We start from the raw sequence: 144,179 nt of genomic DNA, 5'->3' as shown, positions 1-144,179 counted from the left end.
CCACTAATTTCTCTCTTAACCGTCTTATCACCCTTTTTTCCCTCCTAAACTTTTAAATTTTTCTTTTCTCTTTCTTCCTTGACTTTTCTACTTCAATTTTTTTTAACTTTTACTTTTTATCTCTCATATTCTTCATCTTCTTCACTCTTTTCTCCATAGCCGAAACTCTACAAAGCCGATGCCGAGGCAAGATTGCTTGCTCTCGAGGAAGAAGTGATGCAGATTTAGACTCACCTGCATGCTTTGCATGGTGACATCCGTAACTTCTTTGGATATGTGAAGCATAGAGATGCTGTGGTGGAATCAATGTTTTAAGAAATTATTCCCCACGGTTAACGGAATTTCCCTGGCTTCCCAGATGAAATCTGCCGCCATTCAATGCCGAGGCATCTTCAAAGCCCGAACAAGGTGAAGACGATCCTCCAGTTGATGACCCAACACCTGATCCGCACCGATCTAACACCCCTGAATATCTGCCCACTGTCTCTGTAGAAGAAACACCTAGTCCTGTCCCTGCACCCAATCCTTCGCCTGCACCCCGTAGTGGTCGATGCACCAAGACCACGGCTGGACGTAAGAAGATTGTGCATCACTACTCTTCTTCTTCCGAGTCCAACCCAGCACCCCTTCGAAAGCGCACTAGGCGAGGAGCTGCTAGTACCTCCAAGGCCACACCACCACGCAATCATTGAGGTACCTCTATTGCATTCATTTTCATTTAGTTGCATTTCATTGCATGGCATTTAGTTTATATTTAGTTTAGTTCTCTTTAAGCATTGAGGACAATGTTTCCTTTAAGTTTAGGGGAGGTAGTGTTCTTGCTAGGATATATGCATGATAGAATTAACATAATATTATGCCATGGCATCAGTAAATGGTAGGACAGTTAGATAGAATGTTTTGAGGATACCCGATGATGATGATTTTGTTAGGCTAGAATCTGAATGTAAATGACTGTTGAGAATGATAGAACTCACTCTAGGGCTTGATGCTTTGAGAAAAAGTTTTACATGATTTGTATGTTCTCTATACTTAGAAAATTTGGAAAAATTTTATGAAGGAACTCTAGTTAGTTTTGGCATTGAAATATGGTATTGTGCTTAAAAGAAAAATAAAAAACAACTCCCTTATAAATGAAACTATGAATAAATGCTTAGGCATAGCTGTAGAGGGACACTCCTCTTTGCTGTGGCATTGCCTGGAATTCTTTTTAATAAATGGCAGCCTTGTGCATATGAGTGAATGAAAGAAGTCACGTGATGACTCTACTTAACTAGCTTGGGGGTGGAAGGTATGCTCCCTTTCACCTAGAGTGTGGGAGAGTAGGTGTGATAAGCTGACTCCCTTCGTAACAGCAAGTTAAAAAAATCATAAAAGAAAAAGGGAGTAAAGAAAATGTGCTTAATAAATAAGTAAATGCCTTGACAAAAACTAGGGGACTTGATTAGAAACTGTCTAAGTTTGCTAAGTATAGATTGGATAAAATCATGCACACACACGACCACAAAGGATTTTGACCTAGGGAAAAGTACTTGAATTCTTAATAAGTCTAGCAAGTTGAAGCCTATTTTTGCTGGAAATCTAATTTTGTCCTATTGTCTTATTGTCGAACATTGCCATGACATTCTGCTTGTGTAACTGCTATCCATTGCTTGAGGACAAGCAATAACTTAAGTTTGGGGGTGTGTTAACTTCCTAAAAAGGCTACTTTTAAGGCCTTTTTCACTTAAGTTATTGTTTGTTTAAAAGTTCATTTTAGGCATTTTAAGATCATGTAGTTGCATATAGTTGCATTTGTGGTGGTAGTGCTCTTTTATTTCTTAATGATGCTGCTTGAGGGAAAGGTGCAGTTTGTCTATGATGTGCAAGAATAACAAGCAAAAAGGATTCGTTGGGAAGTAATGCCATGGCATCACACGTTGCTGAAGCAGATTGAAATGCCTTGGCATTTCTGGCGTAGAAAACGATAAAAATATACAGTTATATGAGGACAGCTGGCACTGCACTTGGAATGATTGTTGTAGCCACCTTCTAGAGGACTAAGGCCACCTGGAGAATTAAGTTCATGCTTATAGTGTGATTTTAGGGGTATGAGGGGTATTTCGCACCTAACAATCTAATCATTACCCCTAGATCCTTTTATTATAATGACATCTAAAGGGAGAAAAAAGGGGGGAACACATGAAGAGGCACACGCATAGAGTAGAAAAAAATCAGATTTTTATTTTTCTTTTTCCTTCTTCTTCCTTGGGTTTTCTTCCATTGATTAAGCTTCAAGGAGTGGCGAGCTAGGTGCCGAGAGGAGCTAGCGAGCTAAGGTGGTTCGTGGTGGCCAAGGAGACCTACGGTGGTGCGTCGAAGGCTTTTTCTCACTTCCTTTTTGCTACTATTTTTCGATTTATTTGTGGGTTGTAGGAATGAATATTTTCATGACTTTATGTTTGAATATTTCGAACCCCACCATGAACTAACTTATTTGATGGTGGTTGGTTTAATGGATGTTTAGACTTTATTTTGATGATATATTTGAGTTTATTTTGGTTCTTTATTTGCTTTGCTTATGAATGTTTCACCATCTAGGCTTGTAAGAGGCATGAAAATGTCCATTTCTTAGATGAAGTTTAGGTATTCGGGAGAAACCTAGGCTAGAAATACTTGTAAGTATTCGAGAGAACCGCAAGATAAGATCCTCATAAGCAATGAGTTATAGTATTTCCAATGGGCTTTGAACCGGCCTAGGGATATTACAACCTAATCCCTTAGATCTCGGGAGAGACTAGGATAGGATTTCAAAGACTAAAAAGGGTGTCTTTATCAATAGGGTAGGCTGGCCAACATCGTTGAGTGAGAGCAGATGCCTTGGCATCCTATTCTGTTAGGTTCCTTTGAGAACATTTTAGGAAAGCCCTGTCGAGCAAGTAAAGACTAGATAACTTAGATATACCTGATAAATAAGTTTAACATCCTTTGATCAATCTATGTCCTTCATTCCATTAGAAGCTTGTCATGTGAGGATTATCTTCTTTTCATTTTATTTACTGTTATTTACCATCTTTGCCTCGACATTACATCATTTTCAACACTAAACATCTTATCTTGCCATTACATTTCCATCGGCTACCTCATCAGACCATTCATCTACATCCACCTTCGTACACATTTTCATTTTACCGTGACATTTGTATATATAAAGACTAACTATACATAGATAGATTAGTGCTTAGCTTTGGTTAGACTTTCGTAATTTCACTCAATCCATGTGGAGACGATATTCACTCATCACTGTATTACTTGAGCGATTGTGTATACTTGCACATTATTTGCTTATATTTTATAGTACTCACAACACGCAACAGCGCTAAATCGAATTTATTAAATATCTTTTAATATATTCGATAACGCCGTGTATTAATCGTATATTAACCTATCTTTTATGAGACAATCCCACCATTTATAGGAGCCCCCAATTCGTAATGCAGTACTGATCATTTTGTTACACGTGAAATCATGCTGTGCCTCGAAACCCCGAGATTTTTGCTTTAACAAATTCGCCGACAGATTCCTTTTCATTCTCCGCTCTCATCCATTGATTTTATTCCACGTTGCACGTTGTTTTTTCTCTAATCAAATGATAAATATAATTCAAATTAAAGCTGTATGAATTCACTTTTAAAACATTTTAACGTTGCATTGCAAACCATGATGTCATTTTCTCCGATCCAATATTGAACTTTTATGAATGAGATAAGAGTTTGTTGATGTACAATTACATGATGAAGGTTGGAGGAGAATAATTGTGATTCACCCTATTTTGGTTTCGGTTGAGGTACAATATTGTGATTGGAAGTCAGTGTAACTGCAATTTTGGGTCATAAGATAGTTCCAAATGCAGTAATCACACGTATATGGCACTAAGATCACCTACGACTTGTGTGCATAATTGCCCATTATTTAAGTAACAAAACGACATCGACCCGTGTCATATTTATCAGTCTTAGCTGTTTAATGAAACCCTGCGTCTGCATGCATGTGAACAAAAAGTATAACCTACGAGATTAACTTTATTTATGGCTGAATATCGAGTAGGAATGTGAGAATAAATTTAATGTTGGATTAATTAAAACTAGAATAACTTTATGCAAAATCAAAGTCAGAATGCTACTTTAAACCACTTTTTTATTCAATTATTAAGAGGAAAATGAACTTTTGGGAGGCAAGTGGAGATGAGATGGTCCACGGGAAAAGATAGGTCGCTAGCTGGCAAATTGGAGGGCCATTTTTTAAATGAGAAAATAACCTTAGTGACCAAAAATCCCATATAATATACGATTTTAACCAACTTTTTCTGGATTTGCCAAAATGACCAACAAAATCGCAATGCGATCGCTAATTCGCAACGCGATCTCCATTATCGCAAATTCGCGTTGCATTTCGCGTTGCGATAGTTGAAAATCGCGTTGCGATGGTCTACAGTATCGTTGCGATTTTCCCAATTCGCAATGCGAATAAGTAAATCGCAACGCGAATTGGGAAAATCGCAATGCGATACTGACTATCGCAATGCGATACTTACTATCGCAATGCGATAATACAAAATCGCAACGAGATACTGACTTTCGCAACACGATTCTGACTTTCGCAACGCGATTTACATAGCGCCATTCGTATTAAAGCGTATTTTTTTTTTCAAATTCCAAACATGAATTTTTTCTTAATAAATCGGAAACTGAACCGTCCACAGTAATCGTAACTCATAACCTCAAACCCAAAATCACAACACTCAGTCCCATCTCCATCTCTCACTCTCTACGGCGAAATCCGTCCCCATCTCCGAAGATTTCCGTCCCCATCGCCGGTGAAATCCCTCACAACCATTCACAGTCAAAAATACCTCACAATCATTCAGAAATGGAAAATCAACCTCCGATGGTTAGTTTTGTTTTATTTTTATTTTGAAATTTTTGCATTATTTTAGGTTTTTCATATTGAGATTGATGATAAGTTTACTGGTAATTTCAATAATAGATTAACCATTTCACTTAGATTTCTTATTAAATTCATTCGATTGCTGCCAATACTGCTAAACTGTTTAGCCTGTGAAGTTAGTATTTGTCTTTGTTTTGTCTTTTGATTGAAGTAATGCAGAAGAAGAATAGTTTCGAGAATGAAAATCGCAACGCGGAAATAACTATCGCAACGCGAAACCAAAATCGCATTGCGATTTTCATTTCGCGTTGCGATTCTCTCTTTGCGATTTTCATTTCGCGTTGCGATTCTCTCGTTGCGATAGTTATTTCCGCGTTGCAATTCTCATTATCTCGTTGCGATTTTCATTTCAACCAAAAGACAAAACAGTGTTGCAAATTTTAGTTTCAAGAATAAACTACTATTTATGTTTATTGTTTTTGGTATATCTTGACAGTGTAGTTTTTGGTATATCTAACTTGGTATGTTTATTGTTTTTGTAGAAATTTTTTTCGGCTTCATTGACATTAAGGAATAAAGTTAGCCTAGCCACTATAATTGCTTCGAAGCTTTCACCTGCACAAAGAAAATTGTTTGAGGAAACCTACTTCGGGCCATGGCTGAGAATACAGCATCCGGGTGGAGATGCTAATTTGACCCATTTGTGGCTTCAGACCATGACTAGCGATCTACCCGACAGTATACAACGTGGTGAGGAAGAGATATAGTTTCATTTTCCACCGGCGTATACTTGTTTTGGGCGGAAGGAGTTCTGCTTAATCACTGGTCTACGATTCGGACACGATGATGTAGGTCGGTACACTCGTCATATCACCCACCCATCATGGTTATCCAGGGTTTTTCCTGATGAGTCAATAGAGAAGCCGAACTTACACGTCGACGACATGAAGAAATTGTTTAATAAGAAAGATGATTTTACTCGGATGAATGACGTCGATGTTGTCCGAGTATGCCTTCTACTACTTTTGTATGCCGACTTTTTAGGCAGAGAGGCCAGACAACCTATTCCTCAGGAGCTAATATTATTGGTAGAGGACCTAAATGCATGGAATCTGTTTCCGTGGGGTTCGTATATATGGAAAGCTACCTGGACTAAGTTGTCGTCTGCCTTTGATGACCGCAAAAGTGTGCGGGGCGATGGGTCGAAATACACTTTGTCAGGCTTTGTTTGGGCCTTTAAGGTAAGAATTTCTATATAATGTTTTCAAAATTATAATTAATTATTTAACAATTACTAATGTTTGTTATTATATTGTTTGTAGATTTGGATATTCGAGGCCTTTCCCGCCATGAAGACATATGCAATAAAAACTTCAAATGATATTCCCAGGGCTATTTCCTGGAAGAGGAAACGTCTGTTGGATTGGGAAGACTTAATACCATATGCGACAATAAATAATGTAAGTTAACACAAATACTATCATATATAAACAAGTTATTAATAGTAGACGTTTAACTTTGTTTGAGTTTTTATATTTTTAGGAGGCCAACATTCCATTAATGAGACTGACACCCACGGAGGCTGAGCTTGCCACTGATTAGTGGCAAGCTAGTCAGCGTTTTCTTGATAGCACGAATGATGAGCAGCCTCCACTTCCTCCACTTCGAGAGCCATCACCTCACCCAGAGCCATCACCTGATTGACCCGACTATACACCTCTGCAACGAGAGCCATCACCTATCCCATCACATCATCGAGCCTCTTCTCCACCATCACCTCATGATAGGCGACCGGCAAAGATGCCACGACTTCTATCTCCCTGTTCTCCACCTCCACGGGATGAGTCAAGGGAGTTACGTGATGAGGTCAATGCCTTGCGTGAGGAGATCGGTACTCTACGCGATAACGATGGTGCATGGCGTGTGGAGGTGTCTACTTTACGTGGTGAGGTTGCCGCTCTACGTGAGATGGTAGTATCATTGTAGAATGAGGTTCATACTCTACACAACGAGGTAAGTTTAAGATTTTCCATATTTAACTTGATGATAAATTTACTCGTAATTTCACTTAAATTAACCATTTCACTTAGATTGCTTAGTAAATTTATTCGGTTGCTTTCAATACTGCTAAACTGTTTATTAACACTGTGAAGTTAGTATTTGTCTTTTGGTTGAAGTAAATTTATTCGGTTGCTACTAATTCTGCTAAACTGTGTATTCTTTAACACTGTGAAGTTAGTATTTGTCTTTGTTTTGTCTTTTGGTTGAAAGTTTGAAATATATTTGTCTTTGTTTTCACTGTTTAAATATCATGTATGTTTATTTACTGATATTTGTATTTAATTATTTAGCGGACCGATAAGGTGGATGCTTTACGTCGGGTTTTTCTTGCACGACAGAGTTCACGCATCAGACGGCGTGCACGTGCTATTAAGTCTCCGTATACCCCAATAGTGCGAAGACATCGCAAGAAGAAGCCCGACTCGCCTTTCATCCCTCAAGAGTCCACTCCTATCGTTGAAGAGGCCCCTATCATTCCTCGAGAGTCCCCTCCCACCGTTCAAGAGGCCACTGTCATCGTTGAAGAGGTCCCTCCCACCATTCAAGAGCCCGATTCATATGGCGTCATATGTAGGATTATTGAGAAACCATCTGACGTGCCGGACATGATGGATTCAAGTTGGCTCTCGTATGAGTTACCGGCCAGTACCATACTGGTATCTGAAGTGGAGAGGAAACAACTACCGGACACAATTCTGGATAACACCCTTTGGGCTTAGACCGCAGTTGATTTTTATCTACATGAGCGAAGCCAGGGGTGTTTCACTGACATATGCAAGCTCAACGATGATATCTATTTGTTGCTTGATCGGTCTTGGTGGGGCGTATTATTAGGGGTCGAAGACAATGGCTATTTCAATGGAGGGGTAAGTCTTATATTTTTCTTATATTTTAATTTGATTATTTTTTTGTAAATTTATGTAAGTTACTAATATATGTCTTTTTTTGTAAAACAGCATATCGATGCGTGGGTGTCACGTCTTCTAATAATTAGGAAACTTAAGGAAAATAAAAGAAATACACGATATACAATTATGCCGACGTCTTTTAACGCCTTTCACTTGAAGAATCAACGAGATGAATCATTTGCGTTGGGCAATGGACAAGCTAAACTTTATCCTGCATGGTGGGAGGTCGATAAGGTTAGTGTTTATTTTAGATTGAGTTTAAAGGTATTCATAAATAAGTGCGCAAATGAATGAATTATTACTTATGATTGCAGGTGTTTATCCCTGTTTTGGAACGTAACCATTGGCTTCTCGTCGAGCTTCAGATCCCATCCCTTAAGGCAATAGTATATGACAGCATGATAAATTACATATCATTGGCTGATTTAAGAGATATTATTAAGGGATGGAGCTCTTATTTGGCTAAATTCTTGGATGCGATAAATTATTGGACTCGTTCTGGAAACAAGAAGCCAAAGAAGCTCAATATTACAGTTAGTAGAGACGAGACCGCACCACAACAAACGAAAGGACCCAGAGGGGATTGTGGTCCTCTCGTATGCTTGGCGTTGGACCGTTTGATCACAGGAAGTATAAAGTATCTACCTCCCACCGATATAGATAGAGCTGCAGTAGGCTTGTGGTTTCGACATTATATGGCTAGATCGATATATACGAGACGCTGCCTACCTGCATCCGCGTTATAAAAATGTCCATAAACAATTGGTATGTTTATAGGCTTGTGGTTTGAAAATGTTTGGTTAAGTACCTAGAATTCAATAATTTGTTGTTTGTAGGTTTTAGATGTGTAGAAAGTGTTGTTTGAGCAAATGTTTGGTTTATGCAGATTAATCTCAGAAGTGAGCTGCGTGAAAATGATGTATGGCTGCAAAAGTTGATTCAATAGTAGAAGTGTTATTTTCTCTAAGAATTATTGCTTATTTTTTGATTGTTTAATTGATTTGTAAAAGGTGATTTGTAAAAGTTGATTTGTTTAATTGATGTTAACATAATTCTTATTTGTGCTTGTTTAATTGATTGAAATGTAATGGTTGATTTTGTTGATTTCAATCTGCATTATGTTGAAGGCAAAAAGTACTATCGCAATGCAAAATGAAAATCGCAACGAGAGAATCGCAACGCGAAATTAAATTCGCGTTGCAATTTTCATTTCGCATTGCGATTCCCTCGTTGCGATTTTCATTTCGCATTGCGAAATTAGTGTTGTGATTTTCATTTCGCATTGCGATTCTCTCGTTGCGATTTTCATTTCGCATTGCGATAGTAATTTTTGCATTGCTATAGACATTAAGATGATTTCCTATTAAGTGATAACAACTGAACAGATCATAGCAATTTTCAAACTCAAGTTACTAATACATGCCTAACTGAAAATGTTAAAAGTTCACACATAAAATCTACATAATACAACGTTTGCATTTAAAAATCACCTAAGTTAACAGTCCCAAAAGGTGAAGCCAGTTGTGATTGGGATTTTAAAGATGATTGCGATTTTGATTGCCTTTTTCTTGACACCATATGAGCTTTGGATTTTGATGATGATCCATATTTTGGTAGAGGAAAAGATGATTGTGATGGCACTGGTGATCCACATGTCAACCTTGTATGACCACTTTCCTTGCACCGACTACATGTCGATCTCTTCTTCTCTTCACCCTTAGACGGTATACGATCGTGACTTTTTGGTCGGCCAGGTAGCCTTCTGTCCATGGCTGGTGGAAAAACTGTTTGTAAGTCATCTGGTATGTCCCACTCAGAAGGATGTGGAATAGGGTAGACAATCTCGGCATAAGTCTGTCGATATACTTCTGTAGTGTAGCAATCCATAGCGTATGTGCTTGAATCATCTTGGTTTAGATGAAGAGCAACTTTTATAACATGGCCACACGGATAACCAGATGTTTGCCATTTCATACAACTACACGTCCTTGCATTTAGATCGACAAGCCCATTTAAGTTATTTTCCAGTACTTCAAACAAAGTGTTTGAACATGGTTCAACTCTCCATGACGTTGACTTCACAACACGTTTCGTTATCTTTTTTTCAGTCCATGGTGTAACACGATGTTCCAATGTTCCTGTAAATTTAAATAAATAATACTTAGTAAAATATATGATAAGTTACGAATTCAAAGAAATAATACCTGCATGGTTTCTTTTCTTGTAGTACCACTGTTGAATAGAGGCTCGAAAAATCTCCATTAACATAGTAATGGGTAATTTCCGGGAATGACGACTTAGAGCGTTGATTGATTCTGCACTATTAGACGTCATGAAACCATATCTTGCTCCAAGTTGATGTACTCTTGACCATCTTTCAAACCCGACATCTTCTAGTGTTTGAGCATACTGAGGCAAAACACGTCTTAAACAGTTTATATGCTTATTGAAATCCACTTCCCGATAAGCTTTTACAGCCTTCCAGTATGTCCATTTGTGCTTTTTTATACCAGCAGACCTTGATTTTAGATTTCTATACAAATGAACACCACAAAGTCCATGAAAAGCATATGGGAAACACCTTCTAACAGCGTTGTCAATTGAGTTTGCCCTACCGGATATGATTGTCAGATTACTAATAAGACCTATGCAATCCCTAAGATGCCCCATAAACCATGTCCATGAATCAGAGGTTTCAGATTTGCCAACCCCGTAAGCTATTGGCAATATCCCATTGTTAGCATCCATGGCTACTGCTAATAAGTTTACTCCAAGGTATCGACCTTTTAAATGTGCTCCGTCAACTATAATAACTGGGCGCATGCAAGTAATAAATGAACGAATCTACAAAATAATATACACAAGAAATATAATCATTTAAATGTGAAATGCATGTAACTAACAGAAATGAGTCAACATAATTATATTGATTTACTAACCGCAGCACCAATGGTGATAAACAGCAACTCAAAGCGTCCATCTCTATCTATTTTGATATGAGTTACCGACCCAGGATTTTTCAGCTTTAAATTGTGACAATAAGCCGGCAGTTGGGCAAACGATGCTTCTGGCGACCCCCTCAACAATTCCAAGGCATAACATTTGGCTCTCCAAGCTTGAGAATATGATATACTAATCTTGAACCGAGCATTCATGTCAGTCATAATTTCATGTCCCCGATATACACTGCCATTCAAAAACATTAACTCAGCCAGAAAACCACCCAACACCTTTTTGTTTGCCTGTCTATGGTGAGGAAAAACTTGGGTTCTTGAACATGTATGTTTATCAATAAAAGTCCTAACTTGAAACATTTCACAATCTTTTATCCTCTTTGCAATCATACGCCACGTACAGTTTTTGTCAATCATACACCTTGTTTCGAAACGATCTTTGCTTGATTTGTTAACTTTTAGTTGATAGCCATCTTCCACACATTTCGTATACAAAGCTATCTTCAATTCTTCCTTTGTATCAAAACAATCATCTTTCTTGATACGAATAACTTTTGTGTAACAATCAACTGCTGTCTTTATCAACTCTTCTTCCGGTATCTGAAGTAATTCTGGCATATTCCAGTTATACTCCCGTGGCATTTTCTTTTCTTCGGGGACTTTTTCTTCTTCTTTTTCTTCTTCAGGATTATATGAATTACATAATGGATGTTCAACATGTTCATTCACAGCCTCCACTTCCTCCTCATTATCATCAACAACATCTTCCTCGGCAACGGTTGTTTCATCATCAAAATTTGGGTATTGACCAATATCAAAATCATTACACGCAGGGTCTGTTTCTTCTTCTGAAACATCATCAAAATCCGAGTATTGACCAATATCAAAGTCCGGGTATTGACCAAGATCAAATTTCGAATACTGACTAGTACTCACAATTTTTTCTCTTGGCTCATCATCGTCTAATTGGTCAATACGAAAACCAGAATTTGGTGCTGAAAGTTGATTGGGATTTGGATTAGAGAAAGGTTGTGGGTTTTGAGAAAAACTTAGTTGATTACTACCCGCTACTGACCCAACAATACTACTTCTAGGTTCAACAACATACAATGTAACATCATCACTTGAAACACTAATGTAAGCAATGAATCGTTCAACATCTTCATTGTCGGTTAACAAATAAACTTTACCATTCCTCTGATAAGATAGCCTAAATCCACTTAGGGGCTCTAAATTCAATTTCTTTGAAACACGTAACATTAGAGTTTCACAAGTTAACTTTTTTAATGACAGTTTTAGTTGAAGATTCATGGGTAAAGGTATATATTGTAAAACACCATGAACATTCTCCTATGACCCTCCAAAACACAAATCTATCCAAACATGATCAACATTAGATGATTTCATGGTTGTAAATTAATTTACTAAACAAACGAGCTGCGAAACTAAGACCTATTGCCGGATGGGAAATGATGTAGGAACGGATATAGGAACGGATGTCGCCGGAGAGAGTGATAGATGGAGATGGAATGAGTTGCGATTTAGGGATTTAGGTTATGAGTTGTTGCTTCTGTGTAGATATATACACAAAAAAATTTGTGTTGCGAAACTAAAACCTATTGCGAACTTTGAAAATCGCATTGCGATTCTGTATTATCTCGTTGCGAAAGTAAGTATCGCGTTGCGATTTTCCTAATTCGCAATGCGAATAAGTAAATCGCATTGCGAATTTGGAAAATCGCAATGCGATACTGACTATCGCAACGAGATAATACAAAATCGCAACGAGATTCTGACTTTCGCAACGAGATTCTGAAAATCGCAATCATCTTCAAAATCCCAATCACAACCGGCTTCACCTTTTGGAACTGTTAACTTAGGTGATTTTTAAATGCAAACGTTATATTATGTGTGCACTTTTAACATTTTCAGTTAGGCATGTATTAGTAACTTGAGTTTGAACATTGCTATGATATGTTCAGTTGTTATCACTTATTAGACATTCATTTGACTATCGCAACGGGGAAATCGCAACGCGAAAATGGCTATCGCAACGCGAAACTGGCTATCGCAATTCGAAATGAAAAAATCGCAACGCGAAAATGGCTATCGCAACTAGAAAATCGCAATGCGAAATGAAAATAGCATTGCGATTTTCTCGTTGCGATTTTCATTTCGCATTGCGATTTTCATTTCGTATTGCGATTTTCTCGTTGCGATAGTCAGTTTCGTGTTGCGATAGTCTGTTTTGCCTTCAACATAATGCAGATTGAAAATCAACAAATCAACTATTACATTTCAATCAATTAAACAAGCACAAATAAGAATTATGTACACATCAATTAAACAAATCAACATTTACAAATCATCTTTTACAAATCAATTAAACAATAAAAAAATAATAATAATTCTTATTTCTTCATAAATAATTGAATCAATGAATCAACAACTTTGTGACCCCGTACATCCATTTCACGCAGCTCACTTAAGGATTAACCTGCAGAAACCAAAAATTTGCTCAAACAAGACTTCCTACACATCTAAAACCTACAAACAGCAAATTATTGAATTCTAGGTACTTAACCAAACATTTTCAAACCAAAAGAAGTATATATGTTAACAAAACTTGCATTTGACTTACCAATTAACAATGGACACTTTCATAAGGCGGATGCAGGTAGGCAGCGTCTCGAATATATTGCTCTAGCCATATAATGCCGAAACCACAAGCCTACTGTAGCTCTATCTCTATCGGTGGGAGGTAGAAACTCTGTGCTTCCCGTCGTCAGACGCGTCAAGCACAAGCATACGAGAGGACCAAAATCCCCTCTGGCTCCCAGCGATTGTTGTGGCGCGGTCTCGTCTCTGACAACTGTGACATTGAACTTCTTTGGCTTCTTGTGTCCAGAATGAGTCCAATAATTAATCCCATCCAAGAATTTAGCCAAATGAGAGCTCCATCCCTTGATCATATCTCTCAAATCAGACAGTGATATGTAATTTATCATGCTGTCATACACTATTATCTTCAGGGATGGGAGCTGAAGTTGGACGAGAAGCCAATGACGACGTTCCAAAACAGGGATAAACACCTGCAATCATAAGTAATAATTCATTTATTTGCGCACTTATTTATGAACACCTTTAAAAATTTAAAAAATAAACACTAACCGTATCGACCTCCCACCATGCAGGATAAAGTTTAGCTTGTCTGTTGCCCAACGAAAATGATTCATCTCGTTGATTCTTCAAGTGAACTACGTGAAAAGCCGCCGGCATTATTGTATATCGCGAATTTTTTTTATTTTTCCTAAGCTTCCTTATTATTAGTAGACGTGACACCCACGCATCGATATGTTGTTTTACAAAAAAATACATATATTAGTGAATTACATTAATTTTTTAAAAAATTAATCAAAATCATATATAAGACAAATATAATACTTACCTCCCCATCGAAATAGCCATTGTCTTCAACCCCTAATAGCACACCCCACCAAGACCGATCAAGCAACAAAAACATTTCATTGTTGAGTTTGCTTATGTCAGTGTAACACCCTTGGCTCCGCTCATGTAGATAAAAATCAACTGCGGTCTTAGCCCAAAGGGTATTATCCACAATTGTTTTCGGTAGTTGTCTCCTCTCCACTTCAGATACCGGAAGGGTACTAGCCGGTAACTCATACGAGAGCCAACTCTCATCCATCATGTCCGGAACCGGTGGGGGTTTCTCAATAGTTCGATATATTACCCCATGTGAATCGGGCTCTGGAATGGTGGGAGGGACCTCTTCAACGATGACAGTGGCCTCTTGAACGGTGGGGGGGACTCTTGAGGGAGGATAGGGGGGACTCTTGAGGGATGACAGGTGAGTCAGGCTTCTTCTTGCGGAGTCTTCGCACCATTGGGGTGAACGGAGACGTAATAGCACGTCTACGCCGTCTGATGCGTGAACTCCGTCGTGCAAGGAAAACCCGACGTAAAGCATCCACCTTATCGGGCCGCTAAAAAAAATTAATACATAAATCAGTAAATAAACAGACATGATATTAAACAAAGACAAATATGTTTCAAACTAGCATTGTATTCACCCAATTCATTATTCTATCATAGTTCACAAAATGCTCAGATAACATTCCAGAAGTAAGCACTTATATAAACATTTAAAAGGACAACATATATAAACATTCCAGAAGAAGAATAGTTTACTTTCGCAGCACGAAACTTAAAATCGCAACGCGAAAATGACTATCGCAACGCGGAAATGGCTATCGCAATGCGAAATGAAAATCGCAACGACAAAATCGCAATGCGAAATGAAAATCGCAATGACAAAATCGCAATGCGAAATGAAATCGCAACGACAAAATCGCAACGCGAAACACAAATCGCATTGCGATTTTCATTTCGTGTTGCGATTTTGTCGTTGCGATTTTCATTTCGCATTGCGATTTTGTCGTTTCGATTTTCATTTCGCATTGCGATAGCCATTTCCGCGTTGCGATAGTCATTTTCGTGTTGTGAAAGTAAACTATTCTTCTTCTGCAAATTGAAACTTGAATGGATTGCATTACTTCAACCAAAAGACAAAAACAAAACCAAAAGCAAATACTAACAAAAACAGTTTAGCAGTATTGGCAGCAACCGAATGAATTACGAGTATGAAAAATCTTAAACTTACCTCGTTGCGTAGAGTATGAACCTCATTCTGCAACGATGCTACCATCTCACGTAGAGCGGCTACCTCACTGCGTAATGTAGACACCTCAACACGCCATGCACCATCGTCTTTGCGTAAAGTACCGACCTCCTCACGCAAGGCATTGACCTCATCACGTAACTCCCCTAACTTATCCCGTTGAGGTGGAGGTGGAGAACAGGGAGATAAACGTCGTGGCATCTTTGCCGGTCGCCTATCTTGCGGTGATGGTGGAGAAGAGGCTCGATGATGTGACAGAATAGGTGATGGCTGTCGTTGTGGAGGTGTATAGTCGGGTCGATCAGATGATGGCTCTGGGCGAGGTGATAGCTCTGGGCGAGGTGATGGCTCCCGAAGTGGAGGCTGCTCATCAACCGTTCCATCAAAAAAACGCTTACTAGCTTGCCACAAATTAGTGGCAAGCTCAGTTTCCGTGGGTGTCAGCCTCTGTAGAGGAGTGTTGGCCTCCTAATAATATAAAAGCTCAAACAAAGTTAAATGTGTACTAGTAATAACTTGTTTATAAACATATGGTAGTATTTATGTTAACTTACATTATTTATTGTCGTATACCATAGTAAATCTTCCCATTGCAAGGTCCGTTTCCTCTTCCAGGAAATAGCCCTGGGAATATCATTTGAAGTTTTTATTGCATATGTCTTCATGGCGGGAAAGGCCTCAAATATCCAAATCTACAAACAATATAATAACAAACATTAGTAATTGTTAAATAATTACTTATAATTTTGGAAACATTATAAAAAAATTCTTACCTTAAAGGCCCAAATAAAGCCTGTCAAAGTGTATTTGGAACCATCGCCATGCAAACTTTTTCGATAATCCAAGGCAGACGATAACTTATTCCATGTAGCTTTCCATAAATACGAGCCCCACGGAAACAGGTTCCACGCATTTAGGTCTTCTACCAATTTGATTAGATCATTTGGAATAGGTTGTCTGGCCTCTCTGCCTAAAAAGCCGGTATGCAAAAGAATTAGAAGGCATACTCGGACAACGTCGACGTCATCCATCCGAGTAAAACCATCTTTCTTATTCAACAATCTTGTCAGGTCTTCTACGTGTAGATTCGGCCTCTCCAGCTCAAGAAAAACCCGGGATAGCCATGATGGGCGGGTAATGTGTCTAGTGTACCGACCTACATCATCGTGTCCGAAGCGTAGACCGATGATTAAGCAAAACTCCTCCCGCCCAAAACACGTATACGCCGGTGGGAAATCAAACCATATCTCTTCATCACGACGTTGTATAGTCTCTGGTAGATCGCTAGTCATGGTTTGAAGAAACAGGTGTGTCAACATCGCATCTCCACCGGGATGTTGTACTTTCAGCCATGGCCCGAAGCATCTATCCTCAAACATTTTTCTTTGTGTAGGTGAAAGCTTCGACGCAATTGTTTTGGCCAGGCTGACTTTATTTCTTAAGGTCAATTGAGTCGAATAAAAGTTCTACAAAAACAATAAACATACTAAGTTAGATATACCAAAAACTACACTGTGAAGATATACCAAAAACAATAATAAACATAAAGAGTAGTAGTTTATTCTTCAAACTTAAATTTGCAACACTGTGAATTTCGTATTTGTCTTTGTTTTTTGGTTGAAGTAATGCAATTCATTCAAGTTTCAATTTGCAGAAGAAGAATAGTTTCTGAAAATGAAAATCGCAACACGAAAATGACTATCGCAACACGAATTTGACTATCGCAACGAGAGAATCGCAACGCGAAACTAAAATCGCGTTGCGATTTGCATTTCGCGTTGCGATTCTCGGTTGATTTAATAAGCAATCTAAGTGAAATGGTTAATCTATTATTGAAATTACCAATAAACTTATCATCAATTTCAATATGAAAAACCTAATAATAATGCAAAAATTTCAAAAAGAAAATAATTAAAAAAACTAACCCTCGTTGGTTGATTTGGTTGATTTTCCATTTCTGATTGTGAGGGTGGCTCTGAGAGATGGAGATAGACGGATTTCGCCGGAGATGGGGACGGATTTCGTCGGAGATGGGTGAGAGAGTGAGAGATGGAGATGGGACTGAGTTGTGATTTTAGGTTTTAGGTTATGAGTTGCGATTACGGGATATACTGTGGACGGTTCAGTGTTCCAATATATTAATATTCGTGTTTGGAATTTAAAAATAAAATACTTGGCCAGGATACTAATGGTGCTTTGAAAATCGTATTGCGATTATGTATTATCGCGTTGCGAAAGTTAGTATCTCGTTGCGATTTTGTATTATCGCATTGCGATAGTAAGTATCGCATTGCGATAGTCAGTATCGCATTGCGATTTTCCCAATTCGCGTTGCGATTTACTTATTCGCATTGCGAATTGGGAAAATCGCAACGATAGTGTAGACCATCGCAACGCGATTTTCAACTATCGCAACGCGAAATGCAACGCGAATTTGCGATAATGGAGATCGCGTTGCGAATTAGCGATCGCATTGCGATTTTGTTGGTCATTTTGGCAAATCCGGAAAAAGTTGGTTAAAATCGTATATTATATGGGATTTTTGGTCACTGAGGTTATTTTCTCTTTTTAAATTTGACCTTGGCCTATTTTCAATGGCTGTGAGGCTCTCAACTAGAAGTACACAAAAAATCTGATCACATTTTGCGTAAAAAATATTCAAAATTATATTTGAGAAAAATTGATTTTTTTTAAATCAGATCAGATATTTTAAAACTAGATAGTATAATCGGTTTGAGAAAAAATTGGACGGCCGGTTTTTTACCGGATTAAAAACCGGTTTGAAAAAAAACTGGATAAAAAATTGGTTTTTTATCCGAAAAAATCTGATATGGGGTTTAAAAACTAGCTGCTAATATAACCGGTTTAGGAAAAAATTGGACGACCGGTTTTTTTATCGGATTAAAAATCGGTTTTTTTAAAATCGAAACCGGTTATACCGGTTACACCATCCGACCCTCCAAACCGATTAGGATCTGAACCGATTTTTTTAAAATCTGATTTTTTAACTAGGTGAAAAAATCGGATCGATTTTTATCTAATCCGGATCGAATTTAAATCCGACTTTGTGCATAGCTACTCTCAACTTTCAACTTTTGGGCGTCAACTAGTTCCGTACCACACGTGTCGTAGATAAGATACACTCGGACTTGGTTATCCTTTCGCAACCCCCAAATTTAAGCTTCCACATTACCATACACTAGTCCAACGGAGTTGGGTTATATAGTAGTAGTCGAATTCCAATTTATTTCCTAATTTTTTATTAAAAGGTATATAGGGATATACATCTACTTAAATTCTCAAATAAAATTTTCTCTTAGTTTTTATAATAAATTATTCTGATTTTGATTTTTGGCTCATTGATGCGAATATGATTCAAGTAAGAAGCCAAATACAGTCCAAAGTGTTTTGAGTTGAAAATAAGGAAAGGATAATGCATAGTAAGAAGTCTTATCCTCAAAATGATTGTCAACTTTTGAACCAACGTCTTGGACCCACCATACCCCTTTTTACTTCAACAGGGGCTCCACCCTAGCAACCAACACACTCACATCCAAGGTATAGATATTAATTAATTCGACACTGATTTTATTTCGTTAACTGATTTTATTTCGTTAATCTTTCTCAAAATTATTATAAACATATCATTCTACTTTTAAAAATAAAAGAAAAATATCTGTTATAATAATAATAATTTTAGTCTTTAAGATTTATATATTGTTCAATTTGGTTCAAATTCAAAAGAATTTAATAAAATTAACTTTTTAGATTTTAAAAAACATAATATCATAAATACTTTAATGCTTGACTGAATAGTTATTTTTTCTCTCTTTTTCAAAAACTTTAATCGTTGATCATTTATTTTTAATCAAAATAGCTAATTTTTTAGATAAAAAAACATTAATTGACTAAAGATAAATACTTGATTTTATGGACTCCTTTGATATGATAATATCATAAAAGATATTAAATTGATGAAAATATTTTAATATAAACAATTAAATTTATTGAATTATTTTAATATAGAACAAATAATACTATATCAAGTCACTTTAGACTTTCATTTTATATGTAATTATAAAATGATCCGTTTAGAATTATAGTTCAATGGAATTATCAAATTATATTTTTCTAGAAAGACTCTATATGTAATCAAATTAATAATTAAATGACATGAATAATTTACCCTATATTGTTGTTTTCAATTTTGGGTATATATATATATGTCTCTAACGTGTTCATCCAGTTATCTTTAATATCATAAACTTAATAATATTTGTTAGTTTATGCTTTTGGTTATTACATGATAGTTATGATGTACGTGAACCTAATATAAAGTTAAGAAAAAGTGCTACTATAAATGTTATTTTTTTATCAGAAATGTTAATTTTACTACTTAAAATGAATATTTCTGATATTAACATTTCCGGTAAAAAAAACATTTTAAGTAACACTCTACCAAAAATATTAAAAAAATATTAATATTTCATATAACATCTTTTCTTAACCTTATCTTAAATTGTTTTTCTTTAAACATCCCATACGAAGTCATTATAGTAGAAGCCTTTTTAGACCTTTTTGAGGAGAAAAGTTGTTAGATTGAACATTTTGGTCGGTAAAGGTGGCTTATGAATTAGTCACAACTCATAGGGAAATGCAGCGCCAGCAACCACCAAATTATGCCTAATTAAGTTCAACATTATATTTTAGGACAGACACCTGCAACTACACCCCAAGTTCAATTGTATTTAAATATAATATTTTTAATTTAAAATTTAGGAAATATTATATTAAAAAATAGAGTAAACCACAAATTTTTTTTTTCTAAATTAATATTTAACTTATTGGCTGAGACTTTTGAGTTTGGACGGGTATTTCAAAATTTCCACTTAATACATGAGAACTAGGTTTACAATTATCCTTTAGACTTGACTACATATATGCACTAGTAATATAGGTTTTGGTCTCACGAATCTTTGTTACAGTCACTTGGAAGCCCACGTAATCCAATAGAAAGTTCCATCCTTTAATCAATAAATGGAAACTTATTATGTTCTCTCATACATTCATAAATGTCCAATAGTCACACAAATTTCAACTAAATTTAAAATCAAATTCCTAAATATTAGACAAACTTGGTGTAATCGTTTTTCTATTAACTAAATATGGCCTTTTCAATTAATTTTTTGCATTATCCAATTAATGAGGTTTTGTTTCTTTATTGCTATTCACTAAATGTGTGAAAATGCTATCAAGAATCATTAGTTAAAATTCAAACTTAACACATTAGTTAAAAGATCTAATGACTCGTCCCACTAAATCAGTTGATACTAAATATATCATTTTCAAGATTTTGATAACCTTGCACTCAATTTAATTATAAGAAAACGGTATGCAGGCAAAGTTCTATTACTCTCACGGCTAATATCAAGAAAACTTCAACTCAGCCGAAATCTACATTCGGCCAAACCAGAAGTGCCCAAAAACAGATAGCTTCGAGACAGGAGAATCCACAATTTTAACAGACAAGAAAAACATAATATATAATTGAAGCTTCAGTTTTCATCTCATCATGATCACAGCCCCATTCACCATCGCTTCATTTAAAAGGGAGAAAATTAACAGAACACATTCAGAGCACCATATGCGCAGGTCATTCATAAGCAAACGATCTTCTTCAGGTTGCAGCTAAACACATTGCGACTAATCACTGAAGTGGAAATCAATTTCGTTTATGTCATATTTAATTCTTATAATATGACTATAAATATTTCCTAAACAGTCACATCTTCCTATTGACAACAAACACATAAAGAGGCAACACATATTAATGTTAAAATTGCTAAGAACTCCTTACTAAGTGAAAAAAAAGAGGCAAATATAAAATTAAATAACAACTATATATCTAATAATGCCGGTTAAACTCACGATATAATGCTTTCAAAATAAATAATTCACGAGATAATGCACTCCCCATATTATTTGCTGAAATAGGGTGAAATCCACAGTGTGGCCGTAGGTCGTCATGCCTTCCGGGCGACCTACTACGTCGCCATGGCTTCCCGGCGAGCTGTCCGGGCGACCTACTACGTCGCCATGGCTTCCCGATGAGCTGCACAGAGATAATGGACGTCTGCATGTGCCATGCACGTCCCCAACACCCAACACAGGTCGCCATGCACTCCCCAACACCCCAACACAGGTCGCCATGCACTCCCAGCGACCTACAAGGTCGCCATGCACGACCTTGTAGGTCGCCAAGCAGTCCCGGCGACCAAGCTTGGTTGTTTTCATGCTGATCCTCGTCATATTGCTTGCATGCTTGGTTGTTTTCATCTACGTGGTCACCATGAAAGGCTCGGGCCACCTCGAACCGAGTCGGGCTTACTTAGAATATCGTCTTTAAGATTTTTCGGGTTGGCTTCAACGGAGAGTTCGAAGTTCTTACAAATGGGGTGAATTCAGTAATGGCCATAGGTCGCCATGCAATCCGAGCGACCTTGTAGGTCGCCATGCCTTCCAGGCGACCTTTGTGGGGTTTTACACGAGCCACGAGCAGCTGTAATAGCCAACTGAGATTCCTTCACGTGCTCCTCTCCTACTCCCGCTGCATGCCTACAACTATCATAGCTGCAATTGCAGCGTGAAATCACCTGCTTCATGCAGCAACTATTGATGCATGCATGTGAACCATTTGAGCCATGAATTATTGGTGCAATTATTGAACCATTGCAGCGTGAAATCAGCTACTATCATAGCTGCAATTGCACAATTATTGGTGAAATAATTAAGGCAGTCGGTGACACCTAAATTTTATATGGGGTGTGCATTATCGTGAGAACATAAAAGAAAGAAAGGGAGAAGAGATTGCAACTGAAGAAAGGGAGAAGAGATTGCAGCAGAAGAAAGGGAGAAGAAATTGCAGCCGAGAAAGAAAGAAATGGAGAAAGGAAAGGAAGAAGAAGAAAGGGAGATAAGGCTCTTGTGAGGTAATTTTTTATTTAAATTAGTTTATTATTATAAATGTTTAGTTTGTTAGTTTAGGGTTTATGGTAAAACAAAAATCAGTTAATTAGTTTGTTAGTTTAGGGTTATATGATTGTTAGTTTAAGTTATATTATACATAAATAAAAAATTATTTAATTAGTATGTTTGATAGTTATATAGTTAAAAAATAATTAATTAGTTTGTTTTGTTAATCGTTAGTTATATAAAAAAATTATTTAATTAGTTTGTGGTAGTTAAATAGTTAAGTTATATTTGTTTGTTGAATTTATATTATATAAAAAATTAGTTAGTAAGTTTATTAGTAGTATATTATAATGAAAAAATAGTTTATTAGTTTTAGTTATATAAAAGAATATTTTATTAGTTGTTTAAGGGTTTAGCGTTTACGTTTAACTTATATTTTAAAAAGTTTAGTTTGTTAGTTTATTAGTTTATTATATTATAAGTTATTATATTAAAGTTTAGTGTTGTAAATTAGTTAGTTAGTTTATATTAGATTATATTAAATGGTTTTTTAAATATTGTTGTTTAATTTTTTTTACAGATTCATTCCAATAGCTGACCAAATTCCACTGTTGAGGCTTGAAAATGAACATATTTCAAGTCATTTGGGAATAATGGTGAATAAAATATTTGTTTAATGAATTATAATTAATAAATATTTGAATATTATTTTATGATTGTGATAAATTTTTTGAAATATTTAATTGCAGGAGGACGAGCAGCGAGTCATTCGTCTTCGGCTACATAAAGTGCCCAAGCCACACAGATTGATAGAAGAAAACTTGCAGGAGGCTGGATTTTGGTATGTAACATTTGTGCGAGATTACAAGTTGGTCCCAGGTTTGATCAGTGCCTTGATTGAGCGTTGGAGACCAGAAACGCACACGTTTCATTTGCCGTGTGGCGAATGTACGATAACTCTGGAGGATGTGGTATTGCAACTCGGGGTCCAAACAAATGGGATGTCAGTGGTAATGTCACATGAGTTTAATAATGTGACACAACTTTGTAGCTTGTTTCTTGAGAAAACGCCCGTACCACCAGAGTGTAAAGGGTGGCGTGTGAGGTTGTCATGGTTGAATAATGAATTTCAGCTTCAACCAAATAGTACGGAGCACGAAATTATATATGCAACACGAGCATATATATTACAGTTGATTGGGGGTATTTTAATGCCGGATAAATCCGGTAGTTATGTTCACACTCAATATCTTCTTTTTTTAAGAAATTTTGAGAATAGTAGGCAATATAGCTGGGGATCGGCGATATTGGCGTTCTTGTATCGTGAGATGTGCAAGGCGTCATTAGTCATGAATGATAATAATACAGCAGAAATCGGTGGATTTCTGTTGCTGCTACAGTCATGGGCTTGGCATAGACTTCCGTTTCTGACATCGATTAGTCGGACTCCGGTTGACTTTCCGCTTGTCGGAAGGTAATATGAATTCTCTATTTTAATATAAAATATTAATTATAAAATAAAAATGACCATATTTTTGTTTTGATTGATATACAGATGGAGGCATAAAATTGAAGGCACGAGGTTGGTGCACAACAAAATTAAAGAGTTCAGGCTGAAGATCGACATTAAGGCAAAAAGGAGGTATGCATAATCTGTTATTTTTAATTATTATTTAAATTAACTATATTATTTGATTTAAATAAATTTTATTGTTTTTGTAATTTTACAGTTTAATTGGAGACCATACATGAATGAAGAAATACTTGCATTGATACCGCACGATATTTTAGATGGGTTTCAATATTGGTGTGCTGTTACACCATTGATCAATTTTGTTTTTGTTGAGATCCAATTTGGGGATAGAGTGTTGAGGCAATTCCACTTCCACCAACCTATTCCGCGGAGTCTATGGGATCATGACCTTCTCCAAATCTTAGATAGTCGTCGTCAGGTGAACTGGGTTGAGACACATGACCAGCTGCATAGATTTGATGGTCATCGTAAAGAAAATGTTAATTGGGTTGAGAAGCATGCAATCTACATTAATTCTTGGAACAATAGGGCTTTATTCATGCCAACTCTTGACGACATTCAAGACGATGACTTTAATTTTGAGACTTCGGCTTACCTTGCTTATTTTTTGGATAATGGAAAGCCATTCTTGACAACAATTGTAGAGAGGCGACAATTTTTGAGGTTTAAGGAAAGATTTGGTAAAGCTGAATACTCTCTACCAAGTGGGAGTGGGAGTTTATCTCAACAACCTGAAGCAGAAATGACCGATGTGGATGATAGCGCATCACAACCGTTCGGCGATGCATACATACCAGAGTTTGTGCAGCCTAATGCATCCATCTACTCTCCCATGTTTTCGTCAACGTATGACTTTGAACACATGTCAGTTCAAATGCCCCCAATGAATGAGGAAGATGGGTACCATACTCCTGAGCAACCGCAACGGCCACAACGCATCAGACGTCCGCCCCAACATTATCATTCAACAACACCCCGACATCGGCAACAATTGTAAACTAGTTTGTTATTTGTTACAAATTTAATATTGAAATTAGACTAGTTTTTTCAAACCTTAACAAATTCGACATATTTATAAGGATTTTTAGTATCAAATCATTATTATAATTTTATTACTAGTTATGTAACGAAAATATGGTTAATTGAACCAAACATTATTCATTGTTCAAGTCGTAAATCATTACTATCAAATCATTTCTAAATCATTAATATCAAATCATTAAATATTAATAATAAATTATTATTACTAATCATTAATATCAAATCATTAAATATTAATAATAAATTATTATTACTAATCATTACTATCAAATCATTAAAAATTAATAATAATTTCATTATTACTAATCATTACTAAATCATTAATATCAAATCATTAAATATTAATAATAATTTCATTATTACTAATCATTACTAAATCATTATTATAATTTCATTAATGTAACGAAAATATGGTTAATTGAACCAAACATTGTTCATTGTTCAAGTCGTAAATCATTACTATCAAATCATTACTAAATCATTAATGTCAAATCATTAATGTCAAATCATTAAATATTAATAATAAATTATTATTACTAATCATTACTATCAAATCATTAAAAATTAATAATAATTTCTTTATTACTAATCATTACTAAATTATTAATATCAAATCATTAAATATTAATAATAATTTCATTATTACTAATCATTACTAAATCATTACTATCAAATCATTAAATATTAATAATAATTTCATTATTACTAATCATTACTAAATCATTAATATCAAATCATTAATATCAAATCATTAAATATTAATAATAATTTCATTATTACTAATCATTACTAAATCATTATTATAATTTCATTACTAGTTATGTAAAGAAAATATGGTTAATTGAACTAAACATTGTTCATTGTTCAAGTCGTAAATCATTACTAAATCTTATAAATACATAGAAATTCATAGAAATACATATATCATTACTAATGATGAGGCCTATATCTTGGTAAATTAGGAAAATTGTTTTTGAATGGCCTTCACCCCTACATAATCCTCATCTCTTTGCTTGACCTCTCTCTCTAGCATGGAAATCCATACTGGTATGAATACGAGTGGACTCAGGTCGACCCTTTGGACTTTTGCGAAGCATTGGATTTGGCAGCCATTCGACATGATCTTTTCTGGGCCAATATGATTCATTCGTGATCTGTCTGAACGCATAGCTGTAGACATTTAATATCCTACGTAGGTGAAAGCATTCATCAACATAAGTGTATGCGCTTACACCAGCATACATACATGCAGCGACTGCATGAGCACGTGGATATTTCCATGCCTGAAAATGACCACAATCACACCATTTCTATCGTAAATCAACTCTAAATGTTTGGTCTTCTCCTCCGACGTTACAACGTATGCACGACACGATAAAAGTATGACCAACTCGGTCGAAATTATGAATAACCATTGATGTTTCCAATCGCTCATTTGCTTTCATTGATTCCACCACTGTAGGAGCCCAAGTTTTACCTCTATTTATGAGACTCTCTATTTCTTTGCCTTTGTCCGACCAAACTTTAGCCAATCTAAAGTACGTCTCTTTCACCACACTCGCAATTGGGAGATAGCGTGTACCTTTTAGGACCGAATTAATGGCCTCAGCAAGGTTTGTGGTCATATGTCCGTATCTCCGACCTTCATCGTATGCTTGCGACTATTTTTCCCGCGGTATTTTTGAAGCCCACTTCCAAACACGCTGATCATCGTAAAATACCTTCAAATTCTCCAATCTCTTGTCAAAATTTGGTCGACGTAGTTCATATCATGTTTCATAATATATTGTGTTAAACCGCAATTAAAAAAACCATGTAAAAATGCACAAATATTGAAAATAAAACTTACCCATGCTGACTATCTCGCTACGAATGTGTGCGTTATGAGACTGGTCGATACTATTCTTGCCAATATGACGGATACAAAATGTCGGATATGCATACGGAGGTATCCAACGACTTCCTGGTCGTTCAATTGCCACCAAAATACCCGTTCCTCTATCGGATATCAAGCAAACTCCATCTTCACGAACGACATATTGACGTAGATTGGTCATAAAGAAATTCCAAGCCTCTGTTGTCTCTCCCTCAACAATGGCGAATGCAATTGGGAAGATATTTCGCTCACCATCTTGAGAAACTACCATCAAAAGTACATGCCTATATTGACTATACAGCCGCGTACCATCTACTTGGATCATACGTTTGCAAAATAGAAATCCTTCAATATATGCCTTGAATGCCCAAAATAGTCTATGAAATATTTTCTTCCCTGGCAGAAGTTGACCTTCTTCGTCATATGCGGGCATGGTTTGAGACTTCACTATGGTTCCTGGGATAAATCGCTTCATTGCTTGTAGCAAATGTGGTAGCTCATTGTACGATGTATCCCAATCTCCATACGTCAGCTTCATTGCCTTCATCTTCGCATTCCACACTTTACCATATTTTACTTGATATCCAAATTGGCTTCGAATAGATGCAGCTAACACTGAACAAGATGTCCTTGGATCCTTTTCAACCATCGCCTCCACGTATTCACATATTACATCGGAGTCCAATAGTTGGTGGTCTTGTTCGATGGAGTTTCGCAAACATGTGTGCGGACCATTGTACCTCGTGATGACCCAAACATCGTGCCTTTGATTTTTCGACACTCTGATCTTCCACTTGCACTATGGGCCATATTTTACACACTTCGCGTATAGGGTTTTTTGGTTGGACTCTGCAACTGGACATCAACATGGCATTTGATGTAGTACTCTTTAATCGCCAGGGTAGCTTCATTTTTTCCTCTGAATTGCACCCCAACTGAAAATTCACCAGAATTATCGAATGATTCAGTCATTTGGTATGGAGGTAAATGTGGCATGTCTGCGAATTCAGGTGCCCTCATCGTATCATAGTCTATCTCGTACATGTGAGGAGTAGCTTCATACGGTACCGGAACTTCATCAATTGCACCTCCACCAAAAATATTTTCGTCGCCGCCCAAAACGGGTTCTTCGGTTTCTTCATCTTCGCTTGAATCATCATGAATTTCTCCCCATCGATTTTCAGCGTCAATATCAACAACCAATTCCGGTATGTTTCTCGTCTCATACTATGCTACTGCAGATGTCCCCCCGACTTCATTTACACTTTCCAATAGTGCCATAAAACTGTTCGGGAACATGTATGTCGACTCCTCAAACTGACTATATAAAGCCATTTCAGATGGATTTTGAGTCACACCTCTTGATGACCCAGAAACATCACATATGTTACGTACATCAACAAATAATTCAATAACTGCTATATTGGTTGACTCATGTAATTCAACCATGGTTCCAATATCATCATCTTCTTCAAGTGGAACTGCAGCATATCTGACTGGGTTGGGGCATATCATAAACCTATACCTCAAACCATCAACTGCAGCTCAAATTTTTCTTTCTATCTTATGCTTCATTTCTATAAATGTGATGTCTTTTTTTAACATCATATTTATTAGTTTTTCAGACTGAAAAACTACTCCGACCTCATTTTCCATAATCTATCCATTATAATGGACAATCGTGAAAAAGTTATTGCTCATTTTCTCTACAAATAAAAAAATAAATTAATTTAGATTAAAAAATTAGATAAGATAATTTCATAAATCATTAAATATAATATAATATAATATAATATAATATACTATTATATTAATGATCAAATAAAATTTATTATTTAATTTGATTGATTTATTACTAATATTACTAATAATGATTTAATAATTATTATTAATCTAATGATTTGATATTTAATGATTTAATAATAATATGATTTAGTCATGATTACTAATAATTATTTATTATAAATATTTAATGATTTATATTTGATACTAATCATTTAGTAATTATTACTAATAATAATGATTAGTTTGATAATATTTTTTATTTTATAAAAATATCAAACAAATTTGTTAGGCAGAGCTGTCGAGATAATGTTCTCGAAAGAATTATTTCGTGAGATAATGCGTTGATCGGATTATTTCATTCAATTAATTTTTACTCCTTACTAATTTACACATATAATATAAATTAAACAAAATATTTTTAAAACAACACTAAATATTTTTAAACACAATATTTTTTTAAACAGAAATTATCTCGCACAAATTATCTAATATAAACTTACTAACTAACTAATTTACACATACACAACAACTAAAAATGGACAACAAAAAATAATAAATTACCCGCGTATTTGTGCATTCTTCCTTTCCTTTCTTTTCCTTTCTTGTTCAAGTCTATGAATCAATCTGTACGTAGGCAAATGTTGTGGAATAATGTCCTGTATGTGTAAACAAAATATTTCTTTAAACAACAATAAATTAAACAAATTAATTTTATATAATCTAATATATTATAATATAACTTAAACTAGTAAACTATTTATTTATTATAATATAACTTAGTTAAAATAACAAACTAACAAACTAATTAAGCACTAATTAATTTTTTTTATAATATAACTTCAACAAACAACCTAATATATGTTTAAAGATACTAACAAATTAATTAATTTTTTTATATTTAATAACTTAAACTAAGAAACTAATTAACTAATTTTTTTATATAATATAATATATAACTTAAACTAACAAGCTAATATAATATAACTTAAACTAACAAACTAATTAACTAAATTTTAGTTTTACCCTAAACCCTATGCTAACAAACTAATAATTTCATATAATAAACTAAATTAAACAATAAAAAATTACTTCAAAAAAGAATGTTTGAGCCTTTATCTTCTTTTCTTCTTCTTCCTTTTCTTTCTCTCGATAAATTTTTTATATGTGTTGCTTCTGCTTTTACCCTAAACCCTAAACCCCCATATCCTCTATATAAAGAAAATGAGCGTTGGAGAGCGTCATTAAATTTGATTGTTGAAGCAAATAATATTGAGCATTGAATCGTGTAACTATTGAGCGTTGAAAGGCTGCTATTCAACAATAATATTTGCTGCATTTAGCAGCTAAATTAACGCTTATGAATGCAGGAATCTCCCAGCTATGGATGCAACGCATGCATGAGGGAACAGAGGGTTAAAGCTTGGCTACAATCTCCCAGCTATGGATGCAGGAATCTCCCAGCTATGGATGCAACGCATGCACGAGGGAGCAGGTTAAGTTTGGTCGCCAGCTTGGTCGCCGGGACTGCTTGGCGACCTACAAGGTTGCTGGGAGTGCATGGCGACCTGTGTTGGGGTGTTGGGGACGTGCATGGCGACCTGTGTTGGGTGTTGGGGACGTGCATGGCACATGCAGACGTCCATTATCTCTGTGCAGCTCGCCGAGAAGCCATGGCGACGTAGTAGGTTGCCCGGAAGGCATGGCAACCTACGGCCACACTATGGATTTCACCCTATTTCAGCAAATAATATGGGGAGTGCATTATCTCGTGAATTATTTATTTTGAAAGCATTATATCGTGAGTTTAACCAATAATGCATGTGCAAGTCCTAGATTTATCTCCCCTCTATTCTTGTTTTAACCATGATCCTAAATTCTTTATATATACAAATGTCATCAATTATCTGACCAATAAAAATAGACAATGACACTTTCAACTTATAGACTTGAAGCACAAAATATATAGGCATATATCTTAATGCAAGAATCGTCGATGTTTCGTAATAAACTAGTATCACTGAAAAATAAATAAATAAAGTTTTTGAGCATCAAAGAATAAATGACTTCCCTTCCACCTGTGTTAAACTAACCTATCAGAAATGTGCCAAATTACACAAAACGGAAACTAAACAAGTCGTGCTAGGCAATCACATAAAACCAAAGGCGCTTGTCTCCATGGTCATAAGAGTGGGTCATCATGGCCCTCCCATGGGTGTCGCCAACCCTAAGGGTGCGTTTGGTTCACAAAATGTAAGATTACTAGTGAGAATAATAGATTACCAGGGAATATGATTACTGAGAATGTTACATTACAGTGTTTGGTTGGTTTGACAGGAATGTAGGATTACAGTGTTTGGTTGAAGGAATAAAAGATTATTGGAATGTATATTTTACCAAATTGTCATTGTTCTATATTTTTTAACAAGTGAAATTCTAAATATTTAAATAAAAATTATTTATATAAAAATTTTATTTGTTGATAATATATTACTTGAGTATTTAAATATATCATGTATTATTTTAATTTTAATTAATATTAAATTTTACATAATTTATGTAAAAATATATTAAAAATTTACATCAACATTTAACTAAATGTTTACATTGTGAAAATTCTTCATAGATATTCATAATAATAAAAAGATGTAAATTATTTTTGTTATCTAAGATATAAATATTTATTATATCTTCTATATACAATAATTTATTTATTTATTTATCTTTTATATTTATATTTAATTATGCATACTTTATCATTATTATTTATCTCATGAATTTATATTACAAAAAATATAATTCAAATAAGTAAGAAAATATAACACTAAAAATCATATTGTCTATAATTTCATATTTCACAGTCATTCATCATTATCTTTGCTAATATTTTAATAAAATTATTAATACTCAGTTCTAATCTGATTTGTACTTAACTCTTGATTACGAAAAGCAAGCAACCTAATAATTCATGTTTCCTAACAGGTAATTTCTCTCCGAACATACAAAAACCGACAGAGACCAAACTTTGAACATACTAGACCGTTAATTTCTTTCAGATCATACACAAAGGACAAGTGAAATAGCTTACATGTATCTAAAGAGAATTCTAAAACAATTTTAAGTGGCTGGTAATTTGGCCATGTCCGAATTATTCTAAGATATCGGTCATGAGATTGCTAATTCGGCTATGTCCGAATTATTGTAAGCCTGTCTGAAATTTGACTTATTTCCAAATTATTTGGATTATTTGTAGGGTAAAAATGATGTCCTATTTAACAATAGAAGTTGTAGCGAAAACTAAATTTTTGAATTGACACTGTTGAGGACTAGTTTTTGGAGTAAACAACTAGATTTTTAAGCGTAAATAGTAAAAACGAAGATGATGTATAAAAATTTTGATACATAATTATTGGGGTAAATAAATTAAGTTTGAATGAATAGGATTTTATTTGTATTTGTTTATTTATTTTTATAAGTATTTATGTTTAATTTGTATTCATTTAATTTTTAATGTTGTATTTGTGATCGTTTATTTATTTTTGAAGGTATTTATGTTCACTTATTTTTTTAAAGTGTTAGTGTTCGTTCGTATAGTGCTTACGAATATATTCATTTAATGTTCGTTTATATGTTCACGAACTTATTCATTTGGTAAAATTATGTTACTAGTAAGAACTTTTCGAGCTTCATATTTTAACCTCTAAATTTCATCATGTGTTCAATTTAAGTTCATCACGTGTTCAATTTATTTCCTACATCTTGGTCAATTTGAATGGCACAGAAGCATCAATGCGGTCCGGCAAAATATCACAGTAGGAACACAATGGAAACTGGAATGACTGTTGTTTTCAGATCCATATTGGAGATGTAGAGTCTGAAAAGTTGCAAGTTGCAAGATTCTTTTAAACCTCAAATCATATTTCGGGCATGCTTTGTGAAAGGAAAAAAGGAAAGACTACCAGATGTGTTCTTGTTTAAGTATGGTGTTGCATATTACCTTATTCCTTTCTGAAAAGTACAGCAGTTATTCTAATAAATGGTTATGGAAGTCAGAGAAAACATAGAAGAATCCATCATTAAATATAGGACAAATGCCATAAGAATTGTTTGTTAGCATTGTGCCATAAGTACAAACAAATTAAGAAATGGGTTCGACCAAACAGTACTGAAAACTTACCTTACGATCGAGGTATTAATAACTTACCTGCAGTTCAAGGTAAAAGTCACTTAGCGCAAGGAGTTGAATCAATAAAACTCAAAATAATATAAAACCAAGAAGTATTAATAACTTACCTTACGCTGAACAGAAGCCACTTTGCAAAGTATTTTAGATGGTAGATTGAATGAAGGTATTTGGTGTTGTGACCCCCTGATGCATTGATGCCTCAAGCTGTACACAAAGAATAAAAAAATACTCGAGATTAATAAACCAAACATTGTGTCAAGTTATAAAACCAACACCTAAAACTTAATATCATAAGGGACATAAGTCTTCAATAGATACTATAGAGGATAGAGTTTTATTAGCAAAACTAAATAACAAATGCCTTTTAAATAATCTTCGAAATATTTAACAAACACTACCTTGACAGTAAATATTCAGACACGGAGACGTATATAAATATTCTTGTAAATACATACATGAAGGAAATTATATATTGCCATAAACATTTTGTAATTCATTGTATCAGTGAATTGATACCAATACTCAAATATATATGACAATATAAGTTAATAAGGTTTCATGACACAACATACAACCTTCAAATTATTGATTGCCTAAAGTGATTCACCAAAATGAATCGTACCCATTTTGTTTTAAAGAAAGCATGACCCAATATAAATACCAGATGATTTCTTCTGCATAAAAAACCAAAAAGGAAAGAACCAAGTGCTTGCAGGAACCATAACCGTATTAACCAATATAGAACCATTATTACTCAAAATAAGAACACTATGGCAAAGGTTCACAAACCAATTCAACCAACACTTGTTAAATTATGAAATATGATCAATACAAAAAAGTTATCAGATTAAAGTTCATGTAGACATACTTGTTCCATGTGACCTTGTGGGAAATAATAAGCACGCTCCCCTACGCGAGGAAGCGTGACAAGAGGTCCAGCACAGGCATGCCATAGTTCACGATACAAAGGATAATCTGCAGTCACATAAAATGTAAGACAGAGAAGACAATAATGATAAACGATAAACCACCGCCGTGCAGAAACAAACCAGTACATTTGCGAAACAAGAATTCAACTTGCATATTAAAACACAGTAAAATTTGTATACCATATAAAATTCACAAACCTGGTTGTCGTTCGGCAGATGAAATATCCGGTGCCGCAAAAGCCATAGAAGCACCCCCAAAAGAGACCAGCAGAAAGCAATCAATCAATGGAAACCCTACAACACTGGATTTATGGAAGCAAACAAGCAAATATAAATTTCCCCATTACAACAAATAGCACAACTATTAATTAAGATTGCATTTATTATTACTTTATTGTTTGTTCTGATTATCCTACAAAGGCAAAGCTGACTGATGGAAACCCTTCGTTACCAGTTAATTGCTACCTCTGTGTCAATCTACTCTGCTCTGTGTCAATCTACTCTGCTCTGTGCTATGAACCCAAATGTTAATAATTCTGCAACAACGAAATGGAAGATTTATAATGAAAAATGAGAAGAAGCCCAATAATTCTGCAATGATCCAATTCTTTTGTTTACAATAAAAATAAATAAATTCAACAACTCTGAAGAAAATCAAAACTGATATGAAAATGGGATTGACACCCAACGAGTTTGCAATTACATATAGTATATGACACGAATAGAATTGAATGAAAATCAGAAACTAAAATGAGTTGAGATCTGATAAAATGGTCTATTTTTTCCGATAAAAAGAAGAGTGAATAGAACTAATTGTTTACCAGTAAGAAAAATCATCCGTCAACAAGTGCAGCTAAAACTACCTAGATTTTCCAAAATTCAAACACAAACACTATAAGCGGTGGACTTCAACTGCTATTACCAGAAAAATCATTCTATGAGCAAACCTTGTATGACGAAAGCAGCTAACAACTACACTACCCTACCCACTGATGCAGATTTCAATCCAAGAGCTGGGAATTTCAATACTAAAACTTAAGATTCGTTTGCAACCAAAAAAAAATAGATTACTTGAAAATTTTAATTTTATTAACTGTTATTTAAAGCCCAAAAATCAAATTAAAAAAACATGGATTCAACAGGAATCCAAAAAAACACAAACGCCCAAACCAAAAAGGAATAAAGATAAGCAAAGGTTGAAGGAAAAGGAGTAACCTGAAAGCAGATTAAGTGAGTAAGAAGAGCAAAGGGTAAATTTTTTATCGAGAATCGGATACTCCTCCAATCTGTATCATGGAGTTCAAGAACAAAGAACGCTTGGGAGAAGAAAATATGACAGAGGCAAACGGAAAAAGAGGGTATTTTAGCCCCTTAGCACACGAGAATACAAGAATACTTAAGAAAAGCAAGGGATTAACATTCCCGGTAAAAAGAGAAAATTTTTTACTGTTTGGAATATATTATTACTCTCTATTGGGAATATTTCCCAACCAAACATGGGAATTTGAATCTGGAAAAAAAAAATTCCCACTAAAAATCTTGAATTCCATGATCAAATCACCCCTAAGAGTTGAGAGACAATGTCAGCCTAAGAATGAAATGAAGTTACAACGAATAAGGCGGATTACGAAGACAGCTGAAAAGAGGAATTTCTTACCAACACTACAGGACCATCTAAAGGACCCAAAACCTGAAACACCAGAATTTGAGAAACTTCAGAAAATCTTATTTATTATTATTATTATTATCATCTAGAGATCCGTAGCATCACACAACAAAAATAAATATTCGAATGAAAATCACAACTGCCATGGACCATGATCCCTAATGAAAAGTTTGCAGCCTAACCCGGAAAAACAAGAGAAATCTAAGACATAAAACCCTCTGAAAATCAAGTTAATTCGATCCAAATTCAAGCCTTTACTTTAGAAGTTGATTCTTCCCTCTCAAGGCATATCCTTCTTCTTTAGCTGTGCTAATATAAATTGCACCCAATTCGTCAATGACTAGCTCAACAGATTTCGTTCAATAAAGCATATCTAAAAAAAGCAAAATTGACGGATTGGGGATTATATACTTAGGCTTGTTTTATTTGACAAGGCAGATTTAAAACTACAGATTGATGAAAAAAATGACAAATGAAGATTCAGATTGAGTCAAACTAAAAGGGAAGGAGGGAATAGAAGAAGGGATTGCCACATGACAGCGCACAAGCCTTTTCCGGTGACGGCATGCCATCTCTTAGGGTGATGCAAAGTTACACCTTTGTAAGTTGTGCTTCCTCCATGGCCACCTCCCATCTCTCTGTATGTTGACCAAACCCTAAACCACCAGAAATGGTCTCAAATTCTCAATTGTTCGAAGCTGAAATTGTGGCTTTCGACTCAAACTCGGCGGAGTTGATCACTAGATTCCCCGTACCTTTGATTTGAACGATCCCAACTGTTGGATGGGAAATTCAACAATGAATCCACAATTGAAGGCCTGATTCTGATATGTGCTGGACCGGATAATGAGCTCATTTCTGACATTCGACTTTTGGGTGTCTATTCTTACGTATGAGAGATACTGAAACCCAAGCCCAAAAGCAATTACTTCAGGCCGTACGCACATATATATAATATATATTGTGGTTCAGAACGTATTGGCAGAGTTATTCCAGAGCCTGTTTCTAATTTTGATTCAGAAAAAAAAATGCTGACCACTTTCTTCTTTTGACTGCCACTGCAGGCCGTGCTTATTCCCATGATCAGCTCGAAGAAGGCTATTTGACAGACACCAATTTTTTCTAATATCCCCTTTCTGACACCGTTTGATTAATATTTTTCGAAGTAGCATCCTTTCTGTTGAGCTAGCGAAAGGTGCGTCTCCGGGGACGCGCTTTACCCGTATTTTCGCTGAGTTGGATGTCACGTGCGGAAGGCGCATCCTCAGGGACGCGTCTTTCGCCAGCTCGACTGCCACGTATTTTGTTTAATAATAAATATTTTATTTTTATTATTATTATAAATTAATAATATATTATGTAAAGTGTTTCGATTATAATGTAAGAATTATCAAATGTATTTTGTTAATGTGTGTTAAAAGTGGAGTGAATTATCTACATTAATATGATATAACAATATATGAAAACCAGTTTTGACTTTATTGTAGTTATAGGAAAAATGTATGAAATTATAATATTACACATATGGTTATATTATTATTTTTTATTTTGATTATCGATCTATTAATTTTATCAGTTAATTATTTAAATGTTATCAATCTAGTCATCTCATATCAATATTTAACGAAAATATTGATGCATAAGTTAATAAATTAGTATAATTACATATTTAATCTTCAAGACTTACATATTTTATGAAATGTGTCATCGTATACATAAATTTTTTAATAACTTTTAATTTGTTTAATTTAATATTTTTCTCTACTTAGAAGGTGGAATTATTATTATATTTAAAAAAATATAACTAATAATATTAATTATTATATTAAATAAATATATTAAAAATATTTATGTATTTAAAAGTTAAAAAAAAATTATTTAGGTGTACATACATTGACAAATTATATAAATGCAATAACATTAAATTATTAGAAACAGAAACATTCATTTAAATACAATATTAATTACATAAGAGTTAACGGTTATATGATGATAACAGAGCTGGACATTTTTTTCTATTGTGCCCGATGTTTCTACAATGCCCACATCGTTTTTGTTCTGTTGACTTCTCCCGAATATCCATATCACAATGTATTCTAGTAGATTTTGGACAACCTGAGTCCCTCAATAGCAATGGATCTGGTACAATTGTAAGCCAAGTTTGAATCTCATTTGAGTCTCTTTCGTTTCCTATGGGCGGAAACTCAAATTCATATACCTTGAATACTTGTGAAAGTTGGTATACGGGATCAACATAATTTTTGTAGTCCAAATGCGAATGTGAGCAAGCATCAATGACATGAGAGCATGGATATTTGAGTGCTTGAAAGAAACCACAATCGCACCACCTCTCTTGCAGATTAACTCTGAAAGAGTTAGCTCCAATCCCTTGTAGCGGACGTGGCATTTCGGTTACACGAAACAATTCACGGGTGTGAGAAAAATTTGTAACTAACATCCCATTTGATGCAGCCACTTTTTTCTGTAAATCAACTACTAGTCTTGGGTGGTAAATATGTCCGTTTTGCATCCAAGTAAGAGCTTGTCCACTGAGCTTTGCAAAGAGTTGACCCAAACGAAAATAAGTCGTTTTAACCAACGCCGTGACTGGTAAATGACGCGCCCCCTTTAAGGTTGAATTTATTGCTTCAACCAAGTTTGTTGTCATATGACCATAACGATACCCCCCGTCATATGCATTTGTCCACATTTCTTTGCTGATGTCCATAATGTACTCGCACCCCTTCTTATTTTTGCCAAACAGCTCTTGTAGCATCGACTCAAACCTTTGAGGTAAGAGTTCGTAACCTAAGCCATTAGGAATATGTAATAGTTAATATGAAGTATAAATAAGTAATAAGAAATTGATAGAAAAATTGGGAAAAAGTAACATACCCATCCGCACGACTAACTGACGTTCATCGTTCTTCTTGTATTTTCCGTAATAGTTTGCAGCAATATGACGGACACAATAACGATGTTGAACATGTGGAGGTATATACATTGTACCCAAAGAGTCCATGGCTGCTTTTATCCCGGCTCCTCGGTCTGAAATAATGCATACTCGTTCCCTGGTGACAACATGTAAACGTAAATTTTTAAGGAAAAAAGCCCAAGACTCAGTGTCTTCTCCTTGAACGAGGGCAAACGCAACAGGAAGAATATTGCGGTTTCCATCTTAGACCACAGCCAATAATAAAACTTGCTTTTATTTCCCATACAAGAAAGTACCATCAATTTGGACAACTGGTTTACAATACTTGACTGCATTAATACACTGAGGGTAAGTCCAAAAGACACGGTAAAATTGGCAGCGATCGCGAACCATTCGATCATTCACGTAATGATGTTGAGTTTCGAACTCAACAATTGTCCCGGGATTAAGTCTTTGCACAACATGAAACCAACTGGGCAGCTCGTTGTAAGAGGAATCCCATTCGCCATGAAGTTTGTAAATGGCATTCTGTTTTGCCAACCACACTTTTTTATATGAGACAGTGTACCCATATTGTGACTGTATAGCAGAAATCAACACTGCAACAGCTATATGAGAGTTTTGCTTCACAATGGGCATGATTGCTTGACAAATAATGTTGGAGTCCAAGTTGGGATGATCCTGGTTTATACCTGTTGCACAACATGTATGAGGACCATTGTATCTGGTTAGTTCCCATAAGTTGTTCTTCCTCTTCCTCTTTGATACACGGACCATCCATTGACGTCCGTTGTCACGTTGGACGCAGTAGCAGACATATTTCTCCGTGTTAGATCGATCAACTCGGGACTTAACTGAGTTACGAATATTGTAACTCTTTATTGCATCATTGCTTCCTCCTTCGATGCGAACTCCATTCCAATATGTAAATTACCGTCATTGACTAATGATTGAAGTCCATAGTTGCCAACATCAGGAAGATCTGGAAATTCAGGCTCATACATTGCATCATAATCAGCCTCATACATATGTGCAGGAAGTTCGGCTGGTGTTGTATTTATCGGAACGTCATCCTCGTCATCATCAGAATGTACGTTAAACTGTGGTGAGTCAGGTTCAACGAATAATCCCGTTTCAACACCATCTGCACCTGGCTCCCGAAGAGGTTCTTCTGGTGGAGATGAGGGTTCCTCCGATAATCCAATGTTGAGGTCAAATAAGTTCCCGCTTGTGTGTCCTCCCCTTGAACTTGAGGCCATTGTATCATGTGGGATGTGAATAGACTGTCGTCTTGTTGGCATTTCCATATGTAAGTCGAAAACATTGGCAGATGAATGTCTGCCCCTTGAAGTAGAAGAGATGTTGCCATATGGATTATTGGTGAAGCCACGTGGGTTGAGATCATAAGCAGTTGCAGATGAATGCCTTCCTATTGAACTTGATGGCATGGTATCTGGTGTTGGATCCGCCATTAATGATGTGAAATCATTACAGATCAGTTGTGTCGGGCTATCAACTTGATCATTTTGATATGCAATGCCAAAGTTAGAGGAATATGAGAGACCACGAGTTGCACAAACCTCAATAAAAGTGGCATACATTTCAATAAGAGATTGTGAACTCCCCATATGAGCATCAATCATCATAGAAACATCATCATCGTTTGAAAGCTGAAATGATGTATACGTGAGCGGAAAAAGTTCAGTAGGAAATCTGTACTGAAGTGAAGATAGTCTTCTCTAGCCTGCTACACGAATCTTTAACGAAATTTTTGTGATTAACTCCTCAATTGTGATGTTTCTCTTCAAGGTTAAGGGGATATAATGATTTGACTCAAAAACAACCCTCTCTTCAGCTTCCTTAATTTCTCCATCATACAAAACAACAACAGAAAGATGACTCATTTTCAGAGAATATGGCAAAATGCGTTCCGGTGTCGGTATATGTGGATTTTTAATAAAAGTCTCTAAAATACGATCAGTATCCTAAATAATATACATTATAAAAAATAAAAATTAATATAAATTCATAATAACTTTAAAATAAAAATAAATTTAAATATTAACATTAATTATAAAAAATATTACCATATCGCTAAAATGTCTGGAGATATGATCAATATCCAATCGCAACAGCATTTCGTTTTCCATTATAACTGTAGACAAAACAATATAATTAGCAAAAAAATTAATAATTCTAAATAAATAATAATTATATAAATATTATTTTAATAAAAAAATATTTACATAAATATATTAATATAAAATATAATAACTATTTAAAAAATACTAACATAAAAATAAATTTCTTACCACTAATAACAAATTTAAAACTCAAATAGTTGGAGAATTTGAGTTATATAAGAGAGGAGAATATGATTTTGGTGTGAAGAATGAGGGAGGGTTGAGGGGGTTTATATAGGGGAGGAGGGGGTAGTTAGGGAAAACGGATGGGGGCATTTATGGCATTTAATGGAAGGCGCGTCCCCGGGGATACGCTTTCCACACGTGGTAGTCAAGTCAGTGAAGGCGCGTCCCCGGGGATGCGCCTTCCACACGTGGCATCCAACTCAGCGAAAACACGGGTAAAGCGCGTCCCCGGGGACGCGCCTTTCGTCAGCTCAGCAGAAAGGGTGCTACTTCGGGAAATATTGGTCAAACGGTGTCAGAAAGGGGATATTAGAGAAAATTGGTGTCAGTTATGTCAAATAGCCCTCGAAGAAACTGGTGGCTCTCGCAAGGAAGTGGAAAACGATGGCTGGCATTGGAAGAAGAAACATATCAATCCCTAGGATCAACCACAAGCAAGGAAGGGCAGATCCTTTTGTTGTCTACTCTGGATTAGTGTTTTGTTTGTTCCCTTGGCATATCTTGTAACACCCCAATTTAGGGTTGTGTTTCTTCTAGATTAAATATGAAGTTGGTTGGAAAATAATTGTTTTATTAGACCACTATTTTATTAAACAAATTGAGGATAATGAATTAGATAGAATATGGACAAATTGTTGGGTGAGATAGGAATAAAATAAGGATAATAACATTCTATAATTGAAGAAAATTATTATACAAACTCAAACATGAAGACAAAAGTCTTTGGAGTCTGACAAAGAAAGCAACCAAATAAAGTTGAAGACTTTGTATCATATACGTGTAGCTTTGTTGTGTTAATTATTTAAGGGTAAAAAGGGTCACGAAGAAGAGAAAAAAGGAGAAATAAACCAACCTATTAATAAAGGAACACATGAATCCAAGCAAAGCTATAAGTGATGAGAATCAAGTTAAAAAAACCCATACCAAGATTTCTTTATTCTCAAAACCGACAAGTTTCTATAATTGGTATTTCTTTATTTATATGCTTGGAGATAAGCGTTTATGAATTTCCCTTGAACCATATTATGTACCATGGCTTTATCACATATGTTTCTTTCCACTAAGTTCGAAAACAGTGCTTGGTTCCTATAGCTTTCCTTGCGAAAAACCATGGAAAAATGATCGAACTAGTAAGGAAATAAGCAAAACAAGTTGAGATTGAACCTAAAAATAGACCCCTCAAACCATCGGAGTCCCAACTACGGCAGATCCAACAAACGACAATCCTTGGCAACTTGAAGGGCTACCGGAGCTGGAGCTGGAGCTTCTTCAACCCAGAAAGCATCTTCAACCGTGGGAACATGGAACAATGCCAACAAATGGGTTGCTTTGTTTGTTGATCGAGACGCGTGTGAGCCCCATATCAATGACTAGCTGGATAGCGTGCAAAGTGGCCATGGCTTCGGCCGCAAAGGTTGAGCTAGCGTCAAAATTTACTTTAACCCATAGAGCACGAGGGAGTTTCCAATGGACCTGTTGAGGAGGAAAAGGGGCTTGAAACCTTCTCTGAGCAAGCTCAAACTCTGCGTATGATTCTTGATGAAAGAGATAAGTGCTTCAATACCCGTTGATTTACCCGTATGAAGTTTATGAATGCACATGTACCAAATCGCCCACAAGTTATCTTGGATCTAGTTAATGGAGTTTCAGCAAGTGAAGAAACTGGTCAAACAAAGGAAACAATCTCAATGGAAATACTCGCAGAATCAACAACCATCTCGCAAAGTTACGCAGCTTACTCCCAAGCACCACCAAAACGGACAAGGCTTCACTACTTGCAGAAGTAATCCAACATGTGAAGGAGCTGAAATGAAAAACTTGTTTGATAGCATAAACGAGTGTCGTCCCGACCGAAATGGATGAACTAACAGTGGATACGTCGGACCAAGAAGCTTGAAATTAGTCTTTCATCAACAATCAAACATTCAAAAAATTAAGGGAAAAGAAAAAGGAATATGATCCGAAGACAAAGGAAAATGGGGTTATGATTCCAACATGAAAATCACGTGGGTGGTGTCTAGGAAAATAAAGTGGTAAATCACAAGGTATGTCACCCAAGTTTGGTGAGATCTTTACCTTGTCTCTTAGTTTCCAAGTGGTTATAGTTATGACATAATAGTTGTGGTTATAGTTATGACATAATAGTTATGACATAATAGTTTTTACAAGATCAATTTAGTCACTAAATTAAGTAATTAACTATTTTGATGGCAACATTAGTTTTCAATTTTATCAATTGAGTCCTCAAATTATTATTTAGATTCTAATAAGTTAATTTTATGGCGAGGGAAATTATTTGGATATGAGTTAGTAATTTTGATGGCCTGGATCGTGAGGAAAATATTGGAAGTTGAATTAAAGATCAAGGTCGTTCAAATGGAATTTAAATGGTCGATCGATATAGCATGAAAATCGAGGTAATACATTACTACCTCTTTATATTTTATAGAACATGTTGATAATGGATAAATGCATGGATATATTTATATATATGCCTGTTTAATTGTGGATGGATTCGAATCGAATACGGTTTAAGTGATAAATTATGAGAATACTTCGATTAGGTAAAATTACGAAAATACCCTTATGTTGTAAAAAGACAATAATTAACCCTAGAAGATATATAAGAAGTTTGTTAAGGAATAATTTATAGTTTAGAGACTATTCGGAAAAACGATTAACCCTAGAATATCTAAATTATAATTATCCTTGTTAAGAGTTTTAATACCGAAATTTACATGGTTAAGAAAATACAAAAATGCCCTTGAGAGGTAAAAACAGTCTAAGTTGACCATGCATGAGAAAATACTTTGAGGATTCGTACTTAACTCGATAAATTACAAATCTAATTGTTAAGATCATTACTTTGTACATAAAATTTCTGATATTCCGTTTGTAAAATCTGAGAAGGCACTTGACCCGAAAATCTTTGAGTTAAGGGTAAATACCTGAAGAATAATTTATCGATGATGATTTTTTGTGAGAATTGTTTGAAAGGACTGGAATAGATGAATAGTTTGAATTAAATAATAAGACCAGACGGAAGGAAAAGATTGAAATACCTTGGATCTGTACAATGACCAAAATACTCTAGAATGCAAATGACCTAAGAATATCACTAAGCCCAGGAATGATTAATACCCTAGAAGGACAATGAATTGATCAGTAGAGAAGTATCAGTTCTGGAAGTGGTCCAGCTCGAGTTATTTGATAATCCGATCGATCGACATAGATGGTAAATGTCCTGAATCTTCGTTCTCGCTTATCAGCTCAAATCACTCTGGTCATATACGAAAAACAAGTAACTCATATGCAAAGGATTCTGAAAAACTTTCTGAATACTTGATCCTCCGAAAACTGCCCGAATACTAAATGATCCTGATAAGTCATGTTCTGAATAACCGATGATCCCATCAGCTAATAAACTCTTCCGATAGTGATTCTAATTTCTGACATTCTAACGGTATACTAAATATCTCTGTTTCTCTGTCCGATAAGATTATCCAGTACCTCTGAACCATATCTGTAGCATCTAGTGTGTTCCCTGATCATATGAATATTTTATCTGATTTCGGTTCTGATTTCTGCTCTGAGTTATGTTCTGATTTCTGCTCTGATTTCTGATATCTCCGTTTACTGGCGGAAAATGTTTTATTCGGGGTACTCTGGGATCTGGTATGAAGACTCTGGCAGGTTCAGGCGCTGCGGTTAATTCCTTTTATAGGTTCTGCACCGACTGGTAATTCCTTATGGACCTAAGGCGACCCTTGGGTAGGCTATGTGGCCCTGAGATTTTTCTTGGGTAGGCCTTTGTGGGCCCGAGAATATTCTTAGGTAGACTCGCAGGCCCCAAGGTACTCTCTTAGGTTGTGCAGTTATGGGGATCTGAACATGGCGTTCGGTTGGAAGACGATTCAAAGTTTTTAAATTAAAAAATCCTATGATTTTTTATAACTGTGAACTGTAATGATTTTAAAAAGCATAATAGTTTTAAATGTTTTACGGGAACACACTAGATAACCTATTATGATCTCCTAAACTCGATTATCCGAAATATTTATCTGAACTGAAAGCTCACTGTCGGTTACTACCTGAAATATCAGTAGGATTTCCGCTCAACATAAAGATCTGTAGATGTCTGAATCGATAAGGAAATATATGTTTATCTGTATCTGCACGTTCTTCAGCATCATCTGGTAGTTCTTTATTACTGAGCTTTCCGAAGCTCACTCTATTACTCACAATTGCAGGTTAAAAGAATTGTACCAGTGAAGCAATCGACTTCAGTGAGTTATTCCGGCTTTGTTTGCAGAGTATGATACATGTGATTAGGTGGCATGTAATTGTATTTTGTTTTATATATATGAGTCTGAAAATCTGTTTTATTTCTAAATACTGATAAATGATTTTATGAGTTTACATGTTATGATAAAAAGTTTTAAATTTTCTGCTATTTTTACGGTGGGTCGCTCCGGTGGCCCTAATGTGACTCCCTAGATCGGATCGGGTTACCCACATCGGTCTGAGGGGTTACATATCTCCGCACCAACGTTTTCAAAGAGCTCTTCAGTTTGTGGGAGGAAGAGTGCGGATTGCCAATGGACAGCATTGTTCAAAGACACGTCTCCGAAATACCGGACAAGGCATTGTTCATGTTATTGGACTCGCATCAGTTGAAGATCATTCTGCCGTGAAAAAAATCAAAAAGGTTTCACCGAAATTGGAAGTTACCTTGGTGTTCGGATTTGTTTCGCCGAATAAAAGAAACAACTCCATATGGAGTTACGTTGCTGCGAAGTAACTTCGTTTCCTTCTATTACATAGTTTCAAGCACTAATTCCAAACTTATATAGCTCAGCTGAAATTCAAGTTAAATAATTACTTCAGGAAAAGTCCTCTCACATTAATTTAGTTGAAGGTTGGTATCAAATCCATAAACAGGGCTGTCCTAGTTATATTTTCATATACAAAGTGATAGTGACGGGCAAAATTAGTTATTTTAGATTGAAAAATTTGTAGTTGTTTTTTTAAGATCAAGACATCAACTTATTCATGATGACTTTTTGAATGAAATTCAAGAATTTAGAGGTTACAAAGTATGTTCAAGGATCATCTGATCATCAATTAAATTTTAAACTCGTCTTGAAACGACTCAATTAAATGTCGAACTCAAGATACTAGGCTTTTTTTTCAAATGTTTAAATATAATACTTTAATAATATACCTAAGAGTGATAGTCAAAGCTAATATTATACCTAAGAGTGATAGTCAATGCTCTCATCTATGCCGTGTTGTCTGATCATGTATGTCTTCGATATATAAACACGTTTCTTTTTTATTAAAATAAATCCAATTTTCATTCAAATTAGTTTTTTTTGTCCTTTGATCGGATTAAAATAGAATTTGTACCCAAGTCATCTGACACTGCACAATGACGTGGATGATTTATATCACCGAGGGAAGGCTTGACCTTGATTGGGGTAAGACACATGACTATGGTTTTCAGATTTCTAAATGCTGTGGGGATAATGGCTTTTGCTTTAAGAGGCCATACACTAACGCTTGAAATTCAGTTTTTTAATAAATTTCCAAGAGATTGGATGTCTCGATAAAAAAGTATAAATAGTTAGATAAAAGAAATTATTAACCATTCTATAATTTATTAGTGGACAGTAGAACTCTTCAGCCTACGTATACTATTGATCTGCTGCAAATCAACTTTACGGGTATATCATACATGCACAAATGTTTCAATCACTCACAGCATCTACTCCTATCCTCTGACGTCTTTAAGACTACAAACATGTCTGAACACGTTACAAAATAAAGCAAATATTGTTTACTACACTAGCACCTGGATAAGCATTCTAAATTTAGTTTCTCACAGCTACGAATAGGATGGGGGAAAAAAGGTAGTGAGAACCGCCCTGTACCTTCGAATTAACTACTACCAGTTCAATTAGAGCATCCAACTTTCCACCTCAACTCATTAGACTCCCCAATGGTTCCCAAACTTTTGAGGTGATCATATCGAAACCGTATTCCAGCATCAGCTAGGCTTGGGCCAATTCACATTCTCTTTACCACAGTAAGCATGAACAAAATGCAATGATCAGTAGATCTCAAAATTTATACCACAAGTTGGTCCGTTTTTATCAAAAAAGACCAAGCTTCATGTAGTTCTACATAGATAACGGAAGAAGCATCCTTCTTTTCTTTTTCCTAGCCAATCTAATTTGTTTTGTGATTTTCATGCAGAGAAGCAATAGCATTGTTATGCATACTAGGATAAAGGCAAGTTGCAAATGCCTAAAATATAAAGAGACAGCTGAAAAAACCAGGAAAGCTAAAATAACAAGTTCCCATAAAACAAAGAGCACAACATCAACCCTGCAACCACGAAACAAGAAAGCACAACGATTAGATAACATGACAAAGAAGACCAAATGAATGGATCACAATAAAACTAACTAGTCTGTATGTCACACTCTCTGATAAAAGGTTGGAATCTTCTGTCTCGTATAATTTATTTAATCTAATTGTAACCCAACAAACATTTCAAAACTTGTTCAAACTACTACACATGCATAAGTAGCAAAAAAATAAAAAACATCAAATGCACACATGCTGCAAAGTTTAGGTTCAATGCCAACAGCTTAATATTTTCAACTTCCGGCGTCAAGGCTTCTCAATATGAGCAATAACGCCACCTACCCTAAGTCCCTAATCTTCCATGACCTTGGATAATCCAAACAATTTCTGAAGAACCTATTCCCAACAGATCGGTAAGCATTCTGCTCTTATATATACTTCAAAGATGAGAAAGAACTAGAGATACACATGATACACAACTGTTACAGCTGAACCAACAGCATCTACCATCATACAGTTAAGTCACACACCAACCACCAAATTCATTCAGTTGAAAATCTAAAATATAAAATAAAACCCGGCAGACAAGTAGAAAAGTGAGGGTTAGCAAGATAACAACAATGTCATAACTCATAAGTACACCTAAAGCTGACTTGCAAGGGCTACCGCATTATCAGAACCCATACTCATCTCCACAACAAACTCTCAGTCTCACGAATCAGCTACATGATACAAACACTGGAGGAATTTTCTAATTCTGTCACCCCCAAGGGGCAGGCTTCTTCGAGCCATCTTATTTCTATTTCTGATGAAAAATAAGATGAACCAAAAATTTCAAACATTATTGGTCTATACTTTTTGAGGGTCTAATTAACACAATTCGGACTCAAAAGCAGTCTAACAAAACCCAGAGTCAATTCGCTTCTTCGAGCAATTAAAATTTCAAAGTATTTCCAAACGATAATTTAATTGCTCCAAAAATCGTTGCTCCCCCCTTCAAGTCTTAGTAAATGTACATTTTAAAAGTGGACATTATTTTTACAAAATTAAAAACATATAGAGAAGCCATAGCTGAATTTTTTTTATCTAAGTTATATTATGTACGTAAATCGGTAAAGTTTTCCGATCGAAGTTCAAAATAATGGGAGAAAATCATATCCAGACCGTAAAGAACAAAGATCTTGATATAGAATCACAACCAGGTTAAAACAGTTACAAAATTCCAACGTTATATTCGAAAGAAAAAAATACAGAAAAACGCAATCATGGAATTAGGCATACCTAGAAGACGTAAAATTAGACGTCGAAGTGAAAATCGAAACGGAGGCCCAATCGTGCTTTGATCGAATCTGATACTCTCTCAACTGCTCTGCTAAATTCGATCGCGTTATCATCGCTTCCTTCCTTCTTTCCCTGACTATCTGCCTTCTGTTTTGTTGGTGTTTGGAGATTACAAATTCGTTGAAATTTGATAATTTGCAGAGCAGTATGCGAATCGGAGCTAGAAAAAAGGTAAGTGATAGCATCAATGCTCGATTCAATTCTGCCTCGGTTGTTGAGTTGGCGTTCCGTAGACCCTCTCTCCTCTTAATTTTCTTCCTCAATCTCTCTCCCCCTCTAATTACCCTCCTTTTCCTTTTCTTTTTACTCCTAAAATACCTGAAAATAATAATGAATTTCTTTCAAAAATAAAAAGAAAAAGAAAGAAAGAAGCAGAGCCGGCGTGTTTGACGGGCTTTCGATTTGACTGAGCACGACCCGTCAGGCCTATAGTTGAATTGCTATGCATTTGATATGGGCCAGCCATATTTTGAAGATTATTAGTTTTCGAGTAAAATGCACCCATCGTCTCAAACTAGACATAGATTTAAAATTAATCCTTCAATTTAAAAATATTCTAATTAAATCCTAAACTATCAATATTGTATCAATCAGATAATTTTCTAGCCTGACTATTAGCTTGCACATTAAGTATTATCTCAAATTTAACATGGTACAAATCTAAAATAAATGGACTAAATTATAAACACATGTATTTATTACACGAATAACTGTTTTTAAAACAATTTCTACTTAGGGTATTAATAAACAATAAAGTTGATAACATTAAAGATTCAAAGTTTAACAAGAGCAATAAAAGAAAGTTCAGAGAAAATACTAGTAACAAAGAAATACGATGAGTGTCGAGGGTGTTGATCATTAATGAAGAACAAGTAATTTCAGAGAAGAAAGGGACAAAGTGGATAGAATTTTCAAATATGAAAAATTAAATTTATTATAATATTTTATATCATGAATAAATTGATAGAATACTTGAATTTTAGGGAATAAAAATATTATTATATCATATCATATTAAACTTTCATCTCATATTGAACAATCTAATAACTTTTTTTTTTTGTAACAATATTTTAGTATAGTAGTTAAAATAATATTTTTTAAAAAATAATTCATTCATACTCAAACTAATAATTGAATAATCTAAACTCTAGTTTACCTTTTTTAAAATAAAAATTAATAAATATGTATTTTGAGATTTAGATTATTTAGTACAGTATATGTAAAATTCGTAATGAGGAAAATAAGTATACTATAAACTATACTAAAATATAAACCTCGTCATATGTGACAAAAGAAATTTGTATGGAATTTGTCATGTCATGAAAACGAATTTTAATTATTTATTATATTTTATGAAACTTTTCATTTCCTCACGATGAATTTCACGTATATTGTAACAAATAATTTAGATCACAAATTAATTTCAAATGCTTACATTTATGCACAAACCAAGTGACCTCAATGGTAAAACAAATTGTTATTCTTTGAGGTCTCGGTTTCAAGTACCATGAATGTATGGGGTGTGAGTGTTTCATTTTAAATGGTTAAGAGTTATCTTGGAACAAATATTGTCTTCTACTTACTCCAGATTAATCAAAAAAAGAAAATAATACTTGCATTTATTTTTTCTTTGGCAAAAAGGTAGATGAGACCCTTGTACTTTAAAAAAACGCGACCGTCGAACTATTTTTGCACTTAATGTAACCCTCAAACTTAGAAAATAAACTTAATGTGACATTTTGACCAACGAATTTTATCGTTGACCATTATGATGCTGATGTGATAGTCTACGATGCTGACATGACATCCAATATAACGGGTGCCATAGTCAGTGACATGACAAATGTGTTAAATTGATTTTTTTTGATCGAGTTCAAGGGTCAAATTAGGTTTTTGAAAGTTTAAATGCTTATTTGATTCTTTTAAAAATAAAAATATTCTAAATTTAAAATATAAAAATATTAAAAATAAAAATTAAATTGCAAAAAAAATTAAAATATATTATTATTTTACCTCAAATTAACTAGAGTTTTATGTATATAAATATAAACTCATTCATAATGTACAAATTTTATTTTATATATTTATATCTAAATATCTTAAACTCTAAATGTTTGCCTAATTCAATTTCATTATTTTTTTTTATAAAATTGAATTAAAAAATATTATAAAGTCTTATACAAAATAAATTGAAAATTTGTGTATAAATTATCATGAAAACTATGTAATTATGAAATTTATAGTTATACAATTAAGAGGAGCATTTTAGTAAATATAACATGATAGAAGGAAATAAACTTCACCTAAATTTGATCCCAAAAAAATTAATAGGAAAATTGTTTTGTACCCTATTAATTTATGTTAGATACAATTCTATAGAGTTAAGGTAGATATAAAGTCTACGTGTTTGAGGTATTTTTTTATAACCTCTAATATTTATTTTTTAAAAATCTTCAAGGAGTAGCAAATTCATCTTTATAAAATAAAAATAAAATAGAACTCACATTAGAATTAATATGTACAAATATAACAATATAATTATACTGTTAAATAAAATAAAAATCACATTAAATTTTGTTTATAAATTCAATGAATCATTTAAAAAAACTAACATTTTCAATAACTCTTAATATATTTTTTAAATTTTTTAGTAATTTAATTTTTTTTAGTATTTTTGCATAGTTTAAATTTAAAATATTTTTCTAAAAAGATCAAATAAGCCCTTAAACTTAAAAAATCAATTTGGTACTCGAAATCGATAAAAAAATTAATTTAACCATCTGTCACATCATCAACCACAATGGATCGTCATATAAACATCGTATATCGCTATGCCAACACTGTAAAATGTCACGTTAGTATCGTAACAATCAATAATAAAAATTATTAGTTAAATGACTATATAAGATTTATTTTTTAAATTTAAGGACCACATTAAGTGCAAAATTAATTCGAAGGCTACATTACATTTTTTAATATATATAAAGACCTCATATACCTTTTTTTTCTTTTTCTTTTTTCATTTCAATTATTTAAACAACGAAAAAAATAGAAATATATATATATATTATTTTAAATCCTTAGAATCCTAAACAGCCCAACTGACAGAGTCGCATAGGCATAGGCTCAGCCCCAAGTAACGTATCTCTGTCTGGGTCCCTACACCGACCTTCGCAGGCCAAAACCGCCCTCCACGTGTCTTCGATCCCATTGGTCGCATGCTCGCATGACTTGTAGTACAGAGTGTCTTTTTTTTCTTTTTCTCATTTCCTCCTGCGCTAGCATATTAACTACAACCACACTCGCTTTCTTTAGTTGGACATGTGCTCAAAGGGAAGATATCCAATAAAAGAGCGAGTACAAAACAGTCGATCATGTTTACAGAGTATATTGTTTCAACTTTTTTTATTTTACTTATATCAATGCAAACGTCGGTTACATGAATTGCGCTCGATTGGCTATCCCTTTAGCTTCCATTAATATTTTGATAGCCCCTTTTTCTTAATCGCGTCTGATCCACGTTGCGAATGACGAGGCTTTGGATGCTATAAAATCCCAGCTCCTCCTTTCTCAAAATCCACCAATCTGTACTCAGTAGCCAACTCTGAAGAGGTGAACCGCAACACTATCTAGCTTTGACCATATTTGATTTTAGTGCTTGTTGATACACAAAAAAAAATGGCAGAGGAGCATACCAACAAGGCACCTGAGATCGAGAGCAGCGTCGCCGGTGAAGAAGCAGTGGAGTCCAAGGACCGAGGGTTGTTCGATTTCATGGGGAAGAAAGAAGAGGAGAAGCCCCAAGAGGAGGTGATCGTGACTGAGTTTGACAAGGTTAAGATTGAAGAAACAAAGGAAGAGGAAGAGGAAGAGGGAGAGGAGAAGAATAAACATGGTCTCCTGGAGAAGCTTCACCGATCAGATAGCAGCTCCAGCTCTGTAAGAACATTAACAAGAGACAAGTTTCCATTTTTGGATTATACTTTAATTATTCCTTAGTAACATGTAATCTGTTTGTCTGAAACATGCAGTCGAGCGACGAGGAAGAAGGAGAAGGAGGAGAGAAGAAGAAGAAGAAAAAAAAGGAGAAGGGACTGAAGGAGAAGATGGAAGAGGAAAAGAAAGAAGAGGACACAGTAGTCCCGGTGGAGAAGCGTGATGAACCAGTGGTTCAGCCGGAGACGGCTGAAAAGAAAGGGTTCCTTGAGAAGATCAAAGAGAAACTCCCTGGACAACATAAGAAAGCTGAAGAGGTGAGTAGCCCACCTCCAGCAGCAGCAGCTGAGCCCCATCATGAAGGCGACGCAAAGGAAAAGAAAGGAATTTTGGAGAAAATCAAGAAGAAGCTTCCTGGTTACCACCCCAAAAGTGATGAAGAGAAAGAAAAGGAGAAGGCTTGAATCTCAAGTTAAAAGAAGAATGGTGAAGGAATTGTGTGTTTCTTAAATTGTTGTCTGTATTTGTATATTTCATATAAGTTTCCCCTGCATTTAGTGCAATTCATATGTAAGAAAGAACATGTTATTACCTTTCTTTTTGTGTTTTGAACAGTATTTGCTCTATCGTTTATCATATTGAGCCCCACCTGTTTTTGTTACTTTCTTCTAAATGAACTATGACCATTATCGGGTAGACTTTAGCCATTTGAATAATTTCTTAACATCACATCTTGCTTCTATGAATGAGACATCCATTAATTTTTTTTAATATAAATTATTGAAGTTTTGATCATATTTTTAATAAAATATGCATACGAAGCCCAACGTCGAATTGGAACTTATGAAGGAATATTTTTAATAATTGATGTTTTATTTACGGTTCATAAAAATTAATTAATTAATTTTTTTATTTAAAGGAACATAGGTTATTTAATTAGATTAACATGAAGTTTGAGAAAGATTGTTGTAGATGTTCGATTTGTCCGGTCCAACTCAAAGTGCTCAATTGGTGGGAGATCAAAGCCAAACTGGCAGCCCAACAACTAAGAACCGAGCTCAGCTTCCAGCAACAATGTTTCCCAGCCTCTGCATGAACAGTTTGCCAAATGAAAATGAAAGGAACCCCTGCAAACAAATATAATAACCAAGGCAGCACCAAAACGTGAGGGGAACCGTTAGCAATAGAGAGAGATATGTTGAGCAGTCAAGAAAACCGTAAAATATCAGTTTCTATTATCAATTAACTACCAGAAACGTGGGACACGCAGAAAAGAGGGGGTGAACGACTGAAAATAGAAAAAAAGAGGTTAACATCTATCATCAGCAGGGGGAGAGGGGAATCAGGGGAGAAACCAGAAACGAACACAAAAAAGAGTAGGGGATCGATCCTCAACCCGTCAGCAGTAGTGAAGAAGAGAAAATAGAAATTAACAGCCATCGACAACGACCAGAGGAAGAAAAACAATAAACCACAGCGAAACCAAAAACAGTAAAAAAAAATAGAAACCACCACTCTAAAAAACCACGAAAAAAAAAGACTTACCTCTTGAATCCATAAGCCTTGGTCGTCTTTTTTAGGAACCCACGACCCGTGAGAAGGTAAGTCCATTTTTTTTGTTATTTTCCAGTCATGCATGTTGGTTTTAAACCTTGGATTTTGGGGATTTGATGGGTTTTAAGTAGGTCTCGGTCGGGATTGTCCTCGGATCTAGGGGTTCTAGTCATTTCCTCGTCGGAACTTAGGGAGAAGGAAACCTACAGTGGACGTAGGTTTGGTTTTGAGGGGTCTCGAGGGTTCGGTTAGAGCCTAGGCGTTGGGGCTTTGGTTTAGTGGTTGAGAGGCTCGGCGGCGTTCATGGATCGAAGGTAAGTCTAAGGATTTTGGCTCTCGGCTGGAGTTGTGTGTGGCCAAACCCTCGTCGGGTTTAGATGGTGTTCTCACCGGAGTCGAGCGAGCAGAGAGGGTCGAGAGATGGGATCAGTTTGGTCTAGTTTTTTTTACCTATGACCATTGTGGTAGGGAAGACTTGGGCTGCGTCGGCTTAGCGGTGTTGGAGCTTCCTTGGGTTGTGAAGGCGGTCGTGAGTGAGGAAGAAGGAGAGTTAGAGAGTTGAGAGTGATAGAGATAACAACGAGGGATTCGTTGGGTTTAGATATTAGGGTTTTGTCTTTAGGTTAGATTTTATTTTAGAATTAGCTAAAACGCCGTCGTTTCAGCCGATACTTTCCTAGTTTCTATTTCTGACCCAATATTATGCGCGCATTCCATTTCGGTCCCCAAAATCAGGCATTTTGAGCTTTGTTGTTATTTTAATATTGTCTCTTAATTTTAAGCGTTTTATATCTTAGCCCAGAATCATGTTAGAGCCATTTTTGCACTGTTTTTACATTGGTTATGTAATTTACGGAACTTTCATTTTGGTCCTTGAACGAATCTTTTGTGCCTTCTTAATTTGGTCTTCATATTTATGAACACTTTTCATGTTAGTCCTGAAATGTTTTTATGTTTTATTTTTGAAATGTAATTTGTAATTTTGGTTGTTTGACAATTTAGGCACTTAGCATGTTTTTTAATTTAATGGTTAATTCCTACTTTGCATGCTTAGTTTAATTTTATTTTATTCTGGTCCTTCATGGTAATTTTGAATATGAAATCGAGATACTAATAGTATGTTTTATTGTATATATTGTTTTATTCTAATGTATGTCAATGTCGTTGTATGCATGTATATACCATATCACCATACTTTATTTTAGACTTAGGTGTTTATTTGAATATAGGATATTATTTAATTAGTTTTTACATGACATTATTTTGCATAATATGCATGATAGCCTCACGTGCATAACTCGACCATATGACATAATTGGATTAAGGGTAATATACTTTTAATTTAAAATTGTTTTAAGTGGGCAGTCATAACTGATTTGAGGTCCGCTTTTAGTGATTTTAAAATAAAAGTGTATCCCGAAAGTGAAACCAAAAATTGATTCGTCACCTAAAATTTGGGAACGAAAGAAAAGGAAATGTTCGTTTATTTAAATTTATCGAGAAAAGGTTGTTATAACTTTTAAGATCTGGTCTCGATATTTGTAAATAATCGAACATTCTTTATCTTTCTAAAACGACTCGGTAATTTTAATTTAATTTATTTGAGTGCTTTTGAATGTTTTAAATTTACATTTTATTTTATGGGATCAAAAATCAGAAAAAGTCCGAATTTGTAAAGTTCATTGCAAAGACGTTAATTAATCGATTAGGTACCAATTTAGGGCGTTGTGGGGGTGCTAATCCTTCCCCACACGTAATCGACTCCCGAACTCATTTTTTGGTAACGCAGACCTTAATTTGTTGTTTTAATTAAAATTAATTTTTATTTAAAATAACAAAATATTTTTGGGTGCCCAATCACACCCTAATCAAAGATTAGTGGCGACTCTTTGAACAATATTTTTTTTAACGTAAAGAGAATTTCAAAATTTTCGAAACGAGAGGTTTTTAAATCGTATTTGTTTTTAAATTAAAAATCAATTGAAAGAGATAAGTTAAAAATTGATGTGGTTTTCAAAATCTCACATTTTCACCTTTTGAGGGAATAATCGTTTCGACAGCTTGGCGACTCTGCTGGGGATTTTTTTTAGAGAGTCAAGCCGATAGTCGATTAATTAATTGTCTTTGCAATTGAAAATTACAAATTCGTTTTAATTTGATTTTTGATCCCTTGTTTGGTTTTTAATAAGTTTTGTTTATATTTTGATTTTTTTAAATTTAATTCGATTAATAATTAAATAGTTGTACTAATATGTTTGTTAATGATTTCAAAATAATTGTTTGTTTTAGGAATTGATTTTGAGTGTTTTTATTGTTTGTTTTTTGATTTTCCTCACACACTGCACAGTTGCATTTTCATAACATGAGCTAAAACCCCGCTCCGTCCTAATTAAGTAGGAGTGAGAGACTATGCCCTCGTGTGGTTTTCACCTCCGCATGGGATAGTGGATCGCTCCTGGAGCTCACGCCTTATGGTCCTCGTGATGGTAATCACCTCCGCATGGACATAAGGAGGTGTGTTCCCTCGAAATTGAACTCGATCCCCTAAAGCCTGTGATGGGCCAGGATTGAGGGTTCGGTAGCCTAAGGGGGCACCGACAAGGACAATTCGAGAACCTATTACTTTAGAACCGAACCCATCATATAGTGAATATAGAGCCCGAACTTAGGTTGAGCCAAACCCGAACCTTAAGAATCCCGTGAGGAGGGTACACAAGGAAAAGCTTTTTTGAGTCATTTATTTTCATTTTTTCGAATAAATGTATGCGAACTAGATATCATGCGGTTAGGTTTATTTTTTGAATAAGTATGCGAATTAGATATCATGCTGTTAGGATTTATTTTTGTGAATAACAAAGCATGGGGGTAGATATCATGTTGGGTAGGATCTGATAAAGCATGATTGGGTAGCCAGCATGTGGGTAGGATTCTTGAACAAATTATTATCCCGACTTAATTGCTTTATGTTTGTTAACCGATCTCTTGTTGTCTTTGTCTTGTTTCTTTTCTGTTTTGCATTGCACTATCCATTACATGGTGTTGATTTGGGATCGATGTCCATATAGAAGGCCAGTAATATGGAACGAACGGTTCAGAAAAAGTTTGAGGACAATGCCGATGTTCTGAGGTGGTCAAAACAGTCCCAACTGACCAATGAGGACAGCGTGATGCCTGGATACGTGTCGGAGTTATTTGGTTATACTCACATCAACGTGCGTCAGAATGATCTAAGTGAGCTAAAGGAGATATGGGGAAGATGGACAGTAGCCGATAAGGAGATGTTTTATCAGTTGTACGGCGATTTTCCTTATCTTCTGGATGTTCCTATTGACCGAAATCTGTTTAGAGCCTTGGCACAATTCTGGAATCCGGCTTACAGCTGTTTCACATTTGGTAGAGTGGATCTAACACCAACAATAGAGGAGTATCAAGCTTTGGTCCGTTGTTCGAGGTCACAGATGGATAGAGTATATACCAAGCTGCCAGTCACTCCTTCGTTTAAGAAGAAATTACTATTGATGACCGGAATGAGTGAAAATTGGGTAGTCAGAAACATTAAGAAGAAGGGAGATAGTAAGTTTATCTCTTGGGCTGCTTTGAAAGAAGTAATTGATCATAATCCTGATAAGAGAAAGAAGCTTGACTTGTTTGCTTTAGGGATTTATGGGCTCGTTATTTTTCCAAAGGTGCTAGGATATGTAGACGTATCAGTCGTTGACCTGTTTGAAAGATTAGACAAGCACGTGGATCCTGTTCCAGCCATTTTAGCTGAGATATTCCGATCTTTGAGTTCTTGTAGGCGCGAGGGAGAAGGACGCTTTATAGGATGTGCGCCTTTGCTGCTACTGTGAATTCTGAGTCATTTTAAACATGTTGAAAGAGCACCAGGACGAGTGTTTCTAGAGGGGTTTTCGCCTTTGAAAGATTTTCTTTCTAAAGAATGGCCTGGGGGCTTTACCGAAGAAAAATGGATGGTCATCTTCAAGGATATTAGAGATGGAGATATTTTGTGGCGAGCTTCGTGGAATACCTCTTCGGATATACTTTACCGATGTGGAGAGCGAGATTGGGTTCCTTTGCCAGGTATATGGGGTTCTGTTGGGTATGCACCGCTACTAGTTTCCAGACAGTATGGATCGAGGCAGTTCATTCCAGCCACGTGGGACTTGGTAGGATCAGATTTTGCATTCAAAGGAGATCAGTATAAGGGTAAAGTTAAAGGGGTTGCTGAGGCTTGGAAGCAAACTCGTCGCGTGAATTTGTTCACCTATGACCTCGGGTTATCTCAAGAGTACGAGCAGTGGAGAAGCGGTAGAGTAAACGATAACATCCCGATAGTGAATCCTGAAAATATTCAGCCAGTGGAGGAACAGTTGAGAGTGGTGCCATCTCTATTAGAGTTAGCCAAGCGCGATTTCAAAGCAGAACGGAGACAATGGAGAATGAATTTACAGAAACTGGAAGATGAAGTGTATCAAAAGGGATTGGAGATTGACATTCAGAAGAGTAGAGCAGATCGAATTGAAAAAGTGGAGAAGCAACTTCGGCTAGACTTTGACGATCTTCGGTCAACTTATCAGCGAATGGTAAAATCTCAGGCAGGTTCTAGCTTAAGTAAGTCTGTCGAATTGAGGCAAGAGGTGGCGAGCCTCAAAAGAGTAGCCGGAGAAAGTCAAGAAGAGCTCAAACAAAGCAGGCACCAAGTGAAGATTTTATCGAAAGAAAAGGATTCTTTAGAGCAGCGGTTACAAGAGAGTTAAGCCCGAAATGAGAAATTGAAGGGGAAAATTTCAAGTTTAGAGACTGCATTACGACGATACCGAAACAAGGAAGGTAGCTCGAGCCAGGGGGAGGTTGAAAGTCTAAAAAAACAAGTGAGTGAGCTTGAAGCCATGGTTCAAGATTTTCAGAGGCAAGCAAGTGAGCTATCGATAGTTCCCTATGAGGGGGATATACAGTGGCGTTTTCGATGGGAGCGAGCTCAGGCGAGAGTTAAGAAAAGAGAGGACTTTATTGCTTGTACCTAGAACACGCGCGGGAAATAGCTCAATATTTGGTCATTCTATCTGAGGAAGCTGCTGATGTGACTGAAGAACTGGATCTCGAGGCTGAAGAAAACCAGAAGATCGTGGAGTTGCTAGCACATGTACAACAAATAGGAGAGATGGTGCAGATTTATTTGTGATATGTTTCAACTTTGTAATTGAACGTCGTTCTAAGGAGTCGTTCCAGGATCAACACCCTGCATTTTGCATATGCATTTTTAATACATTTAAATTTTTGCATTGCATTTTATTCATTCATAATCATATATCTCATATTCATTAATAAATATTAGCGATAACAAAATGACTCTCTGACAGAGTAATACTGGAAAATCCCAAGCATACCTACAGAACCAGGAAGAAAGTTATTGAGGACAAACTTGCCCAAATTGAGAAGGCTCAGTTGGAGTTACAAGATAATATCAAGAAAATGCAAGAAGATATGATGAATGCCCAAAAGGAGATGTTTGCCAAGTTTGCGAGTATGTTGGAAGGAAGAAATCCAGAACATGGGAAAAGCCCTATGCCAGAAGGTGTAACTGAGGACCCACTTCATCATCCAGGGTTAACCCCAGAACAATCTCAGAATGTTCAAGTGACCCATGTTCATGTCGGGAAGGTGCACATTAATCTAGTCGGTGCTTCTGTTAACGTACAGCCTGGATCTAGTTCATATCAGGAAGAACATCAATATCATCAAATTCCGGACCTTGATGAAGAAACCAACAAGGACCAAAACAATATGTTGGAAGAGAAATGGAAGCAGTTAGAAAGAGAGGTCAGAGCCATGAAGGAAGATACCAATGTCTATGGATTTGACGCAAAAGAGTTAAGTCTAGTTCCTGATCTGGTCTTGCCTCCAAAGTTTAAAGTTCCTGACTTTGAGAAGTTTGATGGTACTAGGTGTCCCTCTGCGCATATCACAATGTTTTGTAGGAAGATGACCGGATACATAGGGGACGATCAATTGTTGATACACTGCTTTCTGGAAAGCTTAACTGGCTCGGCAATCCGATGGTATAACCAGCTGAGTAGAGCTAATATTAAATCGTGGAAAGACTTGGCTAAGTCCTTTCTTGAGCAATACAAACATGTGAAAGATGTTAGGCCCAACAGGATGATGTTGCAAGGAATGGAAAAGAAGTCTAACGAGAGTTTTAGACAATATGCTCAAAGATGGAGAGATGTAGCAGTACAAGTCCACCCGCCATTGGAAGAGGAGGAAACAAATATGCTTTTTGTCAACACCTTAAAGGCTCTTTTTTCTCGCATCTTATCGGTAATCCTTATCGAAGTTTTGCTGATGTGGTTACAGCAGGAGAAATGATTGAAATGGCGATTAAGAGTGGAAAGCTTGAAGGAGGAGAGTCTAGTAAGAGGCCACCAACGAGGAAAAAGGAAAGCGAAGTCAGTAATGTGAGGCAGTACGATTCTAATAACATCACTGTTTCCCGTCCTCAAGGAGTAGGGTCATCAACACAAAATGACAATAGACAAGGAGCAAGGGACCAAACGAGAGAGAGGCCTCAATTTGACCCAATTCCGATGACTTATAAGGAATTGTTTCAGATTTTGTATGATCGACATGTGGTTTCGCCATATCACGTGACACCAATACAACCTCCTTTTCCCAAATGGTATGATGCTAGTGCTCAGTGTGAGTACCATGCAGGGAACCCCGGGCATTCCATTGAGAATTGTACTGCATTTAAAAAGGTTGTCCAAGCTTTGAGAACGAGGAATGTTATCAACTTTGGTGACAGTGAGCAGCCGAATATAGCTCAGAATTCGTTGCCAAGCCATGCAGGGGCAGGAGTTAACGCGATTACTGAAGAGAAAAGAAAGAGAATTGTAAGGAAGGTTAGTGATGTAGTATCACCCATGAGTTGGGTGTGGTGCCAGATGGTTAAGGTAGGATTGTTGAAGCCCAGTTTGATGGGTGAACAATTTAACAATGGAGAGGCATGCCAGTATCATAACAGTGAAGGACACAATATTCAGCAATGTCCTGACTTCCTATCTTTGGTACAAGACATGATGGACAGTAAAGAAATTGAGTTCTTTAGAGAGATTACTGAAGAAGAGGAAGCGGAAGTTTACACTTCAGAAGGATCGTCTAAAGGGGTATACAATACCAGTTGTCCTTTAATTATTACTCCCAAGAATCGAGTTGCTGAGAAGGTAGTCCCGAAAGTAGTTATTACACCTCCATCTCCATTCCCATATCGGGATAATAAACAAGTGCCTTGGAGATATGATTGCCAGATGGGAGATGTAACAAAAGAGAATGAGGAAGTAGATGAGGTGTGACACTTTACTAGAAGCGGTAGGTGTTATTCTCTTAATCCACCTAAAGAGTCTGAGAAGAAGGTTGCAGTTGATAAGGGGAAAAGGTTGATGTGCAGATAGAAGAAGATAAGCATGTTATCAATGAACCGGTAACCGAGAGTGAAGCGGTAGAATTTTTGAAATTTCTGAAGCATAGTGAATACAATGTTGTGGAACAGTTACACAAGTTGCATGCCCGTATTTCTGTTTTATCATTACTTTTGAGTTCAGAGGCCCATAGGAATGCTCTGTTAAAGGTTTTGAACCAGATTTTTGTTCCGAAAGAGTTGCCCATTGAAAAGTTGGACCAGTTAGTTTCCAATATACAAGCTGATAATATTTTATCTTTTTCTTAGGATGAAATCCCTTCTGGGATGATGGGTAGTCAGAAGGCTTTGCACATTACAGTTAAATGTAAAGGGCATGTGTTGTCCCGGGTCTTGGTTGATAATGGTTCAGCTTTGAATGTGATGCCCTTAGTGACTCTAAAGAAGCTTCCATTAGATAGTACACTTATGAGAACCTGTCAAAGTGTGGTTCGAGCTTTCGATGGGACTAAAAGAGAAGTGTTGGGCAAGATTGATGTTCCTCTGAATATTGGTCCAGCAACTTATGAAGTGGAATTTCTCATAATGGACATTATGCCTACGTACAATTATTTGTTGGGAAGGCCTTGGATTCATCAGGCCGGTGCAGTTCCGTCCACATTGCACCAGAGACTGAAATTTGTGATTGATGGAAGGTTGGTATGTATTCATGCTGAAGAGGACATTATTGCTTCTGTTTCTACTACTGCTCCGTATATTAAAGTTGATGAGCAAGCCGTCGAGTGTTCTTTCAGATCGTTGGAGTTTGTCAATGCTACGTTTGTGGCCGAAGGCAGGAAGATACCAAAGCCTCGATTGTCAGACTGTACCAAGATGGGACTCAAATTGACTCTTGGAAGATGAGCGAAAGTTGGAAAGGGGTTAGGTCGATAGTTACAAGGACCGGTGAATCCAATATGCCCTGTTACTAAAAGAGATCGATTTGGTTTGAGGTATCAGCCAACTCCGAGGGATAAGCTGAGGGGAATTAAGAAGGGTCAGGAAATAAGAAAGGCCAGATTGGCTGGTGAAGACCTTAGCTGGGAACCTATGATCTTCCCGCCGTTGAGCAGCTTTTTCATATCTGGGGGACATATGTTTCAAGGGAATTCAAGGAACACTGAGGCGATGGTTGAGGATGCCTTGGGAGATTTAGGCATTAACGTTATAACTGATGATGAATTTGAGGAAATGAGAGTTATGGGCATTTATCCTGCACCGCCGGGCTTCGTGTTGGACAATTGGACTGCGGAAGAACTGCCTGTAGTTTACAAATCTTTTACAGAGTAATGCACTGGAACTTTCTCCCTGTTGTTCATACCCTGGGGCAATAGGTGATTTTATGTAAAGGGTTAAGTTGTTTGTTTTTTCTTGCTTTCAATAAAAAATGCATTATGTTAGTTCCAAATGGCAAACATTCTCTCATGCATTTCATTCATTCATTCTTTGTTGTATATATGTATGTATTTATTTATTTCTATTTATTTATATGGGAAAAGATCCTCCCATATGTATATATGTATATATATCATCTCTTTCATTATTTTTCAGGAGCTCAGATATCAATAATATGAATGCCAATGACTCTGAACCGGAGATTGATTTCGAGAAGCCTATATGTCAAGGAGAAATCGAGGATTGTGATGATGATGAGGGATGTGAACTACCTTCTGAATTGCTGAAAATGGTAGAGAATGAAGATAAGCAGATTCTGCCTCATAAAGAGTCTACTGAGATTTTGAATTTGGGGACAGATGAGGATAAGAGAGAAGTAAAGATTGGTACCACTCTATCAGTTGGAGGTCGACATGATCTGATAGAATTGCTTCAAGAATACAAAGATGTATTTGCATGGTCATATGAAGATATGCCGGGTTTAGATCCAGAACTGGTTATTCACAAACTGCCAATAAAGTCTGAATGTAAATCGGTACAACAAAAACTGAGAAGAATGAGACCCGAGATGCTGCTCAAGATTAAAGAGGAAGTGAAAAAACAATTTGATGCCGGGTTTCTTAAAGTGGCTAAATATCCTGAGTGGGTGGCAAATATTGTCCCAGTACCGAAGAAGGATGGAAAAGTTCGAATGTGTGTCGACTACAGGGATCTCAACCGAGCTAGTCCAAAAGATAATTTTCCTTTGCCACATATAGACACACTAGTGGATAATACTGTTGGAAATTCTTTGTTCTCTTTTATGGATGGTTTCTCTGGCTACAATCAAATTAAGATGAACCCTGAAGATATGGAAAAAATGATGTTCGTTACCATGTGGGGAACGTTTTGTTATAAAGTAATGCCGTTTGGATTGAAGAACGCCGGGGCAACATATCAAAGGGCCATGGTGACGTTATTTCACGACATGATGCATAAAGAGATAAAAGTTTATGTCAATGATATGATTGTCAAAGCTAAGACAAAGGAAGAACATATTGGGAATTTGAGAAAGCTTTTTAAAAGACTAAGAAGATGCCAGCTAAAACTCAACCCAAATAAGTGTACTTTTGGGGTGATATCTGGGAAGTTATTGGGATTCGTAGTAAGCCAAAAAGGAATTGAAATAGACCCAGATAAATTAAAAGCTATTCAAGACTTTCCACTCCCACGAACACAAAAAGAAGTTAGAGGATTTTTGGGGAGATTGAATTACATAGCTCGGTTTATTTCGCAGTTGACTGAAAAGTGTGATCCCATATTCCGCCTTCTTCGTAAGAATAACTCAGGGGAATGGAGTGAGGATTGTCAAAAAGCTTTTGAAGCAGTGAAAAGATATTTGTCGAGCACTCCAATCTTGGCGCCACCTATCTCAGGCAAACCATTGATTCTGTATTTGTCGGTTTATGAAAATTCAATGGGGTGTGTGCTGGGGCAACGTGACCAAACTGAGAAGAAAGAAAGGGCTATCTATTATCTCAGTAAGAAGTTCACTGAATGTGAGACAAGATACTCACCCATTGAAAAGTTGTGTTGCGCTTTAGTATGGGCTACCCGAAGGCTTAGACAATATATGTTGTATCATACTACTTGGCTTATATCCAAGCTTGATCCCTTGAAATATCTAATGGGTGTGCCTGCATTATCTGGAAGATTAGCTCGTTGGCAGATCTTATTGTCCGAATTTGACATCCAGTATGTAAACCAGACGGCAATTAAAGGAAGTGCTATAGCGGAATTCATTGCAAGCAGGGCTTCAGAAGAATATGAGTCATTGAGCTTTGATTTCCCAGATGAAGATTTAATGGCTCTTTCGGTAGAAGAAGCAGTTGCATCCACTAGTAAATATTGGAAGTTGAACTTCGATGGTGCTTCAAATGCCATGGGACATGGAATCAGGGCAATTTTGGTCTCACCAGAGGGAGAGCATTATCCTTTCACCAGTCGGCTTAATTTTGATTGTACTAACAATATGGCCGAGTATGAAGCTTGTGTTCTGGGTCTTAGAGCTGCTGTTGAACGCAAAGTAAAAATGCTCAAGGTGTATGGGGATTCAACTTTGGTAATATACCAGCTCAGAGGAGAATGGGAGATAAAAGATCCCAAGCTTGTAGAATACCGTAAGTTGGTTATGGAACTTGTTGAAGAATTTAAAGAAGTAACTTTCAATTACCTCCCCAGAGAAGAGAATCAAATGGCATATGCCTTAGCCACACTGGCAGCAGCGTTTAAGATGAGCGAGTATTCAAATATGATGCCCATTGAAATAAAGGCTTATGAGTATCCAGCCCATTGTTTTAATATTGAAGAGGAAGAAGATGTAAATCCCTGGTATTATGATATCTTGTAATATATAAGTTATCAGAGTTATCCAGAACAAGCTACTGAGAATGATAAGAGAACCATTAGAAGAATGACATCAGGGTATGTGCTTGATGGTGAGACTCTATACAAGAAAAGTCTGGATCAGGTCTTGTTAAGATGTGTGGACGCGAAAGAAGCCAAATTGATTCTTGAATAAGTGCATGAGGGAATATGTGGTACCCATGCTATGGCTAGGCAGATTATGAGATTTGGGTATTATTGGTCAACTATGGAAACAGACTGCATCAATTATGCCCGAAAATGTCACAAATGTCAGATTTATGGAGATAGGATACATACTCCTCCTCATCCGTTGCACGTAATGACAGCGCCATGGCCATTCTCAATGTGGGGCATGGATGTTATTGGACAAATTTTGCCCAAAGCTTCAAATGGTCATCGCTTCATTCTGGTAGCCATAGATTATTTCACCAAGTGGGTAGAAGCAGTTTCTTACGCAAATGTTACCCAATCTACAATATGCAAAATCTTAAAGAAGGAAATCATTTGTAGATATGGTTTACCAGAGAGGATTATCTCCGATAATGTGTTGAATTTAAACAATAAGATGATGGACTCGGTCTGTAAACAGTTCAAAATAAAGCATCATAATTCCACCACTTATCGCCCAAAGATGAATGGGGCAGTAGAGGCGGCTAATAAGAACATCAAAAGGCTCATAGAGAAGATGATTGAGACCTATAAAGATTGGCATGAGAAGTTGCCATTTGCTCTGTTTGCCTATCGAACTTCTGTACGAACGTCAATTGGGGCAACTTCATTTTCTCTGGTATATGAGATGGAAGCTGTCTTACCTATTGAGGTAGAAATTCCCTCACTTCGAATTTTGTCAGAGGTAAAGCTCAATGAGGCAGAATGGGTACAGGCTAGATATGACCAATTGAATCTGATTGAAGAAAAGAGATTGAAAGCTATTTGTCATGGTCAGATGTACCAAAAACGTATGATACGGGCACATGGTAAGAAAGTTTGCCTTCGAGAATTCCATGAGGGAGATTTGGTGCTTAAAAGGATTTTACCTGTTCAGAAGGATTTCCGAGGAAAATGGATGCCCAATTGGGAAGGACCTTATGTTGTCAAGAAAGCTTTTTCTGGAGGAGCTCTAGCCCTAACTGAAATGGACGGATCAGAATTACCATATCCAGTGAATTCCGACGCTGTTAAGAGATATTTCGCTTGAAGAAGAAATAAAAGAGAAAAAAGAAAAAAATGAAAATGAGAAGAAGAAAAAAATGAGAAAAAAGGAAAATGATGGAAAAAACGAAAAGAAAAAAAATAAGAAAAAATGGAAAATGAAAAAAGAGAAAAATGAAAAAAAGAGAAATAAAAGGAGAGTTCAAGATGAAAACCCGAAAAGGGAGTCTTGGAACCAAAGGAGGTCTCAAGTTTAAAACCCACAAAGGGCGACTTGAGTTGAATTTGAAATTCATAATTCGCGCATGGTGGAGGTTCTGAATCAATTTTGGAAGTGGAAAGAGCTCCTGATATGGATAGTAACAATGATAGTTGGTGATCAGGGATGAGACTAAAGATTAATGAGTCTCAATTGAAATAACCAAGATAAATTGAATGCACATGAGATTCAATACTGGTTTAGGGCATCCAATGATAGAGATTTGGGAGTTTAGAAGTAGCTTCATACTCTTAAGCATCATAATTTTGGAGATCCTTTTGACAGAAGCTACACTCAAGACTTTCTAACGGCGTGCCAGTTCAAAAGCATTTGCATTATTGATATTTGAAGACGCATACTCTTTTGTTCTTTTGCTTTTTCCAGTTAAAAGTTTGCCATTTAGTTGCCAAAAGTTCTCTGTATTTATATAAATAAAGAGATGTATTTTCTTGTTCGTTTCCCTTTTGTAAGCATCTTATTTTGAAAAGTTAAAACATATAGCTTAACTTGAAGTACATGAGATCATTTTGTATTATTGTGCAAAAGGTTTTGGAAAATGCAGGTATTCTGAAGTTGACAATGGTTTAAACATGTAAGCTTGTGTGGCTACGGGAAGCTAAAACTTTGGAGTTCGTAGAAAATTTCAGCCATTAAAAGATGAACCTAAGAGATTGTTGTTTGTCGAGAAGTTGGTCATGGATATTGGCGGGTTTCAAGAAAGAAATGAGTCAAGGTCATGTTAAGCCGAGAGATATGGAATTGAGATTGTCAACTGGGGTGAACTGGTCAAACGTTCTGTGCCCAAGATGAAGCCGAGTTCCATCAAGATCAAAAGGAGATAGAGTTCCTTCGAAGAAGAAAATGCATCAAATTGCATATTTGCATACATTTAGGCATGAATAGGATCATGACACTCATAATTGCATGATGACTTAAGCATTTACAGGTTTCCCAATGATAGTTGAAGATTGAAGATATTGAAGCATCGAGATGAAGATAACTGGTCGTGAGATTTTGACAAGAATAATGTTCATACGAAAATTGAGTCAAAGCAGAATCAAATATCCAATGGCTTTCAGACAAGTTTCATAATAGAGATGAATTTTTAGAAATTTTCTCAAATTCTAAATTTTTGAATATAATATTTCCAAGCATATGTTCATGATTGATAATGTTTGATTTTCAGGTTTGACCTTCAAAATAAGTAAATTTTAAGCCTTCACGAAAGAGCAGTGAAGCAATTAAATCTATAAGCCTTCACGTAAGAGCAGTGAAGCAATTAAATCTATAAGCCTTCACGAAAGAGTAGTGAAGCAAACTCGTTTGTTGAAGATTGAGTCCTATACTCTCTGAAGGAATAGGGAGCGGACAAGTTCGTTGAAGATTGAGTCCTATACTCTCTGAAGGAATAGGGAGCGGACAAGTTCGTTGAAGATTGAGTCCTATACTCTCTGAAGAAATAGGGAGCGGACAAGTTCGTTGAAGATTGAGTCCTATACTCTCTGAAGGAATAGGGAGCGGACAAGTTCGTTGAAGATTGTTTGAGTCCTATACTCTCTGAAGGAATAGGGAGCGGACACGTTTATTGAAGATCGAGTCTTATACTCTCTGAAGGAATAGGGAGCGGACCCGTTTGTTGAAGATTATTCGAGTCTTATACTCCCTGAACGAATAGGGAGCAGACACGTTTGTTGAAGATTGTTTGAGTCTTATACTCCCTGACTGAATAGGGAGCAGACACGTTTGCCGAAGATTGTTTGAGTCTTATACTCCCTGAAAGAATAGGGAGCAGACCCGCCATTTGAAGATCTTTTCAAGTCTCGCTTATCCTGAAATAGCAGAGAAGCGGATTAATCTTTTGAAGTTCTAATGACTTGACAAACTCAATCATCTATTGATCTTTGCTCTATTCTCGTTACACGACAATAAGCAAAGAGGGGCAGCTGTAGATGCTCGATTTGTCCAGTCCAACTCAAAGTGCTCAATTGGTGGGAGATCAAAGCCAAACTGGCAGCCCAACAACTAAGAACCGAGCTCAGCTTCCAGCAACAATGTTTCCCAGCCTCTGCATGAACGGTTTGCCAACTGAAAATGAAAGGAACCCCTGCAAATAAATATAATAACCAAGGCAGCACCAAAACGTGAGGGGAACCGTTAGCAATAGAGAGAGATATGTTGAGCAGTCAAGAAAACCGTAAAGTATCAGTTTCTATTATCAATTAACTACCAGAAACGTGGGACACGCAGAAAAGAGGGGGTGAATGACTGAAAACAGAAAAAAAGAGGTTAACATAGGGATGGCAAACGGGCGGGTCGGGTGCGGATACCCCCTTCCCCATCTCCATACCCACCTAATATTTTTCAATCCACCACCCGCCCACCACCCATGATGGGTAAAAAATTTTAAATTCACACCCGCCCACACGGGTACATTCTCAAATCCATCCCCACACCCACTACCCACTAGAGACGTACCCGGCTAGACCCGCCCGACAACAAACTTAAGTTATACATAAGCAACAAACATAAAATAAACACGTCCATTAAGAATCATAATAAAATAAACCAAGGATTATCTGATTTAAGTGTTAATATAGATCTTAAAGTACATAAAACACCATAATAAAAGACATAATTAAGTCTAGAAACATAAATGACAAACACATAATGTTTTTGTTCTTTGGCACAACATTCTAAAATTTCAGGCAATACTTGTGACATCTAATACTCTAGTATTACAATCATCATTCTCATAAAACACCATAATAAAAGACATAATTAAAGCCTAGAAACATAAATGACAAACACATAATATTTTTGTTCTTTGGCACAACATTCTCAAATTTCAGGAATAATTAAAAATCAGTACGAGTAAATAAAAATTAAACTCTTAAAACGAAATGCAGAGGAGCTTAAAACGAAATGACTACGGAAATGACTCTTACAAAAATTAAATTTCAAGTAAAAAGGGAAGAAACGTACCTGAATAAGCTGGAGAGTGGAGACAGAGGTTTGAAAGATCGGCGCAGTAACGAGAGGTTTGAAAGAAAAAAGTTTATGCATAAAATTATCCCTAATATTTGGTTAAATTACAAGTTATATCTTATACAATATTAGGATTTATAAACTAGTCTCTAAAATTACACCTAAATTCATAATGGTCCAAAATTTAATAGATATTTAGCTGGGCGGGCGGATGTGGGGAGGGCGGATGCGGGGTGGGTAAGGTCTCAAACCCATTACCCGCCCACTACCCGCGACGGGTACTACTTTCTAAATCCACACCCGCCCACTAGCCACTAAAATTATACCCATCCCTGCCCCAATTGGAGCGGGTGCGATGCGGAATCCACGAAATTGTACCCGTTTGCCATCCCTAGGTTAACATCTATCATCAGCAGGGGGAGAGGGGAATCAGGGGAGAAACCAGAAACGAACACAAAAAAGAGTAGGGGACCGATCCTCAACCCATCAGCAGTAGAGAAGAAGAGAAAATAGAAATTAACAGCCATCGAAAACAACCAGAGGAAGAAAAACAATAAACCACAGCGAAACCAAAAACAGTAAAAAAAATAGAAACCACCATTCTAAAAAACCACGAAAAAAAAGACTTACCTCTTGAATCCATAAGCCTTGGTCGTCTTTTTTAGGAACCCATGACCCGTGAGAAGGTAAGTCCTTCATTTTTTTTGTTATTTTCCAGTCATGCATGTTGGTTTTAAACCTTGGATTTTGGGGATTTGATGGGTTTTAAGTAGGTCTCGGTCGAGATTGTCCTCGGATCTAGGGGTTCTAGTCATTTCCTTGTCGGAACTTAGGGAGAAGGAAACCTACAGTGGACGTAGGTTTGGTTTTGAGGGATCTCGAGGGTTCGGTTAGAGCCTAGGCGTTGGGGCTTTGGTTTAGTGGTTGAGAGGCTCGGCGGCGTTCATGGATCGAAGGTAAGTCTAAGGATTTTGGCTCTCGGCTGGAGTTGTGTGTGGCCAAACCCTCGTCGGGTTTAGATGGTGTTCTCATCGGAGTCGAGCGAGCAGAGAGGGTCGAGAGATGGGATCAGTTGGTCTAGTTTTTTTTACCTATGATCGTTATGGTAGGGAAGACTTGGGTTGCGTCGGCTTGGTGGCGTTGGAGCTTCCTTGGGTTGTGAAGGCGGTCGTGAGTGAGGAAGAAAGAGAGTTAGAGAGTTGAGAGTGATAGAGATAACGACGAGGAATTCGTTGGGTTTAGATATTAGGGTTATGTCTTTAGGTTAGATTTTATTTTAGAATTAGCTAAAACGCCGTCGTTTCAGCCGATACTTTCCTAGTTTCTATTTCTGACCCAGTATTATGCGCGCATTCCATTGCGGTCCCCAAAATCAGGCATTTCGAGCTTTGTTGTTATTTTAATATTTTCTCTTAATTTTAAGCGTTTTATATCTTAGCCCAGAATCATGTTAGAGCCATTTTTGCACTGTTTTTACATTGGTTATGTAATTTACGGAACTTTCATTTTGGTCCTTGAACGAATCTTTTGTGCCTTCTTAATTTGGCTTTCATATTTATGAACACTTTTCATGTTAGTCCTGAAATGTTTTTATGTTTTATTTTTGAAATGTAATTTGTAATTTTGGTTGTTTGACAATTTAGGCACTTAGCATGTTTTTTAATTTAATGGTTAATTCCTACTTTGCATGCTTAGTTTAATTTTATTTTATTCTGGTCCTTCATGGTAATTTTGAATATGAAATCTAGTTACTAATAGTATGTTTTATTCTAATGTATGCCAATGTCGTTGTATGCATGTATATACCATATCACCATACTTTATTTTAGACTTAGGTGTTCATTTGAATATAGGATATTATTTAATTAGTTTTTACATGACATTATTTTGCATAATATGCATGATAGCCTCACGTGCATAACTCGACCATATGACATAATTGGATTAAGGGTAATATACTTTTAATTTAAAATTGTTTTAAGTGGGTAGTCATAACTGATTTGAGGTCCGCTTTTAGTGATTTTAAAATAAAAGTGTATCCCGAAAGTGAAACCAAAAATTGATTCGTCACCTAAAATTTGGGAACGAAAGAAAAGGAAATGTTCGTTTATTTAAATTTATCGAGAAAAGGTTGTTATAACTTTTAAGATATGGTCTCGATATTTGTAAATAATCGAACATTCTTTATCTTTCTAAACGACTCGGTAATTTTAATTTAATTTATTTGAGTGCTTTTGAATGTTTTAAATTTACATTTTATTTTATGGGATCAAAAATCAGAATAAGTCCGAATTTGTAAAGTTCATTGCAAAGACGTTAATTAATCGATTAGGTACCAATTTAGGGCGTTGTGGGGGTGCTAATCCTTCCCCACACGTAATCGACTCCCGAACTCATTTTTTGGTAACGCAGACCTTAATTTGTTGTTTTAATTAAAATTAATTTTTATTTAAAATAACAAAATATTTTTGGGTGCCCAATCACACCCTAATCAAAGATTGGTGGCGACTCTTTGAACAATATTTTTTTTAACGTAAAGAGAATTTCAAAATTTTCGAAACGAGAAGTTTTTAAATCGTATTTGTTTTTAAATTAAAAATCAATTGAAGAGATAAGTTAAAAATTGACGTGGTTTTCAAAATCTCACATTTTCACCTTTTGAGGGAATAATCGTTTCGACAATTGTCTTTCGGTGGGGAGTCGAAAAAATGACCAACACTGCCGATTAAACAGCATAATACATTTGAAGAATAGACAAAGTCCTTTTGTCAATCTCCCTGATGCGGAACAACCCAAGAAATGATGCTCTTCTGCCTTCTCAATTTTCAAACTGCTCGTGAGTGTAGACAAAACATGTGCTGAATCTGTTCACTACATACTAAGAAAGATCATCGTCTCTGTATATATATAGTTTCATGCCTGATGGATGGTTATGTAGTGACGACACTCATTGAACGGGAAAAAAATGCATAAACACTTGTATTTGCTACCAATTGTTGTTGCTCTTTGTGCAACTTTTGCCTTGGTAGATGAAGTAGATGGCGAGTACTTGATCGGAGTAGGGAGCTATGATATGACGGGTCCTGCAGCCGGGGTTAACATGATGGGCTATGCTAACATGTATCAGAACACTGCCGGAATCCATTTCCGACTGATTTCATTGTTGCTGAAAGTTCCCAAGGTGCGAGTGTCGAAACGGTCCCGCCTTTAGGGCTTTTTCAAGAATCGATCAAATTTAATATTAGAACATGTCGGGTTTTAAAATAAATACATAAATAGATAAATTTGGAGTCGTCATCGTCCTTTGGGTTAGGTAAGTCGAATACCTAAAAATATCTTTTAAAGTAATTTTAAAAGAAAAAAAATTGAAATGCGTTTGACCATAGATTCATTTTGAAAAAGGTTCGGGAGTCAGTTACGTGTGGGGAAAGATTATCACTCTCACAACGCCAAAAAATTGGTACTTATACTATTATACGTCATCTAATTATTGAAATTGACAAATTCGAATAATATTTACATTATGATACTTAAAAAAAAAAGATATTATTTTATACGAATAATCCTTAAAAACACACTCATTGTCAGTTAAGGCGTGTTTCTATAAATTACTCGAGTAAAATAACATTTAAAATATTATAATTAACAAAAATTTAAAAATATGTAAATAAAAAAATTAAAATAATAAATATAATGAATTTAGTGATTACATTATAAAAATAATAAAATATCAAGGAAACAATTGCAAATATCTTATATTATAAGTACTACAATTGTAAATAAACCAATATTATTAAAAATATTAAAATTTGAGGATTAAAATGCAAAATAAACAAAATTAATGGTCACAACAGAAAAATCACACAATCGAGTTACTGGCAGTGTAATTTAACCATAACTAAATATCTTAATGCACCTTGATCTCCTATATCTGACCAGTGGTCTTCAACGGCAGCGATTCACGTGGCAACGACTGAGAGGAGCTTCTGGCGGCGATGAATGGAGATAGCCTTAGGGTTATGATGAACCCTAGGGTTTCTGGATTCATCCGGACCATTCTGGACCGTTGGATTTATCATAGATCTAAAGATTGAGGGTTGAGCGATGGCTAAGATGGGGTTTAAAAACCCTAATAAAAACCCTAAATAGATTTAGGGCTTTAGGTCTAAATTCTAGGCCTGGACTGGTTCTAGGCCTGGATCGGGTTTGGGCCTCCGGGTTGTGATGTATTTGGGCTCCTGCTTTTGTTGTTAATTGGACCTCAGATTTGTATTTGGCCTGTAATAATAATTATTTAATAATAATAATAATATAATAATAAATGAGACAAAAACTACTGTCTACAACGCGGTTTGCTTTTGTTAACCTTGATGCAGGCATGGCATCACAGCTTATTACCATCAAAGTGCTGGAAATACTCAAAACAAGGTAAACCAAATCCAAGGGAGCTAAAGTTAACATATAGAATTCACAACGTTTTAAACATGAAATGTTTCTTTTTGAAGGTTCAGAGATTTATATACACAAAAGAATTTGGCAATCAGTGGCACTCATACTCATGCTAGGACTGCTTGTTACTTGCAATACGTGGTTTATTCTGTTACTTTACTAGAGTTTATCAACCAAACATTTGATGTGATTATCACAGCGATCGAGCAAAGCATTATTCAGGCTCACAACAACCTCAAACTTGGCTCGATCTTCTTGAACACTGGTAAGTGTTTTCGAGTTCAAATACTTAATTCTCTTCCGTGAAGGCATGAGAATCATAACTAGCAACTGTCATGACATGTTTCTTCTATAGAGGACGTGGTAAATGCAGGGATAAATAGGAGTCCGAATGCATACATATTCAACCCACCAGAAGAAATGGCTAAATAAACCAGCAATGTCTGTCGACAGTCGTTTTCGTCTGAGTCCCGATTTATTATAAATATAATAATAATAATAATATATTATTATTATTATTATTATTATTAATTCTTACAATTTTACAGGTCCAAATATACATTAAACCCGAAGGCCCAATTACAACTAAGGCCTGATTACAACAAAACTCGAGTGCCTAATCTCATCAGATCAAGACCTGGTTTGGGCCCAGACTTGACTCGAACAGCCCAACAGGCCCAGAAGTAAACCCAAATGTTACTAGGGTTTCATCTCATCTCCAGCGCCGCATGGATCTCAGCCGTTGGATCTCTCTAGATCCAACGGTCCCAAGTGCAACCAGCAGGAACCCTAGGGTTCTCATTATACCCTAGGGCTATTCTGGCTGCCGCCATAGTGGTATGATGTCTCCGTCGCCGAATACTCCAACCAACAGTAGCTGCCACGTCCTCGCCAGATTCGCAAGATCTGAGTGCATTTAATGCACTCATACTCTCCATCGCACAATTCACTACCCCTAGGGTGAGTCACCACCATAGCTCCGGTGACTCACCAGGGTACACTCCATTAATCGGTCTGAAAAGGGATTCGAAGAACCCTATAAATAGGGTAAACCTGCACACAACAAGAAGAGAAAGAGCAAGAACGGAGCAAGCAAGCCAAAAATAGCAACCAAACCACAAAAAAATCATAAAATAGAAAGAAATGAAAGCCTTACCGCAGTTGGAATTTTCAAGCGTCGCCGGAAAAAGTTGAACTTCGAAGGTATAAATCTAGATCTACTTCGATTTAAGGCTTTTAGGGTAAAGGGTCACCGGATTTGGCTTTAGGAATAGAGGATGATTAATTTGGTGTATTCGGGTAAATTCTGGCCACTGTGAGTGTTGGTCAGCGGTGGGTATCGGTGCCGATATACGATGGTCGACGATGGCTGGATTCCCTCCGGTGAGGGAATCCTAGAGAGAGACGAGAGCTTTTCTCTCTAAGAGAGAGAAGCATTTTGAGGAAATGAGGCTTAAAGCCTCTTAGATTGGTTTTAGGGTCTATATATACCCCTCCCCGAACGGTGTCATTTTGGGGAGGGAATGTCGGTGCAATTTCAAGATAGGGGAAATCCCATCGAGGTCCTTGTAACTTTTGTAACTATTCAATTTAGTCACTAAAAGCATGTTTTCGTATATTTTAATTTAATCTTCAAGTTTAATTAATTCTTATTTTGATCATTGCCACGTATATATGTATATTTAGGTTAAATATCGTTTTAGTCCCTTAAATATTAATAAACTCTATTTTAATCCTATATTAGTAATTTAAGTTAAATTATATAATTAGTACATAATTATAGTAGTATTTCGAATTAGGATAATTAATTTTAATATTTTATGCTTTAATTATTAATTATTATTATATAATTAATTACTATTAGTATTTTAGGATTATTATCATACATAATTTAATTTAATATGGTTTTAATATTAAATATTATAATATGACTAGTAATTTTTATTTATTATTTATATTAAATTATTTGTAAATTAATTTAAATACAATTTTATAATTTATTGCAAATACACTAATTAATAAATATCGATACCAATTTTGGGCGTTATAGGGGTGTCAATCCTTCCCCATACGTAATCGACTCCCGAACTCATTTTTGTGGTAAGCATACCCAAATTATATTATTTTAATATTATTCTTAGGAATTTTATTAGAATAATATAACATTTTGGTGACCAATCTCACCAAATCAAAAGATTGGTGGCGACTCTACAACTTGGTGTTTCATCTTATTCAGGGATAAACACTCATTTTTTCGAGACTAGTTACACCTTTGGGGTGTACTATTTACACTCTCCTTCGCCGGGCAGAGAAACGTCTCGACAGCTTGGCGACTCCACTTGGGATATTTAAGAAAAAAGAGTTCAGCCACCAATTTATTAATTATTTGTCTTTGCAATAAAATAATAAATTTGTTTTAAATTTTGTTATGATTATTTTAATTATTTTACTAACTTTTTTTTATCTATGTATAGATTTAATTTTGGGTCTTTAGAATAGAATAATAGGGTGTAAATTACTTTATTCCTTTTTATTATTTTCCTCACCCACTGTGCACTGCATTCATGACATGAGGTAAAACTCCTCTTTTATCCTATTTAGTTCGAATGAGAAACTATTCCCTCGTGTGGTTTTCACCTCCGTATGGGATAATGGACTATTCTTTGAACTCACACCTTAGTTCCTCGTGTGGGTTTCACCTCCGTATGGACATAAGGAAGTGTGTTCATTCGAATTGAACTTGATCCGAAAGTCTGTAATGGACCAGGATTGAGGGATTGGCTGTCCAAGGGGACACCAACAAAGGACAATTCGTTGACCCTTTTACCCTAGAGCCAAAAACCAATATATAGTAAACCTAAAGCTCAAGTCTAAGCAGAACCTAACCCGATTAAGTGTTTTAAGATTAGCACACAAGGAAAAGCTTGTTGAGTCTTTTAATAAATACATGTGAACTAGAAATCATGTGGTTAGGTTTGTTGTTTTGAATAAGGCATGGAACTAGATGACATGAAATTATGATTTTTTTAACTAATTATTAATTTTATGCTTTATTTTCATTCTGCATTCTGCATTTTCATATCATGGTGTTGATTCATGACTGACTTTATATAGAAAGATAGAAATGTGGAACAAAGAGTCCAACATGAAGTGAAAAACAATGCAGTTGTTTTAAGATGGTCTGAGCAGTCTCAACTTATCAAGGGAAATATCTTATCACCTGGATATATGTTAGCCTTGGTCAAATATACACATATCAATGTTCTCCAAAACAATTTGAGTGAGTTGAAAGAAATATGGGAAAAATGGGAAGCAACTGACAAGTAGTTATTTTATCAGCTGTATAGTGACATTGCTTATCTTTTGGACATTTCTATTGACCGAAATATGTTCAGAGCTTTATCACAGTTTTGGAACCCTGACTACAGTTGCTTCACCTTTGGTAAAATAGATTTGACACCCACTATGGAGGAATATCGAGCTCTTATTCGCTGTCTGATATTCTACGAAGACAGGGTATATATCAAGCCACTTAATATTGTTCCTTTTAAGAAGAAAGTGATTTTACTGACCGGAATGAGTGAAGAATGGGCCACAAGAAATATCAAAAGGAAGGGTGATAGTGAATGTATTACTTGGACTGCTTAAAGGGAAATAATCTACCGCCATCCAGACAAAAGAAAGAAGATGGATATGTTGGCTTTAGGTATTTATGGAATGATCATTTTTTCGAAGATTCTGGGACATGTGGATATATCAACAATAGACTTGTTTGAAAGATTAAACAAAAATGCAGATCCAGTTCCTTCTATATTAACTGAAACATTTCGTTTCTTGAATTCATGTATATGTGAAGGAGAGGGACGTTTTATAGGCTGTGTACATTTGTTGCTAGTATGGATTCTGAATCATCTTAAGCATGAGGAAAGAACTCCTGGACGAGTATTTCTGGAAGATTTTTCACCTTTGCAAAATTTCCTTTCTCGAAAATGGCCTGAAGGTTACGATGAAGAAAAATGGATGAGTATCTTTCGAAATCTCGAAGACAATGACGTGTTATGGCGAGCCTCATGGAATACTTCTTCAAATATACTGTCTAAGTGTGGAGAGTATGATTGTGTCCCTTTTCTTGGTATTTGGGGTTTCGTAGGATATGCACCTCTGATGGTTTCCAGACAATATGGATCAAGACAGTTTATTCCTGCAACATCGGGTCTATCTGAATCAGAATTTTCATTTAGAAGTAATCAGTACAAGGATAAGATCAGAAAGGTTGTTAAGGCTTGGAAATGGATTCATCGAGTAAATTTATTCACTTTCAGTCAAAAGATTTCACCCGAATACGAGCAATGGAGAATTAGTCGAGTCAACGACAACATTCCAGCGGTTAATTTCGAGAATGTTCAACCCATCAAAGAATATTTGAGAATTATACCATCTCCATTAGAGCTAGCAAAGCAAGACTTTGAGATTGAAATAAAGCAATGGAGAAAAACTCTCCAAAAGCTGGAAGAATAAGTATACTATAAAGAAATTGAAATAGACATCCATAAAGGACGTGCATATCAAGTTAGCAAAGTTGAAAAGCAGCTCAGGCTAGATTTTAACGATCTCTAGTCATCCTACTAGCAGATGATATAGACTCAAATTGTATAACGTTCAAGTAAACCATCATTGACGGGTGTGAAAAGAAAAGCTGAAGAAAGCAAAGAGGAGCTCAAACAAAGTAAACACCATGCTAAGATACTTTCCAAAGAAAATGAGGTATTAGAGCAACGGTTGTTGGAAAATCAAGCCCAAAACCAAGAACTAAAAAGTAAGATCGTAAGGATGGAAATTATATTGCAAAGTAACTCAGAAGTTAGAAGCATGAGAAAGCAAGTAAATGAACTGGAAGACAATGTTCAAGATCTTTAGAGAAAGGCGAATCAACTCCCTATTGTTCCTTATGAAGGAATTTTACAATGGCGCTATCGCTGGGAACGTGCTCAATAGAAAGTCAAACAAAGAGACAACCTCATTGAAAAGTATTTGGAACAAACTCAGAGAGTGACACAATATTTGGTGGACTTGGTGTAACATCCTCAATACCGGGTTAGTGACTAAATTGGAAAGTTTTAGATTTTGGTGATTAAAATAGAATAAATAAATAGTATAAAGATTTATATGTAAATAATTGTGTAGGATTTAATTGAAAGGAAGAAGGAATGGAAGGGCCAAAGAGTCATTTGCAAGGAAAATTAATTAAAGAAGGGATAAGGATATATATGAGTACAAGTGGGTTGAAAAGGATAGAACAGCAAAGGCTTCCAGAGTTCTCTTCTTCTTCTTCTTTCTTCTTTGTGCGTGTGAACCAAAGCAAAGGTAAGATTTCTGATTATTGAGTTTCTTGTTAAATTTAATATTGGGTTTTGATTATTAGATAGCTTAAGGAAAGCTTAAGTTATCTTAACATCAAAGGATGATTGAGTTAGGAGAGATTTAAGATTTGAAGTTCTTAAATGAAATCTTGGAATGGAGTTCATAACTAGAATTGAAAGTTATATTTGACTTGTCATCAATCTAGTTAGGATATAAGAAGTGTTAAAAGCGGAATTCAAACATGTTGAATTATTAATGTAATTCTTGAATTACATATGAATGATAGGATTTAAAGGTTTAATATGAAATAAATGAGTATAAATTGGTTTAAGGATGTATACTAGAGTTAAGAATGAAAAAGAGGATTAAACATGAAGGATTTAATCCAAAATGAATGAATTTTCGGGTTCAAAAAGAGGATTATGGGCAGAGTGCATCGATGCACATTCATAGTGTATCGATGCATCAAGGTTAAAACCCAGAAATTGTTTGAAGGTGTATCGATGCATTGGTAGTGCATCGATGCACTCTTTTAAAATAAAAACATCGAATGCAATTCATGCATCGATGCATAAGTAGTGCATCGATGCATCCCATTAATAATGAAACATCGAATGCAATTGGTGCATCGATGCATAAGGAGTGCATCGATGCATCCCAGCAATAATAATACATCGAATACCTTTTATGCACCGATGCATCAGTAGTGCATCGATGCATACCTTCATTAAAAGATGAAATTTACTTTTCTCTTAGTCTAAAGAATAAACCATTAGAATATATTAGTTATAATACTGATATAGATCCATGTGCGATTATGTAGATACTAAAAGTAAGCTTATTCCGGAACGATCAAAGGATTAGAATCGAATCAAAGCAAAGCTAAGGTGAGTGCATACTATATGTATATTATAATGGAATAAGACTTGTGATAAGTCTAATCCCTATGTTGATTTTTATAATACAGTAGTTGTGAACATGCATACATGATAATTATTGTGATACATGCATAAGATATATATATGTTCATGTGATATGATATGTGATATGACCTGTGATATGAGAACATGATATGAAGTGATATGAGATACATGATCACAAGAGAAATGATATGAGTAAATGAACATATGAAATATAAGAATAATGCCCATAGTATACGATATGAGAATTATAGGTGTAATTGGCATGCCAAGAGTCAAGGGTATAATAGTCCTTTGGGATGTAGTCCTTCGGGATGTAGGGGTCCTACGGGACATAGATAATAGTCCTACGGGACGAATACTGAACTAAGGTTTGGTGCCCCATGAGGGAATTGATACGAGCTGTGGTGACAGCATTAGTGCACAACCTCAATGTACTCACATACCTCTAATCTCAATAATATACATGGGCTATACAATTGAAATATAGATTTACAGTGAAAGTGATATAAGAAGGTAAGTTTTGTATGTGCATTATATGTTATCGTGCGATAGATACATACATATTGAAATGTCATGATCCAATGGTAAGTATGAACATTCATAAGTTTATTGTTGCATATTCATTTATTGCCTCACTAAGTCTATGACTTAGCGTGTAAGTGATTTACACGTAGGTACCAAGAATCATGAAAAGTGGAAATAGAAGTAGCACAGACATCAATACTACTAAGAGATCAGATCAGAAGTAATTGACAAAGTATGTGCTTGGTTATGTATAGAATGTTGGCATGTAATAAGTGTTAGTTACGAATACTCTTATCGATTTTGTATTTTATGGTCTTATGTAAATTAATGTATTTCGTTTTAATGAAAGTTTTAAAAATTCCCGGGATTTTCTATAAGGGTCAAAGTTTGAAAAGTCAATGTGACACCTCAGACTTGTATTCGAGTTGGATATGAGTTAAGGGTGTTACATTTGGCATATGCAGCTACCACTTTGAGTGAAGAATTAGAGCTAGGAACCGAAGAAGCTCATAAGTTCTTTGAGTTACTTGAGCATATACAACAATTAGGAGAAGTTGCTAAGATGTTTATGTGATATTTCATATGTACTATGTTTTAAAACTTTGTTTTAGTATCAAAACTGTTCTAAAGAAATCGTCTCAATATCAACACCTTGCATTTACATATTGTGCATAAACATTTTTTATATTATATTTTTATATACTTGTTAATAAACATCCATATTCATTAAAAAGGGGTTTTTTTCTTTTTCGAAGAATACTAGACACCCCTAAGTATCCATACAATACCAGAAAAAGGGAAATGGACGATAAGATCGCTCAAATTGAAAAGAATCAGCTAGAGATGTAAGAGAATTTTAAGAAAGCTCAGGAAGAAATGCATGAACAATTGATAAAACCCCAGAATGAGATAATGGAAAAATTTGCAAGTATATTACAAAGGAGAAGTGTGGATCAAGTAAACACCCCAGCTATTGGTACTTTTACTGAAGAGCTTTTGTATCCTCCATGCTTTACACCAAGAACAGATCGTCTAAAAGCTATATTAATTGAGGAGCTTTTATACCCTCCAGATCATGCAACATCTCATGTTAAAGCCCAGTCAGGAGCATTTACTCATCCAGGAAAAGTGAATATAAACTTACCTAGTGCTTCTATAAACCAACAACAAGTTGAGAATGTTCCATATTTTGATCGAGAAGAAAATAAAAAATCAAACAAACAATTGGAGAAGTTAATGGAAGAAGTTAAAGTCATAAAAGAAGGCTCTAGTGTATATGGAATTGAAGCTAAGGAGTTGAGTTTGATACATGATTTGGTATTACCACCTAAATTTAAAATCCCAGATTTTGAAAATTTTGATGGTATGAAATGTCCTTCTACCCATATCACGATGTTTTGCAGAAAAATGACAGGTTATATAGGTAATGATCAATTACTAATCCATTGTTTTCAAGAAAGCTTAACAGGTTCAACCATCCGATGGTACAACCAATTAAGTAGAGCCCATATTAAATCTTGGAAAGATTTGGCTAAATCTTTTTTGGAACAATATAAGCATGTGAAGGATATAAGGCCTAATCGAATGGTACTGTAGAACATGAAAAAGAAATTCAATGAAAGTTTCAGGCAATATGCCCAGAAATGGAGAGACATAGCTGTACATGTGGAGAGACATAGCTGTACATGTATATCCACCTATGGAAAAAGAGGAAACAAATATGCTCTTTGTGAACACTTTGAAAGATCAATTCTTTACTCACCTCATAGGGAATTCTTTTAAAAGCTTTGCTGACATAATCACAACAGGTGAGATGATCGAAATGGCAGTTAAGAGTGAAAAACTTGAAAATGGTGAATCTAGCAAGAAACCATTTATGAAAAAGAAAGAAAGTGAGGTAAATGATGCAAGGAAATATGAGTCCAATAATATTACGGTGTCTCGACCTTAGGTTATTGGATCCTCTACACAAAACTTTACTAAACAAGGGACAAAGGAACCAAGGGTGGAAAGAGAGAAACCTCAGTTTGACCTAGTTCCTATGACATACAGAGAGTTATACCAGATATTATATGACAAGCATATAATATCACCCTACCATGTATCACACATACAACCTTCATATCCTAAGTGGTACAATGATAACTTGCAATGAGAATATCATGTAGGAGCTCGTGGACATTCTATTGAAAACTGCATCGCATTCAAAAGAATTGTTCAAAGCCTGAAAACAAAGAATATCATAAATTTTGGTGATAAAGAGCAACCAAATGTGGCTCAAAACCCATTGCCAAATCATGCAGGAGTAGGAATCAATGCATTTATAGAGGAAAAAAGGAAAGCAGGTGATAAGGCAAGTCAGTGAAGTAAAATCACCTATGTTATGGGTATGGACTCAAATGATCAAAGTTGGTTTGCTAAAATCTGATCTGTCAGCAGAACCATTAACCTGTGGAAATGTATGTCATTATCATAGTTATGAAGGTCATGCTTTACAATAATGTCCAGATTTTTGGAATTTGGTACAAAAAATGATAGATGAAAAAGAGATGGAATTTTTCAAGGAAATATCAGAAGAAAAAAATGGATATTTACGCCTCTGAATGATCATCTAGAGAGGTTTACAACTCTAATCATCCTTTAGTTATCACACCAATGACTCAGGTGCCAGATAAGAAAGCCCCAAAAGTGGTCATCACTTCACTGTCCCCGTTTCCTTATAAAAATGACAAGCAAGTACCATGGAATTATGAATGCCAAATGAAGGAAACAATGGGAGGAAATGAAGAAGTAGACGAAGTTGGACATTTTACTAGAAGTGGGAGATGTTATTCTAAGGAACCTAAGAAGCAAGGTCCAGTTGATAAAGGAAAAAAGGTCAAGCTACAATTGAAAGAAAATGAAACTATCATCAATGAACCTGTAACTGAAAATGAAGCTGTAGAATTCTTGAAGTTTCTCAAGCACAGTGAATATAATATTGTTGAACAATTGCACAAATTGTCATCTCATATATCAGTCTTAGCACTTTTATTAAGCTCTGAAGCACATCATAATGCTTTGTTAAAAGTGTTAAATCAAACTTTTATACCAAATGAATTGCCTGTTAACAAATTGGATAGGTTGATTGCAAACATACATGCTAACAATTTCCTCTCTTTTTCTGAAGATGAAATTCCTTCTGAGATGAGTGGTATCCCTAAAGCTTTGCACATCACAGTTAAGTGCAAATGACATAATCTATCTCGAGTGTTAATAGATAATGGCTCAGCTTTGAATGTAATGCCATTAGTAACTTTGAAGAAATTACCAGTAGATGGTAGCCTCATGAGAAACAGTCAGAGTATTGTCCGAGCTTTTGATGGAACCAAGAAAGAAGTATTGAGAAAAATTGACATTCCTTTAACTATTGGTCCAACTACATATGAAGTGAAATTCCTTATAATGGATATTATACCTACTTAAAATTGTTTGTTAGAAGACCCTGGATTCATCAAGCAGGGGCAGTTCCATCCACGTTACATCAAAAAGTAAAATTTGTGATAGATGACAGACTGATATGTCTTAATACTAAAGAAGATATCATTGCTTCAGTCTCTACTACTGCTCCATATGTTGAGTTGGATGAAGAAGCTATTGAATGCTCTTTCAGATCATTAGAATTTGCCAATGCAACATTTATGGCTGAAGGAAAAAGGATGCCTAAACCCAAAATTTCTAATTGCATAAAAATAAGACTCAGATTGACCCTAGGAAAAGGGGCAAAATTGGAAAAAGATTAGGAAGTTGTTTGCAAGGACCAGTTAATCTAGGTTTTCCTATCTCCAAGAAAGATCGATTTGGTTTGGGATATCAACCGACCATAAAAGAGAGACAGAGGGGCATTAGACAAAATCAAGAACTAAGAAATGAAAAGTTAGATGAAGAAGATCTCGCATGGGAACCAATGACCTTTCTACTATTGAATAATACTTTTGTATTTGGAGGACATATTTTTCAAGAAAATCAACAAAGCAAAGGGTTGATTGTTGAAGATGCTTTGAAAGAAATGAATATCAATGTCATATTAGATGATGAATTTGTGGAAAAGAAAGCTATAGGCGTGTACCCTGCATCATCAAACTTTGAGTTAAATAATTGGACTGCGAAAGAATTACCTGTAGTTTTCAAGTCTTTTTCAGAGTAATACACCAGAACTTTTACTGTTGCCTTTACCCTGAGGCAACAGTTTGATTTTGTGTAAAGGGTTAAACTATGTGTTTTTTTCAATAAAAGATGCATTAGTTCTAAATGGAAATCATCTTAAGTGCATTTTCATGATTATATATATATATACTCTTGTTTATTTTTCTTTCAGGAACTCAAATATTAAGGACATAGATGCTGATGATACTGACCCAGAAATTGATTTCGAGCAGCCTATGTGTCCTCAGGAAGTTGAGGGTTATGATAATGGTGAAGGATGTGATTTACCTTCCGAACTGTTAAAGATGGTAGAAAAAGAGGATAAGCAAATTCTACCACATAAGGAACTTATTGAGATCTTAAATTTAGTTTCTGATGTGGACAAGAATGAGGTAAAAATTGGCTCCACTTTATCTGATAAAGGACGTCGATATTTGATTAAATTACTACAAGAGTACAAGGATGTATTTGCTTGGTCATACGAAGACATGCCAGGATTGGATACATAATTGGTAGTACATAAGTTACCAATAAGACCAAAATATAAGCCAATACAACAAAAGCTAAGAAGAATGAAACCCGAAATCTTACTCAAGGTCAAAGATGAAGTAAAAAAATAATTTGATGTTGGATTTCTTAAAGTAGTCAAGTACCCTGAATGGGTAGCAAATATTGTCCCTGTAATAAAGAAAGATGGTAAAGTTCGTATGTGTTTTGATTATAGAGATCTTAATAGAGCCAGCCCAAAAGATAATTTTTCTTTGCGACACATAGATACATTAGTGGACAATACTGCTAAGAATTCTCTATTCTCATTTATGGATGGTTTCTCTGGCTATAATCAAATCAGAATGTACCCTGATGATAGGGAGAGAATAACATTTGTCACCTTATGGGGAACTTTTTGTTACAATGTGATGCCATTTGGATTAAAGAATGCAGGGGCAACGTATCAAAGGGCTATGGTAATATTATTTCACGACATGATGCATAAATAAATAAAAGTTCATGTCGATGATATGATTGTCAAAGCCAAATCAGTGAAGGAGCATATTGAGAATTTGAGGAAGCTTTTCCAAATATTAAGAAAATATCAGTTAAAGCTCAACCCAAATAAGTGTACATTTGGGGTAACATCTGATAAACTCTTGGGATTTGTTGTGAGCCAAAAAGTAATTGAAATAGACCTAGATAAAGTTAAATTTATTCAAGATTTGCCACCCCTACAAACATAAAAGGAGGTTTGGGGATTTTTGGGGAGACTCAATTATATAGCTTGATTTATTTCGCAGCTAACTGAGAAATGTGATCCTATTTTTCGCCTCCTTAGAAAGAGTGATTCTGGGACATGGAATGAAGAATGCCAATAAGCCTGTGAGACAATTAAGAAATATCTATCGAGTACCCCAATCTTGGTACCACTCATCCCAGGAAAACCATTAATTCTTTATTTTTCAGTCTGGGAAAATTCAATGGGGTGCGTATTAGGACAACATGATCAAACTGAGAAGAAAGAAAGAGCTATTTATTATCTCAGTAATAAGTTCATTGAATGTGAAACTAGACATTCTTTAATTGAGAAATTATGATGTGCTCTGGTATGGACCACTCGAAGGCTAAGGTTGTACATGTTATATCACACTACATGGATTATATCCAGATTTAATCCTTTGAAGTATTTAATGGATGTGCCTGCATTATCTAGAAAATTAGCTCATTGGCAAATTTTTTTGTTAGAATTCGATCCAATATGTCAGTTAAAAAACAGTAAAAGGAAGTGCAACAGCTAAATTTATTGTAAGTAGAACTTCTCAAGAATATGAGCCAAAAAATTTTTGATTTTCCTGATGAGGATTTAATGGCCATCTCAACGGAAGAATAAGTTACATCCACCAATGAATATTAGAATCTGACTTTTGATGGTGCTTCAAATGCATTGGGACATGAAAAAGAGGCATGTATTTTGGGTCTTAGAGCTGCCATCAAACGTAAAATAAAAATGCTCAAGGTTTATGGGGATTCAACTTTAGTAATTTACCAAATTAGAGGAGAATGGGATAAAAAGGATTCCAAGCTTGTAAAATACCAGAAATTGGTCCTGGAACTCATCAAAGAATTTGAAGAAGTGACTTACAATTATCTCCCCAGAGAAGAAAATCAAATAGCAGATGCCTTGGCAACTTTGGCAGCCGCATTTAAGGTATGAACATTCAATCATGATGCCTATTGAAATGCGGGCTTATAAGTATCTAGATCATTATTTTAACATTGAAGAAGAAGAAGAAGAGAAACCTTAGTACTATGATATCTTGCAATATATAAGATATCAAAGTTATCCTGAACAAGCAATTGAAAATGATAAAAGAACTCTCCGAAGAATGGTATCAGGATATATACTAGATGGTGAAATCTTGTACAAAAGAGCCTGGATCAGGTCCTATTAAGATGTGTGAATACCAAAGAAGCTAAATCAATTCTTGAAGAAGTACATGAAGGAGTATGTGGTACTCATGCTAATGGGCATACAATGGTTAGACAAATTATGAGATTTGGATATTATTGGTCAACTATGGAAACTGACTGTATTAATTATGCCTGAAAGTATCACAAGTGTCAAATCTATGAAGACAGAAAGCATACCCCTCCTCATTTGTTGTATGTAATGACAACTCCTTAGCCATTCTCTATGTGGGGCATAGATGTTATTGGACAAATTTTTCTAAATGCCTTAAATGGTCATCGCTTCATTTTGGTAGCAATAGACTATTTTACCAAATGGGTAGAAGCAGCGTCTTATGCGAACATTACTCAGTCCACAGTCTGTAAATTCTCGAAAAAAGAAATCATTTGTCGATATGGTCTGTCAGAGAGAATTATTACTGACAATGCTTTGAATCTGAACAACAAGATGATGAAATCAGTCTGTGAACAGTTCCAGATAAAGCATCATAATTCCACCACTTATCGCTCGAAGATGAATGGAGCGATTGAGGCAGCTAATAAGAATATGAAGAGGATTATAGAGAAGATGACTGAAACTTATAAGGATTGGCATAAGAAACCGCCATTTGCTCTGTTGGCTTATCGAACTTCAGTGCGAACATCGACTGGGGCAACTTCGTTTTCATTAACCTATGGGATGGAAGCAATTTTACCTATTGAGGTAGAAATTCCTTCATTACGAGTTTTATCAAAAGTAAAGCTAGATGAGGTAGATTGGGTACAAACTAGATATGACCAGCTGAATTTGATTGAAGAAAAAATAATGAAAGCTATTTGTCATGGTCAGATGTACCAAAAGAGGATGACACGAGCACATGATAAGAAAGTTCGCCTATGAGAATTTTACGAAGGGGATCTCGTGCTCAGAAGGATTTTACCTTTCCAAAAGGACTTTCGAGGAAAATGGATGCCAAATTGGGAAGGACCTTATATTGTAAAAAAGGTTTTTTTCTGGAGGAGCTTTAGTCCTTATTGAAATTGATGGACCTGAATTACCCTACCCAGTAAATTCTGATTCGGTTAAAAGGTATTTTGCATGAAAAGAAATAATGATTTAAGATCTTGTGATATTTGAAGGAATTTCACACCTTTATCATAATGTCAAGATCCTTTGGACAGAAGCTATGCTCAAATCACTTTGTGGTGTGCGCCTACTTTGTCTTTTATAAATAAAAGTTTGCCATGTAAAATCTTTGCATGAATAAAAGAGATATTTTCTTCCTTTTATAAGCATCTTGCTTCAAAAATTTAAAACATTAGTTTAATTTGATGTACATAAAATCATGGTGTATTATTGTACAAAAGTTATTGTACATATGATGACATGATAGGAGGTCTCAGATACTTGATAATTTGAAATATTTGTATTGAATGGTTTGTCATTTTTACTGGTGGAAGTCAAGAAGAACAAAAAAGGGTTTAGGTTTGATAAAAAGAATCAAGGTGGCCATTTGAGATAAAATAATTATATTTGCTGCACCTATGAAGAAATTGAGCCAAGAATGGACAACAAAAAGGGATCCTTGTTCGAAGCAAAAAAAAATATCTTGAAATTTTGTCATTACACATATTTTAGGCATAAATAGGATCATGACATTCATGAATGCATGATAGTAAACATCTACAGGTTCTTCGAAAAGAAAGTTAAAAAGTTCAAATCCCGATAAAGGAGTAATCAACTCAAAATCTCTAAAATGAGGGATATTTAAAAATCGCATGAGTCTAGTATCCACGGAAGAGTAGTGGAACAATTCCTTTCCAATGTTGCAGATTTGATCTCCACAGAAGAGTAGTGGAAGTAAATCAACCTTGAATCTGATCTTCACGGAAGAGTAGTGAAATAGATTCTTTCCAAGTCAATCCAATCTCCACAAAAGAATAGTGGAAGCAATCCAATTTTGGGTCTGGTCTTCACGAAAGAGTAGTGAAACAGATTTTGTTTAAGTCATGCAAATCAAGCCTTCACAAAAGAGTAGTGAAGCAATGCAATCAAGCCTTCACAAAAGAGTAGTGAAGCAAGAACAGATCAAAAGTTCGATATCCACGGAAGAGTAGTGGAACGAATTTTTACCAAATGAAAGCCACTCGACGGAAACTTCTTGTCTTTATTTTTGCTTTATTCTTGTTAACACAAAAATAAGCAAAGAGGGGCAGCTGCCGACAGTCGTTTTTGTTCGAGTCCCGATTCATTATAAATATTATAATAATATTATATTATTATTATTATTATTATTATTAATTCTTACAATTTTACAGGTCCAAATACACATTAAACCCGAAGGCCCAATTACAACTAAGGCCTGATTACAACAAAACCCGAGTGCCTAATCCCAGCAGATCAAGACCCGATTCAGGCCCGGACTTGACCCGAACATCCCAACAGGCCCAGAAGTAAACCCAAATGTTGCTAAGGTTTCATCTCATCTCCAGTGTTGCATAGATCTCAGCCTTTGGATCTGGAGAGGTCCAACGGTCCCAAGTGCAACCAGCAAGAACCCTAGGGTTCTCATTAAACCCTAGGGCTATTCCGACCGCCACCATAGTGGTATGATGTCTCCGCCCCCGAATGCTCCAACCAACAGTAGCCACGTAGCTGCCACGTCCTCGCCAGATTCGCAAGATCTGGGTGCATTTAATACACCCAGACTCTCCATCGCACAACTCACCACCCCTAGGGTGAGTCACCACCGTAGCTCCGATGAATCACCGGGGTACACTCCATTAACCGATCCGAAAAGGGACTCAAAGAACCCTATAAATAGGGTGAACCTGTACATAACAAGAAGAGAGAGAACAAGAACGGAGCAAGCAAGCCAAAAATAGCAACCAAACCACAAAAAATCATAAAATAAAGAAAAATGAAAGCCTTACCGCTGTTGGAATTTTCAAGCATCGCCAGAAAAAGTTGAACTTCGAAGGTATAAATCTAGATCTACTTCGATTTAAGGCTTTTTAGGGTAAAGGGACACCGGATTTGGCTTTAGGAATATAGAAGGATTAATTTGGTATATTCGGGTAAATTCTGGCCATCGTGAGTGGTGGCCGGTGGTGGGTGTCGGTGCCGACATACTGTGGTCGAATTCCCTCCGGTGAAGGAATCTTAGAGAGGGACGAGAGAAAAGCATTTTGAGGAAATGAGGCTTAAAGCCTCTTGGATTGGTTTTAGGGTTCATATATACTCCTCCTCGAACGGTGTCATTTTGGGGAGAGAGTGTTGGTGTAATTTTGAGAGAGGGGAAATCTCATCCGAGGTCCTTGTAACTTTTGTAACTATTCAATTTAGTCACTAAAAGCATGTTTTCGTATATTTTAATTTAATCTTCAAGTTTTATTAATTCTTATTTTGATCATTGCCACATATATATGTATATTTAGGTTAAATATCATTTTAGTCCCTTAAATATTAATAAATTGTATTTTAATCATGTATTAGTAATTTAAGTTAAATTATATAATTAGTACATAATTATAGTAGTATTTCGAATTAGGATAATTAATTTTAATATTATATGCTTTAATTATTAATTATTAATTATTATTATATAATTAATTAATATTAGTATTTTAGGATTATTATCATACATAATTTAATTTAATATGGTTTTAATATTAAATATTATAATAGGACTAGTAATTTTTATTTATTATTTATATTAAATTATTTGTAAATTAATTTAAATACAAATTTATAATTTATTGTAAAGAAACTAATTAATAAATAACGGTATCAATTTTGGGCGTTACGGGGTGCTAATCCTTCCCCATATGTAACCGACTCCCGAACTCATTTTTCTGGTAAGCAGACCCGAGTTGTATTATTTTAATATTATTCTTAGGAATTTTATTAAAATAATATAATATTTTGGCGATCAATCTCACCAAATCAAAAGATTGGTGGCGACTCTACAACTTGGTATTTGATCTGATTCAAGGAGGATAAACACTCACTTTTTCGAGACTAGTTACACCTTTGGGGTGTACTATTTGCAATCTCCGTCGCCGGGCAGAGAAACCTATCGACAACATCGATATAACGATGACCCTGTTGATACTGGTTTGCCACGCATGGAACCTCCATGAACCGAAACAACAAGCACATAAATGGAGACAACAAGGGGGCCGCTGCCAGGTTCTTTGAAAACTGGTTCAGTTTTAGCAACAATTCCCTCTCTACTCGAGTTACCAAGTTTTCTACTACCCACGGTAGGCATATCTCTGATTGATTGGTCTCAATATTGTTGTTTAAATTCAGATAATGAACAACCGAAGTTTCACGCACTGATCATTACCTTCTTTTGACAATGTTTTCGTGTGACATAGACATCAACAGACTAACAAAGAAAGCTAAAAAATCAAGGCCACGTGAGGAATACCCTGTGGGAAAACAACCAGCCAAGGCTTTAAAGAGAGGAAGAACGATGGGACCAGATTTGTGGGGGCTTTCTGCCAATCAAATGTTGGAGATGTGTCCCCAAATGTGCTAGGAGCATTTTGCACAGACACCAGGAAGCCTTGTGATTTTAATCACTCGTCTAGTAATGGCAATGACCAGCTCCGCGTGGGCCGTGGCCCTGGGTATTTATACCTTTACCACATGCTTTTAACTTAATAGACTGCTTCGCCTTGTTTTAACTTAAATTTGTGTGACAGATACCCAGATGAAATATTGAGCACAAAGATCATAGGAGAGAGGCAATTCGGAAAGGCCGTGAAGCTATTCAGTTCTACTACTAATCTGTTGAGTGGAAAAATTGATTATCGCCATACGTATATCAATTTCACCAACATTGAAGTGCAATTGAATGAAAGCACTGTAGTAAAGACGTCCTGCAGCTCTTGGTCCGGGTTTTGCTGCTGGAACTACAGATGGGCCTGGAATGTTTGGTTTTCAACAAGGCGACACAGAGGTTCGCACTTGGCGTTTGCCGATTGGCATCCATCATATCGAGCCATAACTTGCTATCCTGGGTCTCTCGTCTTTGAACCTAAGATTCTGATACCCCGTACCTCTCTTTGTGCAGATCAATGAGTTTTGGAAACAATTAAGGGATTTGTTAAAAGAGCCTAGCAAATACCAGGTGGATTGCCAACAACCTAAGCCAGTTTTGCTTAGCACTGGCTAAATGTTTGAACCCTATGCCTGGGCGGTAAGACCATAAATTTTAACTTGGTGTCAGCGTGTGGATAACAATATATAGCGCATTGAATGTAAATCCTTTCTTTATTCTGTCTCACACGTCTCCACATTTGTGCAGCCCGCTATACTTCCCATTCAAATGCTGAGTTTAGGGAATTTTGTAATCCTATCTGTACCTGGAGGTTTGCTTTTTCGTAACTGATGAGTTAAATTCTTCTCTTTATGGGGAAGTTTTACAGTATTCTGCAGGGTTAAGTTTTCTTCCCTAATCACATTGCAGAATTCATGACGATGGCCGGTTGACGGCTAAGGGAAGCAGTTAAAGAGACATTGATAAACAATGGAAATGGAGAATTTGATGATGAGACACACGTGGTAATAGCAGGGCTTACAAACACGTATTCTCAGTATGTAGCAACTTTTGAGGAGTACAAGCAGCAACGGTATGAGGTATATTGGAAGAATATGACAACTCAGATCATACAACAATATAGTAGTTACGCGGCTGCTTTTTATTTATAGGCATGTATACAATGATATATGCAGGCTGCTTCGACGCTATATGGTCCTCGTACGTTATCAGCTTACATCCAAGAGTTCACGAAACTAGCAAAAGCAATGGCTACGGGTGAAATGCCCGCCGTTGTTGGTTTGTTACCACCGGATCTCTCCTCTGTTCAAATCAGCCTCTTACAAGACCCTCTAGGAGACTCACCGCCACCAGGAAAAAGATTTGGAGACATGGAGGAAGATGTTGCTCAACCAAAAGGCGGCTCATTCAAGAAGGGAGATAAACCAAGGGCTACGTTTTGGAGCGCTAATCCAAGAAATGATCTGTGCTGATAGAAGGCACATTTGCAGTAGTTGAGATGCTTCAAGGGGAGAGGTGGGTTCCGGTTTACGATGATGACGATTTTAGCTTGGTTTTCAAGTGGAATGTTCATAAAAGTGGCATGTATGGCTTAGCCACCATTGAATGGGAAGTACCGGAGGTTGCTGCTTCTGGGGTATATAGGCTTAGGCACTTTGGGTCGTCTAAGAAAACTAAGGACTCTCCGAATGAATACTACACAGGTGCATCAAGTGCATTTGTTGGGAAAATAGACCCCTTGTAAATCAACAATCCATTTAGATCACAACATTAACAAAAATACTTGAAAAATAAAAGAGAGAAAAACACAATAATTTAACGTGGAAAACTCCCAAATGGAGAAAAACCACAGGCGTTGTCAAAAGACAACCAAGAGAAAAAAATATTTACTATGTGGAAAATTATTACAACCACACTACAAAATATTTAACTCTCACACATGCCCAAAAGCTAAAATACACCCCAAGAGAATTTCCCTTTAAATTCTCTACTAGTATAGCTAATAGCTTTCTAGTACACCACTTGTATTTTGGTGATTGACATACATTTAACCAAAGGGAAATGTTCTATTTATAGGCTAAGATTTTTCCATCATTTGTTAATTTCCAATGTGGGATTTGGCCAATTTTTGCCAAAAACTAACAAATCTCCACCTTGGCAAAAATTCCATACAATTCTTCACCATAAAAACAACAGCTACCTCAATAACACCATCAGCTATGATAGTCACAATTCTAAAAACAAGAATTGTCATACTCCACCATAAGAGTATACACACTTGGAATTCACTAACTCCAAGAATTTTTACCTCGATCAGTTCATGTCAAAAACTGCTAATAAGTTAAGGTGCAACTTCCAATGTTGACTTTCTAGGAAGTTCATTAGCCATCGACATCAATTCCACCACACACCTTGCATCAACTGTCAACCAATGCCCATGTGTAAATGTGGACATGCTACCTTTTCATACATCATTTTCCATGGCAACTCAATTGGTAGCTATCATGCCATGAGGATATATATCTTTCTTTACAAAGCAAATTCATCGTCTTCATTTTCAAAGACAACTACATTAGTAGCATCACTTTTGGAGCCATTAGCCGAATTAGCTCCACCATTTTTGCAATCCTTCTTTAGATGTCCAGGTTGCCCACATCCCCAGCAGATAATTTTCCTTTTGGAGCCTTTATACTTCTTCCTATTTCCAAAAACCGACAATGCTCCACTTTCAGAAGATTTGTTCTCTCCATTTTTCAGCCTTCTTTCTTCCGAAATCAGCTTACTTGTCACTTCTGAAAAATTCACATTCTCTTTCCCGTACATTAAAACGGTTTGCATGTGCTCATAAGAAGATGGAAGAGACCAAATAAGTCTCAATGCTTTATCTTCATCATCAATCTCCACTCCAATAGATTCCAGTTCAGAAACAATCCCATTGAGTGCACTAAGGTGGTCAGAAATTTTTGTACCTTCTTCCATTTGCAATTTGTGAAATTTCTCCTTCAAATATAACCTATTTGAAAGACTTTTAGCTTGGTACATTTCCTCAAGCTTTTCCCAAAGCTCCTTTGTTGATGACCATCTAGCAACATTAGCAAGAACATTTTTTGCTAGACAGAGACGAATCTGACTTGCTGCTCTCATGTCTAACTCCTCCCATTCTTCTTCACTCATCTTGGATTTTCCCTTGTCTCCACTGCTGTCACTAGGTTTATCTGGTTCCTTTCCTTCGAACAAAGAAGCTGGCTTTCCCTTTAAGGCCTTATACAATCCAGACTGGATTAGTATATCCTTGACTTGTACTTGCCACAACCCAAAATTAATTCTCCCATCAAATTTCTCAATATCAAATCTGAAACTCATTTTTGCTCAAAAATGCTACAGTGATCTCACACGTGAATAATGAGTGAACAATTGTGTCTACAAAATGCACTAAGAAAGTTTCCAGGAAAGATTGGGGGGACACAAATGGTACCGCTTAAGTCCCAACCTCCTTAGGCGATTATAGCCTTTGTGACAAAACTTTCTTGGCTGCACTTACTTACACAATACCACACTCAATAAACACAATAACGTATTTAAAGGACCTCCAGTTGGACCACAACAATTTCTAAAAAAACTTTTCTGATGTAGAAGATCGGACAAAGCCGCAACCACAGAGCATACTAAGAATTTTAAAGAAATTCTTACACCACCTTAAAGTTTATCTTTTACCAAACCATTGACTCTGATACCAATTGTTGGGAAAATAGACCCCTTGTAAACCAACAATCCCTTTAGATCACAACATTAACAAAAATACTTGAAAAATAAAAGAGAGAAAAACACAATAATTTAACGTGGAAAACTCCCAAATGGAGAAAAACCACAGGCGTTGTCAAAAGACAACCAAGAGAAAAAAATATTTACTATGTGGAAAATTATCACAACCACACTTCAAAATATTTAACTCTCACACATGCCCAAAAGCTAAAATACACCCCAAGAGAATTTCCCTTTAAATTCTCTACTAGTATAGCTAATAGCTTTCTAGTACACCACTTGTATTTTGGTGATTGACATACATTTAATCAAAGGGAAATGTTCTATTTATAGGCTAAGAATTTTTCCATCATTTGTTAATTTCCAATGTGGGATTTGGCCAATTTTTGCCAAAAACTAACAGCATTCACGGTGGCGTGAATACCCTCGGTGTAATCTGCATCTTGTTTAGCACAAAATAAGGCATAGTTGTTCATCCACTTAAGTTTTTATGAGATTTCAAATCCAGACAACTCTAATGTGTTGAAATTTCACATTAAAACTAGCACATTACAAACGGTACTCGACATAACCAAAACGACAGAGAAGTATCAACAAACGAAAGCGTGGACAAAAAAAAATCCTAAACACCTGCTTAAAAAGACTGTTTAAATAACAATTAACTTCTCAAACTACGCCGTTTTATTTACTTAAAAATGGTGTGTAACACTACGTAATTGTTCATTGTTGATATAATCATCGATATTGATTTATTGCATTTGGCTTATGCATTTCCTTTTTCTCCTTTCTATTGGAAAACAATTGAATCAATGTCGGTTATTGTATTGATTGTAAAAACATATCCCTGAAAATCATGGAAACTTGAGATTTGTTAATCATTGCAAAAACAAATGCTTGTAAGTTGTAATGCATTTGCTGGAGGTGAAGTATGTTTCAAATCCTGAAATGGATGTTTGATAGGTGTTCCGAAGTTAAAACAAAGTTGTTAGTGTAATGCATATGCAGTCAGGGATAGATCGTTCGTCCCTGAAATATTTTCTTTGTATTTTATATTTGATAATATGTTTTTGTTCCTTTGAAATTTTATAAGATGGTTGTCTTCTAAAATTTTAAAAGTTTATCCGCTTGCATAAAATCATGGGTCCGTCATTGGATGCAGATATAGTTTTTGCTTAGATATTATCAGTACTGAATCGACGAAATAACTATGGCCTTGATCTTTTTCTTTTATCTGTTGACGAGGGCATAACAGGGTATAGGGATGAATTACTTGAAACCATCAAAAGAAATGAACTTCTGGTGCGTTTTTCTTTTAATCTTATTGAAATTTCTTCCGAAAACCTATTATTGTTGTTCAAAAGAAATGAACTGTTTCAAGTTGTTTGCTTTGATCGTTTAGAAACTCTTTTCTTCATTTTTTTGTATTGGATTATTCTTCTTGTTTGTTATGCAATATGGGCTGCCACTAAAAATTGTTTCGTACAAGGATTTGTATGGATAGACAATGGATGAAATAGTAAAGATGATTGGCTTAAAAAATAGCTACACGTTTTGTTGTGTTTTCCGTCGTCATGTATATGTGATACGAGTTGCTGGTTTCATTATTTCTGCAATTTTTGTTGGTTTTGAGTTGTAGAGCTCCTTTGTTAAGGTTTATGTATAGATGGTATTGCAGCAAGTCCCATAATGTCACACTAACTAGCTGTTGGTGGTGGTTAATTTCAGGCCTTTATTCTCCAAATGCATTTCGAGGTTTATCAAAGGTCGGCATTGGTCGTAATCAAGGCCTAAACAGTGATGCTAAGAAAGATATTGGCCTCCCATGTTCTCATTTCTGGTATTTTCAAAGCTTCCAAGTGAAAGGTTAGGCAAGCAAAGCAGTTCACTGTGTTCTTTCAGCTGCTAGAAGAACCAATTCACTTTGGAGCTCATGGATTATGGGAATAATAATAGGGGAAAGCATCTTTAGTTGGCAGGCAAACCTAGCTCTCAATTTGTTTGGAATTGGATGTTATTTCTTATCTGCAAGAAATATCAACCAGGTTTCTTGCACAACCCACGGGATTGGAATGTGGACCAGAAATACCAAATCATATGATTGAAAGTAAGGGGTAATAAAGGGTTAGTTAGCCTTCCACTGTTGGCTTTTGGCAAAGTCCCACATTGGTTGTGTATAAGGAGGAGGGGAAATTCTTTTGTTATAAATAAAGCTATCCTCCTCCTTAGTTTATCATCCAACAAATATAAGCCTTTTTCTATATTAAAGGCTATTTGTATTCTTTCTCTCTTTGTAATATTTCCTCTATTAGTGAAATATTTTGGTGTTCTCTTTTATGTCTATTTAATAGCTATTGTCGGGTATAGTTGTTGTTAATTATTGTCCTATTAAAATTACTTGTCTTGGTAGTTCTGTCTAAGGAAAGTGGGTTTTTAGAAGGACCATTGTGACCCCTCCTCTTTCCTGGGAATATACCTTAGGGTGATTTTTAGTACAATCATTTTCACACTAGTCACATAGATAATAGTTTCGAAGGTGAATCTGTTATTGGTGGAAATTAACCGAATTCTACAACAATTGGTATCAGCGCTCTTGGTTTATTTTAGTATGCTCTGTGGTTGCAGCTTAGGCTGATCTTCCACATCATAAAAAATTTCCTTGGGATAATTGACATTCCGCATTGGCAGCTATTAAATAGAATTTGTAGCACAAATGGCATACGCTTCTTCATCTTCAATTTTGGCAAGATATGCTGTGACAAATGTTAGATTTGCAGTGGAGATTTTTTATGGCACCAGTCATTTCGGCATGTGGCAAAGTGAGGTTCTAGATGCCCTATTTCAGCAGGGTCTAGACATTGCTATTGAAGGAGAGAAACCAGATGATGTTGAGGAGAAAGAATGGAAGAGGATCAATAGAATGGCATGTGGTACTATTCGATCGTGTCTTTCTAGAGAGAAGAAGTATGCATTTTCTAAGGAAACTTCTGCAAGTAAATTGTGGAAGGCACTGGAGGAGAAATATTTGAAGAAAAGCGGTCAGAACAAACTCTACATGAAAAAGAGATTATTCCTCTTCAACTATGTACCAGGTACCACTATGAATGATCACATTACTAGCTTTAATCATCTGGTAACTGATCTGATGGATATGGACGTGACTTTTGAAGATGAAGATCTGGCTCTGATGTTGATGGGATCACTTCCTGATGAGTTTGAGTATCTTGAAACTACTCTACTTCATGGGAAGGTTGATGTGTCTCTCAGTGAAGTAACTGCTGCCTTGTATAGTTATGAATTGAGAAAGAAAGGCAAACAAGAAAACACAAGTGTCGAAGCAGAAGCTCTTGTTGTTAGAGGCCGTTCGAAGAGTCAGAATAAAGGAAGCAGAGGGAGATCGAAGTCAAAGTCCAGATTTAGCAAAGATGAATGTGCCTTTTATCGAGAAAAAGGGCACTGGAAGAAAGAATGTCCCAGGCTAAAGAATAAAGGCAAACCTGAAAGGGGGAAGGCTGTCTCAGAATCAAATGTGGTCGAGTATGATGATACAGATTCAGATTTCGCATTCGCTGCTACTCCATCAACCAGCTGTTCCAGTTCATGGCTGTTAGATTCAGCTTGTAGCCACCATATGACCCCCAATAGAGAATGGTTCTTTGATTTTAAAGAACTAAAAGGTGGAATTATCTACACAGCAAATAATTCCCCTCTTGACACACTTGGGATTGGTTCAATTCGCTTGAGGAATCAGGATGGATCAATCAGAACCTTAACAGGTGTCCATTATGTACCAGATTTAATGAGAAATCTCATCTCTGTGGGAACCTTAGAGTCAAAAGGTTTAGAAGTGAGGGGAAAATATGGGATTATGAGGATTATCTCTGGTGCATTAGTGATAATGAAGGGAATCTGAAAAAGAAACAATGTGTATTACTTTCTGGGTAGTACAATTGTTGGGACAGCAGCAGTGGCAGCTTCTACTGATGAACATGAGTCAGAAGCAACCAGGTTATGGCATATGCGCTTGGGGAATGTTGGTGAAAAATCCTTGAAATTACTCATAGATCAAGGATTATTGAAGGGTGCTCGGACTTGCAAATTAGCTTTTTGTGAGCATTGCATCAAAGGGAAGAAGACGAGGGTGAAATTTGGAACAACAATCCATGATACTAAAGGTATTTTGGATTATGTTCATTCAGATGTATGGGGGCCTTCCAAGACAACTTCATTGGGAGGAACACACTATTATGTCACCTTTGTTGATGATTTTTCCCGGAGAGTTTGGGTGTATCCAATGAAGACAAATGATGAGGTGCTAGGATTTTTCCTTAAATGGAAAAAGATGATGGAAACTCAAACAGGCAGAAAAATCAAACGTCTCTGTACAGACAATGGTGGAGAGTACAAAAATGATCCATTTCTGAAAGTCTGTGAAGAGGAAGGTATTGTCAGGCACTTCACTGTCAGAGGTACACCACAACAAAATGGGGTGGCAGAGCGTATGAACCAGACATTAGTGGAGAAGGTTCGGTGTATGTTGTCTAATACTGGGTTAGGCAAAGAATTTTGGGCTGAGGCTTTGGTCTATGCTTGTCACCTTGTCAACCGCTTACCATCGACTGCTATTGGTGGTAAAACACCATTAGAGAAATGGTTTGGAGTACCTGCTACTTATTATGATTCCTTACATGTGTTTGGTTCCACTGCATACTACCATGTTAAGGAGTCAAAGCTGGATCCAAGAGCAAAGAAGGCGATCTTTATGGAGATCACCTCTGGTGTGAAAGGCTATCGTCTTTGGTGTCCAGAAACAAAGAAAATAATCTTCAACAGGGATGTTACCTTTGATGAATCTACCATGTTGAGAAAGGTGACTTCAGAAAAATTAGACCAGACAGATGGAACTCCCAAACAGGTGGAGTTTGAAGGAAGCAAGATTGTCCCAACCAGTAAAGAAATTGATGTTGACTCTCCTATGGTAGAAGAAGAGTCAGATGAAGAAGAGGTTCAGACCCAAGAACCTCCACAGCAACATGAATCAATTGCACTCAGAAAGGGAAAGAGGACCATTAGACAACCTGCTCGTTATGCTGATATGGTCTCTTTTGCATCACCAATTGCAATTGATGACGTTCCTGCCACTTTTAATGAAGCAGTTCAAAGTTCAGAACATAAAAAGTGGAGGATCGCCATGAATGAAGAAATGCAATCCCTTCAAAAGAATCAGACGTGGAAACTAGCTAGTCTTCCGAAGGGAAAGAATGCAATTGGGTGCAAGTGGGTATATGCAAAGAAAGATGGATTTCCTGACATCCGCTACAAAGCAAGATTGGTGGCTAAAGGTTACGCTCAAACGGAGGGAGTTTATTATAATGAAGTATTTTCTCCAGTTGTAAAACATTCCTCCATCAGAATTTTGTTGGCTTTGGTAGCATAGTTGGATTTGGAACTAGTTCAGATGGATGTAAAAACTGTATTTTTACATGGAGACTTGGATGAAGAAATCTACATGACTCAGCCAGATGGATTCAAATTTGCTGAAAAAGAAGAGATGGTGTGCAAATTAGAAAAATCGTTGTACGGATTGAAGCAATCTCCAAGGTAGTGGTACAAGCGATTTGACAATAGGGCAGAAGTACACAAGAAGCAAATATGATCATTGTGTGTATTTACGTGAGCTAGAAGACGGATCCTATATATATCTTATTCTTTATGTTGATGATATGTTGATAGCTTCCAGGAGTCAGACAGAAATTGTGAAACTAAAGACTCAATTGAACAGAGAGTTTGAGATGAAGGATCTTGGTGAAGCGAAGAAGATTCTAGGCATGGAGATATCAAGGGATAAGAAATTGGGGAAGCTTTGTTTGTCTCAGAAAGAATATCTGAGGAAGGTACTAAAACATTTTGGCATAAATGAGATGTCAAAACCAGTTAGTACACCTCTTGCTCCTCATTTCAAGCTCGGTGCATCAATGTCACCTAAGGATGATGCAAAATGGGAATACATGTCAAAGGTTCCGTATACAAGTGTTGTTGGTAGCTTGATGTATGCAATGGTGTGTATGAGACCCGATATTTCACAGGCAGTTGGGGTTGTGAGCAGGTATATGCATGATCCTAGAAAGGAGCATTGGCAAGCTGTGAAATGGATGCTGCGGTATATTCTGAACACCGTAGATGTTGGTTTGGTCTTTCAACAGGACAAATAAGACGGTCAATGTGTAGTTGGGTATTGTGATTCAGACTATGCAGGTGATTTGGACAAGCGTCGATCAACTACTGGTTATGTGTTTACATTTGCAAAGGCACCAGTCAGTTGGAAGTCCACCTTACAGTCAACAGTGGCTTTGTCTACTACAGAGACAGAGTATATGGCAGTTACAGAGGCTGCGAATGAGGTAATTTGGCTTCAAGGGTTGCTTGGTGAATTGGGAATGGAACAAAAGCACATCAAAGTGCACTGTGACAGTCAGAGTGCTATTCATTTAGCAAAGAACCAGGTTTACCATGCAAGGACGAAGCACATCGATGTTCGATATCACTTTGTACGAGAGATTCTAGAAGAAGGTGGAGTCATAATCCAGAAGATTCAGACCACTGAGAATCCTGCTGATATGTTGACAAAAGTGGTAACTGCGGTCAAGTTTAAACATTGTTTAGACTTGGTCAATATTGTTACAAATTAAAAGATTGTTTTTTTAGAGATGTGTGTGGAATTTGCCAAGGTGGAGATTTGTTGGTTTTTGGCAAAGTCCCACATTGGTTGTGTATAAGGAGGAGGGGAAATTCTTTTGTTATAAATAAAGCCATCATCCTCCTTAGTTTATCATCCCACAAATATAAGCCATTTTCTATATTAAAGACTATTTGTATTCTTTCTCTCTTTGTAATATTTCCTCTATTAGTGAAATGTTTTGGTGTTCTCTTTTATGTCTATTTAATAGCTATTGTCGGGTATAGTTGTTGTTAAGTATTGTCCTATTAAAATTACTTGTCTTGGTAGTTCTGTCTAAGGAAAGTGGGTTTTAAGAGGGACCATTGTAACCCCTCCTCTTTCCTGGGAATATACCTTGGGTTGATTTTTAGTACAATCATTTTCACACTAGTCACCTAGATAATAGTTTCGAAGGTGAATCTGTTATTGGTGGAAATTAACCGAATTCTACAACATCCACCTCATAACATGCCCACTAATGCCGGCTTGATTCGTCCTACTAATCTGTAGACTTTCCTAATCAAATCTTTGCAAATATATAATTAAATTCGTTATTATTTATTTTGTAATTATAGCGCGTCAAGGTTTGTTTGATGTTTAATTGAATATTGTCGGATTCGTCGTGTTTTAGGTGATGTTATCATTCAATATTCACCCAACCAAGGTCTTGCAATTCGAGGGAATCATGTAAATTGCAATGAACATATGGCACATGGACCATAAGGCATGGCTACTAAGATCGACATTTGGGATGTGGGGATGGGACATCTTCCTTGGAATTCACCACCATTCATTTTGGCACGTTTTGCCAATGCCATTGCAAGTAGTGGCACTATTATTTTGCTTTTTCTATTACCCCATGCTTCTATTATTATTATTAAGGTCCATTCTATTTTTTCTTCTCTTGGCTATGTTCTGATTGAAGTCCCTACCTAGCGAAATCGATTCTTCTTGTACATGTACTACCTTAACCTAAGAAAGCTTGACAATGTCACCTCCAAATCCCCAAAGCAAGCCACTATTTCTCCAAAGTTGCTTGAAGTTAAAGGGAAGAATGTGAAAAATTATATGAGAATCATTTTTCACTTATCCTTTAAAAGTCTTCGGCTGATCATTGGATTCGTGAATTAATCAAAATGAAGATCATGATTCACCAATAACACAAATGTCATCAGTTTTTACTCAATAATTTGTTGGGTCAAAGATTGCTGCAACTGCAAGCCATGTGCGATTAATTTGAAATTTTTGTTTTCTTCATATATATATAAAACTTACCTTCACATTTTCCTATTTTCAAAATGTTCTTAGGGCACAAAGAACACTAATATGCATCACCACATGCTCGTAGAGGTATAACCAAAATGAATTTTTCTACTTACAGATTTAAAGTCTGCATTATTTAATACTTAAGTTTGACATCATCCTTTACTTCATTTCACATGCTTGTGGGAAGCTCACAGGTACACGATTATTTAACCATTGTTTAAATTGAAAAAATCAATAAAATTGGATTGGCCTAATCGAACAAACTGGAAAAGTAACGTGATAATCTTAAGAGGCGTGCCCTTGCCTGTTTAATAGTTCATATGCAATTGTTATTTCAGAAAAGAACATAAAAAAGTCCCTCTATAGGCCACCGATAGTAGTGGAAAAAATATATTCTTCCTCATCCCAGTTGTTTTAGAAACATACACAACGAACCCTTCACCATGGGTCAGACAATCACAAGTTCAAAATAATCTGTTAAAGACTCCATTATTAACTATTGAAGAAAAATGCAGAAGAAATGTGTAAATTTGTATATCACAGTAGCTTACAATTACATAGCTATTTAAAGACTCAAACGAGATGTAGCCTAACTACCACAGAACTGTTGCAACATATTAACCAACTAACCACTTAACCACTTGAATCTAACTACCTAACCAAATATAGTTTAACATTCACCCTGCTTCTTACAAACTTCATTAAGTTCAAAAACACATAACTTGCTTCTGAACAATTCGAACTTCGCCAAAGGAAGAGGTTTTGTTAAAATATCTGCAACTTGGATGTTAGTTGGAACATAATTGACTTGGACTTCATGTGCTGCAACCTTTTCTCGCACAAAGTGTAAGCCTAACTCGATATGCTTGCTCTTTGCATGCAAAATAGGGTTTACAACCATAGCAACCGCACTGGTGTTATCAAACCAAACCTTAAGCTCTTCAGGCAATGCAATTTTCATTTTCGTGTAGAACAACCTTTACCCATACAACCTCAGATGTAGCATCAGCAAGACTCCTATGCTCAGCTTTTGAAGTGGATCTAGATAATGCTCGTTGTTTTTCGAACTCCATGCCAGCAGATGACTCCTATTGTAAACACAATACCCAAATATTGATATACTGTCATCAGCATCTCCACCCCAATCAGAATCTGAAAAAGCATTAAGCACCATCAGTCTCTAAACTTGAGCTGAAAACCAAAGTCCAGCCTCTAACGTTCCTCGTAAAAACGTAAAATTCGCTTGACAGTAAGCCAATGTACCTCGGTGGACTCTTGCAAAAATTGTGCAGCTTTGTTAACTGCAAACGAGATGTCTGGTCTAGTATGACAAATATATTTAAGTGCTCTGACTACACTTAGATATTGTTGTGGATTGATTAACACTTCCCCATCACTCTTGCTAAGCTTGGTTATTGTTTCCATGGGAGTAGAAGCAAGGTTCACATCAAGCATTTTATTTTTTTTGCAGCAACTCAGTGATAAATTTCTTTTGACAGAGAAACAAACCACTGTTTGATCTATGCACCTCTATGCCAAGAAATAACTTAAGTTGTCCGAGATCTTTTAAGGATAATTTTTCATGCAATTCATGAATTACTTGGTCAATCTCCAACTGATAGCTCCCTGTGATGAGAATGTCATCTACATATATGACCATATATACCACTTCACTTCCACCTTGGCAAATAAACAACGAAGAGTCTGCCCTTGAAGACTTAAACCCTAAGCTAAGCAAATATTCTCGTAACTTAATAAACCAATTTCTTAGAGCTTATCTTAACCCATACAACACCCTTTTTAACTTGCACACCAAGACATATCCATAAGTGGATCGCTCTTCAAAACCAGGAATCTATTGCATGTAGACATACTCACTTAAGTCACCTTTTAGGAAGGCATTGTTCACATCCACCTGGCTTATCTGCCATTGGCATGAAACAACCAATGAAATCAAAATATTCACTGTAAAGAACCAAACCACATGACTAAAAGTATCCATAAAATCATACCCAAGTATATGAGAATACCCCTTGGCAACTAGTCTAGCTTTCAATCTTTCTACATATTCATCAACATTTTTCTTCACCTTAAAATGCCATTAATTTGCAACCAATGGCTTTTCTCCCAGCTGACAATTCCATAATATCCCATGTGCTATTACTGAGAAGGGCATTGTATTCAGCCATAACACTCACCCTCCAGTCATCATCTTTGAGACCAGCTTGAATGTCTCCAGGCACATATTTGCATTGAACGGTAAAAGCTTTTGGCTTAAAAATCTCATGCTTATTTCGAGTGATCGTAACATGAGTATTACTCGTTCTTGTATCCTGAACACTTTCTTGATTCTGATCTTGCTCACCAGGTACATCTTGTTCAGGATCAACAGAAAGAGAAACACCACCAGAAACGTTATATGTTTGTTCTAAAGGCTGCACATCTGGATCATTTCTTGTAGTTGCAGGTTGATAAGCATTAATTGTTTCTAGACTCTGATCATCATTAGAACTTGATCTTTGAACAGGCCTGTCATGCTCTTGTTGATTAGAAATAACTGGTAAGGCTCTCGATCGAAACATCTCATTAACATCTTTACTGCAGGGTAATGCTTTGTGAGCAAAAGGAAAAACATTTTTATTAAACACCACACTTTGTGATACATAGATCCTTCCATTCGCATCCATGCACTGATAACCATGATGCATTAGAGAATAGCCCAGGAAAACACATGCCTTGGAGAGAAAGTCCATCTTATGTGTATTAAACACTCTGAGATGAGGAAAACACTGACAACCAAATATTTTGAAAAAAAACTATAGTCATGAGGCTTACCATACTGCTTTTGATAAGGAGAAATATTACCGAGAATCTTCGAGGGCATCCTGTTAATAAGATAGATTGCACTGAGAATTGTATGAGAGTAGTACATTAAGGGCATTGATGCTTGAGCCATAGCAGTTTCAACTATATGCATGTGTTTTCTTTCCACTACCCCATTTTGTTGTGAGGTATGAGGACATGATCTCCTGAGTTTAACACCAAGTCGATGTGAGATAACATCCAGGAATCGAAACTCTCATCCATTATCTTTTTGTAATGCTAAAATGGTTGAATTAAATTGATTTGAAACCAGAGCAGCAAACATTTCAAAGAAAACAACAACTTCACTTTTATTCATTAAAAGATATACCTAGCTATTTCTTGAGTAGAAATCCACAAAACTCACAAAATATATGAAACTATTATAAACAGTAGGGTCAGGACTAGGGCTGTAAATAAGACGAGACAGATCGCGAGCTACTCAAGATCGACTCGATCAAGGCTCGATAAATACTCGGATTGAATGGACTCGACTCGAGCTCGGACTCGAGTTCTTAACGAGCCGAAACGAGCTACTCGATATTCGACTCAAAAAGTTCGTGAGCAGCTCAAAAAAATGTTATATTATAATTTTACATTTTTTAAAATTACATTATTAAAAATACACTATTGATAATTATAATATTTTAAAAATATATTAAAATTTCTATAATACAACTACTCTCAAAATTTAATTAATGTCTTTATAATGAACCTTAACTCCTAAACCCTAAATCATAAATCATAAACCCTAAACATTAAACCCTAAACTCTAAATTCTAAACTATAATACCTAAACACCAAATACTAAATTATACTTACCTCATAAATCCATACCAAATCGATTAATTAATGTCTTTGTAATAAACCCTAAACTCTAAACCCTAAATACTAAACCTTAAACCATAAACTATAAACTATATACTATAAACCCTAAATCTAATTATGTGATAGGGATTAAGTTATGTACATGAAGGCAACATACAAATTATGCAAAATAAGGTTATGTGACTCCTAAATAAATCATTCGCATACTTATACATAAACATATCAACATACAAAATAAATATACAACAAATTAAAGAAAATAAACCTAAATATGGACTAAATTAAGAGAAACCTAAATGCGAGGACTAATTTAAGCTAAATATACTAACTTTAGAATGATGATTAAATTCAAGTAAATGTAAAATTAAACTTACAAAATTGGAATTAAACCAATGACTTAAATACAAAATGCGCATAAACTATAGGGTCTTATATGCAATTGATCCTATTCGGTTTAAGCTAAAATAATATGAAAAATAACATAAATGACACCTGAACATTTAAAACAAATAAGAAAATTTAAACAAATGTGATTGAATTGCAAAAATTAAAATATAACATACCAAACTATAAATTTATTAAACATGCGTATACATATTAAACTAATGACTAAATTTAAATAAATATAAAATTCAACATACAAATCAAGAATTAAATTAGGGATTTACAAAAGGGTGCTCAAGTTTGGGGAACTATAACTTAATTTACCAAAAGATTAATATGAAACCTAAATTTAACTAAACCTAAACTAAACTCACGCACACAAAATACCAAACACAGCCGCACAACCCCTTTATTCTCCAACAGCCTCTCTCGGTAGCTCTCTCAATCCCATCTCTCCCTCTCACACACACACGGTGCCACTCTCAACATGATGGTCCTCTTCTTCTCCGGCAAAGACCCTAATACAATAGGGTAAACCAGATCGAAAACTTCTACCCTTTAGGTTTCGAACTACCCAAATAAACCACTTTATTTCCCTACTAGTTTTGATTCATAATGGTAAGGTTTTGAAGGATGAAACTACTTTAGCTGATAATAAAGTCTCCGAAGATGGATTTCTGGTTGTCATGCTTAGCAAGGTATATACAAAAGGAAAAAAATCTTCAATTAATGTATTTCTTACTTTTATGTTTTGCTCATATTTCTTTTTGTTGTGATAATTACCAGAGTATTTGATTTATCTCCCATGAAAAGTTGTTTTAATTAGTGCAATTTCTTTCGTAGTTTAATAAATTTGTTGTTCTTATGGATGGTTAATTTGGGTTATTGAACTGACTTCGCCTTGCAATTGCTTTTGACGAACTGTCTTCATTGTTTAATATGGATATATATATGGTTTTCATTGAAAGTTTTAGGCTTTATTCTGTAAAATTTTGAACTAATAGTTTAATGCATGTTTTTGAACGAAAAAAATTTGTTAGCTTCTTCTATGTAGTAGAGTAGTTTGATATCTCTGAAAATATTTAGCAAATTCTGGTTCATGTGGCCCCTTTCTAAGTGCTTGCAGTTTTTAGTACTAATACATTTTCAATTCATTGTTTTTTTTCTTCCAGAGCAAGTCTTTGGGTTCAACCGATGTTTCTTCTGCTCAGGTTTTCATATTCATTTTGATAATTTCTTCTTATTAAGTTGAGCATTATACTCCAGTTTATGTATATAAAAAACTTCTTTCTTTTCTTCCTCGACAGTCGGCTTCATCAGCTCCCTGTACAATTGCACCTGCTTCTAATTCTACATTACACCTGCTGCAGTATACGATCTATGCCCTTCGAAAATCTTGGTGAACTTTTTTTTCATTCTTGCGTATCTTTTACCTGTATATCTGAAAACTTAAAAGAGAAAATCTTTCGCATGTGGCAACATTTAGGTTTTCCAAAGTGGAGATCCCGCTGTTGCTGAAGTTGTGTTGTCGAACATGGCTGTTGCACTTGACCGTGTGCTTTTGGATGTAGAGGTAGTTGTTCTAAAATGCTCTTTCAAGATGAATCTACAGTTTGTAACTTTTATGAACTTCCTTTTTCAGATACTGCATTTCGATCATAAGTTTTTATGAACTTCTACATGAAATATGATTCGACCTTTGATTGATTTCAGGTGAGTGGACAAATACCACACTGTCTTATTATAGTGGTTTCTTTAGTTATGTTGATTTAGGTTGCAGAAAACTCCGTTGATAATTGAATATGGTTTTGTCAAGAAATATATAGTTGTTCAATTTCATAACTCTATTAAGGTGAACCAATACATTAGATGTTCACGTTAGTGATTAGGACATATATGAATGTCACAAGTAAGGTTATATAAATTGTTGATTAATTATATATTTGAAGACAATCTAAGGTTGAAATTGTTTTATATTTTGTATTCTATCTCGTGGTTCATTCGTTGTATATTTCAAAAATTTCACTTCTTCCCAGAAACATATTATTTTACCTGTCCCATAAATATAATTTAATTCTTATCAACTGTTACATAAGCTGTTAATTGTCATTCCTAGTATTGGTTTTGGTGCTCTGTCCCTTGTTTTGTGTGTCTGCAGGGCATGGATTCGAGCATGACCAGCATGGGCGACGACAACATTGGTTTCGGTGGATGGTCGACCAGCATGGGTCTTCCTCAGTGGGTTCACGTGGGTGGCGCACTGTCTCGGGCTTCCTCCTGGTGGATTTCCACCATATGTTAATATAATAAATATGAGTAATAATAATACTAATCATTATTATAAAAAAACTTCAAATCTTATATTAATTATCCTAAATTTCTTGTAATTGTATTTTTATTTTTTAGATTTTTTATAGTTCATACATTCATATTATAATGTATTAGTGATGGTTGATTAAAGGGAAAATTATTTATATATTTTAAATGTAATATAAGATTTTTGTAGGTTCAAATTCTAGTTTGAGTTCTAGCTTGAATCGAGCTCAAAATCGAGCTTCAATCGAGCTCGAGTCTCGAGCTTCAATTGAGCTCCTGAATTTTTTTTTTGAGTTCGAGTCGAGTTTCAATAATATATTTCGAGTTCGAGCTGAGCTTCATAATTTTTAGCTCATGAGTTTTTTAGTCGAGTCGAGCCTACGTTTAAAGTTTTTGAATTCGAGTCGAGCTCAGCAATACTCGAGCTCGACTCGGCTCGTTTACACCCCTAGTCAGGACCCCATACATCAATTTCAACAACTCAAATGGTCGCTTATACACTGTTTGTGATACATAAAATGGTAGAACTCGACTTTTTCCCATCTGACAAGCTGCACACACTTCAGTTTTATCTATATTTAGACATTTATTAAGTGTTGTCATCACCACCTCAGTTGTATGGTGTCCTAGCCTTTTATGCCACAATCAATACTCATTGGTATCTTTAATGACAATGTTATGAACTGCTGTTGTTTCTTGCAGAACTTGGCAGTCAAAGCTATACAATCCTCCATCAAGCCTTCCTTCCATCAGCATGACTCATGTGTTTTCATCATTAACATAACAAACGTTTGCATGAAACTCAAAGTAAACCGAATTATCTTGTGTAAACTTTGAAAATGACAAAAGATTCTTATTTTTTTTGAATATATAGCGTCTGATCAAGCAAAAGGTCTCTAGAAGAAGTTTGAAAAACATATCGACGAATATGAGTAATTGAAACAGTGGAACCATCCCTAAATAAACCTTACCACTGCCAGTGTATGCTTGTTTTCTTGTGATAGTAGAAGAAGTATCAGTCACATGATGCATGGCTCCTAAATCAGGGAACCATTTAGCATAGCCCAAAGGATCATCAATCATTAAAGCATTGACTTGAACATTGCCACCTGGCTTCATGTCAGATGAGCCTCAATCTCCTGCATTTGTTCTTACAAAATGAGTGTAATGACAGTCAGATGCATGAGGAAAACATGAACATAAATTGGCTTGCACTTCAGAAGTTGAAGAATTTTGTTGAGCAGCTACTCCCTTAAAATTATGATCAAACCTATGCCAGCACCTGTCAACATGGTGACATATCTTCCCAAAGAGTTGGCACTGTTGCTTGGGCCTTCCCTTGTGTTTGTTTATAGTATTATTGTTAGGTTTAGAACCCCTACGATGCTTGCAATGATGATCATCTGAAATCTGATTGGTGCCATAACGTGTGAAGTTTACCCCTATTAGAAAACGAGATGAGTCATCAAGACGTGATTCAGCATCAATAAGAACTGGTACCACGTTATCCAAGGAAAAAGGTTCTCTGCTCACAGTGATAGTAGCAACAGTTGGCTCATATTCAATAAGTAGACCATTAGGAATCGTAGCTATATGGTCAATATCTGAAATAGGACTACCACATGTGGCTAAAAGATCACATATTTCTTTAATAGCCATGGTGTAATCTCTCATGGATTGGGAGCCTTTCTTCATTGACCTAAGACGACAATGCAGGGTCATAATCTTTGTAGTAGAAAGGTTGGAGTACAACCTGGTAATAACACCCTAGATTGCTATTGTGGATTCGACACCAACCAACTGGGGTAGAATGTTGGGACTCACAGTTGAAAGAAGCCAAGAAGCCAAAGAGCTATCTTGCTTGACATAACGCAAATAAGCTGGGTTGATAGTATGCTCACCAACATCATTAAGAACCAACTTCACCGGAACCACCATGGATTCATCAAGAAAGTCTTCAAGTCCAAGCCCTCGAATCGTGAGTATTACTTGTTGCTTCCATAAAAGATAGTTCGAATCTGTCAAACACACATTGATCCTTTTGTTAGCAAAAGTGTGCGAGCTAGCATCTGTAAATTGCTCATCCTCAGCTATATCTGACATCGACGCGGATTGAACCATGACCAAACTAGAAAGATCAAAGAAACCAGAACCCAAGAAGCAAGGAAGAAGAAAGAAAACACAACGAACGCACAACGAAACCATTTCAAGACCTGATGGCGAAATGCTTTAAATGAAATAGGTTTCCCTCGAGAATGAACTCGGTTATCAGATTTTTGTGAATGATACCGTGTTAACTATTGAAGAAAAATGCAGAAGAAATGTGTAAATTTATATATCACAGTAGCTTACAATTACATAGCTTACAATTACATAGCAAAGGTAGGTATTTAAAGACTCAAACGAGAGGTAGCCTAACTACCACAGAACTATTGCAACGGATTAACCAACCAACCACTTAACCACTTGAATCTAACTACCTAACCAAATATAGTTTAACACCCATCACCAACATTTCGTTTTTCTTTCCTTCTCTAGGGCTTTTCTTTTTACACTTAAATACAGTGCCATCCGTCCCCTCGTCATTCCTCATTCATTGGTTCCCCCCGTCTTTCACGATCACTATACAGTAAACGTACTCACTGAAACCGAGTAAAGAGAAGTCTCTCGTTTCCTTTACTTGCAAACTGCGGCTTCATTTGTCTGTGGCACTGATTTTTGTCACGGTTTCTCTATTCGCCATTGCCCGGGCTGAAGATCCCTACAGATTCTTTACCTGGAACGTCACATACGGTGACATTTTCCCTCTCGGCGTTCGTCAAACGGTGAACCTGTTGTTCAATAATAAATGGTTCATTGTGATTGATGTTATTTGTGGATCTATACATGATAAACGATGCTTACTCATTTGTTTGGTTTCCCTTTTTCCAGGGTATTCTTATCAATGGGCAATTCCCAGGCCCTGATATCCACTCTGTTACCAATGACAATCTCATCATCAACGTTTAACAGCTTAGACGAGCATTTCCTCATATCCTGGTAAGATCCCAATCACCCTGTCCCTATGTTCTCGCTCTTCGCCACGAAGATATTGCGACCAACTTTTTTACGCGCCCTTTCTTTTAAAAGCACGAATCTAACCCATAATTGTCGACTTATCCCCTGATATATAGGGGGGAATATTGCTTTGTTTTCGGTTTTCTTTCGTGCCATTATTGCCTTGTTTTCAGCTTTCTTAACGTAACGCTAGAGAAAACATCTGTGTGCTTGGTGACATGGCTAATGATCTGCATTTAATTAACCAGATTCATTGCATTTCTTCACTATTTTCTGTGAAAATATGATTAACCACAAGACTGTTTGAGCACTTTAATTTTCAATGTTTATCGTGGTTATTAGTGGAGATAACTTATATTTTTCATTGTTTAGAATCAGTATATAAGCAAGCATGTTTTTTCCTTTGTTGTAATTAGAAAACGACATATCCCTTGATCTGGAGAGACAAATACCCTAATTTAATACCCACTAATCATCCACGTGGTCCACTTTCTCAATAGCTGTCTCCCACCCCTAACAAACATTGCAAGATTTGGGGGTGGGTTTGGAATTTTTTGGATAGAGATATGTACCAGAACTACCATATTATGTTGTAAGTAAAGTCGTAATTTATACCGAAATGGTAAATGCAGGAATGGAGCCCAAAATAGGAGGAATTCTTATGAAGATGGTGTGTACGGAACAACTTGCCCTATTCCTCCGGGAAAGAATTTTACGTACATACTTCAAGTAAAGGATCAAATAGGCAGTTTCTATTACTTCCCCTTTCTCGGATTCCACAAGGCTGCTGGTGGTTTTGGAGGGTTTAGGATCCTTAGCCGCCCACGGATTCTAGTTCCCTTCTCGTATCCTGCTGGGGATTACACTGTTCTTATTGGAGATTGGTACAAGTCCAACCATACGGTAATGATCCTACATTAAAGCAATGGTTTGTTTAAGTTGACTTGCCTTAATTTTCTATTTATAAAATATCATTAGTTAGTCTAAATATAATTTATTTGATGTGGCTAATAAGAAATTAAATGTACCCGTACAGGACTTGAGCTAGATGGTGGTAAGAAGCTACCTTTCCCTGATGGAATCCTTATCAACGGTGTGGACCTGGCAGTGCTTCCTTCAACGTCGAACAAGGTATTCCCGTCGACCCAAATTCCTGTGTTGTTTCGGTCATCGTTCAAGTATTTTCAACCTAAACAATGTTATGCATCTTGTTGCAGGAAAAACATACAGGCTTAGGATATCAATTGTTGGATTGCAAAATTCTCTCAATTTCCGCATCCAAAACCACAGGTTGACGTTGGTAGAAGTGGAGGGAACCCACACTGCAAACTACCTACTCCTCAATAGACCTTCACGTTGGCCAATCGATGTCTGTTTTATTCACAGCTGACCAGCCTGCCAAAGACTATTACATTGTGGTCTCTTCTCGCTTTACCACCCCGGTTCTTACCTCTACAGAAACTCTACGCTATAGCAATTCAGCTGGCTCGGTCTCTGGTCCTATTCCTGGTGGACCCACCATCGAAATTAATTAGTCTTTGAACCAAGCCCGGTCTATTAGGTATGTGTTTTTTCATCTCCTAATGACCCAAACCAAAACATGATGAGGTTGCTATGGCCTATTTGTTGTAATCTCATTATTGACATGTTTTTGTTTCAGGAAGAACCTTACAGCAAGTGGACCAAGGCGACCAGAACCATCATTCTTGCAAATTCTACCGGCCTAGTCAATGACAAGCGAAGATATACAGTTAACAGTGTTTCTTTTGTTCCAGCAAACACTCCTTTGAAACTTGCGGACTATTTCAAAATCGATGGAGTTTATTGTATCGGAAGCATATCCGATAGACCCACCGGCAGAGGGATATACCTTGACACTTCGGTTTTGAACACAGACTATAGGGCTTTCATTGAGATCGTGTTTCAGAATGACGAAAGGATGTTGTACAGAGCTGGCATTTGGACGGCTACAATTTCTTCCTTGTTGGGTAAGTTAAACACATCATTTTCGAAACACTTGCTTCAAATTTGTGCTGAATTCATTGATCACTAAACTTTTGTGAAACGCAGTATGGACGGAGGGCAATGGACGCCGGCTAGTATGGATGAATATAACCTCCGCGATGCCGTTTCACGTTGTACTACTCAGGTAAAAACTCTACATCTTTGATGTTTCTTCATTTAAGCGAAGAACAAGGTTTTTGAGATATTTGCTACAATTGTGAATGCGTGTGTACCCCAAGTCATGGACGGCCGTTTATGTGGCACTTAACAATGTAGGAATGTGGAACTTAAGGTCCGAGAATTGGGCAAGACGGTACCTAGGACAACAGTTCTATTTGCGTGTGTTCACAACCTCAACGTCGTTGAGGGATGAGTACCCGATCCCCAAGAATGCACTGCTCTGCGGCTGGGCAAGCGGCAGAATAACCCGACCCCTTTAAGCCACCCACAGAATAACCGATATGACATTGAACGGCAGAGTTTTGTCTTATAAATTTATTTATCCCACTGCTAATATCAACAGCTTAAAGAACATGATGGTTACAGGTTTAAAAATTAATTGACCATCACTCGAGATTGCATTCTTTCTTACTTTACATTTTGATTTGCGATTGTACTATTTTCTTCCATTAATTTTTCAGATCATATATATCAATGTTATTTGTATATATTAGACTTAGGGATGTAAATGAGACGAGACAGATCGCGAGCTACTCGAGATCGACTCGATCAATGCTCGATAAATACTCGGATCGAATGGGCTCGACTCGAGTTCTTAACGAGCCGAAACGAGCTACTTGATATTCGACTCGAAAAGCTCGTGAGCAGCTCGAAAATATAATATATTAAGATTTTATTTTTTAAAAAAAATTATTAATAATATTAATATTTATGTATTGATTTTTAAAAAAATACAGTAAGATTTCATGTATATAAGGTTCATGTTCGAGTTCGAGTTTGAGGCTTCAATCGAATAAGTTTAAGATTTTTTTTTCATTTCGAGCCTTTTCGAGCTGCTCATGAGCTTCAGTTTAGGATTTCGAGTTCGAGTCGAGCTTCATTTTAGAGTTTTCGAGTCGAGTCGAGTCGAGCTCAGCAATACTCGAGCTCGATTCGGCTCGTTTACACCCCTAATTAGAGTTGTGTAATTCGAATTTTGTTTGACCTGATTTGAATAGTTTGTGATGCTATTCATGATAAATAACTTATCAGTAATGTTTCTTATAGGTTCCATATACGTTTCTGTTGAGTGTAAGGTTAAACTTCATGAGAAATGTCTGATAAATAACTTATAGTTTGTGATGCTATTCATGATAAATAACTTATTTCCCACGGAAATCAATCACCCTTGCCACCGTTTACACACTCTCTTTCTTTAGATTGATGAGTGCATGCCAAAGGTGTCTTGCAGTTCATCAAACGTGAAGGGAACAAACTGATGATTGGATTCAAACAAGTCCTTGTAAATAGCATAGATGCAAGCCATATATTAAAAGAATATAGTATCATATTCATGGAGGCACAGATGAGATCATGACATAGTTGCACTTGAAAGAAATTGATGAAACTTAGGACTTTGATAAACTTTCATCGAAAGATTAAATGATTTTGATCTTTGTGTTCTATGCAGTTGACAATTGTCGTTTTCGATGTCAAAATAATTCTTTTTTCTCAATTAATCAATAAGGAAATGAGTAGTGTAGAGAAATAAGGGTCGAATCCTTAGGGACTTAGAAAATCACAAATTTATGTTTGATTGTTTTAAACCAGACGTAAAAGTAATAAAAGGGGAGTTTTTGTATAAATATATTTAATTGATAAAAGCGATTAAATAAATAAAAGCAATTTAAATAAAAATAAGAGAGTAGAGATTGTGAATAAATACTGTAAAAATAGCCTCAAGCCTTGCTTTGACTCAATTTCCTTATGATCATCGAATAAGATTTTCTCTTCGGGATTCACGTCGGTTACTTTGTCTACAAGGGCTATCCCCGTGACTATCTTGTATACTGAATACCCAAGGTAATATTTGATTCCGGCTTCGGTAATTGATTCTAACAACATCAATTGTCGTAGATCAATTACGGTTTAAGTTCGTGGCTTCCGACTCGGATTGTTGCTTCGATAACCGTCAATTCCGATCTCAATTCCCTCTTGGTGAAGCTATCTCGCCAAGTGTATTCACAGGAAGTCGAATTGCTTTCTATAAGACGAATCTTCCTCCCACACGTTTAATCGCAACAACCTCTTGACCAAAGTCAATCTTTCATTTTGAAAACTGTTTTGATTTTGAAAAATAAGCGCAGAGATTGAGAGAGATATTTCGAAGATATTAAGGGCCTGTTTTAATTCTCTCGATGGAATTGAGTCATCGCGACAACTCTCGGCTTATGAAAAGTTTAGCTAAGCATGACAAAAGTCATACTTAGCATTTGAAAACAAAGCTTGGAAAATAAAAGAAAAATGAAAAGAACTTGAAAAGTAGAAAGCTTTTATAAAAACTAGAGAGAAAAGAAGATTGTAATCCGAATGATGAGTTTAGGCTTACCCCAAGTGGATATTTAAAGCCTCTCAAAGTCTAAAGGATAAAAAAAGAAAACAAATAAAATAATCCTAAAGATAATTATTTTTTAATTTAAATTCAAACTTAAACTAGTATCCTAATGCAACTCTGCTCGTCAATCTTCCAGAAGGCGTGCGGAGGAAGTCTTATAGAAACCGTTGCTGACTGGACCTTCTAGAAACTGCTACGTCAGACCGCGTCATGCCCAGAGTTGTGCCCATGTCTCCAACCGTGACCAAATAATAAAAAAAATGCAGAATACACCTGTTTTGTCACTAATTCTGAAAAGTAAGGACCTGCACGAAAACAAACATAACACGGCCAATTTAGTAGTAATAAATCCTCAAAACCGAAGAAATAACAAGCAAATATTAACGATTCTAAACACTCATCAAATTCCCCCTCACTTATCTCATGCTTGTCCTCAAGTATAATTAATCAAACTAGTCAAAAATTTCATTTACCGTTCTTTGTCAAGTTTCACATTCAAGGAAGCAAGGTAGAGACCACAATAACTATTCAAGTCAAGAAATCAATCAATTGAATATCACCAATTGGAACAAGTCAAGTGCAATTATAATATCCATTCATTCATTAATCTCAATGCTCATAACTCAACACCTTACCGGGATTCACTCAAATCACTCAATGTGTTTGGGGTATAGAAACGCTCAATGTCAGAATCGACACGATATTACCATAAGCCTGTAAGTAAATCAAATATCCACTACTAATAAGAACAAGATGCATAAATCAAAGGGTCTTTTATTGGTTGTAACGGGGCTTAGGTAAAGGTGGGGAAAAAGTCTAAATATATGGCTAAATATTTAAGGCAAGGAACTAACAAATGATAATTTCAACTCCATCAAAACATTAAGCACACCAAGATAAAAAGACAACATATCAAACAACAAATTTCTTTTCGAAATGCATTTTTTTTCTCTTTGTTGTTGTTTTGTTTTCCATTTTCACGTCTTTTTTTCTTTTTTTTTCTTTCTTTTTTTTCGAACATCTCTTTTTTTCTTTTTCTTTTCGAAATGTTGCTGTTTTTTTCCTTTATTTTTTTCATGGAGCATACATCGGATAATTGCTCACTTGCCCTGAAAAAGATAGAAAAGAGGGATAAAATAAAAAGGCTCGGGTTTATATATGTGGTAAAAACAAAGAAATGGAAATGGCTCATAAGTGGTTAACTAGGAGAAAATAGCATGGGTAGGCAATTTAGTGGGGAAATGGAAAGGTTATTCTTAAAGTGCCCAAATCAATTTTAAGAATCATGTTCATATGTAATCTCGACAGTATTTATCATGCAGGTTCTAGAATACCAATGTCAAATTCGACACACTTAATCCAATAAAATGAGAGCGAAAATTATAAGCTCGTAAAGGCTCAAATCTCACCAAATTGTTTCATGCATTGAGCTAATCACATTTTAACCAACAAAGGTATGGAATATCACAAAAGCGCCAACTTGATCATAATTCATGCTATTCGCTATCAAGAATATCCTAACCTAAACAATTATGTATTCCTAAACAAGCATAGCATTCTAAAAATTTTCCACAAGACAAAGATAATCAATGAAATTTTCGGCAAATCCAACCAACACATACTAACATCGAAACATAAAGACAAGCAAAGGGAAATTCAATTATACACTCTACTCCCCCTCACTTAAAGCATTTTGCCTCAAAACGAAAAATTAAAGTGCAAGAAAAGGAATAGAGTACTCCCCGGATTTCATGTCGGTTTTGCTAACGTGCGTCGTTTAATGAAACAGTGCGCACAGCTGGGGCATTATTTTTTTCTTCTTTGTTCGACTGTTCACTGCTCAGTAGTCTCCAAAATTAGCACTGTTCGAATCATAATTTCGTAAATCTTCATCGTTCAAGTTTGAATAAAAAAATTCGATTACTGCAAATAAAAATAAAATAAAACATGCTCAATCGAAATGAAAATAAAAAAGTGAAAATAAAAATTTAACGGAAAAACAATGGGTTGCCTCCCATGAAGCGCTTTTGTTTAACGTCGTTGGCTCGACGACCTGATTCAGACTACATGTTCTTCTAAGTTGAGATCTTCAATTAAGCAAACTTCGTTGTTCGCATAATATGGTTTAAGCCTGTGTCCATTTACATCGAGTTCCCGAATTGTCCTCAATTTTGACTGCGCCGTGAGTGAATTTTTCAGTTACTGTATAAGTTCCACTTCATTTTGATCAAAGTTTACCTGTAAAAAGTTTTAATTTTGAATTAAAAAGAAGAACTTTTTTTCCGATAGAAAAAGATTTAGAAACAATTTTCCGATCATGGAATTCTTTTGTTTAGTCCTTATATATTTTGGTGTTGTCGTAAGCATCTATCCGGACTTCCTCAAGCTCTTGTATATGTAATTTATGTGTTTCGCCTACCGCTTCTAACTCCATATTACACTGTTTTACGACCCAATATGCCTTGTGTTCTAGCTCGACTGGTAAATGGCACGGCTTACCGAACACAAGACGATATGATGACATGCCGATAGGTCCTTTATATGCAGTCCGATAAGCCCACAAAGCGTCAATTAATTTCAAGCTTCAATCCTTGTGATTTGGCTTAACTATTTTCTCAAGAATCATCTTTATTTCTCGGTTTGAAATTTCCGCTTGTCCGTTCGTTTGCAGATGATAGGCCGTGGCAATTCTATGATTCACTCAATACTTTTTCATAAGCACATCAATCACCCTGTTGATGAAGTGCGTGCCGCGGTCGCTTATTATCGCTCTCGGTGTGCCAAACCTAGAAAAAATACAATTCTTTAGAAATTGAACAGTAGTTTTAGCATCGTTGTTTCGAGTGGCTTTAGCTTCTACCCACTTCGAAACATAATCAATCGCAAGGATTATATAACAATTGCCAAAAGAAGAAACAAATGGGCCCATATAATCAAGCCCCCAAACATCAAATATTCGTATATATATATAGGATTAAGGGACATTTCATTTCTTTGACTCAAATTACCTGCACGTTGACAATTATCCCAAATGAAGAAACAAGATTCTCTTTTAATATGGTTTACTTCAGCTCTCGTTAAATCATATGGTATTTTACTTGTAGCTAAGTAATTTACTATATCTGTGAACCAAGGTATTGACGTTTGTGCCACCATCAAGCTCTCCTCTGGGAATTCTTCGCGAATGGGAGGATCAACTATAGTGATTAGAAGCCGGCTTAAGTGATCGACTACTAAGTTTTCACATCCTTTCTTGTCCTTGATTTCCAAATCAAACTTTTGGAGGAGTAAGATCCAACGGATTAGTCGTGGTTTTACCTCTTTTTTGCTGAGCAAGTACTTCAAGGTTGCATGATCAGAGAAAACAATAACCTTAGTACCAAGAAGATATTATATAAATTTATCTAATACAAAAATAATGGCAAATAATTCTTTTTCGGTTGTTGAATAATTCCGTTGTGCAGAATCCAAGGTACGGGATGCATAAGCGATAACGTGAGGTTCTTTCCCAATATTTTGTCCGAGCACAGCCCCAACGCTTTCATCTGAAGCATCACACATGACTTCGAAGGGGAAATCCCAATTCGGTAGTTGGACTATGGGTTCCGAAACCAAATTTTCCTTTAGTACGTCGAATGATTCTTGGCATTGTTGGTCAAAATTAAAGGCTTTATCCTTCTATAATAACTCGCACAAGAGTTACGCCACCTTAGAGAAATCCTTAATGAAACTACGGTAAAAACCTACATGACCAAGAAAAGAGCGAATTTCCCTCACCATAGTGGGTAAGGAAGTGAACGTATTATATCGGTTTTCGCCTTATCTACCGCAATTCCTTTAGATGAAACAATATGTCCTAGAATTAAACCTTTATCAACCATAAAGTGACACTTTTCATAATTTAGAACAAGGTTAAATTCTAGGCATCGACGCAACACATTTTTCAAGTTTAATAGACACTCATCAAATGAATTACTGTAAACAGTGAAATCATCCATGAAGACTTCAATACCTTTCTCAATAAAATCAGAAAAAAATACTAATCATACACCTTTGAAATGTGGCAGGTGCATTGCAGAGTCCGAAAGGCATACGTCGGTAAGCGAATGTGCCAAAGGGGCATGTGAATGTCGTCTTTTTTTGATCTTCATGTGCTACTGGAATCTGGAAGAAGCCTGAAAATCCATCAAGACAATAATAGTGAGATTTACCAGCTAATCGGTCTATCATTTGATCTATGAACGGAAGAGGAAAATGGTCTTTTCGAGTTAAATAATTCAACTTCCTGTAATCGATGCAGACTTTCCATCCATTCTGAACTCGTGTTGGTACAAGTTCTCCTTCAGAATTTTCAATCACTGTAACTCCTATTTTTTTTAGGAACTACATGTATCGGACTTACCCATTTGTTATCCGAAATTGGATATATAATATCTACATCTAGGAGTTTTTGTATCTCCTTTTTTACCACTTTCATCATTGGTGGATTTAACCGGCATTGACCTTCACGTGTTGCTTTTATGCCTTTTTCGGTTTTAATTTTTTGCATGCAAGTGGATGGACTCAACCCTTTTATATCAACGATGGTCCATCCTATAGCCTCCTTGTATTGGCGCAAAACAGTGATTAAGTCTTTTTCCTCCTCATCGGATAACTTTTTTGATATGATTACTGCAGAGTGTTGTTTGCTCCGAGGAAGGTGTATTTCAAATGATCAGGTAACGGTTTCAGTTCAACTTCGGGTGCATGCTAAATAGAAGGTAAGACTTTAGGCTTGGAAGAAATCAAATTCAATTCGGTATGATTAGAATTCACGTTTTCATCATGATCCTCTAGCTCCCTGCATATATCAAAGGAAAAATTAGTCCTTAAAAATTCATCAGCCAAATGATCAATTAAATTGATAAAATTTAAACTTTCCATTTTTTCAGGATATCTCATTGCCTTATATACGTCAAATTTAACGATCTCACCGTAAAAATCCATAGTTAAAATTCCGTTTCTCACGTCAATTTTCGTGTGTGCAGTGCTAAAGAAATGGCGTCCCAACAGGATATCAGAGGACGTGCTTATGTGATCATTCTCCATATCAATTATATAAAAATCGACGGAAAATATCAAGTCGTTTACCTCCACCAATACATTTTCTAAGAGTCCTTCTAGATAGATCATTGACCTGTCGGTAAGCTGTATCGAGATCTTTGTATCCTTCAAAGGATCGTTAGTAACCATTTTATAAACAGATAGAGGCATTACATTAATTGATGCGCCAAGATCACACATTGCTCGTTTTATCTCAACTTTACCAATTTTACAAGGGATCGCGAACATACCTTGGTCTTTTAGTTTAGGTGGTAACCTCCGTTGGAAAATGGTTGAGACGTTTGCTCCTAAATTCACTTTCTCAAGACCGGTAAGCTTCCTTTTAGTCGTACAGAGATCCTTCAAGAACTGGGCATACCTTGGAACCTTTCAAATAACCTCAAAGAGAGGTATTTTAACTTCCACCTTCCGAAGTACGTCTAATATTTCCTTTTCCTCAGTTTTTTATCCCTTTTAACTAACATTGATGGAAAAGGCGGTGGTACGTCATAGGAAGATGGCATCGGGTCGTTTATTTGTTCTTCGTTATTCCCTTTCTAGGACCTTAAATCATCAGTCTTTTTCTCCTTTTGGGTTGCTTCGTTTGATGGAACAGGTGGCGCTACTACTGTACCGCTCCGAAGAGTGATGTCGCTGACGTTCCCCCTCGGGTTTACTTCAGTTTGAAATGGAAGTTTACCTTGTGATTCCAAGCGACCTATGGTTTGAGCCAGTTGGCTCATCTGCTTGTCTATCTCTTGTAAGCGGGCTTCATTATGATTCTGGAATTTTTCCTGGGAAAGTGCTAACCTCTTGACAATTGATTCTAATGATGACTTCTGCGGTTGTTGCGGTGGGGGAGGTCTCGCTTGATAGCCTTGATTCTGTCTCGGGTTCTGAGCATAACTGAAGTTCGGATGATCCCTCTATCCTAGGTTGTATGTATTATCGTAAGGATTATAAGCTCTTTAGGGAGGTTCCGAAAAATTTCTGACTGCATTGACTTGAGTTGTTGCGTCGTCTTGAATCTATGGACAACCGTCTATTGGATGATCAGGTAATGCACATATTCCACATAATCGGTTTTGTCCTGTCTTTCCTGTAACAAGAGAGTTTACGACTTCAGTTAACTTGTCTATTTTATTTTCTAAGGAAGAAGAACTTATCCCATGAACCCTTCGAGAAGGTTTATTGTTTGTGCGAAATTGTTGGGAATTTGCGGCCATCGTCGATATTAAGTCTCTAGCCTCAGTAGGAGTCATATTCACCAAGGTTGCACTGCTGGCAACATCGATCATCTTCATTTCCAGGGGAGATAATCCTTCATAAAAGTATTGAATAAGTGTTTGTTCAGTTAACCCATATTGTGGGCAACTAGAACATAACTTCTTAAACCGCTCCCAGTAGTCGTAAAGTAACTCTCCATCAAGCTGCTTGATTCCAAGTATTCTCCTTCGTAGTTCACTTACTTTCGCTGCAGGAAAAAACCTATCAAGAAAAAGATAAGTCATTTGAGCCCATGTAGTAACAGAATTAGGAGGAAGATAAAATAACCACTCTTTAGCCGAATCGGCTAAGGAAAAAGGAAAAGCTCTAAGTTTTATTTGGTTCTCAGTTACTCCCTGTGGTCTCATGCTGGAGCAGACCATATGAAATTCCTTGAGATGTTTGTGTGCATCTTCGTTCGGCAATCCGCGGAATGTAGGGAGGAGATGAATAAGGACAGTTTTCAATTGGTACGGAGTTTAGCCTTGGGAAAAATCAATGCTCAAAGACACTTGTTCAGTAGGTGTCGCGGCTAACTCCCGGATAGTAAGATCGGCCATCGGATTTATATTACCTGAATTCGATTCTTCTTCTGGATTTGTTTGTTGTCTCCTTCTTTCCCGAAGCGTCTGTGCGTGGAGTCTCCTAGCTTTGGCTTCAATCTCCGGGTCGTATTCCACTAATGCTCCCGGATTATACCTGGTTATAAATCAAAAGTAAACAAAAATTAGTAACTTTGGCGAAGTCCCCGACAACGGCGCCAATTTAAAAACTGTCATTTTCGATGTCAAAATAATTCCTTTTTCTCAATTAATCAATAAGGAAATGAGTAGTGTAGAGAAATAAGGGTCGAATCCTCAGGAACTTAGAAAATCACAAATTTATGTTTGATTATTTTAAACCAAACGTGAAAGTAATAAAAGGGGGTTTTGGTATAAATATATTTAAGTGATAAAAACGATTAAATAAATAAAAGCAATTTAAATAAAATAAGAGAGTAGAGATTATGAATAAATACTATAAAAGTAGCCTCAAGCCTTGCTTTGACTCAATTTCCTTATGATCATTGAATAAGATTTTCTCTTCGGGATTCACGTCGGTTACTTTGTCTACAAGGGTTATCCCCGTGACTCTATCTTGTATACCGAATACGCAAGGCAATCTTTGATTCCAGCTTCGGTAATTGATTATAACAACATCAATTGTCGTAGATCAATTATCGTTTAAGTTTGTGGCTTTCGACTCGGATTGTTGCTTCGATAACCGTCAATTTCGATCTCAATTCCCTCTTGGCGAAGCTATCTCTCCAAGTGTGTTCCCAATAAGTCGAATTGCTTTCTATAAGTCAAATATTCCTCCCACACGTTTAATCGCAACAACCTCTTGACCAAAGTCAATCTTTGATTTTGAAACCTGTTTTGATTTTTGAAAAATAAGCGCAGAGGTTAAGAGAGATATTCCGAAGATATTAAGGGCCTGTTTCAATTCTCCCGATGGAATTAAGTCATCGCAACAGCTCTCGGCTTATGAAAAGTTTAGCTAAGCATGAAAAAAGTTATACTTAGCATTTGAAAACAAAGCTTGGAAAATAAAAGAAAAATGAAAAGAACTTGAAAGTAGAAAGCTTTTATAAAAACTAGAGAGAAAAGAAGATTGTAATACGAATGATGAGTTTAGGCTTACCCCAAGTGGGTATTTATAGCCTCTCAAAGCCTAAAGGATAAACAAAGAAAACAAATAAAATAATCCTAAAGATAATTGTTTTTTAATTTAAATTCAAACTTAAACTAGTCTCCTAATGCAACTCTGCTCGTCAATCTTCCAGAAGGCGTGCGGAGGAAGTCTTCTAGAAACCGTCGCTGACTGGACCTTCTAGAAACTGCCACGTCAGATCGTGTCATGCCCAGAGTTGTGCCCATATCTCCAGCCGTAACCAAATAATAAAAAAATGCAGAATGCACCTGTTTTGTCACTAATTCTGGAAAGTAAAGACCTGCACGAAAACAAATATAACACGACCAATTTAGCAGTAATAAATCCTCAAAACCGAAGAAATAACGAGCAAATATTAACGATTCTGAACACTCATCAACATTATAGATTTTCAGTAGGGGTGTACAACAAGATCTGATATGATATGTTGATTTAATACAAAAAATTGGATATTTAATCTATTTTTTTGATTTTTAGATAATCAGATCGGATACGGATTGGATAAATCCTAATTTCAGATTATATGAAAATCTGAAAAAATTAGGCTTTTAAATTTTAAATAGCCTTTAGTCCAATAGATGAGTAAATTACTAACCAATTAAAGCTCTAGCTAAATAAAAATTAAGATACTTAATTATTTACTCTGTGTGAGCAATTATATATATATATATATATAGCAGAGGTACCAATTAAGATACACTAAGTTAAAAAATACAAATTTTAAAATTAATGTTTTTTCAAATTAAATTTTATTCGAATTTTCAAATCCAATAGGATCCAATATCCTAATTTACGCACTCCTAATTTTGAGGATCTTAAGCGTAATGTATATTACACGCGCCATAGGCATTCTCCAATTATGTTGTTTGCATTTGTAACTTTATTTGTCTTTTTTTTTTTAAATTTGTCTGGAGTCTAATAAATTATCTTATATTCATTTTCGCTCATTTATTTTTTAAGTTTTTCAATATTTAGTTCCAGATTTGATTAATAAATAAATAAGCTAAACTAACAACTACATTTATGCATCCCCAACAATCATTAAATAGTCCTTTCCACTCAAATTGTTTATTTTGTTTGTGAATCTTTTTAATTTTAATATTTTTAATCTTATTCTTTTAAATTTAAATTTAAATTTAAAACATTAACATTTAAATCTATTAACTTAAATCTATTAATAATTCTTGTATTATATATAATATATATTTAGTTATTATTATTTAATTTAATTTAATTTAATTATTTATTATTATTCAATGTCAAATGATTTAAAATTATATTTGAATATATATTGTCTTATACTTACCCCATATTAATAAACAAATAAGAAAATTTTAAAAATTAAAAATATAATGATTAAAATTAACTATATAAAAGTATAAAGACTAAAATCATAGTTTATATATAATCCACGGACTAATAACGAATTTAACCTTTTAAAAACAAACCCTTGAGAGTTTATAGCGTGGAGCTAGTAGCGAAGACTCACCACGGCCAAAACCCAAACCCTGCTTCTGTTATCTGTTCTGTGCTCTCGGCGGGATCCGTATTTCCATTTCTCTCAAACATCGCGCATAAGATCAGGTAAGAACCTAGCGAGTTCCACGGTTTCTAGGGTTTCTGAATCATACGACCTTTTTTATTCCTTTTTTACTTTCAAATTTTGCAGTTAGATTACGGTTTTTCTTTTAGAATTTACTTCGACTAGTTTCCTTCTGAAATGAGGTAAATGAAGTAAAAGTGCAGAAGACAAACTTTGCCTGTTCATTTTCTACTAAACCAAGGTTTATTTTGCAGCTCTTTAGACTCGATCTTATAGATTTTTTTCATTTATGTTGCTGGTTAAAGATACTTTTTTTTCTTGATTCAGGCTTGTTACGTGCATTGAAACTCCGTGCAGCTCTTGTCATATTTATTTTCCATGGCGGTGCGTTTTTTGCCTAATAGAGCTTGTTTTCAGTTTTTTAGATTTACTTTTCGCATTCTTTTTATTCCCAGCCTTTGAAGTTCTATCTTGCGTATGCTTTTCTTGGTAAATGTGATATAGATTGAGAAAATCTTTAAAGATGATGCGAGTGAAGAGAAGGGGGAACGTGCCAGAATGGTAAGTCATTATAAGATATATGAAAATATATATTGCTGATAGTCTGATTTAAAGGGGGAAAAACCTGCTTGTTTGGAATTCTATGATTATAGTTTTATTGAATTCTTGGTACTTTGAGTATCTTATTTTCAATAAGTTCAGATATACTTGTCCTTTTGTTATTTTCAGGCATCGTTTGTTGGAGCAATTGCAATTACTGACTTGGTTAAGACAACCCTTGGGCCAAAGGGAATGGTAAATGTTCCACTTTGTCTATTCAAATTAAAAGAATATTAATGTTTCTTTTTCTCCTCTACTTTAAATTGTGACTTTATTGTTGGTAAAATTATCCGCCAGGATAAAATTTTACAGTCAACAGGCAGAGGACATGGAATCACTGTTACAAATGATGGAGCTACCATCTTGAAGTCCCTGCATATTGACAACCCGGCAGCAAAAGTCTTAATTGGTATTGTTACAGTTTTTTTTATTGTTTTCTTGATTACACTGTGGCTAACATGCTTACTCTTTTTTATGTTTTAAAAATGAGTTTGATGAATTATTTTTTTGTTGCAAAAGATAGCTGTTATGTTTATATATAATGACCATTGATGCAAAATCCAGATATCTCGAAAGTTCAAGATGATGAAGTTGGAGATGGGACAACCTCTGTTGTGGTTTTGGCTGGAGAGCTTTTAAGGGAGGCAGAAAAGCTAGTGGCTGCCAAGATTCACCCTATGACAATAATATCAGGTTCTTTTGTATTCGTGTAGTACATTGCTTCCTATTATTCTTCTTTTATACCGCCTCTTGGCTTTTGCATGTTTTTCTTTCCCCCAAGTGTTGTATTACTGCAAAGGTATGAAACTGCTGGAAATCTAAACTTGTTATCTAGTTTCCATAGTTATATATCATTAAAAATGGAGTCAGGGATGTTACCAGTGAGTTCTTTTGTGTAATATTTTTTTGACTTGCTTAGTTCTGGTCCTCTGGAGAAAAAAGAGAGATGAATCTGACAAAATCTGTTAAATTTTTTATACTTGTTTATCTTTCCTTTTGATAGTAGTCAATCTCTCCTCATTACACTTCCTAGAAATCTTCTCTCTGAACTTAATAGCAGTGTAGCTGCATTTTTATATGGACTATGTTTGGTTTTATTCTCTTTTATTTTGTTGGTGTGCCAATAACCAAATAAGTTCTGTTTCAGTGTGTGTAACAATATATGTTGGTTTTGTAGGTTATCGAATGGCAGCTGAATGTGCTCGCAATGCTTTGTTGCAGAGGGTTGTGGATAACAAAGAGAATGCAGGTTAAGATTGCTGGATACAAGATCATTCATTTTATTTGTTTATTGTATGAGACCTATACCTTTTGCATTATGCCAGATGTTTTAGGTTTCTTGTACCTTATTGAACTTGACTCTTTAATATGTCTGCCTTCATGAAATTTTGTGAGGGGTTGATCTTGTTATTGGACTGTCTTTTTACTCATGCACATGGAATTTCTGAATATTGCAGAGAAATTCAAGTCAGATTTGATGAAAATTGCAATGACCACTTTGAGTTCCAAAATTCTCTCTCAGGATAAGCAGCATTTTGCACAACTAACTGTGGATGCTGTTATGAGGTTAAAGGTAATGATTTTTTTGCAACATTTCACACAAGTGTTCCAATGCTGTTTGATATAGGAATGTGCGAGGAATTCTCCTGTTATCTGTTTTATTACTTAAATTGAATTTCTTCTTCCATTTTTATTTATTGAGTTTTTATGGCATGTTATTTGTTACTCCAGGGGAGCACAAATTTAGAGGCCATCCAAATTATCAAGAAGCCTGGAGGATCTTTGAAGGATTCTTTCTTAGATGAAGGGTGAGTTCTTATGAGCTTCTTATCACATTCAATATTTATTATAATAGTTTCTTGGTTGAATCAGCTGGGTCTCTTGTACACCATCCTTCCCCTTTGTTCTCTGTATTCTGCAGAAGTTTTGCTCCCATTTTATCACACTTGTTGATAAAAATATATGGTGACTATAGGTACTTGTCATTGGATGGTTTAAGGCATTACTTAGGATTAGCAAGCTCGAGCTCGATTCAAAACTCGGAGCTCAATACTCAGCTTGAGCTCAATCAAACATCAATTTTGAAGCTCGGGTTCGGCTTGATATATAATTGAGCTTCTTGGGCTCAAGCTTGATGAAATTCATTTACCAATTTTTGTACTAAAGCTCGAACTTGAGCTCGATTAAGCTTGTTCGTATTCAATGATATATAAAGGGTAGAAATTTAATTTAATATTATGAAAGTATATATTATAATTGAAAACCTCGACTAGACTCGTGAGTCCGAGTCATGTATTACGGTGCTCAAATTTCGATACACCCCTACTTTATTTTGTTGATTTAAACATAATTTTTTATGCTTTCAGATTCATTCTTGACAAGAAAATAGGCCTTGGACAACCAAAGCGAATAGAGAATGCGAAGATTTTGGTGGCAAATACTGCAATGGATACAGATAAAGTGAAGATATATGGTGCACGTGTTCGTGTTGATTCAATGTCTAAGGTTGCTGAAATTGAAGGGGCTGAAAAGGAAAAGATGAGAGAGAAAGTGCAAAAGATCATAGCACATGGGATCAACTGCTTTGTTAACAGGCAGTTGATTTATAATTTCCCTGAGGAACTCTTTGCGGATGCAGGCATACTCGCTATTGAGCATGCTGATTTTGACGGGATAGAGCGTCTGGCTTTGGTAACAGGTGGTGAAATCGCTTCAACCTTTGACAACCCAGAGTCTGTTAAGCTTGGACATTGCAAACTTATTGAAGAAATTATGATTGGCGAGGATAAGTTGATCCACTTTTCTGGTGTTGAAATGGGTCAGGCTTGTACTATTGTGTTGAGAGGGGCAAGGTATAGTACTGTAGTATCTCCTAGTTTTCTTTTGATATGCTTGCATTCTTCATAACGTGCCTCTGTTATCGCAGCCATCATGTTCTGGACGAAGCTGAAAGGTCTTTGCATGATGCCTTGTGCGTGCTGTCTCAGACGGTCAATGACACTAGGGTACTGCTTGGAGGTGGATGGCCTGAGATGGTAATGGCAAAGGAAGTGGATGAACTGGCACGAAAGACTCCTGGGAAGAAATCTCATGCTATTGAAGCTTTCTCACGTGCGCTTGTGGCCATCCCAACAATTATTTCTGACAATGCTGGTCTGGATAGCGCAGACTTGGTAGCTCAGCTTCGAGCAGCACACCACGAGGGATGCAATGCAGGGATTGATGTTATCACTGGATCTGTAAGTGCTGAAATTGAATTATTTAAAAATTTAAGTAGAATCAAATATCTTTATCTTTTGTTGTTTTTAAATTTATTTTTATAGTAGCTGTAGATTTGTTAACGTAACGTCTAGTCAGTAATTTCATGTTCCATCATAAGGGAGTATTAGTAGTAGATTAAGTTGCAATAGCTAAAATATGGCCTGCTTAACATTGTTATAGATGCATGAATGCCTTGTCAAGAGTATTATTCATCCTAATGTTATAGATTTCAAACAACAAGAAATGCTTTTAACTTTTTGACAGGTAGGAGATATGGCTGAGCTAGGAATCTCTGAATCCTTCAAAGTCAAGCAAGCTGTATTGCTCTCCGCAACTGAGGCTGCCGAGATGATTCTTAGAGTTGATGAAATTATTACATGTGCTCCAAGGCAGAGAGAAGACAGAATGTGAAATTAACATAGTTGACGGCACATGTGTTGTAACGATTTGGCATTTGCTTGATGGTTTTGAATTTTTTTTCACTGCAGTATGGTTGAATTATAGAACTGAAGTTTTATGACTTGTTTCTGTTTTGACTGAAAATGAAATCTAATTTTATCAATGATAATATCTCTATAGTATGTTTTCTTTTCTTTGTTGGTTGCTGTTTCATAAAAATGACAACATAAAGGAGAATTGTTTACGCAATTCTGATGTTTATTTGAGGGGTCTAAGTTCATTTACAGTGCATAATGTCACGTCCTTGGAACTTCGACGCCTTGGAACGTGCGGCCTTAGTCGTCTTCTTAGTAATTGTGGCTAAGTAAGCCTGAAAATAACCCAAGCAAGGATGCTCAGATTCTCAACGGAAGCAAAACAAGAGAACTAGCACAAAAAGAAGATAAGAAAGCTTTGAGAGAGGAATGCTCTTATGATTTCTCAAAGTGAAAGAGTGAGTATAAATGAGGAGGGGAGGCCTCTATTTATAATTGAAGCTCCCTTTAATGAACGACTAAGATCTAATTACATCGATGACCTAAATTGAATCTTACCTACCAAAAACAAGTGGGCATTATCTATACAAATTTAAATCCCACCAATCAAGGGATTGTGGTTGTAAAGTCTCTTCGCGGGTCCTGAAAGATTGAAAACACCAATGAAGTAGTCTTGGGCTACTTCTCATGGGTTGACCTCGGTTGTGGGCTCGCAGTTTGCGACATTCTCCCCCACTTGTTCCGGTGACGCCCTCGTCACTCGTTTGGCATGAATTTGGTCTATTCGGGTCTTGAATTGCCAAAGTCCCTCGGCATGCTCCCAACTCCCTTCACACTCGGGTTGGCCCTTCCACAAGATAAAGTACTCATGACTCGGGCGGTGTCCTGGTCGTCAAATAACTCTCTCCGCTTGTATATCTTGAATCTCCTTATCATAGGAGATCGCTACTCCGACTGGCGCTCTATGTGACTTGCCTCGATTCGGATCCTCTACATCCTGGTAGTACGGTTTGGGAAGACTAACATGGATTACGGGATGCACTCGGATGGTTGGAGGTAACTCCAACTTGTAGGTCATAGTGCCTATCCGCTTCACAATTCGGAACGGACCCTCATACCTTCGCACAAGTCCCTTGTGCACATCCGCATGACGTAAGACGTTGGTTAATTTTACAAGGACAAGGTCGCCCACTTCAAAGTTCACGTCCCTAAGCTTTCGGTTATCCCACTTCTTGGTCCGCTTCCCCGCCTTGTGCAAACAAGCTCGGGCTAAGTCATATTGCTCGTGCCACTCCTTGGCAATGTTGTGTGCTGATGGATTGGGCCCCTCATACTTGGTAACAACCGTGTTGGGTGTCAACGGTTGTTGCCCGGTCACGATTTCGAACGGATTCTGGTTTGTCGCCTCGCTCCGTTGTAAGTTATAGGAAAATTGGGCCACATCCAACAACTTTGGCCAATCCTGTTGGTTAGCACTCACATAGTGCCTCAAATAGATCTCTAATAGAGCATTCACTCGCTCAGTTTGCCATCAGTTTGTGGATGAACCGCGGTAGAAAAGTTCAAGGTTGATCTCATCAATTTGAGCAACTCCGTCCAGAACCTCCCTGTAAATCGCGTGTCCAAGTCACTAATAATGGTTTTCGACATTCCCCAATACTTTACCACATGCTTGAGGAAAAGTCGACCCGCCTCCACGGTTGGATACACCTTGGATGCGGGTATGAACATTGCATACTTCAAAAACCTGTCAACCACAACCATTATGCTAGAAAGTCCATCAGTTTTGGGCAAACCTATTATAAAATCCAGGGAAATACTCTCCAATGGCGCTCTGGAATGGGCAAAGGTTGCAATAGTCCCGTCGGTTTCTTTGCTTCAATTTTGTCTTGCTGGCACACAAGACAAGTTTTTACATAGGCCTACACATCTTCAGTCATGTTTGGCCAATAATATTGCTCCAAAAGTAGGGCCAGAGTTTGATCAACTCCAGGATGTCCCGCCTACTTGGAATAATGGCATTCCTTCATGAGCTCCTTGCGCAACTTCGCATATCGAGGCACAAAAAGGCGATGTCCTCGATAATAAAGCAATTCTCCCTCGATCCAGAACTCCCTGGTTCGCCCCTCCTTTGCACCATCAATGATTCGCTCAGCCACTGGTCATGTGGCAACCCCTCTCTGATCCTCTCAAGTAATGTACCCTTCACAATCTCGATGGCATACCTCCGGCTTAAGCCATCTGCGACACAGTTCACCTTTCCTGGCTTGTACTCTATGGAAAAGTCGAACTCGATAAGGAACTCTTGCCAACGAGCTTGTTTGGGAGAAAGCTTCTTTTGGGCAAGAAAGTAGTTGTTGGCAACATTGTCGGTAAACACCACGAACTTGGAACCAAGCAAGTAGTGTCGCCAAGTGCGCAAGTAATGTTCAACTGCTATCATCTCTTTTTCATGAATCGAGTACCTCCTCTCGGTCTCATTAAGTTTCCGGATTTCATATGCAACCGAGTGTCACTCTTGCATAAGGACTCCACCAATGGCAACATCGGATGCATCGGTGAAAACTACGAAAGGTTTAGTGTAATCAGGCAATATCAACTCATTTACCATGGCTTCCTTGATCTTTTCAAAATTCTCTTGCCACTTCGTGCTCCATTCCCACACCTTGTCATTCTTGAGTAACTCGATTAAAGGTGTGGCAATCTTAGAATAGCCCTTCACGAACCGTCGGTAGTAGTTGGCTAATCCCAAGAATGGTCATAATTCGGCTACCTTGGTGGGTGGCTTCCACTCATCAATTGCCCGGATCTTGTTTCTGTCCATCTAGAGTCCCCTCCAACAATATGGTCTAGGAACGAAACTTCCGTATACTCGAACAAAAACTTTTCCTCTTTGACATAAAGTTCGTCTCTCGTAAGACTTGGAATACCCTTCTCAAGTGTTCAACATGTTCCTCCAAGGTCTTACTATACACTACGATGCCATTAAGGTAAACTACAACAAAACGATCAAGAAAGGGTTGTAGTACCTTATTCATTAATATGCAGAAGGTAGCAGGGGCATTTGTGAGGCCAAAGGGCATCACAAGGAACTCATATGAACCGTAGCCTGTCACACAAACAGTGTTCGGTTCATCGCCTTCGGCTATCCGGACTTGGTAGTATCCGGACCGTAAATCTAACTTGGTGAACCACCTCGCACCACCAAGTTGATCGAGCAAGTCGGCAATCAATGGGATCGGGTACTTGTTCTTCGCGGTGAGCTTATTCAAATCTCGATAGTCGATGCACATTCTGAGGGAACCGTCATGCTTCTTTTGAAATAACATTGGTGCACCAAAAGGTGCCTTTGACGGTTGGATATACCCTACATTTAGGAGCTCTTGCAATTGTTTGCGAAGCTCCTCTAACTCTGGTGGGGCCATACGGTATGGTGCCCTAGCGGGTGGCTCCGTATTTGGAATGAGCTCGATCTTATGGTCCACCTCTCTCTTTGATGGCAAACACTTCGGTAACTCTGTTGGCATTACATCCCTAAACTCTACTAACATTTTCCCCACGTCTGTCGGGACTTCTTCGATCATTGTAGGCTCAAATCCCACCAATAAAGCCATAAAAGTGGGTTCTTCTCTACGCACCCCCTTTGAGAGTTGGATCGCAGACAACATCTTGTCATCGACTCCGAATTCTCGACTTACCAAAACAATGCATTGATGTTTCAGATCACAAATTACTAAGCAATCGGCAAACGGAAGGGGGAACGCATTAATCCGATCAAGGAAACTAATCTCAATAACAAAGTCAAAGTCATCGAGTGAGATTAACTTTATGGACTCTTTCCCGATCCATCCTCCAATGCTGAGATTGATTCCTCTTGCTTCCCCAACAATCAGAACCTCTTTGGTATTGATGGTTTTAATGAATCCACTTGTCTTCTCTACACGAAGATCAAGTTTCTTGGCAGCTTGTTCGGACAATAACAACTCTGAGGCACATGTGTCCACTAGTGCACTCATCTTTTGGCATGTCACTGTGATGTATACATACATCAGTCCTTTCTTTTTGCGACTCTTCTTGACCTCCATGGTGCTAAGGATGGAGCCAAGCTTGAGAGTCTCACTCTCTTCCCCATCAGTCTCCTTGATGGCTACAACTTTCACGAGCTGAGGACAATCTCTTTTCATGTGATTTCCTCAACAAGTGAAGCACGATAAGTTGCCCTTATTTTCCCATGGATTAGATAGCTTTCTAGGTCGGTCATTCGGCTTCCCATTACCCACTGTTGGCTTATGAAAACCCCCTTTGGTCTTCTCTCCCCCACCATTACCTTTGGGTTTTGGCTTGGGTAAGAGAGAGACAGTCTTCTTCACTTCAAACGGGGCAATGGCCTCAGTTGTGTCTAATGCCTTGGAAAGTTCGATCATTCATCTCCTCTGGATCTCCATATTGGCCCAACGTTGTAGTCCATCCATGAATGCAAAGAACCCCTCTGATTCGCCCAAGTCCGAGATTTGCATCTTGATCTCAGTGAAGTTTTTGACATACTCCAAGATAGTGCGGTCATGCTTCAACTGTTTTTAATTTTGCTCGAGCCTCGAGCACAGTATTCTTCGAATAAAAATGCTCTTTGATTCACCCACGAACTCTTCCCATGTCCCAATTGGATTAGCTCTCTCGGAACACCTACGATGCCACCATAACATAGCAACATCAGTAAGATAATTTAAAGCAACATTTACCTTGGTGGTATTATCCTCGATACCCATGCCACGGAAGAATTGCTCCATGCCCCAGATGAAATTCTCTACATCTTGGGCAGTCCGACTCCCTTTGAACTCCTTTGGCTTAGGGACGTCGATCATAGGTCTTGGTGCTTGCGCCTCCCCAGACACGCCATTTAACACGGCAACCTTGTAGACAAGCAGCTCACTCTTGAGCTCCTATACCTCCCGTATTATTTCGGCCCTCATGGCCATGTACATGCTCTCGAGGCCTCTGGTGCGCTCATCTATCGTATCCGCCATATCGTTGATGAGTGCTTGAGTTTCGTGGTCATATCATTCTTCCACATACTCCAACTTCTCCAAGTGAGATTCAATCGAGTCTTGAGTCTCATTGACTTCATTATACCGATCTTCAAGCCTACCAACTCTTTGATCAAATAAAGCCACGACATCCTTCGAGCTTCCATGCTTTTTTGCCATAACAGCACGAGTCACCATCGCTTCGTTGGTTGTTGGGATCTCGTCTTGGTTGTGTTGTGTCATTTCTCGCAAAACTAGCTCTGATACCACTTGTCATGCCTTTGGAACTTCGACACCTCGGAACGTGCGGCCTTAGTCGTCTTCTTAGTGATTGCGGTTAAGTAAGCCTGAAAATAACCCAAGCAAAGATGCTCAGATTCTCAACGGAAGCAAAATAAGAGAACTAGCACAAAAGGAAGATAAGAAAGCTTTGAGAGAGTAATGCTATTATGATTTCTTAAACTGGAGGAGTGAGTACAAATGAGGAGAGAAGGCCTCTATTTATAGTTGAAGCTCCCCTCAATGAACGGCTAAGATCTAATTACATCGACGGCCTAGATTGAATCTTACCTACCAAAAACAATTGGGCATTATCTATACAGATTTAAATCCCACCAATCAAGGGATTATGGTTGTAAAGTCTCTTCGCGGGCCCAAAAGATTGAAAACACCAATAAAGTAGTCTTGGGCTACTTCTCATGGGCTGGCCTCGGTTGTGGGCTCGCGGTCAGTGACAATAAGCTAAGCCATGCAGGTGAACAAAGCCCGACCTCACAGTGAGTAATGTGGCATCAAAATTGGGTCTCTTGTTCATCTGAATGATCATTTTCATAAGTGTTCCACTGAGAAAGAACAATATCTTGAAGCCACATCTTAGTGAGTAATGTCTCACCAGATAGACATGCAAACGAAATTGTAAATTTTTTCACCAGATGCACGTGAAATATATACAACGATGCCTGCAAAAGCACACAAGAAGTTCAAAATACTTACCATTAATAAAAAAGAAAGCATCTTATAGGCCATTAAAGAAAGTTAATATTAGATCAAGCTTATTTACAGTACAATATACAAATTAGTCTTATTTAGGATAACATTGAGAAAAATAAAAAAATATAAGATAAATAAGGTAAAGGCGCATTATTTAAAGGAATAAGATAAATCTGGTAAAATCATTTTTGGATGAATATGATTTTGTCAAAATTACTTTGATAAATTTTTAACAAAGACATTCAATTTCTTCAATTTTATAATTAAGTTGATGTCATCACCAAATCCTAATTGAGTCATTGTGCGACATCTTGACATTAGGAAAAAAAGTTACCCAATATACATTTTACGTTTTTCTCTCTTCATTTGAAGATAGATAAAATGATAATATTATTTTAAAAATACAATATCTTATTCTAAAAAATTTATATCGATCATACAATCGAAATATCTCTCAATGATATTGAATTTGAATGTTAAGTTTGAAACATTGGATGGAAGCTGAACAAGGTGTTTTGCTAAGTAGGAAAATGATTGATAATATAACATAGGAATATCTAAAATTGTAAAGAGAACAGAGAGGTCAGGAATGGGCCTTCGTTGTTTATTTTTGTCTATTGGCCCATGGGTTTGATTGTCATCGACGTACTTATCATTACTGAAATAATGGGCATAACCGCCTCGTCTGTTCAAATCAAACTCATCTACACTAAAAACTCCGTTTCTTAACTGCCGCCGTCTACAGTAAACACTTAAACCCCTCTTTTCTAACGCACCGGCTGTTTGAAAATGTCCAACGAGGTCGAGTCCGCGCAGGTTAGCGACGCCACGGAGGTGACGCAGCTGAGTAGCTCGGCAGGAATGGAGAGCCACGCCGGTTCCTGCGACGAGGAGATCCCGTTACAGCTTCTAAATGACGCCGTCCGGTCATTGCCTTATCACGTGGTCAAGGACCTTCTGTCTATCGGGGTACGTTTCTCTTTGCATTTTATCGACAAATGGCCTAATCGGAACCGTTTTTATTATTGCATCGACATTTGAATTTGATAAACTAAATGAAAATCAATCAAATATGGCCTGTGTGTGTTTGTTTTAGGTGTGCTCGAGATGCGTCCTACGGATATTCGGCACCGAGGACCATATTTATTGCCATCCATTGCTATCACAATCGATGATCCGTTCAATTCTTGAAGAAGTAACTGGTTTTAAATCAGAAGGCGATTTTCAATTGTGCAGCGTTTGCTTGGGTATATTACAGTTCAGTTATTGCGATGGCAAAGAAGAGATGGTGAAAATGGAGAGTCCAAACGATATGGCTTCCACCATTTCGGAGTTAGTGAAAACAGAGGGCCATCAAATTGATGGATTTTCTCTAGAAGTTTCCGTTCCACAACTTATTTTGGAAAACGAATCCTCGCTGTTGTAAGCCTTATTTTTGCTCCTTTTTGTGGGTTTTATGTTAGGGTTTATAGTTTGCCCATTAATACCCTCCCTGCCCAAATATTTTTAGGTTAGGTATGAAAAAGAGAGATGGATCAGAGCCATGGTTTCAAGAAAGAGTGCTTTCCAAATGTGTCTCTGTGAAGGATGTTCTGAAAATTGCTATAACGAAACCCCTTGAAACATTGTTGGTAAGTAAAATTTTCTTGGAATTGGTTTAATGTTTCGAAATATTGCTGGTTTGAATCTATTTTAGGAAGATAATTGTTTCTTTATTCATGTTGAATTATATACTGAATGAGATAATTGCACAAGATGTCCCCCAAACTATGAATTGGTCCCTAAACTTTAAAACATTATATATTGGTCCTCAAACATTCTATACTGACTGAGATAATTGCAAAAACCACCTTAATGTAAGGTTGAAAATGGAATGAATGATACCAATAATTTGAGGATTCATATATAATGTTTTAAGGTTTAGGGACCAATTTAGAATAGGGTCATAGTTTGGGGGTGTATATAGAAAGTTTTAAAGTTTAGGGCCAATTTAGAATGGGGGTCATGGTTTGGGGACCACTTGTGCAATTAACTCATACTGAATTAAATTAAAGTTTTGCAGGATGTTAAATCTACTAGTTCAGGCTGTTTCCGGATCCGTTTGACTTACACTCATAAAAGAGCATCGGATAACTATGTTGAGAAGAATCAGGGATTCAAAAGGCGAAGAATAGGTATTTTACATCCATTGAATCTACCTAAGACTCGGTTGCATCTAGATGGCCATAATATTCAGGTTGATTTCATTGATGGTACAGGCACTGGGAATGGGTTGCACAATGTAAATGATGAAACAGTGATTACGAGTAAAGTTTGTTCTGATTATTCTACCAATGAAACAACTTCTGTTACTGGAAGATCTTCTAATATTTTGCAAGATCAAGATCCTTCTGAACACTTTAGAATGCCCATAGATAAGGTTGCCCACTATAATATTCTTTTGATTGCAGTTTCCTTGCTTGCAAAACTTTTTACTACCCTTGGTGATCTTGAAATCCAATACTGCTGTTTATGTTGATGCTTAGTATTTATTTTAGTTTGTGCCTTTCAGGTCAGTGAACCTTGCCATTTGGTATACCTTTGCTACAGGACACATATTTATCTATGTGGTAGATATCTGAAGGTAAGTCAATACATTAGAGTGTATTTTACATTAATATTCAAGTATTATGAGTTTATGACTTATGATATTACAAGAAGGCAATTGTTTGTTTTAAAACAGTGCTTTATCTAAGATCTTCTTCAACTGTCTTTGTGGAAAGAGGCAAAAAATACTATCCTTTGGAGTTATTGAGATCTTGAACAAACCTCGTATTTTGTTTTGATTTCCAGTATTTTGTTTGCTTTTATTGCAGTACTCAAGGAATGTGAGTCAAACACGCTGGATAATTGATGAGGAAAGGATGGGAGAAGCATCTGTAGAGGTATTGGATATTGCTTTGGTTTTTCTTTATAGTCCCTAAAGAGGCTACTTTACATATATAATAATATCCGAAACTAACAAATCTATTTGTCTGTTATTTAGGAGGTTATAGGTAGCAACATCCTTCCTATGTGTCGGGGTGATAATTACAAGTTTCATGCTGCTGGCAGAGAAGATATTGATGTGATGAAGTTCTGCTTTTTGTCAATTGCTCGTTTAAACTTGATACATATTTGGGCCTCAAGAAATCAATGGATGTTTTGCTTATCTATGGAACTTATTGCAGGTTCGAATGTTGGGTTCAGGCAGGCCTTTTCTGCTTGAGATACAAAATGCCCGCCAAGTACCATCCGAGGAAACCATTAAGGAAATCGAATTAAAGATAAATTGTTTGGAGAATAAACTCGTGAGCTCTAATACATTGTTATACAGATGTTTCTGTTCAAACACCCTTTAGTGTTTCAAATGATTTAGAACTAGTTGCATATAACACTTTCTTGCAGGTTGGAGTTAAAAATCTTAAAGTAGTAGGCAGTCAGGGTTGGACACTGATGCGTGAAGGAGAAGCTGAGAAGCAGGTTGCTTTGGCTTTTATATTTGTTTATTGTAGTTCATTCTCTTATCATTTGGATTGAAATATGAAGTTTCAATAAAGTAAGACTTGACAATATCCTCCTCCTTCATGCAGAAGCAGTATTGTGCATTAGTGTGGATTTCTCGTCCACTTGAAGATGAGGATGTGCAATCAATATCATTGCTTAATGACATGGTTAGCTTTTCTTTGAGATTCATTTTTCCTTTTTCACAGCATATCCACCGTGTATATATAATATATCACTCTATTTAGTGGATTTTCTGATGTCCTCCTGCAGCAAATTCTGCAAAAGACCCCAATACGGGTGCTTCATCGTAGAAGTCCATTGGAACGCCAGAAAATTATACATTGGTTGGCACCAGTCCTTTGTACATCTTTTCTTCAGTCGTGTACATTTTTTTAAATTCGAAAGGCTTAACCATGTTTCTGTTTTTCTTTCTGAATCCTGTATAGGATGAAGATTGAGAGGATTGCTGGAAGCTCTCAATATTTTCTTTTGCATCTTTGCACCCAGGTAATGATTTTTTCACTTGAAACATGGTCAGATATTTCCATTTTATTTAGAGGGGTGTGGAGGGTCCTCAAATAGGTGAAATTCACAGTTTTCGCCTTCTTGGTTTGTTTTATGAGGACCATGCCTTGGTACTCAGTAGTCACATACCCGTTGTATGGAATATAAGCGTAGCACTTTTGTAGAATGCTGTTGATTATTCATGAATTTAATACTGCCTAGACTACTCAATGTGGCATTCTTCTGCAATATGTTCTTATTAGACAAATATTTGGGCCATGATATACAAAGTTACAAATGGTGTCACTGAATAAATGCTGGTCAGATCGGTCAGGAAAGGTGTTAGCATAGTATCGGGGTGTCTTGCTTGTGTATCGTGCTTTTTTGTTGTGGAATGCGCAACACACTGACATATTTGGAGTGCAGGCTGGAACTTATATCAAGGAATTTGTTCATGGTGATTTTGGGCGCACCCAGCCTAGGTACTTTGCTAAACTGAAAATAAATAGGGTTGTACTATCAGTTTGTGACGATAGCCGAATGATTTGAGCCTTTGAGCTGGGATACGTTTGAGATCATGTATGTGTACTTGAGGAGTCATGGAAATCTAACGATTCTACTCTTTTTGCAGTATTGGATCAATTCTGGGATGCAGAGCAGAGATTATGCAGCTCGATGTTACAGACGTGAAAATGGATTCTTTCTGACTGAAAGAGGCGGAAGACACACTCCTATATCCAGGGACCAGTGATACACTACGCATCAAGTTTGTCATATAGTGTGGATTATCAAGGCGTGTTGCTGTTTTCGCCCCTCTTCTGAATTGAATTATTCTGAGCCTTTCGGTTTCTCTTTGATCCCTTACGTTTTGACTAGTGTGAAACATACGTTATTATAGAAGGTTGGCATCCAAAAGCAAATGCTTTCATGTTGCTTCGCCCTGCCTCTATTTTGTGGGAAAATATTGCCTTGGGTTGTAGGTATTATTACTGCCCTTATGTGTTAGTTTATGTTGTCCTTATGGGCAAGGCAAATGGCTGTCGAAGTATTGTCCTCATCTCATCTCTCATTTGCGTTTTCATAATAAATCCAACAAAAGCTTTAATAGGCCAGTTCTTTTTCTTAAAAAAAACATTTTTATGTTAATTTCTAAACCCAAAAGGCTAAAAAAATGTGCATGAAAAATTGCTCAAGGCACAACCGTGTTGCTATCAGTTCATAATCATGCCAAATGCCAATTCCTTGCTTGATAAAAGAAACGTAATTAAGTAGAGTAATTGTACCCGACTCATAATGGACCAAATTAAAAGCACTTGTAAAGTTGGTGGGGGAATCCATAAATTTAAATATAAAATGATGATCTCGCTAACCTGCTCTACATGTCATCCCATTAACACATCAACCCAACTCCATACGGTAATTAAACCGCGGCACTTCAACATTTCTAACCAATCGCGTGAAACAAATATTCTTCGCAACCCTACACGCGCGTGCCTCTCACGCTCCATAATCACCCGCCAACTAAAAGGGGAAACCGCGACTGGTTTCCATCGCAACGGCAATATGGACTCCAAAGCCAGTTAAAGAAACTGCGAGTGCAGTTTCTTTTGAATCTATATTTCTTTATTATTTTGCTTTCTCTTCTTTACAACTCGACCGTACCGCCCCATAATGCTGGCAAGAATCCCGTTAAACTTGGGAAGTTTGTTGAGCGTTTGATCTTTGACTTGAAGAATGGGGAGCGTTTCGTCTGAGGAATGTTTCGATCAAATAAGTGAGCGGTTCGAGAGCTACAGTTTGAGCGCCGACGTGAGCGAATCCGAGAGCTCGAGTGGATTTTCCTGTCGTCGTTTTGACCGAGGTGATTCGAGTTTTTTGACCTCTTCGCCGCCCGTGGGTTCAGAGTTCGTTGACGTTTCTAGTTTATCGACGCGAGTTCCCGTGATGTTGCCGGTTGTCGGTGGCAGACACGTGGTCATCCCGTCGACGAAGGCGGAGGAACAAGAGACCGACATGGCGGGTACGTTCACTATACTTTGCTTTATGTTCTTTTTAGCACTTACCAAATTGAGAGTTGAATTTGTTGCTTCATTGAAGGTTTTACCGGCAATTTTAGTTTATAACGGTGAAGATCGATGACTTCTTGTCGAATATTTTGCTGCATTTGCTAACGTACTTGGTGACAGTTGTTTAGATCTGTTATCTACGTTTATCCCTGAAGCTCTGTTTGGTTTTGTAGTTTTCCATCGATTATTTTATTTTAGTTTTTAACTCGGCACCAAGTTTTATTTTAGTTCTTTCCATTTTTTTGGTACAAATCGGACTTTAACCTTAAATAT

The 144,179-nt window shown here is 36.3% G+C and overlaps 5 protein-coding genes, 1 long non-coding RNA gene and 2 pseudogenes across 8 annotated transcripts in view; 6 read left to right on the top strand and 2 right to left on the bottom strand.

The window, feature by feature from the left end:
- Positions 1 to 32,695: 32,695 nt before the first annotated feature.
- LOC120124544 lies at positions 32,696 to 36,329 on the bottom strand. 2 transcript variants are annotated; one of them, XR_005516286.1, is made up of 6 exons: positions 36,132 to 36,329; positions 34,259 to 34,404; positions 34,067 to 34,170; positions 33,808 to 33,914; positions 33,047 to 33,143; positions 32,696 to 32,957 (listed from the first exon to the last, which is right to left on the bottom strand). It is a non-coding gene; the product is annotated as an uncharacterized LOC120124544 (long non-coding RNA). The 2 variants fall into 2 exon arrangements; XR_005516282.1 differs by having other exon boundaries at positions 35,526 to 36,155.
- Positions 36,330 to 46,514: 10,185 nt separating this feature from the next.
- Positions 46,515 to 48,826, bottom strand: LOC120127861. Of its 2 annotated transcripts, XR_005516583.1 has the most exons (3): positions 48,492 to 48,826; positions 46,955 to 47,228; positions 46,515 to 46,910 (listed from the first exon to the last, which is right to left on the bottom strand). XR_005516583.1 is itself a non-coding variant. In XM_039145701.1 (2 exons), the coding sequence occupies exons 1-2, from the start codon at positions 48,734 to 48,736 to the stop codon at positions 47,021 to 47,023; spliced, it is 453 nt and encodes a 150-aa protein (XP_039001632.1). In that variant the 5' UTR covers positions 48,737 to 48,826; the 3' UTR covers positions 46,515 to 47,020. The 2 variants fall into 2 exon arrangements, 1 of the variants encoding a protein (XP_039001632.1); XM_039145701.1 differs by having other exon boundaries at positions 46,515 to 47,228.
- Positions 48,827 to 52,119: 3,293 nt separating this feature from the next.
- On the top strand, positions 52,120 to 53,003 carry LOC120127759 (phosphoprotein ECPP44-like). Its single transcript, XM_039145614.1, has 2 exons — positions 52,120 to 52,490; positions 52,583 to 53,003. The coding sequence occupies exons 1-2, from the start codon at positions 52,230 to 52,232 to the stop codon at positions 52,949 to 52,951; spliced, it is 630 nt and encodes a 209-aa protein (XP_039001545.1). The 5' UTR covers positions 52,120 to 52,229; the 3' UTR covers positions 52,952 to 53,003.
- A 19,651-nt stretch (positions 53,004 to 72,654) lies between these two features.
- LOC120122266 lies at positions 72,655 to 93,894 on the top strand (annotated as a pseudogene).
- An 18,508-nt stretch (positions 93,895 to 112,402) lies between these two features.
- On the top strand, positions 112,403 to 115,936 carry LOC120122165 (annotated as a pseudogene).
- Positions 115,937 to 127,397: 11,461 nt separating this feature from the next.
- LOC120127663 (T-complex protein 1 subunit beta-like) lies at positions 127,398 to 131,906 on the top strand. The gene is made up of 12 exons (XM_039145555.1): positions 127,398 to 127,543; positions 127,830 to 127,886; positions 128,007 to 128,063; positions 128,232 to 128,297; positions 128,400 to 128,511; positions 128,667 to 128,795; positions 129,280 to 129,351; positions 129,560 to 129,675; positions 129,834 to 129,910; positions 130,469 to 130,954; positions 131,029 to 131,341; positions 131,628 to 131,906. The coding sequence occupies exons 2-12, from the start codon at positions 127,881 to 127,883 to the stop codon at positions 131,772 to 131,774; spliced, it is 1,581 nt and encodes a 526-aa protein (XP_039001486.1). The 5' UTR covers positions 127,398 to 127,543; positions 127,830 to 127,880; the 3' UTR covers positions 131,775 to 131,906.
- Positions 131,907 to 138,497: 6,591 nt separating this feature from the next.
- On the top strand, positions 138,498 to 142,814 carry LOC120127567 (tRNA pseudouridine synthase Pus10-like). Its single transcript, XM_039145459.1, has 15 exons — positions 138,498 to 138,780; positions 138,908 to 139,233; positions 139,322 to 139,442; positions 139,874 to 139,985; positions 140,070 to 140,230; positions 140,363 to 140,434; positions 140,667 to 140,735; positions 140,837 to 140,917; positions 141,021 to 141,140; positions 141,238 to 141,312; positions 141,423 to 141,503; positions 141,607 to 141,680; positions 141,783 to 141,843; positions 142,267 to 142,322; positions 142,472 to 142,814. The coding sequence occupies exons 1-15, from the start codon at positions 138,601 to 138,603 to the stop codon at positions 142,545 to 142,547; spliced, it is 1,665 nt and encodes a 554-aa protein (XP_039001390.1). The 5' UTR covers positions 138,498 to 138,600; the 3' UTR covers positions 142,548 to 142,814.
- A 547-nt stretch (positions 142,815 to 143,361) lies between these two features.
- Positions 143,362 to 144,179, top strand: part of LOC120127457 (rop guanine nucleotide exchange factor 1-like) — a 2,841-nt gene continuing 2,023 nt past the window's right edge. Inside the window, exon 1 of the mRNA XM_039145394.1 lies at positions 143,362 to 143,860. Within this exon, the coding sequence (XP_039001325.1) occupies positions 143,575 to 143,860 (286 nt within the window). The 5' untranslated portion in view covers positions 143,362 to 143,574. The remainder of the gene's footprint in view (positions 143,861 to 144,179) is intronic.

Source organism: Hibiscus syriacus, unplaced genomic scaffold, assembly GCF_006381635.1.
Source record: "Hibiscus syriacus cultivar Baekdansim isolate YM2019G1 unplaced genomic scaffold, ASM638163v2 tig00000132_pilon, whole genome shotgun sequence".
Classification (NCBI taxonomy): Eukaryota; Viridiplantae; Streptophyta; class Magnoliopsida; order Malvales; family Malvaceae; genus Hibiscus; species Hibiscus syriacus.
This window is presented reverse-complemented; position numbering and strand designations above follow the sequence as displayed.

Coding starts and splice junctions, on each gene's coding strand:
- LOC120127663 (XM_039145555.1), top strand. Junction 128,064..128,231: donor AGGGGGAACGTGCCAGAATG/GTAAGTCATTAT, acceptor TGTTATTTTCAG/GCATCGTTTGTTGGAGCAAT. Junction 128,298..128,399: donor CCCTTGGGCCAAAGGGAATG/GTAAATGTTCCA, acceptor ATTATCCGCCAG/GATAAAATTTTACAGTCAAC.
- LOC120127759 (XM_039145614.1), top strand. CDS start 52,230: ATGGCAGAGGAGCATACCAACAAGGCACCTGAGATCGAGAGCAGCGTC. Junction 52,491..52,582: donor CAGATAGCAGCTCCAGCTCT/GTAAGAACATTA, acceptor TGAAACATGCAG/TCGAGCGACGAGGAAGAAGG.
- LOC120127861 (XM_039145701.1), bottom strand. CDS start 48,736: ATGCTATCACTTACCTTTTTTCTAGCTCCGATTCGCATACTGCTCTGC. Junction 47,229..48,491: donor TCTAATTTTACGTCTTCTAG/GTATGCCTAATT, acceptor TCGTGGTTGCAG/GGTTGATGTTGTGCTCTTTG.
- LOC120127567 (XM_039145459.1), top strand. CDS start 138,601: ATGTCCAACGAGGTCGAGTCCGCGCAGGTTAGCGACGCCACGGAGGTG. Junction 140,736..140,836: donor TGGGAGAAGCATCTGTAGAG/GTATTGGATATT, acceptor TCTGTTATTTAG/GAGGTTATAGGTAGCAACAT. Junction 140,918..141,020: donor CTGGCAGAGAAGATATTGAT/GTGATGAAGTTC, acceptor AACTTATTGCAG/GTTCGAATGTTGGGTTCAGG.